This window comes from Haliotis asinina, chromosome 5 (assembly GCF_037392515.1).
Source record: "Haliotis asinina isolate JCU_RB_2024 chromosome 5, JCU_Hal_asi_v2, whole genome shotgun sequence".
In the NCBI taxonomy this organism is placed as follows: Eukaryota; Metazoa; Mollusca; class Gastropoda; order Lepetellida; family Haliotidae; genus Haliotis; species Haliotis asinina.
This window is the reverse complement of record NC_090284.1, coordinates 66,955,320-67,057,488: the sequence shown is the minus strand read 5'-3', so window position 1 is coordinate 67,057,488 and position 102,169 is coordinate 66,955,320. Positions and strand designations below refer to the sequence as shown.

General features: G+C 39.2%; 1 protein-coding gene across 3 annotated transcripts; it reads right to left on the bottom strand.

Annotated features, from left to right (window-relative positions):
* Positions 1-6,461: 6,461 nt before the first annotated feature.
* On the bottom strand, positions 6,462-88,427 carry LOC137285101 (vitamin K-dependent gamma-carboxylase-like). Of its 3 annotated transcripts, none has more exons than XM_067817308.1 (16): positions 88,298-88,427; positions 57,804-57,984; positions 44,581-44,736; positions 43,849-44,014; positions 43,331-43,409; positions 40,392-40,498; positions 22,539-22,702; positions 20,206-20,378; positions 18,888-19,034; positions 17,230-17,361; positions 16,942-17,093; positions 16,465-16,643; positions 15,624-15,754; positions 12,107-12,257; positions 10,759-10,924; positions 6,462-8,678 (listed from the first exon to the last, which is right to left on the bottom strand). In XM_067817308.1, the coding sequence occupies exons 2-16, from the start codon at positions 57,967-57,969 to the stop codon at positions 8,549-8,551; spliced, it is 2,199 nt and encodes a 732-aa protein (XP_067673409.1). In that variant the 5' UTR covers positions 57,970-57,984; positions 88,298-88,427; the 3' UTR covers positions 6,462-8,548. The 3 variants fall into 3 exon arrangements, with proteins under 3 accessions (XP_067673409.1, XP_067673410.1, XP_067673408.1); XM_067817309.1 differs by having other exon boundaries at positions 88,290-88,404; XM_067817307.1 differs by lacking the exon at positions 88,298-88,427 and adding an exon at positions 58,461-58,489.
* Positions 88,428-102,169: the final 13,742 nt, after the last annotated feature.

Here is a 102,169-nt window from a genome sequence, read left to right as displayed (position 1 = left end):
AATTCCATTGTTCTATGGTCTGAAGAATCTGCTTTCCTTTTTATGAGGTAGATTATGTCAAGTTTCCTAGTCTGTTTAGTGTATCCTTTTTGGGAAAACAGTTTGATACCTGATATACGGTTCTCAGTATGAAATCTTTGATTGTACTGTTTATGGACATGAAGGGCGGCTACATTTTTGTTTGTTTGATGATTTGTTACGATCAATGAAGCAATGGATATTTCCTTTTTGATACTGAGATCCTCTGATCCTTGTTCAGAGAAACAGATTATTTTAAATATCTCCTGCTGGAAGGAGATACAGCATTTTACAAATCCAAATATATTTTGTTTCTCTTTTTGTGGGACATTTTATTTACAATTTCAGTGTCCACCAAGTTTTACAATAGATGTTCCAGTCTTCATGTATGTTTGGTGGAACATGTATATTTTCTCATGCACCGGCAATGCGGAGTTTTAGCACTGATGAATGTTTTGTTCAGATCAGTGTGAGACAAATGTGGCCACAATGAAGCTCTCTTTTCCAGTATATTCATTCTAAGTTAAGATTCTATTATTGTCAATAATTGTGTTGGTGTTTCTTGCCCATTAGGGAATTATGGGACTGGACCAGAAGCAATTGGAGCTAGAGCAAGTTTGAATGAGGTTTCGAAAGGTATCTAGAACTTAATGTTAAACCATCATCCTTGTTGCTGTTATAATTGTAGTTCTCGTGAAAAGTGACATCTATTTGTTTTCTATGCCTCAACGGATTGTCAGCAAACATTCTTCTCGTTTCAAGTGAAGTATGTATTGAGACTGCAAAGGCGAGAGGTAGCTGCCTCCTGATATTGTATGTGCCCTGAGTGACAGTGATGCTAGATTGCTTCTGAAATATTCTATTTCACAGTAAATCAGTTTTAATCAGTAGACAGGGATGTAGACTTCACTAAGAAAGTATACAGCTGTCAGTTTTTGAATTTCTTTGGAATGTCAGGTTTTATCAACAAAGCTGAAATAGTTGTGTCAGTGTTTGTGAGTAATACCAAGCCTGAACACGACGACTTTGTCTCTTCCTGTCCAAGATTGTCTTATGATTTCATCAGCTGGCACATGTCCCAAACATAGGTCTCTTGGACCCGCGAAGATAGTGTTAGAATTGATCTTCAGGAAGCCATGCTTTTAAAAGCCGACTATTGAGATCGAGTGGTCAGGCTTGCTGACTTGGTTGACAGATGTCATTGTCTCCCAATTGCGGAGATTGTTGATCATGATGTTGATCACTGGTCCAGACTTGACTACTTACAGACCACTGCCATATAGCAGGAATATTGTGAGTGCAGTGTAAAATTTAAGTCCCTCCCTCCCTCTCTCAGCAGGTGTGTTGTGAGACTGCTGGAGGAATGGGATCAAACAAATACAGAACATTACATATTAGAGACACTTAAAACAAACTGATAGATCTGGTGAGCTGACACTAGTCACTTGCTGTATATTGCAGGTGACATGTGGAGACCAAACTACAGTTATAATGAACTAAAATTGGTTGTCTCTTTGTGTTCCTTAGAACTGTTGTTTACCAAAAATATGTTGATTAGTATTATTATCTGGAACGGTTTGACAGCAGTGGATGAACCAACTTATAAATATTATTTATAATTTGTAAATTATTTAAGAAACATTATTTTCATTCCTCCTGTTAGCAATTTGCTGACGGAAATTGAGGAGTAAATGATTTACTTTTTATGAATCAATTTTTAAGTCCCTTTAATTGTACAATTGTGAATAGATGATTTATTTAAAGATTTGTTTTCTGTATATCCTTGAAGGATTTGTTTTGTTTGATTTTTTTTGTTTTTACAGTACTCATGTTCAAGGGACATTCCTTAAAAAACATTAAAGGGATGTTCCTTAAAAAACATTTTTGTTTATGATAAATTGGTGATTTTTATTTGAACAATCACTTTGGCAATTCTAATATAAAAAAAATAAATGCTCCTCTTAATATTTCAGTAGTTTGATATTGTTTTAAAACAATCTTGTTTTGTGTGGGATGGGGTTGTCATTCACAGTGTACATGCTCCTCCAGGAAAATCATGATCACCCCTTGAAATTATGAACAGTCCCATCAATTCTGTTAGACGCCATTAGCAGTTCCTCTACTTATGTTAAGTAAGAGGTGATAAACAGGATTGGATGACTTGGTTACATCCTATCCAAATTGCGTTGATTGAAGCTCATGATGTTGATCACAGGATTGTGAGACTCAGTTGTTTACAGACCATTGCCATACAGCTGATTGCAGAGTGCTGAGTTAACCAACCACCAAATCAACAATAGGGATACTTATTTGTTTCATGTCTTGAACATTCAGTTTGCCACACAGTGTTGATGGGAGCACTGAAATGTTATGAATATGTACACATACATGTTAGAATGGTGTATGTAGGTCATGTACGAGGACTTATGTTTATGCTCTGAGCTTCATGTCAAAAGATAACATGAAGACATTGAAATAATTATTTCATTTTATCTATTTCAAAGTAAACCTCTTCAACATTGAATTGTCATGATATGGTTGAAATATTGCTGATGTGACGTTAAATATTAACTCACTCACTTCAACATTGAAAAACATGTGATACTGGAGTATCTCACACCCAATGTGTGAATATCCTCTCCTTCTTGATCTGTGTTCATGACAGCTGCTGTGATGTCATCTTTGTGTGATTGAAACAGGTTCCCATCTGGAAATGCCTACAGACCCAGACATGCAATGTTCCGTTTTTTGTTGGTTGTCAATAACTAGTTCATGGATACAGGCAATTTATGATGAGGGTTATCTTCAAAGCTGTTCCTGCTGTGCTTAAGGTCAAAATTGATCTGCCCAAATCCCCTTTATCCTCAGAGATGAATTTTGACAGTAAGCCCTTTTTCTGTAACTACTGGATCAATGCAGGTCTTATTAAATTTTCCTGAAGTCACAGTTTTTTTGGTCATCCAATGGATAGCATTCTCAGCATTATAAAACAGATATTTTTGCTATCTGTTGGGTTCACATACAAATATTGATGCAAATTAGAGAGGTCATATGCAGATGATGCAATTCTTGCTAAATACAATGTATATTCCTCATACACGATAGTAACAATCCCAAAACACACACTCATGGTAACCTAAATTTATTTAGCAGACCATTTTGCTTTAGCAGACCATTTTCTCGAGTTGATTCAAGGTTTTGTGGATACGACTATTTGATGTGGATACTCCATGACTTCACTGTCGGACAATTCTCACTCTGTGATGCTGAGAACTTCCAATCAGTCCTCATGCCATACATTTCTAGTCAGAGAGAATATCATCACAACGTTTACACCAACTAATGAATATTTTCATTTGTACAAGGTTTTGTCAAATGCTTCATTAAAATGGAATTATTTTTAAAGTGTGACTTATGTATTTGATCATGTTGATCAGTCAGCCATGCTGTCTTGGATTGAATGTGTGCCTCAATGTCCCTCCTATTACTCAAAACTTCCAAGACTGAGAGACTTTGTTTCCAATATTGCTGTGAGTTTGGTTTGGCACCACTCTAAGCAATATTCCAGCAATATCATGGAGGAGGACACCAGAAATTGGCCTCACACATTGTACCAATATGTGGAATCAAACCGGAATCAAAACAAACGGTGACTAATGGGATCAGGTGGTCAGGCTCGCTGACTTGGTTGACACATGTCATCGGTTCCCTATTGTGCAGATTGCTGCTCATGTTGTTGATCAATGGATTGTCTGGTCCAGACTCGATTATTTACAGACCGCCACCATATAGCTGGAATATTGCTGAGTGTGGCGTAAAACTAAACTCACTCACTCACTGTAAGAGAAATAGAATCCATGACCATATGATTCTGACACAACTGTATGATCCATTATATGGTGGCAATATAGCTTCAGGTCACTGTTCTTTATGTAAGTATGACAAAATGACTGTGTCAAGTGATGTGAACATTATGTATGTAACTATATATTGGATAGAAACATGATTCATATCATATTCATACAACACTTATGCAAACAGACACAAAGTCAACAAGAAGACAAAGTCCTCTACATCCCCTGCAACTGCAAAATGCTCTTCATGAATATGTCTGCTGATGATGATAACACTATTACAGTACAGTGTGTATGGCAGAGTGGAAGGGAAGTATTGTAAGGTTTTACAGTTCTGCTCCAGAAATAACACTATCACAAATTCAGTTGATAATGAACTTATTGCCATGGAAACGTCAAACATATTTTATCCAGAAATCCAGACCTACCAAAAGGCACCAGTATATCACCAGACCTGTCCATGTGCCAAGTTTGGTGAGAAAATAGAGAACAATTTCAGTTAAAGTCAGACTTATTGCCATGGAAAACAAAAAATAAAATTCACACACTGATGATAACACCACAATGAACATCTTGGGATCATGGTGTACCAGTCTTGATGAAGCTAAAGTTCGGGAGATCTGTGCCGGACAAGATAACATCCTCAAAGCTATAGCCTAAGTCATATTTCAATGAGTCCCGCAAAATATAAAATTCATATCTAGCGACCATGCTTGACATATTTATCAAGTTTGATGAAGCTAACATTCATAGTTTGAAAGATCTGTGCTGGATAAGATGACATCCTCATCATCTGTCGTAGTCACAGCCATGGAAACAGCACAGAACAAGTGTTTGCCACTAACATGGCAACGTCCCCCACCACTAAAGAAGAATGTAGGTTGTTCACAAAATTGAGGACACTGGTTGCAATATTTTATGGAATATTGCATTGACATAAGATAAAAAAATGAACAAAGTGTCGTGGCCATATTGAAAATAAGACCAAGGTCACCCCTATCGACTGGTGTCTGCCTAATTCCACAATGTAGACTGTCACCAAATGAAGACATTTGGTACAACAGTTCATGATATGTTGCTGACAAAACTGAGGACATTGGTTGCAATCTTTCATGGAATACTGCATTAACGTAAGTTCAAAAAGTGGACAAAAAGTCGTCATATTGAAAATAAGACCAAGGTCACATAAATCGACTGGTGTCTGCTTCATTCCCCAATGTACGCTGTCAACAAATTTGAAGACACTGGATACACCAGTTCATAAGATATCGCATTAACACAAGTTTGAAGAGCGGTCAAAGAGTCATGGCAACCTTGAAAATAAGGTCAAGGTCAACAAAATGAACTGGTGTCTGTGTAATCCACCAGTGTAGACTGTCGCCAAATTTGAAGACATTTGAGTACAACAGTTCATGAGATACCATGTCAACAAGAGTTTGAAGAGTGGTCAAAGAGTTGCAGTGACCTTGATAATAAGGTCATGGTCAACAACAATGACTGGTGTTTACACATTCCCGCAATGTGGACTGTCACCAAATTTGAAGACACTGGGTATAACAGTTCATAAGATATCGCATTAACAAGAGTTTGAACAGTGGTCAAAGAGTTGTGGTGACTTTGAAAACTGGGTATATCAGTTCATGTGATATTGCGTTAACAAGAAACAGGACATACATACAGATGGACAGACAGATGGACAATGTATTCTGCATTGCAGCAGGGGACAACAAAATTCATATCTTGGTCTAGCCCAAACATGCACATATAGGGATCATGCTTGACGTGTACCATGTTTTATGAAGCTAGCATGTATAGCTTAAAAGATCTTCTCCGGACAAACCCACAACCTGAGTCATGTTTCTATGAAAACTGCAAAAAATATCTGGGCACTAATAACCAAAAGGCACATCTAGGGATCATGCTTGACATATGTACTAAGTTTGATGAAGCTAGCATGTATAGTTTGGACAATCTGTGCCAGACAAGATGACATCCTTATCATCTGTCATAGTAAGTCTTATTCACGTTTCCCTTGAAACTGCAAAAAATGAAATTAATATCTGGGTCTAATACCCCCAAGGCACATCTAGGGATCATGCTTGACACGTGTACCAGGTTTGGTTAAGCTATCTCAAACAGTTTAGGGGATATGCTTTGGAAAAAGTATGCGGACAATACAGTATGTATGGATGGAATTCATTTCTATGTGACCCGCAACTTCATTAATGCAGGGTATAATGAATAGTAGTTCCACCAAAACATATCCAGCAAACTTTGTCACACTCAGTTACTGTACATACTACACATCTAAGACAGTAATCTTACGCTGCCAAGCTGATGTCAGTAGGCCAAGGATTGTAAACTTAGCTATGTTGGTGCTATTTCCTACATAGAGTTGCGTCACATAGCAAAACCAGAAACCTGTTACGGTGTTTATCATCAATCCTTTAGGGTTTCACCACGCTGGTAAACATCCTTGGCGGTTTTCCCACATAACACTGACAATGCATATGGAATACTGTTCCACTGGCATTAATCAAACCCATCATCACAGGTATCCTGCCCCACATAAAAATGTCAACACAAATGAACAATTCTCACAACCTTTATTTCATCCTTTCTGCAGCTGTATACAAAATATGGAACATGACAACAATGTCAGCTTAACATGACCGTCAATGTAGTACATGGCCTTTGCTATAGCACCTTGACTTACTACAAGACTCCAAACTGAACATAAGCACACCTTCTGGTTACTCAGTACAACTTCCGCCAGGCGTGCAGTGTTGAAGGAAGCCCCTTATTAACATGCTTCTGTGGTACACTTATGGTACATTAGTATACATCTTTAAGGTCATTCCCCCGATACAGATCCAATCAATTCATGCACATCACAATAGTGTTAAAACGCACAATTTCATAGTTTCTATGTACTGGTATACATTTGAGTAATAAAATGAGCAATTACGGCAATACTGTGTGCTTAATGGAATGAATGATTTAACATTGTATTAACACTTATCAAAAGTGAGTGAGGATTAAATTGAGCAAAACTGAGTAAATAACAAAACAGTCTGTGTATTATAGACTTAGGCCAGTTTGTGTTTTGGTATGTTACTGTCATGTACTCTTATTGAATTAAAAAAGGCCTAGGAAAACTCTTTTCTAGTTTCTAGTTTCTGGATCCAATGAATACAAAATACACACACAGGATTTTGGACTGCTTACAGTAAAGATCACTTGGACAACAAGAGCACTTCACGAAATCTTTATAGGGCTGCTAAAACAAATATTTATCAAACAATATACAGTAATACTTGTACAGCTGGTACATTACACTTGTGCATTTTCCGTTATTTTCTCATTAAGATTTGTAACTCCCTCCCCACTACAAAACCACATGGCCACAAAACGAAGATATACATACAAGATAACGACTTGCACAAGAAAATAACACACTCAAAGGTTGAACATAAATATTGGAAATGGGAACAGAAGTGTAACATTTACAAATTTTCCAATACAAACAAAGTAACATGCCTGAAATAAAAGTATCTGGATTGACAATGTTTTACCTGACCAGATATTACAGGATCAGTAGATGGCAAAATGACTCTCTTGGAATGACTTGTAGAGAAAACAAACTGTAAGGGATGGAACCTTGTTTACTTATTTATAAACAACAGTAGAAAATATATTACAATGTCCTCTGACAAGAACCTTAAGTCTTGAAAGTGGAGAATACATGGATATGCATCCTCTTTGTGGCATTGAAAAGAACAAGCTGCAATATCTTTGGGGAGAATGAACATTCCATCACTTTGCTTAACTGAGAGATTAATGAAGGTTTCCTTATTAAACCAATCAATTCAAACTTGTTGGGACTACATATCAACAGTCAATTTGTAAATTTGATTGAATGCCCTACTGACAGCTAAATGTGATTATATATTTGCATGGATGAATATACAGCGGAAGATTCTTGTATGGCCATTTATAGGCTGATTTTAAACAGCGGATGATTCTCTGATGGCTGTTGATTGGCTGATGAAAAATTGCAAGATTTTTCACAAGCAAGTTAGTGATGTCAGTGCTGGAGCATTTTACTCTTGAGCAGCCATTTTGGAATAAAGATTCTTGCACACCTTGAAGAGACATTTGAAGGAGAGACATATCATCCGGATGCTCCACAACTTATTGAGTCACAGCAGTTAATATTTCATCTTGTATTGAAGACAGATAAAAACCAAACATTATGCTCATGTTTTGACTCAAGCAAGAGATAATGTCACATCATATTATGTTAACAAATGCTTATGTTGACAATGTTTCAACTTATGCCATGGTGCCAAAGAGTCAGCGTCTTCCATATTCCGACTATGCATTTTCCTTTCACAGAACTATCAATGAATTTACAGAACCCTTCAACAGCTCCAAAACCTGTGATAACAGAAGCAAGAGTGCTAGTAACAGTCTCTTGTTCCATCATTTCTTTATTTTTGTTATGAACAGACATCCTTAATATCAGGCACCATAGTCTTATTTCTGCAGCATCCTGTCTCTGAAGACTGTGCCCCAATGAAACCAGCTGTTATGAGTTCACAGACTAAGGCGACATCTGTCCACACATTCTCACAAGTTATCACAATCAGCTCATGGAAACTTGGGTCCTGTTGTCATGGTGACAGATCCAACTCAGAGGCATTGATTAAATTTTCCGTCTCCCAAACGTATGTTTCATTAAGAAATTCATCAAAGGATTTGTTCGTAACAATGCTTTTCACAGCTCCCCAAGTGAATCGAAAACTGGAAAAGAGCATGACAAAGACATTAGTTCATTTGTGTTATAAAGAAATTTGGTTAATCAATCCCCTTTTCTAATGCATGTTGAAAACCGACCAAAACATGTTTCTTGATACCCAGGCCAGGGAACGCGAATTTTCAATGGATTTGTGGATTATTTCTATAGCAACTGTTCAGCATGGTAAGGTCTTGATCACACAGATCCTGCTGTGATAATCAGTGTGTGTCAACACATTAAACAACATTCAGTCAGCTGCCCATGTTTCCAATTAGTATTAGTTTGGCTGCCAAATATGGTATGAAATGAATATGAAGTCATAAATTTAAAATGTTAAGTACAGTTAAGCTCTTAACATCATCCGAACATAGAAAAACATGTTGAGTATACGCATCCTTTATATACATGTACTGCCCATCAAAAGTTGAGACTCACTTAAAGCACTCACTAAATGTAATATATATATATAGTCTGGTTCATAATTATTGAGAATTTTTCTTCTTACTTTGAGCTATCCTAACACCTCAACTGATTCACTGATACTTAAAACTAAGTAATGGTATAAGGGAGGTAACTCATCTTGGCCTACTGAGTATAGTACAAATAGAGTTACCTCCCCTGAATTTGTAGCAGACGTCATTTTCCTCAGCACTGTCAACAATGTCTGCTGAAGATAAAAGAAGGTTGATTTTTGAGTTGTGTAATCAAGGAATTGATGATGTAAATACATTGGCAGAGAGAACAGGAACTCCTCTTTCTACTGTGTATAGGATTAGGAAGAATTTTAAAGAGGGAAAGGATTTTGGGCACCAGAAAGGAGCAGGGAGACCCAGAAAATTGGACTTCTCAGATCGCGTCCGGCTGGGAATTTTAGCGTCTAAAAAGCAAAGGGCAAGCATCTCCAACATCAGGTATGAAATGATAGAAAGGGGATCAACAGTTGGATCAAAATCTACAGTTAGAAGAAATTTGATTGATCTTGGATGGAAGAAAAAGACTGGAATTCCTTCTCCTCTCATGAAACAAGAACATAAAGACAGGTGTGTTGAGTGGTGTTTGGCACATGAAAACTTTGACTGGGAAAATGTGATTTTTACTGATGAAAGCTCAATATGGGTATATCCCAATAATGTGAAAATATGGACAAAGTCTGCGTCAGCACCGTTGTATCGACGACCTAAATACAGCCCAAAGTTTCATGTATGGGGAGGGATATCTTTATTAGGAACGACCCCGCTGTGTGTGTTTGAGGGAAATCTGACAAGTCAACGCTACACTAACATATTAGATAATTTTCTCCTTCCAAGTGCACATGTGTTTTATGGAAATGACTGGATTTTGCAGCAAGATAATGATCCTAAACACACTGCAAAACATGCCAAGCAGTGGTTTCAGGAGAAAAATGTGACTGCATTACCATTTCCTGCATATAGTCCTGACTTAAATCCCATTGAGAACATTTGGGGGATGATGAAGGAATGTGTGAATCAAAAGGGGTTGACAAAAATTGAAGACATGAAGAGAGAAGTGGTCCGATACTGGGACAGCATAACTCACGAGACACTAACCTCTCTGATAGGAAGTATGCCTACCCGTCTTAGACTGTGCCGTGAAGCTCAAGGAGACTTGATAAAATATTAAATTGTTACCTACACAACATGAAAAGGTCAGTTCACTTTCACAATACATTCAATTTTATCTGATTTGTTCTTGTTTAATAATATGAAATGCTTTAGCTATTCTCAATAATTTTGAACCATACTGTATATATATGTGTGTGGTTACATCGAAGATGAATTTCTCCACTAATTTGGGGGAATCAACAGCAAACCCTATGCAGATAAATTGCATGAGGGATCATGCGTAAAATTAATGTACAGCATGTGCAAATATTGTGCATGTGAACACATCAATTCATGTGTAAACAGTACCTTTAAACAGCTGACTGAAGTAAGTGGCTACATTTACACTAGTGAGTCTAAATTTTCGATGGGTAGTATAATACAGCAGAAGTAATTATCAGATGTCATTAATGAAAATTGCTCAAAGATTATCAGTGTAAATTTTATATATTTTTTGTCTTACCTCCTCATAAAAAGATTATATTTTTTAATCAGGAACTGTATTATTTTTTCTATTGAAGTCCTCTTTTTCCTTGATTCCTCTGCTTTCTTGGCTGCAAGAGCCTCCTTGTACTGGTCAAGCATAGGGTCTTGCTGAAACCTGGTCAGTGTTATGTTGGCCTGGCTGTCTGCAAACACAAACAGTTAGGGTACATCGTGAGGTGCAAGTACAGTGTCAGAACATACTGTAGGTTGCAAGTACAGTGTCAGAACATATTGTAAGGTTGCAAGTACAGTGTCAGAACATACTGGAAGGTTGCAAGTACAGTGTCAGAACATACTGTAGGATGCAAGTACAGTGTCAGAACATACTGTAGGTTGCAAGTACAGTGTCAGAACATACTGGAAGGTTGCAAGTACAGTGTCAGAACATACTGGAAGGTTGCGAGTACAGTGTCAGAACATATTGTAAGGTTGCGAGTACAGTGTCAGAACATACTGTAGGTTGCAAGTACAGAGTCAGAACATATTGTAAGGTTGCAAGTACAGTGTCAGAACATACTGGAAGATTGCAAGTACAGTGTCAGGACATGCTGTAGGTTGCAAGTACAGTGTCAGAACATACTGTAGGTTGCAAGTACAGTGTCAGAACATATTGTAAGGTTGCGAGTACAGTGTCAGAACATACTGTAGGTTGCAAGTACAGAGTCAGAACATACTGTAAGGTTGCAAGTACAGTGTCAGAACATACTGGAAGATTGCAAGTACAGTGTCAGGACATGCTGTAGGTTGCAAGTACAGTGTCAGAACATACTGTAGGTTGCAAGTACAGTGTAAGAACATACTGTAAGGTTGCGAGTACAGTGTCAGAACATACTGTAGGTTGCAAGTACAGAGTCAGAACATACTGTAGGTTGCAAGTACAGTGTCAGAACATACTGTAGGTTGCAAGTACAGTGTCAGAACATACTGTAGGTTGCAAGTACAGTGTCAGAACATACTGTAAGGTTGCAAGTACAGTGTCAGAACATACTGTAGGTTGCAAGTACAGAGTCAGAACATATTGTAAGGTTGCAAGTACAGTGTCGGAACATACTGGAAGGTTGCAAGTACAGTGTCAGAACATACTGTAGGTTGCGAGTACAGTGTCAGAACATACTGTAAGGTTGCAAGTACAGTGTCAGAACATACTGGAAGGTTGCAAGTACAGTGTCAGAACATATTGTAGGTTGCAAGTACAGTGTCAGAACATACTGTAGGTTGCAAGTACAGTGTCAGAACATACTGTAGGTTGCGAGTACAGTGTCAGAACATACTGTAGGTTGCAAGTACAGTGCTAAGACACTGACACTCTTAAACTGGCCACCTACCTGAATCATTGTGGTCTGTGCTGGAGATGGCATTCTCATACTTGGTGAGGTTCTCCAGGAACTCCACTTCTGTAGTGTTGACGTAGATGTACATATAGCAGGAGGATGTTGTTGAGACCGTGTACACATTGTGGAACTGCCCTGGAGGAACCTGCAACATCACGTAGTTAAACGAAAGTGAATCTCCTTATTCACCAATCTCTTATTAAGAATGAGGACAATTTTTATGGATATGCAACTTATTTTTTTCTGCATAGGCATGGTGGACAAGCTGTCTAAGGTGCCACACAAGTAAGCGAAAGGTGCTTGGATTGATCCCCACTTGTGACTGGGTGTTAAAGCCTAGGAGTTCACATTACTTGACGGGTCTTTCAGTGTTGTCACAACAGCTGGTGTGCAGTACACAGCCCTGTGCACTTAAAAGAACCCACTCATCCGATAATATGTGACCAGATGGTGGACACACAATCATGGACAGAGACATGGAAGTTGCAGGTATTGTAACTTGCAGTGTCACCGGACAAAATACTGTGACCAAGTGTCCCAGTCCTTGGGAACCTTGTGAGGCTCTGTGAAAACATGCTGTGCTTATCAGGTTGCATGAGTTGAATACTCCCCAGGGAGTTGGTTAAAAGAAGGCCAGAAAAAAAGACATTCCTTGATCAAGGGAACACTTCAGCACCTTGAGCATGTACTTGTGCAGGCTATGTAAATATATTTGTGTGCTATATAAGTATACTATAGGTAATGCTTCCACAAAGATTCTAATGTCGAAACATTGCCTATACAGGCAAAAATGACTTGTATAGTCTGGTTCATAATTATTGAGAATTTTTCTTCTTACTTTGAGCTATCCTAACACCTCAACTGATTCACTGATACTTAAAACTAAGTAATGGTATAAGGGAGGTAACTCATCTTGGCCTACTGAGTATAGTACAATTAGAGTTACCTCCCCTGAATTTGTAGCAGACGTCATTTTCCTCAGCACTGTCAACAATGTCTGCTGAAGATAAAAGAAGGTTGATTTTTGAGTTGTGTAATCAAGGAATTGATGATGTAAATACATTGGCAGAGAGAACAGGAACTCCTCTTTCTACTGTGTATAGGATTAGGAAGAATTTTAAAGAGGGAAAGGATTTTGGGCACCAGAAAGGAGCAGGGAGACCCAGAAAATTGGACTTCTCAGATCGCGTCCGGCTGGGAATTTTAGCGTCTAAAAAGCAAAGGGCAAGCATCTCCAACATCAGGTATGAAATGATAGAAAGGGGATCAACAGTTGTATCAAAATCTACAGTTAGAAGAAATTTGATTGATCTTGGATGGGAGAAAAAGACTGGAATTCCTTCTCCTCTCATGAAACAAGAACATAAAGACAGGCGTGTTGAGTGGTGTTTGGCACATGAAAACTTTGACTGGGAAAATGTGATTTTTACTGATGAAAGCTCAATATGGGTATATCCCAATAATGTGAAAATATGGACAAAGTCTGCGTCAGCACCGTTGTATCGACGACCTAAATACAGCCCAAAGTTTCATGTATGGGGAGGGATATCCTTATTAGGAATGACCCCGCTGTGTGTGTTTGAGGGAAATCTGACAAGTCAACGCTACACTAACATATTAGATAATTTTCTCCTTCCAAGTGCACATGTGTTTTATGGAAATGACTGGATTTTGCAGCAAGATAATGATCCTAAACACACTGCAAAACATGCCAAGCAGTGGATTCAGGAGAAAAATGTGACTGCATTACCATTTCCTGCATATAGTCCTGACTTAAATCCCATTGAGAACATTTGGGGGATGATGAAGGAATGTGTGAATCAAAAGGGGTTGACAAAAATTGAAGACATGAAGAGAGAAGTGGTCCGATACTGGGACAGCATAACCCACGAGACACTAACCTCTCTAATAGGAAGTATGCCTACCCGTCTTAGACTGTGCCGTGAAGCTCAAGGAGACTTGATAAAATATTAAATTGTTACCTACACAACATGAAAAGGTCAGTTCACTTTCACAATACATTCAATTTTATCTGATTTGTTCTCGTTTAATAATATGAAATGCTTTAGCTATTCTGAATAATTTTGAACCATACTGTATATCTGCAAAAATTGTCCTCCTCCTTCATCTCCTAAGCTTCTATAATGCCAATCAAAGAAGTTGATCTCTCATTACACCAATCTAACCAGACAATCAAAGCTGTTGCATGTGTATTTTGATTTGACCGACTGAACTGACAGTAGTCCCCATGTTCATGTGATGTTACTATCACAGGTTTTCTGAAACATGGTACAGTGGGCTAAACAACCAGCAAGAGAACTACAAGTTCCAATTCCAAACTAACTACCCTTGACAGGTAAATTTAAAAAAAAAAAAAATAAAATAAAATACTGTAAATCACAAATTTTTTGCGTCATGATATTTGTGAGAGTGGTGACCAACAGACATTTTTACATCACAATACTTTTGCGACTTGCTTAATTCTCAAAACATAGTTTAGTTCGACAGTTTCAAAGCTTACTTGCATCTGAAAGTTCTATCTGAAGTAAATCCAATCACATATTAGTTTGGCACTAATCTTGAACACCATTCAGTGGAGTACTTCCGTATGTATGCTATCAGTGATGTTTTCCCCAAAACAACACTTGCAGCTAGGCCAGATAAGCTTAAAACAGTTCTTAGGGACTAAATTAAATGGAATGACTCTAATAAATTGGCACTGATGAAGGATCAGTTTAGTCAGTGTCGGCGAAGCTGTTGATCTCCAGATATGTGTCATGAAACCTATTGGATGGTCTCAGCCTTTCAAACTGTCTCTAAGAAATGTCCGTTGCGTGGCTGGCGCCTGTCTGGACTATCAGACGTACTGATTGAGTGACTTTTGTTCAGGTATCCATTGTTTGACATGTGACACGTGAGTATGAGTAATGCTAGTACTTAGTCATTCTTCACGCTGTTGTCATTGCTTAATATATGTATTGTCTAGATCTATTGTTAATTATATGAACTGGTGAATTATAAAGCGAAGATAGGGCAGGTTGTTTGCTGATTATTCATTGCATTCTACGAGCAAATTGCGTCATGATATTTTTGTGAGCTCAAGTCATTCGCAATTTTCACAAAAATATCATGCTCGCAAAAATTTAATGATTTACAGTAATAATAATAATCAAAAAAAAAAAAAAAAATTAAAAACTAATACTAATCATGAAAAAAAATAAAATAAAAATACCACGAGGTGTTTTAATATGCATTATGTTAAGATCCTTAACCTGCAGTGGTAAATTTCCAACAGGTATACTGCAGGCAAATATACCCATGGAACATGCCATATATCAGACACCATCCATATAGTATAAGTTATAATTTGTTGATAATGAAATAAGCACTCTGAATGAAGAATGAAATAGAGAGGGATCTAATTTCCAGCTTTGTTGTTATGCATAACTGTGTTAGTCAAGACACAAAGATAACCCAGGGTAAGCCCTGCTTGGTGGAACCCTCTACTCACCTGCATAGTCTCTCCTTCCATCAGTGTATAGTTGACTCGGTCCTCCACTAACTCCACAACCACTCTTCCCTTCAGCACAGTGATGGACGTGTTCCCCAGATCCTCCTGTACATAGTTCTCCAGGAACAGACCTCCACACATACATACATCAGTTACAATTTGACCCTCAGGCATGTGAGAAGCCAATGATGATGGGTTGTATCTAAGATTAGTCAGCTCTACTCCTTGGAGTTGCAGCACCATACTTATAATCATAGTTACTAGGATTGACTACTGAGGGAGACTACTATTGCGATAATCATAGGCTATCATGACAAACTATTGCAATACTACTGCAATAGACTTTTTCTCCTTGAATTGTCTCATCTGAAGTAATTTCCCAAATGAATGTATAGTTTAAATGAAATTAAAAATGCTGATGCAGTTTCAGGCTCTTTTTGATAACTGATTAAAAACTTGAAACCAAGATCAATAAACAGTTACTGGTAACACGTGTGGATTGTTCAAATTCAAAGTGAATAAATCTGGCACTTCATGTATTTTGCACTGCGCCATTATCAATGGAAGTCAATAGCTAAACTTTCGATAGTCACAAATATTATCAATGCATCAATAGGTTTTTGTTTCTGCCATCAACTAGTTGCTATCAAAGACTCAACAACTGAAATGCATCGACAATTCAATCCTTTGTTACAGCCCTAACAGCCCTCTATCAAAGTGGTGAACATGACATTATTTCAGAATTTCCTTACATGCAGACATTCCATGATAATAACCTATATCTTAATGATTTGAGGTATTGATATGTCTACACATCAACCCTCCAGCTGATGCTGTCTACCTGGGAAGTCTGCTACAAAGACAACATCAGTGTGGTTGGTGGAGTTGTGTAGTGATGATTGTATTTCCGCCAACTTTCCCCGCCAGTCAGACAAATCTATCAACAGAGGCATCGTCCATGCTGTGGCCTGGAAGGGGTTCCAGTTCGCTGACAGTATGTCCTCGCGAGGGTCAAACATTCTGACAACAAATACCAGTACATATCATTTACAACCTACTTACTGCAAATGGTTTTTAAAGCATTGCTCAGGAAAATAGCACCAAGTTGAAGTCAAATTTGTTGTCATGGAAATGCCGGAAAAGAAAAAAAAAGAATTATTCAGAATTACCAAACTGTCAAACTGAATCAGATCACCACCAGTCCTATCTATATACCAAGTTTGAAGAATAAATAGGTCACAGTTTTTACGTTCTGCTCCTGAAAAGACGACTGTGCACAGGCTACTGAATGGCAAGAGGTGAAGGAAATGTTTTGAACCTCTGTTGGAATCGGTCATTGATGGACTTCCAGATGTCAAAGTGCAGGGCAACATTGGTGATGTTGTAGCGCTGTAGGTGACTGGCAATACATTGGGAGTACTGCTTTAACATATCTGCATGGGAACTCCAGCGACGAGAACCAGAAAATGCCTGGACAAAGAACAAGAAATATCACACAGACCATAAACCAAGTACTTCTAAATGGATAAGAAGATGAAATAACGAACAAATTACTGTGATGTATGTGGCAGCTCTACTCCCTCCTCACACACTGCTGTTGACTTACATTAGGGTTGAGATAGCCCTGTTCCCCAGTGTCCCTGTTGACGTAGGTGATGCGGACGTGTTGCACAGACCATGAGTGGATCATCATGTCCCAGGAGTAACCGTACAAGCCATTTGTCCAGTTGTTGTAACCCTGTCATAGACAACCATAGTACTTAACAACTATCACAGTTCATACAACAGTTTTCTGTGAATGAGAAAATAACCTATTTGACAAGGTTATCTTGTGTCAAGACGTCCACTTACACATATCTGAATAAAGGAATAAAAGCTTTACAATCTGTTAATATAAAGACTGTGATAGTTTGAATGCAACAGTCATAATGATAGTGTTTGTGAGACAGCAGCTGATCACCTGACTTGGTGAGACTCTGAGTAGTGGACCACCTACCTTGGTGAGACTGAGATAGCGAAGGACCACCTACCTTGGTAAGACTGAGGGGTAGTGGATCACCTACCTTGTTGAGACTGTGGGAGTAGTGGACCACCTACCTTGATGAGACTGAGGGGTAGTGGACCACCTACCTTGTTGAGACTGAGGGGTAGTGGATCACCTACCTTGATGAGACTGAGGGGTAGTGGACCATCTACCTTGATGAGACTGTGGGAGTGGAGGACCACCTACCTTGATGAGACTGAGGGGTAGTGGATCACCTACCTTGGTGAGACTGAGGGGTAGTGGACCACTTACCTTGGTGAGACTGAGGGGTAGTGGACCACCTACCTTGTTGAGACTGTGGGAGTAGTGGACCACCTACCTTGTTGAGACTGTGGGAGTAGTGGACCACCTACCTTGATGAGACTGTGGGAGTAGTGGACCACCTACCTTGATGAGACTGAGGGGTAGTGGACCAACTACCTTGTTGAGACTGAGGGGTAGTGGATCACCTACCTTGATGAGACTGAGGGGTAGTGGACCACCTACCTTGTTAAGACTGTGGGAGTGGAGGACCACCTACCTTGATGAGACTGAGGGGTAGTGGATCACCTACCTTGGTGAGACTGAGGGGTAGTGGACCACTTACCTTGGTGAGACTATGGGAGTAGTGGACCATCTACCTTGGTGAGACGGAGGGGTAGTGGATCACCTACCTTGGTGAGACTGAGGGGTAGTGGATCACCTACCTTGATGAGACTGTGGGAGTGGAGGACCACCTACCTTGATGAGACTCAGGGGTAGTGGATCACCTACCTTGGTGAGACTGAGGGGTAGTGGACCACTTACCTTGGTGAGACTATGGGAGTAGTGGACCATCTACCTTGGTGAGATGGAGGGGTAGTGGATCACCTACCTTGGTGAGACTGAGGGGTAGTGGATCACCTACCTTGGTGAGACTGAGGGGTAGTGGACCACTTACCTTGTTGAGACTGTGGGAGTAGTGGACCACCTACCTTGATGAGACTGAGGGGTAGTGGACCACCTACCTTGATGAGACTGTGGGAGTGGAGGACCACCTACCTTGTTGAGACTGAGGGGTAGTGGATCACCTACCTTGTTGAGACTGAGGGGTAGTGGACCACTTACCTTGGTGAGACTATGGGAGTAGTGGACCATCTACCTTGGTGAGACTGAGGGGTAGTGGACCACCTACCTTGGTGAGACTGTGGGAGTAGTGGACCACCTACCTTGATGAGACTGAGGGGTAGTGGACCACCTACCTTGGTGAGACTGTGGGAGTAAGGCAGGAAGAGCTGGCTTAAGATGATGCAGAGGGTGAAGATGCTGGATGTCTTGTGGTACAGAGATGGTTTGGTTGGAGAGGCAGCTCCAAGCACAAACACACTTGAGGGCGACTTCCTTGAGTCCTGTACAGCAACACACGAGTAAGAGAGATAAAATTTATTGTCACTTTGGCAATAACAACACAAATGAAGAATCTCAAACAATGACAATGAATAATTGACACTGTTAAACACAAATGAACACATGTGAAGATCTGGGTTAGAGTATTTATCTTCAGTGACCCATGCTTGCTGTAAGAGGTGACTCAAATGATCTGATGGTCAGACTAGCTGACTTGGTTGACACATGTCATTGGTTCTCAACTGCACAGCTGTTGCTGTTGATCACTGGATTGTCTGGTCCAGACTCAATTATTTACAGATCACTGCCATATAGTGGGAATATTGCTAAGCACGGCATAAAACTAATATCACTCACTCACTCACACAAATTTGGATGCAAACGAATAAGTGTTGTTTCAGTTGTTGCTAGTGACAATTAAGGAGCAGGAAACCAGTGGTAAACAGTAACAGCACAGGCTCAAACTGGTGCAAGTACTATTCATATTCAACAGCCACAGAATCTACCCAATCACCAGTCTGTTACCTTGACCTTTGATAGCCACAGTACAATCAGTGGATGTGGTAGAATTTATCCGTATATGTTTGTTGGGGTAAATACATCTCATGTGTGGAAAAAAACTGTGTTTTATTATAATGAGAACACAGACCTTGTCCTTGAATTGATCTGTACCAAAGCTTTTCAAAGCCCTAAAGAGTGAGTGAGTTTATTTTTATTTATATCGCTTTAGCCAATATTCTTGCAATATCATGGAACCAGAAATGGGCTGCACACATTGTACCCATGTGGAGAATCGAGCAGTAGTACTTTTGGTGACGATTAAACACTAATACCACCCCAAAGCAAGAATGTACATTAAATATATACCTCCTGTCAAAGTGTAAAACAATACTCTTTCTTGTAGCCTTTTCAGTCCATGTGCACAGACAAGCCCCAGTGTCTATTTAAGTGGAGTCAATATGAATCATTAATGTCAATAATGTTTGAGTAGCATTCATTCATAAAACAACTGGCGGCAGTAAAAAACTTCCCACTGTCATATTCCACAGGGCAGCTCAATGGTGTTCATGTGATGTTAAATATTCATTCCTCGCACACTACACTGGAGCCATGGAAGACTTTGAGTCACGAAAGCTTCACTCAGTTCCAATTTCATTTGTGGATCATACTGACCTTATCTGGTTTGACATCCTCTTTGTTGTACAGACAATGGCTGCTGGTTTGAATGTCTTCATCATCAGGGGAGAATACTCTCAGTGATGGAGGCACCTTTCTGAACATCCGTCGTGGCCAGTCAGCGTAACAGAAAACTTGTTGTGTGGCAAGCATCATCCACGAGAACATACCTTAATGGGAAATTAACCTCTTTCAAAAGGTAATCTTGTGTCAAGACATAATGTTACACATATCTGAATAAAGGAATAAAAGTAAAGACTGTGATTGTCTGAATGCAGCAGACATGCTAACAGTGTTTGCGAGACTAAGGGGTAGTGGACCACGAACCTTGGTGAGACTGTGGGCCACCTACCTTGGTATGACTCAGGGTAGTGCACCACCAACCTTGAGACTGATGGTAGTTCAACACCCTGAGGGGTAGTGGACCACTAACCTTGGTGAGACTGTGGGCCACCTACCTTGGTGAGACTGTGGGCCACCTACCTTGGTGAGACACATGGTAGTTCAACTCCCTGAGGGGTAGTGGACCACTAACCTTGGTGAGACTGTGGGCCACCTACCTTGGTGAGACACATGGTAGTTCAACACCCTGAGGGGTAGTGGACCACTAACCTTGGTGAGACTGTGGGCCACCTACCTTGGTGAGACACATGGTAGTTCAACTCACTGAGGGGTAGTGGACCACTAACCTTGGTGAGACTGTGGGCCACCTACCTTGGTGAGACACATGGTAGTTCAACACCCTGAGGGGTAGTGGACCACTAACCTTGGTGAGACTGTGGGCCACCTACCTTGGTGAGACACATGGTAGTTCAACTCCCTGAGGGGTAGTGGACCACTAACCTTGGTGAGACTGTGGGCCACCTACCTTGGTGAGACACATGGTAGTTCAACACCCTGAGGGGTAGTGGACCACTAACCTTGGTGAGACTGTGGGCCACCTACCTTGGTGAGACACATGGTAGTTCAACTCCCTGAGGGGTAGTGGACCACTAACCTTGGTGAGACTGTGGGCCACCTACCTTGGTGAGACACATGGTAGTTCAACTCCCTGAGGGGTAGTGGACCACTAACCTTGGTGAGACTGTGGGCCACCTACCTTGGTGAGACACATGGTAGTTCAACACCCTGAGGGGTAGTGGACCACTAACCTTGGTGAGACTGTGGGCCACCTACCTTGGTGAGACACATGGTAGTTCAACTCCCTGAGGGGTAGTGGACAACACAACAGTAAGGCTGTTTGTCTCTAAATGAACCTGATGCACTGTGTGTTTGGAAATCTTATTTGTGACTACTTCACATGAACCAGTAACTGGGTTGGTGATGTGAAACAACATTCAGCAAACTGTAGCCAATCAGGAACTGGGAGAAATGAATATTACAAGCTGTTAGCACTATCATGGTAATATCGCATTGGGATGCTACACAAACTGTCTCGATAGCTTGCATACATGAAGCGAGCTGTGTGATGATGGCTTTAACCTCCATCATATTCCAGCTCCCCTCATAGTAACTGGGGTGGTGAGGTAGTCTACTGGCTAAAGCATTCACTTGTCCTGTCAAAGACCTAGGTTCAATTCCCTACCTGGGTACAATGTGCAAAGCCCATTTCTAGTGTGCCCTTGTGTAATTTTGCTCGAATATTGCTTAAAGTGGTGTAAAACCTAACTTGTTTTACACTGTAACATATGTTGTTATTTGGGATTACACTTTCTTACTTAAGTACAAGTTCTTGTACTTTTTTGAGTTGAGTCCCATCTGGGATTTGGACCCACAGTCTCAGAGTCAGACACCTAATCGCCGACACACAAAGTCAGTTGCCTAACCCATTCAGCCACCACGACTTCCACTAAAAAAATGAAAGTCAGACAACTGGTAGTTTACACTCCAGGCTTTGTGTATCCCTCTGATAAGTGGTTTTACACTGCTTCTAATAATATTCAAACAATATCAACAGATACCAGAAACTGACTTCACACATTCTACCCACATGGGGCATCACTCATAGTAACTGAGACATGACAGAAAGAAACACTGAGATCAAACTGCAAATGCCTGATGACCTTCATGTTGGGGCATTAGGACGGTCATGGATGCAAATCAAATTTCTCAGTTACAGGAATGCATTTTTCATTGTATTTATACATATTTACTCATACTTTCCAATTATAAACAGCTGCTTCATGATGTGTTTATGGAAAAGAAATCTCTTATGAGTTCATCTATAGTCTTACTTTTCACTGAACATTTACATAACTTGAACCTGAAGACATTACTTTCTGTAGTGGTAACATATGAGGAAAAAGAGTATTTTAAGACAACAGTCTTACCAATGTGGAACATCTGGGAGTTCATGAGATGGAAACTGGAACAGAAGAACATCCCCAGGCATCGTGTCTTGTCGAAGAACAGAAGGAAGCCAACAAACAGATCAAGGGTCAATCCGCCCAGATGCACAATATAAATGTCTATCTGGTCCTCTGTGAGCAATAATCTGAAACATCAATAGACCAAATCAACTCAAGGGTCAAACCAAAGAACAGGTCAAATGGGCTGCAAGAAAGCCACAAGAACCTCAGACCTCTTGTCAAAATGGCCCCTTATACAAAAGAATACAATAAAATCGTTTTTTAAAAGTGTATTCTAGCAAGGCTAAACAGAAAGGGTGAAATGTTTGTCAGGCATAACAATTTTTTATTGCCATTTAAAAAAAAAATTTTGACTTTGCCCATCACCCATTTGTCCATTATAAGAATAAGTGTGACTGAATCTGTAACCCACTGACACATGCAAAACTTTCAAAGCTGTATTTCTGAGGAAAAAAAAAATGTCTTCCTCCCTCGTTACTTCTTTTTCTATCAAAAATTAAAAATAAGTCCTACTGTCCTCATAGCTTTTGAAAAAACATGAGCCTAAGAAACATTTATTTTTTTTTTAGCAGCCAAAAGGGCTATATGTCTATACAATGTCTATTTTATGCATACTAGTCCTGTTTTGAACAGATATCCTTTTCAATATTGGAAAGAAATACACAATATCAACGTCAATCTGGTCCTCTGTGAGCAGCATGGACATGGAGTGGACCCAGTCTGGTGACTGTATCACCAGTTCAGCATGGTATTCTCCTCACAACCTTTGTTGTCAGGATGTCATTCAGTGAAAAGTGTGGAGCTTGTGGATACAAAACTCATGTATAACCAGTGGTAATCTACAGGTCAAACGATGAGACCACAAGCGACGTGTTCCACAGAGCCATCTTAGTGATACCACAGAAAGTGTTCCTTCTGTTCCCCCATAATTTGTTTGTAACATTACCGTGCATAAGGCATTTATCATATTGCCCTATATCTTGTCTTCAGATTTCAAGCTTTTAGTTATTTTTGTGAGTTATCTAGTAATTGTTGTTCTAGGCTTGGATAATAATTAATATATATCAATCTATAAATATATATGGGATGGGAGAATGGGAGGAACTCTAGTGTTACCTCAGTTGTAAGTTTAGAATAGGATAATCACCATGGCAGCATGATCACTTTGTTGAACCCTCCTCACAGATGTTTCTTCTGACTAAAGGATGTTGGGAGAACCTAGTGTTTTAAGTGTCTTATCACTGCATAAGAACCAAGATTTCATAACCCACAGAGGTGTGAGTTGGTACCATGGGCTTTGTTTTCAATAAAAGCAAAATAATTTATTGATGTTATAGCTCCTTGTCCATTGTCAGGCAACAGAGACACACTACAGCAAGGAATATATACACCTAATAGGGTTTAACATAACAAAGACAATGATTTTTTTTACAGGAAAACCTACTAGAAGCACTCATTCTACAGATTGGCATACTGGGGTCAAGGGTACTGCTGTACAAAACAACCTTGAGTCTGTATTATGGTATAGGAGTTAGAATCACCCTAACGCTAAGATCCCTTCATACAACAGCACCCTGGATGGTCTGACTTCTTTACATAATACAATTCTCATAAAGTTCAACTTTTTGTTTAGATTACTGTGAGAGATTGCTTCAGCTATTTACACCCTTCTGCAAACAGTTGTGGACTGATAACGTTGTGTGGACATTTACAGGAAGTGAGCAACATGCAGCCAGACATCATCATTACTGCACAGGAATCTGTACAATCCTAGTCTCTTTTCTACGGTATCATAGCCCTGATAATTACAGCTGAGGACAATTGGTTTTTCAATAATATTCCACTTTCGTTATCTCCAAGAGCATGGCCATCAACTTGGACGTCACTTGTGGCGAGACAGTCTGGCCAGCTAACATTCTCCCTCTTTATCAAGCTTCCATTATCAAAACGTTTGGTTCAGAGTGTTTCGGTGCTCTAAGTAGAAGTCCTCTCAGATGCTTGCTGATGACCTAGTCACATTTGTGTTTTTGATTTAATCAAAGTAATTTTGTGTCAAAAGTTCAGGGCGAATGAGCTTGAAACAGGCTGGTACAATCTGTACAACCCAGTTGCAGGAAAAACCGAGAACTACAAAACATATATAAGGTTATCAGTATTTTGAGCAAGTGCAGGTTCATGACATTCCCAAATATCCACCTATGTCATGGTAGACCGCAAATAATATAGTCTTGTCCAGTGAAACCTCTGTGAGTGAGTTCAAATTCATAGTTACATTGGCAATATTTCTGCCATATCGTGACTGAATCTAGTTCTAAATTCATAATAATACATAAAACTGACAAAACCCTGACAACGAAAGACAGTTATATTCCTAGGTTATCACAGATTTATTAAAAGTAGATCAAGAAGAATTAAAATAATCTACTAATAATTGAAGATGGAGAGATAAAAGCTGGCAAGAGATCATTAGAAATGGAAGTCGGGAAGGGACACTCCTTACAGGGTTGATGACATATAATATGTCAAGCCACCAGTTCTAATTCAATTTCTAAACATTGCTACCAAACAGATAAACTGTCTTCAACCAAATATTGAGTGATGGTGTTTCAGTTAACAAAACTTAACAATATAATATGAACAACACAGTTCTTCCATTGTGTTGTAATCCTTTGCCTAGAGGTCCTGGGTCTTGTCTCACACAGCTAAGGTGATTGTAACTCATATACTTGAATAACAAAAAGTAGCAACAGTCATAGCACTAGTATCACTTTGTGAAATGGGCTTCTGGTTACACATGACAATTCTACTGAGTCAAATTGTATGGTGGCCAGTGGTACAAATGTCTTATTTACATATGACAATGCTAGAGTCCTGTGAGTTCCATTGTATGTCAGTCAGTCGTACTTCGGTTCCATTGATGCAGTCAAGAGAAAGATACACAAACAAATGGTACAAGTCACCTCACCTCATCCATCATACATATACCTTGAATCTTTTAGATCTATTTCCAACAGAAAATAATACACACAACATCCAGCAATGGTCTGTTCAGCAATAAGTCCTTGGCAAAGTACAACAGTTATTTCAAACAAACAAAACCGTCAGGCTATCCATCACTTTCATTACCAAGAATAAACAAGACTCCCTCTCTAACCACTCCATAAAACTTCAATAAATACTTCTAGAGATATAAAAATAATGAGGCTATTTTATTTCTACTTTCCTATTCAACACCATGAAATTTTCTCCTGGAAAATCTATTTCACACCTTTTCCATATTGAATCTGTTTCCGAAGGATTCCCAATATAACAATTTCATGGTGATTTCTTGCTACAAAGCCACATCAATGATCATTCAACACTGTTTGATATCACAAATGGAGTTACCATGCAAGAAGTAATGCTTGAGGATTAACGAGCATTGAGGAAGAATAAAATGCTTTCAGGGAATGAAAAAGCTAAGTGATGACAGTGAGTAGGAGTACAAAATGTGATATTGGTATTTAATGTTGCCTGGGAGTGAAAATAATTAGGACATGCTTGAGGAGAAGACCTATTGTAATACAAGGACATCTCATAGAAACTGGTAACAAATATTGATCATCATGGCACGATTCTGTGCTGAAATAAAATTCAATACATTTTTTGTGCAAATTTGGTCATCAGTGAATAATGGCTTCACTGAATGCCAATTTGTGAAGCATGATGTGAAGTTTTAGTAGAGAATCTCCCATAGTATCCTTGATGTTATCATCTGCTGTTCAGAAGCCTCTGAACTTGTGGATTATGTACATCAAGAGCAGCTTTGTTCTCCTGAATAGGGATGCTAGACTCAGTTTCTTCAGATTGGAAACTTTACAAGAAGCAGACTGGATGTGATGACATCACTGAATATAGGAGCATTTGTGGAGATAAAAGACATGCCAGTCAGTGTGTGACTTGCATGTACATCAGTGCAAACTTCAACTTTGAAAGTTGAATCACAATAACACATGGAAGTGTCTCAGGTCTTCATGTATCAGTTTTGCAAGAAAAAGCATAAAGAAGGATGTAAGCCAACCAAAAACTCCATGCGACAAAAAAAATCAAGAATAGCTTGTTTCAGTCTCATTGGATGAGACTGTTTCCTTGACAGGTTCCCTTCTTCTTCCACAACACCATCTTTAAAATGATAGCTACATCATTCAGCAAACTTTTTCTGAAATTTTATTTCAGATATGAGAGCAAGTATCAATCAATATGATATTGAATTTCCATAATAATAGAGAACATCTCTCAAGGTCAGCATGATCTGTTGCGGTGGAACTTGAAATGAAAACTTTTTGAAACATTTTATGAAGATCTTAAACTCCTAAAGTCAATGCAACATGCGAAGGCCATTTCATCTTTGATGATGTTAACTGTAATATCTCCCAGCAATGGATCCCCAGAGTTGCATGTAGTGTGTTCAGACCTCTCACTACAACAACAAGTTTGTGATAATTATTCCTCAAATGGATACCTCTGAGCAGGTTCACGTGATTGAATAAAGCTCTCACACTACAAATAGGCCCAGGGTCAAAATCCATTAACACCCTGACTTCAAATTTCCCCAAATCATATTTTACTTTCTTTAATCAGCAACCCCTGCACCAGGATTGGCAGGAATCAAAGTTGTGAACATCCTGTATCCTTCACATCATCTTGACCTTCCCCAACTCTGTTGAGCAGAACTGGGAAATTGAGTTAGCTAATGTAACACTGCTGACTCTCCGCTAGCCTTATTTCTGCAATCTAATCTTACCATAGCAGTCCCTCAGTTCCAAACACACTGGCTTTGCCCGAGGAACAGCTACATTTCATTGCAACGAACAGATAAAAACTCCTTTCATAAGAAAGACCCCTCAAGTGTATTTGCTGTGTCAATTTGCATGGGTCTCTTCTTGAATTTATTTACACAAATTGAATCTGAACCACCATCCGTAGGAAAAACGAAGATAATTGAGCAAGTCAGAGTAAATTCGTCGCAATGAAGAACTGATATAAAAGATGTGCTCCACAGGTTGTATACTTGGACAAAGGAGTGTGAATAGTCCTGTGTACAAAGGGGAATGGTATTTAGATAATCCTGGCAATACCATCAACACAATGATCCACTACAGGGCTTGTCACCTGTAGTTAAAAACCTTCAACAATGACATCTTCTTTTCCCTTCAGAGGAACATACTGAACACTATCAACTTAGATTTCAATCGACCCCTTAATTTCAGACTTCGAAATTGAATTTAAACAGAAGTTGATTGTAAAGACTGTCTGAAGATGTAAAGTCAGTTGGCATATAATCAGATTGTAATGATCTCTGTTCTGAACTACTTTTTACTTGAGGGGGATCTAACAATTTATACGTCTATTGCAAGTTCACAGAAAGTGATTCCAAGAAACTGTCTCTTTCAATTTGCAGATTTCAATTACTGTTTTTCTAATTCACACATCTGAAGTTTTTCCTTGAACATATATACAGCAATGCTTGTTTTTTCAAAGTTTGTTTTCTTGCTTTTAAGATAGAAACATTCTAGCTGAATGAAAGTTTTGGCCTATAAATAATCATGTCTGAATCAGACTATCTGGTGATGTCTTTTGGGGAGCAACTAGAAAGAGTGGGAAATGCATGAAATAACCAAAGTGGTCCCACACAAAATATTCCCTGAAAGCCCATAAATGTTCCCATCAGAATCATTTAAAATCAGTTACTCTGTCTTCCATTTTATGTCATCAGTACTTGTGTGGAAAAACATATAGCAAATGCACTATCAACATTTCTCTCAAAAAACTACGAGAAACATACTTCCACCTTGATACTATGTGCCCTAGGTTGGGGGAAAACACGTCACACGTCAAATTATTCAACTTGGGTCTTGAATGTAAGAAATCAATGTCATAGAAAAGTTTTCAATTCAATAATATTATATATCAATAAGTATGGTTTTTATGCTGATTTAAGCATAAAATTGTGATACTGACACCAGAAATGGGTTTAACACTTTGTATCCATGTGGGTGTAACAATTTAGCCATATTGATATCTCTCTCACATGTAAATCTCCATGCACACAAACCATTTCCTGCCATGCCCATATCATTATCCAGGTAAGGCACGTATTTGCGTATTTTACACAAATAAAAATAACATTTACTCAGTTAATTACAAATCTGCCAACTATATTTAGGAATATATGAATTACTAAAACATAGGTCTATTGAGAAGTATCTATATTTTCATATTTAGGACTGTTAATTATCCAAAATACACTATGTGTAAAAGTACTCATATCTTTAAACTAGTGGGAGAATACAAAATGCTAGTTAATCCTCAAAAAATGCAATTACTCAAACATAAACAGACATAGGAGTAAAGACCCAATTGCTTGAAAAGTTATCAGGACTACTTCCAGCACTTACATGAGTGTATAATCTTCAAACTGACTTTCACAGTTCACACAGGCATGACATTTTGAGGGTCAGCTGGATAGACAGGAGAAGACTAGAATTGCTCTGAAAGTTTCATATCAGAGCCATGTTTCATTATTTGCTCTTGATTCAAAAGACCAGTGAGGGTCCCGGGGTAGAATAGGCCTTCAGTAACCCATGCTTGCCATAAAAGGCGACTATGCTTGTCGAAAAAGGCGACTAAGGGGATCGGGTGGTCAGGCTTGCTGACTTGGTTGGCACATGTCATCGGTTCCCAATTGCGCAGATCGATGCTCATGTTGTTGATCACTGGATTGTATGGTCCAGACTGGATTGTTTACAGACCGCCACCATATAGCTGGAATATTGCTGAGTGCGGCGTAAAACTAAACTCACCCACTCACACACTTGATTCTTAATGAGGTCATGGCCTTCTTCCTAAACATCAAGGTCATCCAATGATATGTACGAAAGCTTCCACATGGGAATACAAGATGTAGATGAAGTATGAAGAGCGGCATATCATCTGTTTGTTATATGTGCACAGTTATGAAACAGGTGCAATAATGCTGGATCCTCATGGGTGAAAAACCAGGACACTCACAAAAACCATACACTAGTTAAATTTGTTTTCAGTGGTTGAAGAAATTGAACCATCTTCAGTAATAGTTACAATCCAATTACATAACCTCTCTATAATGCTGATTTCTAAAGAAAATCTATGAGAACTGTCTTTTTAATTTTCTTTGCATATCCTGTACTGGAGGCTATTACTGGAGCAGGATGCACAATGTGACTAATAGGTTATTGTATGAATCTACTGCACTGAAGACTTGCAAGAACACTTTCTGAAAAGGAAACCTGATGATAAACCCTTAACTTTATCAGTGCCGTCACAGATTACTTTTTCCATTGTTTCATGTACCTTCTTGTAATTGTCTATTGGTTTGAAAGCTAGACCAGACTTGAAGCCTACAATTAGAGGATTCAGGCCTGCCCAAGGGAAGTAAGTTGTGGTTCCATAGACAACTTAGCTACTGGTGACCTGTCATGGCACAGGAAGGAAAACTTGTGAGATGTCTGTTATTGCTTTTGTTACAAAGGTACTTGTATGAATCTTAAGTGACTCCACAGTATACCTCCTTCACAAACTCTAAACACATTTTAAAATAATGTACTAGGTCCTTCATTCAAATACATACTTGCATCACATGCTGAATCTAGAACTGTAATTACACGAACAATTGTCATTTCAATCACGTAACATGAAATGTATCTGTTGTCAATCGATACAAGCAATCATTATTTGTTCCTTTAACAGAAATAATTTACTTAAATTACATTAAAACAAACAGAAATTTGATTGTAGGATCATTGATCGTTTCAACTGATATTCCTATTTCCCTGGCTAAAGAGACAAGGTAGCTTAATCACGTTTCCTGACAACAAACATCATCAGATAAGAAAACACACACACAGAACACTATTGACAAGACAAGAATCCCTTGGGAGACAACAATGCAACTGAAAGTTAAATTACATTAACCAAAGCGCTATATGAACTGATACAAACTCACACAAGCAAGCATTATATTGATTTTGTAACACTAATTGATTTTCTTGGCTGATGACCAACATCCTGGGATTCAAATATGATTTGGATTACATCTATACTCTGCTGCTTTCGTGGGAGCCTATCACCAGCCAGAATTTGTACAGAAACATACTTTTATGGATTTGTCTAGCACTAATGTAACTCTGGGCATTTTTCATTGTGTATTTGAATATAGACTTGTTAATGCCCGACATGGCCCAATCATTAGTCAGGCAACTCAGGGTCTGGAAGTCTGCGATAACTGCTATTATGAGTCTGAGATGCTGACGTTGAGACTACTTAGAAGTGTGGTGGGTACTTGAGAAGCATGTAATTTGGGATCTGTTTTCTAGAAGATTCAGCCATTTGTCACCTGCTCCATGGCACAAATTGTTTTCTTAAACCAATAAAATGTGAAGACAACAAAATGCATGATATGCTGCAGACTGGTAGAATAACAGTTGAATAGTCAAAGAAATGGACATTGTATTAAGCACAAGAGATATATTTCTTATTGAATTTTCGTTCAGTGTGTTTAAGGCAAGTATGAGTGGAAGACTATTTCCAAATAAGGAGCAAGTACAGTTTTATACAGATTCAAGCAATATTCCACCACTTCCTTGTAACCTGCGTACGTCATCAACGAATTGCCAAGCAAACGCAATAACCACCAGGCAACCCTACTGCCTCAAGAGAGGGAAGGAAGTCAATTAGCCTGTTTTAGTATATATCCTGAATAATTACCTAACAAAAATACATATTTTCAAACTGATTTATACGAAACTCTTCCTAAAATATACTGGAAGTTGTGTATGCTGTGTTTGGACAGAATGTTTCTGTGGCAACTCCTGCTTCCATTCATCCAATGATATTATTCTACCAGTTAGTCGATGCAGTTGTTATCAGACAATGTTCTAATAACAGAGAACCCCTCACTTGCATCTCATGGACATTTCTGGTGTCCCTGGCCATGATATTGCTGCATTAATGCTAAAGCTCCATAAAACCCACCTCTTCATTCATCTCAAGGATCTCAGGCTACTGTGGTAGGTTCAAGTACATTGAAATCTGCCAACACCAGCACCTGTCTAATCTGGTACTCTGTCAAAACCGGTATAAACTTTTGGTTCTTTACAATGATTTTAGAATTATTAAGACACTAATCTAATCTGGCATCTGTCTAATCCGTATTTTGGCACCACTTTCCGGTCCCAGCCAGCAATATTAACTGTAATTAACACAGTCTAAATTAACACGGGTATGTGCAATCAAATGGAAGGACTTATAATGCAATTCACTAACAAGTGTTTGCCAGTAACATGGCAATACTGCCTGATGCTAAAGAAGAATGAAATATTTATCACATATTCACTACTGTTCACTTTTTGCTCACACATAAGATGCCTGTAATGACTGGTGGCTGAATAATCACCCAATGTAGGCTGCCGACAAAACTGAGGACATTGGTTGCAATCTTTCATGGAATACTGCATTAATGTAAGTTCGAAAAGTGGACAAAGTGTCGTGGTCATATTGAAAATAAGACCAAGGTCACACAAATCGACTGGTGTCTGCCTAATTCCCCAATGTACGCTGTCACCAAATTTGAAGACACTGGATATGACAGTTCATGAGATACACAAGTTTGAAGAGTGGTCAAAGATTCGTGGTAACCTTGAAATAAGGCCAAGGTCAACAAACTTGGCTGATGTCTGCGCATTCCCCCAATGTAGGCTGTCACTGAATTTGAAGACACTGGGTGCTCCAGTTCATGAGATATCCTGTTAACAAGAGTTTGAAGAGTGGTCAAAGAGTTGTGATGACCTTGAAAATAAGGTCAAGATCCCAAATTACCTAGTGTCTGCATAATACTCCAATGTAGGCTATCACCAAATTTGAAGACACTGGGTATAACAGTTCATAAGATATTGCATTAACAAGAAACTGGACATGTGTACTGTTAAATACATATTAATCCTCTTGGCATGCTACAGTAAGTGAGTGAGTTTAGTTTTATGCAGCAATCAGCAATATTCCACCTATATGGCAGTGGTCTGACTTACTAGATAATAAGGAAGTAGTCATGCTGGGAAGTGATCATCACTGTCTAATCCGGCACCCTGTGAAAACCAGCACTTTATTTTGGTCCCTTAGAGGTCTGGTTTAGACCGTATTCAGTATTTCCAATACTTACATACTGTTATGATCTGTAAGGAGTGGGGCGGTGGGGTAGCGTAGTGGTTAAAGCGTTCGCTCGTCACGCCAAAGACCCGAGTTCGATTCCCCACGTGGGTACAATGTGTAGGGCCCATTTTCTGGTGTCCCCTGCCGTGATATAGCTGGAATATTGCTAAAAGCGGCGTAAAACCAAACTCCCTCCCTCCCCTGTAAGGAGTATGAGATCTTGTAAAGGAACTGAAGAAAGTGTAACACGGAAAAAATGTAAATTTTAACTTTATGAAATCATTGTTTACTGAGGGTTGTATTCATATTGAAAATGAATAAAAACTGCATCACATAAACACTGAATTATGATTCTACATACTGCGTTGGTTCTACTTGAGAAAGAGCTTCTGTTCTGTAAGTTGATACCATACGCAGTAAAAGTAATAATATTCAAGCAAGACTGGTTTCATAACCTTGGTAGATTGTTATGTTCTTCAATGTTTATTGTCTTGTTCACAAATGGCAATTATGCATCTCCAGCATCTCAACAACCTGTGGAGTATTGAGCAGTAAAGTGAAATCAGTGAGCGAAACTTGGAAAAGAAAAGCTATGAGAAATGTCAGTGGCAATGTGGTATGTGCAGTCTTGACAACAACTAATGGCTATGTTAGTCACCTACTAGTCACCTATTTACTAGTCATCACATGAAAAGTGATTGACGTGCGTCTTGCTTCACAAAATTGATCCATAACAGACACAGATGAGAGTTTATTAAACGTGGAAATAAATGAAGAAAACCAGTGTTCCTTAATAAGTGGTGCAAAACCAAGCATCAGTTCAATGAATAGTCCCATTCTTTAAATATATTTCCCTTTGCTTCTGTGCTGTTTCTAAGGTTTAAGAAAACAGAAAATATAAAATAATCTTTAAATAGTGTTTGACTCTGATTTACAACTCAGAACCCAGGACAGTTCAAACATTGATTGTATAACTATAGATAAACTATAAATCAAGAGAAAAAAGAACATTTATCCACAAACATGCATTCTCTTGTGTTTCACCTTCATGAATACATTCTACCCATGTTATGTCCTGGGAAGATCCAGATGAAGTAGTAATTGCTGTTGACATCCTCCCACAGTAAACTGTAGGGACCAGGAAATGTCAACAATTTACGACCGCCATTTGCCGAGACCACACAGCATGGCCTTTATTGACTAGGATGTATAGAATCCACTCGGTAGTAACAGTCTGATAGCTGATTATTGAGTCTGACAACAACACTAAAAGCATATTTCATGTTTGAGGCATGTCAACATTGGGTCTTCATACAGTCTCTGACTGTGACATCCCATCATTATCAAACAACATGTGTCAAGTTGGAAAAGCAATTTAAAACACATTAGAAATACTTTGTGATACAGAAATATTTTGCAAGCACTCAAATGAATGTCTCTTTTGGGACAAAATATTTGATTAGTGATTGGACCCTGTCTGTCACATCTCATATGTGTTTTAAAGATACAAAGAGGCTCTGTACCTCACATGGGGGGGCTGATGTACATGGATAGCTCACCTGGTGACTGTTGTTCATGGATAGCTCACCTGGTGACTGTTGTTCATGGATAGCTCACCTCATGACTGTTGTTCATGGATAAACTGGTGACTTGTTTATCTATAGCTTGCCTGGTGAGTGTTGTAATGGATAGCTCACCTGGTGACTAAATAGCTATCCTGGAGACTGGATCTGCATGGATAGCTCACCTGGTGACCTGTTCCCTAGTAGGTGTGAGATCCTGCACTAGCTCCCTAGTGGGGGATGGGAGGGTGTGAGATCCTACACCAGCTCCCTAGTAGGTGATATGAAGGTGTGAGATCCTACACCAGCTCCCTAGTGGGGGATGGGAGGGTTTGCAATCCTACACCAGCTACCTAGTAGGTGATATGAGGGTATGAGATCCTACACCAGCTCCCTAGTGGGGGATGGGAGGGTGTGAGATCCCACACCAGCTCCCTAGTACGTGATATGAGGGTGTGAGATCCTACACCAGCTCCCTAGTGGGGGATGTGAGGGTGTGCAATCCTACACCAGCTCCCTAGTACGTGATATGAGGGTGTGAGATCCTCCACCAGCTCCCTAGTGGGGGATGGGAGGGTGTGCAATCCTACACCAGCTACCTAGTAGGTGATATGAGGGTATGAGATCCTACACCAGCTCCCTAGTGGGGGATGGGAGGGTGTGAGATCCCACACCAGCTCCCTAGTACGTGATATGAGGGTGTGAGATCCTACACCAGCTCCCTAGTGGGGGATGTGAGGGTGTGCAATCCTACACCAGCTCCCTAGTACGTGATATGAGGGTGTGAGATCCTCCACCAGCTCCCTAGTGGGGGATGTGAGGGTGTGAGATCCCACACCAGCTCCCTAGTACATGATATGAGGGTGTGAGATCCTACACCAGCTCCCTAGTGGGGGATGGGAGGGTGTGCAATCCTACACCAGCTCCCTAGTACGTGATATGAGGGTGTGAGATCCTCCACCAGCTCCCTAGTGGGGGATGGGAGGGTGTGAGATCCCACACCAGCTCCCTAGTACGTGATATGAGGGTGTGAGATCCTCCACCAGCTCTCAAATTGGGGATGTGAAGGTGTGAGACTATACACAAGCTTCCTTGAGGGAATGAGAGGGTGTGAAATGTAACTGTTGCCGCTGAGATAGTCTCCCCAACTGGCCTGCCCAGTTCAGTTAGTCACTCTCAGGTTGAGACTCATGGCAGTGAAAGAAGAAGGGGAGAAGGGATAGAGAAGTGGGCAGTACTATAAGCAGTCATGGTAGTAGTGGTGGTATGTGCTGTGGTACAAGTTGTGGTAGTGGTGGTCATGGGAGTGTTAGATGTATAGGAGAAAACACGCCCCCGAGGCTTTGGTAGACAATGTAATACTGGAGGGGGCCAAATTTCCAAACCCCGATGATTTTACATTGTCTACCAAAAAAGAGGAGAAGTGTTTTCTGTAACATATATACTGTCAATGATCAGTAATTACAATGTAGATGATCATTTAATGAAGCTACATAACAATGACTGAAGCGCATGTAAAATCAATTTAATGACAGTAACTGTAAGTAGATAATTTAACACCACCATCTTCGTTGGTCTGGTGGCCATGTGGAAGAACGTTTGCCTACAAATAGGACATTTGCGGTTCAAATCCCCCTTCGAGAAAACATTTGTATGAGCTTAATCTTAAGCGATATTTTTCAATTGATTTCAAAAACTTGTGTATCATTTGAATGTTGATGTTCATATACAATTAGGAAAAGTAAAACTTGGGAAGTGGTCTTACTAACAAAAAGCAAAACCTGGGAAGAGGTATTTCTAGTGAAAAGAAAAACCTGTCCCTCCAAAACAAAAACCTAAAATGTGGTTATTCTGGGAAAACAAGAGATGACCTAATACATAGTTAGAAGAACACTTTAGGTTTATATGAAGTGGTACATGCACATGTCGTAGTATAGTTTGTGGAGGTAGTGGTGGAGGTTGGGAGTAGATACAGTTGTCGTAGTGGGAGTTGAAATGGTAGCAGTGAGTGCAGAGGCGACAGTAGACGCAGAAGGGGTGCTATTGGTGGTTGTTGATGTAGATGAAACAGTAGCAGTGGCTGTAGTAGTGACACTAGATGCAGAAGAGGTGGTGGTGATTGTGGTGGTTGTTGATGTAGATGAAACAGTAGCAGTGGCTGTAGTAGTGACACTAGATGCAGAAGAGGTGGTGGTGATTGTGGTGGTTGTTGATGTAGATGAAACAGTAGCAGTGGCTGTAGTAGTGACGCTAGATGCAGAAGAGGTGGTGGTGATTGTGGTGGTTGTTGATGTAGATGAAACAGTAGCAGTGGCTGTAGTAGTGACGCTAGATGCAGAAGAGGTGGTGGTGATTGTGGTGGTTGTTGATGTAGATGAAACAGTAGCAGTGGTTGTAGTAGTGACACTAGATGCAGAAGAGGTGGTGGTGATTGTGGTGGTTGTTGATGTAGATGAAACAGTAGCAGTGGCTGTAGTAGTGACGCTAGATGCAGAAGAGGTGGTGGTGATTGTGGTGGTTGTTGATGTAGATGAAACAGTAGCAGTGGCTGTAGTAGTGACACTAGATGCAGAAGAGGTGGTGGTGATTGTGGTGGTTGTTGATGTAGATGAAACAGTAGCAGTGGCTGTAGTAGTGACACTAGATGCAGAAGAGGTGGTGGTGATTGTGGTGGTTGTTGATGTAGATGAAACAGTAGCAGTGGCTGTAGTAGTGACACTAGATGCAGAAGAGGTGGTGGTGATTGTGGTGGTTGTTGATGTAGATGAAACAGTAGCAGTGGCTGTAGTAGTGACGCTAGATGCAGAAGAGGTGGTGGTGATTGTGGTGGTTGTTGATGTAGATGAAACAGTAGCAGTGGCTGTAGTAGTGACGCTAGATGCAGAAGAGGTGGTGGTGATTGTGGTGGTTGTTGATGTAGATGAAACAGTAGCAGTGGCTGTAGTAGTGACGCTAGATGCAGAAGAGGTGGTGGTGATTGTGGTGGTTGTTGATGTAGATGAAACAGTAGCAGTGGCTGTAGTAGTGACACTAGATGCAGAAGAGGTGGTGGTGATTGTGGTGGTTGTTGATGTAGATGAAACAGTAGCAGTGGCTGTAGTAGTGACGCTAGATGCAGAAGAGGTGGTGGTGATTGTGGTGGTTGTTGATGTAGATGAAACAGTAGCAGTGGCTGTAGTAGTGACGCTAGATGCAGAAGAGGTGGTGGTGATTGTGGTGGTTGTTGATGTAGATGAAACAGTAGCAGTGGCTGTAGTAGTGACGCTAGATGCAGAAGAGGTGGTGGTGATTGTGGTGGTTGTTGATGTAGATGAAACAGTAGCAGTGGCTGTAGTAGTGACGCTAGATGCAGAAGAGGTGGTGGTGATTGTGGTGGTTGTTGATGTAGATGAAACAGTAGCAGTGGCTGTAGTAGTGACGCTAGATGCAGAAGAGGTGGTGGTGATTGTGGTGGTTGTTGATGTAGATGAAACAGTAGCAGTGGCTGTAGTAGTGACGCTAGATGCAGAAGAGGTGGTGGTGATTGTGGTGGTTGTTGATGTAGATGAAACAGTAGCAGTGGCTGTAGTAGTGACGCTAGATGCAGAAGAGGTGGTGGTGATTGTGGTGGTTGTTGATGTAGATGAAACAGTAGCAGTGGCTGTAGTAGTGACGCTAGATGCAGAAGAGGTGGTGGTGATTGTGGTGGTTGTTGATGTAGATGAAACAGTAGCAGTGGCTGTAGTAGTGACGCTAGATGCAGAAGAGGTGGTGGTGATTGTGGTGGTTGTTGATGTAGATGAAACATTAGCAGTGGCTGTAGTAGTGACGCTAGATGCAGAAGAGGTGGTGGTGATTGTGGTGGTTGTTGATGTAGATGAAACAGTAGCAGTGGCTGTAGTAGTGACACTAGATGCAGAAGAGGTGGTGGTGATTGTGGTGGTTGTTGATGTAGATGAAACAGTAGCAGTGGCTGTAGTAGTGACACTAGATGCAGAAGAGGTGGTGGTGATTGTGGTGGTTGTTGATGTAGATGAAACAGTAGCAGTGGCTGTAGTAGTGACACTAGATGCAGAAGAGGTGGTGGTGATTGTGGTGGTTGTTGATGTAGATGAAACAGTAGCAGTGGCTGTAGTAGTGACGCTAGATGCAGAAGAGGTGGTGGTGATTGTGGTGGTTGTTGATGTAGATGAAACAGTAGCAGTGGCTGTAGTAGTGACACTAGATGCAGAAGAGGTGGTGGTGATTGTGGTGGTTGTTGATGTAGATGAAACAGTAGCAGTGGTTGTCCTGGGAGTGGTAGACACAGCAGAAGTAACATGTCCTAGGCATGTAAATACCTCCTGCTTATCTGTGTTGAACGGGAAGAGCAAGTTTCTTTCCAATATGTTTAAATATTACACACAAACAGCCTACGCTTTACACTTTAACAAACTGTTCACTCTCTAACAACTGCTCGCCTATTCAAAAACTACAGGTAATCCATTACTGACAGTAAGATGAACTAGAGAAGTAAAATGTGCTCTGCCAAAATATCTGATTGCCACTTATACTTTTGTTCCAGGAAATTCATTATTGGGCAACTGAAATGCAATATTCCATTCTCCCAGCAATCCTTTAATACAGGGAAGATGGTCTTGATGTTCTATCATCTTGTGACATATTACTTAGTCCACAGCCAACCACAGGAGATCACAGATGAACATGTTATATTGATCATATCTACCAAGCAGTCTATCAACAGGATCATCTCACAGGGGCCGAGACTGGAGCAACAAAGGAAGTACAACACTTTCATACATCAGACAATATCATTAGATCCAACAATCTCTATGGTAATCAATGAAAAATATGATCGCCATACATCAGAATGATGCAGGCCGCACTGCACTGACACAGCTCACACGGTGGCCTGGACAGACAGTAAACAATCCCATCTAGTAATTGGTGTTATGTCTGCCATAAAGTATCATTTACCTCTCCCAGGCTTGATATGAAACAGTTTATGACCCAACGGAGATAACTCTTACAAATGACATTTAAACTTAACAGATACGGCTGATTGAGATGCAAGAGCAGGAGCCCCATGTATGACACTGATACCCTTGCCACTCCTTAAACCCACTTGGATCTACCATGCCCTACAACACGGACATTAAATACATGATGGTGGTGAAAGCCATTAGAAGCACTGCTGTCAGTGCCACTAACAGTTTGCACCTGACTGACTACAAATGTTAACTTGCACTTTTCTTCAACCTAGACACATGATTGTGCATGAGTGTCCACTGTGTGCACATCATGTGCAAGCAGGTGCAGATGTTGCATGTGACACTGGGAACAAGGTCAGACAGGGACAATGTGTGCCACTATTGAATGCTTTGAGACTGAAAGACTGCTGCACTGCAGCAGTAGATGAAGATAGATCCACCTATGTTACTACTGTGAGTTACATGTAACCACATTCTGATTTGTTTCTTCAGTGTTTACTTCTGGTTTGTCAAGCATGTGTATTAGTCAAAAGTTCCTGTTCGCCAACCTGGGCCTTAATTCTCAAAATGTTTGTAGCCCTAAGTATTCTTAATGAGTTGAGAATAAGCTTAAGAAGTTTGTAGGGCTACAAACATTTTGAGAATAACTAGCCTGGGCTTCAATTTTCTAAGCTCACGTATTGCTAAGATAATAATGAGTTAATGTTAATGTATGGAGTTTACAGCTATCTTAGCACTAAGAGAGCTTAAAAAACCTAGGCCCCGGAGTTTTAGTAATATGCTGATTCTAAGTCTGTTAAGTATAAGAGGTAAGGTCATCTTAGAGTTATAATTGTGAATGGCAGTGACAGATTATCTCCTTGTACATCTCTACTAGATATGCAAATTGTATATAGGTACATATGTATAGCAGGTTGGACAATTGGTCCAAATGACACTCAAACTATTATTGTTCATACAAAAAATTACCATGGTTGGCCCTCAGCAAATTTGAGGTGCAGGGGACTTGTGATACCCATGAGTGGACCATACAAAATTCTGAGTGGGTGAGGACTTACTTGAAGGGGTCAAAGACCCAGTGCTTGGACAGTTCCTGCATCGAGTAGCCATGCACCCAGTCTAGATCCAGCTTCTTCAGGCCTGCGATGAAGTACACCAGGAAGACCTGAAACATTGCAGACAAGTCATCAGGTCAACTGAGACATGGCTGACAGGTGTTTGGGTCTACTGAAACATGCCTGCTAGGTCATCAGCTCTATTGAAACATGGTAGTTACGTCATCAGATCCACTGAAACACGACAGGCAGGTCTAGTTAAACATGGCAGACAGGTCATCAGGTCCACTGAAACATGACAGCCAGGTCTAGTGAGACATGGCAGGCAGGTCATCAGCTCAAATGAAACAGGCTGCTGAAACATGACAAGTCATTAGGTCAAATGAAACATGGCTGATGGGTCATCAGGTCTACTGAAACATGGCTGACAGGTCATTAGGTCAAATGAAACTGGGAAAATAAAACATGACAGGTCATCAAGTCTACAGGAACGTGACTGACAAGTCATCAGACCAAATGAAACATGGCATACAGGTCATCAGGTCAAAAGAAACACCACAGGTTATCAGGCCTACTGCAACACGGCTGAGAGGTCATTAGGTCTACTGAAAGAATGGCAGTCAGGGCATCAGGTGTACTGCCACATTGCTATCAACACTTAATGTTTTATTATCTTGGTTAGAGGTTCATGATAAATAGGATTCACATACTCTGTTTGTTCATATTCTACAATTCTACATTCTGAAGCAGTGCCATATTTGCAATCATATCGATTACTTTTTATGTGATGTAGTTTCATATGAAGTCATGTTTCTGTAAAGGCACAGATGCTAAATGATCCATCAAATGATACCTGAGCTGATCAGTCCAATTGGATTCTCCTACTTGGAGCTATAAAATGAGGTAGTATCAACAATTTACATAATAAAACTTTTAAATTTGAGTGCTGACATTATTCAAGAAGACAAATCCATCTTTGAATCTAAATTTGGAAAATTCATTGGATTAAAGGCTAGCCAGGTAAAAGAACTTTTCACATGCTTGAAAATTGTAGCTCTGGGATTTCAATCAATTTGTCAACATTATTCTTTCCTGGTGAGTAAAAGACGAAAATTGGAATGGTGTGCAACAGATTCAGTCATTCAATCAATTCTTCAGGGTCTCATAATCAAAACAATGGCTCACTCAAAGATGAATCACAAAATATGTTTTTGAGAAGAATCAGACACAGAGCTCTTTGAATTTATTCAATCAAACACATGCTGAAGACAAAACACGGTTCGATCACCATTAAAGTCTGATTTTCCTTTGTGAAAGAACTGAATCAGTGATTCCATTGTTATTCTGTATCCAGCTCTTACCCATGCTAAGTATAGAGCCCACTGTGTTACCCTCTGCCCGTCTTAATTCAACTTAAAGCTGATTAAAGCAAAGGATGGAGACACACTTATCATTCCACAGTATATGAGTTTCCAAACAACATATTGTGTATCCTCTAAATACAAAACACAACTTTAGCCAAAAAAGATCTAAAAACACTTTTGAGACACTGTGGCATTTCATTGCCTAAAGAAGCAATTAGTTTTGCTGAACATAAACTGTATTCTCTTCCACTACGCCCTGTAACTGACTACTGTTTCCAACACTGCTGACAGAATGGCTGTACTGGTGGGGCTTTTACTGGATTATTGCAATGAATGATGTCTGAGTTTTTGGTGATGATGATTAGCACTCTGTATACACATAAGTTTTATCTGCTGACTTCAATGTTTTCAAACTTACACTTCTACATCCACTGAACATATTACCATCAGTTCTCATGCAAATGACACTTCAGACATAAGAAAACTACACACAGAAAAGGATACAGTGGTGATATCTTTAACTGACATATGAGTTACACAATAAATATCACTCAAAGTGCACTGAACATTACCAGGCATTGTCTACTTGTCTGACAGACATTCTAAAAATAGTTGAGTAAATCTAGGAAACTACCAATAATATGGATAACAAGTTATGGACAGATTACAATATGTGGATGAAAAACTTCTCGACTACAGCAAGAGCAACATTTTGGTGTAGGTTGTTACTCCACTATCAAGCAAGTGATGAACCTACACTGCTACACTGCTACACTGCTCTCATTATAATCGGTAAGTTGTCATCCATATATTGTCATCCATCCTTACCGTTCCAACTTCTATATGCCTCTCAAAGAATAACAACAGCTTGTTATTGATTAACAGAACTCTTTCATATTTTAAAATAGAATATTGTATGCAATATCTTACGTTAATACTCACAGCATAGGGCCAAACAAAAAATGTGGTTCTGATTACACTTCTTTAAAATATAGGGTAGGTAGGTAGAATTATTATTTTTAAAAAATGTTTTTCAGAAGTACACTATGAACTAATTAGACACATATCAATGTGTAATTGTTTATTCAATCAAGCTGGTGTCCATTATGTTGTCTTTCTTACTCAAAATGACTGATGTCTGTCTGTGCAAAGAAAAACAACAACTGTATCTGAAAGCTCATTTTATTCTTATTTCTCAAAAAAATAATAGGGTCAGCACCAGATTTCAAGGGTAGGTCCAGTAATCAGTACCACAACATTTGTTTAAGACCTACTGATCATTTGATAGGATCACCAACAGATGAGGTGGTGGTCAGATTCTAACAGATCCTTAAACTAAATGTGTGTCAAGTCTAGGTGAAGCAGACTGGTGGTAGAATACAATCCATACATCTGAGGAATGATGAGATGCAGGCACTCTGGACAAACTACAGATTAACCATTTGATGCTCATTGGTCAGCTCTAATGACAATCCTTGCAGACTGGGAACCTATTCTGCCCTAACATTCAGATAAAACACCTTTTACCTGAAACTATGATTCATGACTAGACTATGGTTAATGAGCAGTCATACCTACCAAGGTTCTAAGCAGAGTATAATTCCACAGTGGAACATGGGCATTTCTTATCTTTGGGAAGAACAAGCCATCCAAAGACCTGAAACAAATCAAGTTCATTGATACGATGCAGTCTCAGAAGCAGAACAAAGCAGACGCATCTGTGCCACTGTAGAGAACCCTTAGTATCATCTCTTATGCCTCAGTGATACCCGAGAGGCATTAATCAGATCATATTACCTGTCGTATTTATCTTAACCCCATGCTAAATTTACAAAATATCATTTTAATTTATTTGGAAGATTGCTACAGACAATATGACATGTCAAGAAATGGCTGTTGCTTCTCAACTGGATTTCTAAAATCAGTAAAACATATTCTGTCAAGCTTATAGGAGTTGTAAAAATGTTCAATTGGTTGGCATCGGTGAATATGAGAACCAAGACACATATCAGTACCTGCTGGCATCTGAGAATATCAGAACAAAGACCAGGACTCCGTACAGATAGGAGTGATTGCTCCAAGAAAGAGGGACTTACCAGTATCTGTTGGCATCAGAGAACATCAGAACAAAGACCAGGACTCCATACAGATAGGAGTGATTGTTCCAGGATGTCTTGTCCAGCAGGAACACATACCAGTAGGTGATTAGGAAGGACAGGCAACTCCAGCGGAACATGAAACCCAGCATGATTCCTGCTGCACCTGTATGTGGAAGGTGGAAAGTGGAAAGTGGAAAGTTGTCAGTAGGAGTGTTACAATCACTAGTTACCAAGGCTGTCTCCCCAACACAAAAGGGTAAAATAAAGATATGCCTCTTGATGATGTAACTCATTGCACATTACATGAAAATCACAATGCAACAAAATTCACCTAGATTTCATTAACATTAGTATAGCGTTTTCAGTCATTGTTAAACAAAAGTGATAGTGAGTTGGACTTCATACTCCTTTGAACAACACTTCACTTTTATAGATTTGCCAACAAAAATCTGTGAGGACAATTAGCAGTGATGCACGATCATGATGTTGGTGCTCAAGAGGGTACTGGGTGCTAACTAGACAGGATCATCCATAAAATATTCATGAACTTGAATGGCATGAAATGTTTCTAGTTACCATATGCCACTGAATGAAATATTGATGGCATGACTTAAAGCTTTAATTTAAAATATGGAAGAAATATGGATGAGTACAAAAACACATTCTGGTGTAAGTTTATGGTGGAATGGTGGCATAAAATGAGTAAATGGACTTATTGGGAACACTAACCTAGAAGCATGATGAGGTACACAATGTACATCCACACAAGGGGAAGAGGCTGGAGGAAGTTGAACAGTGGGAAGCGACACTCGTCTGCATTACCCCAGCGCACATCTGCCATCCCTAGACCTCTCTCCTGAGGAATGTCAAACAGCATCAACAGACCTGAAAAAAGAGACACATAAACAGTCAAGGCACCTTTACGGTTTTGAGGGTTCTTTAATTGTTTTTTCACTTACATACCATTCCAAAGAGAGAAGTGAAATGATTCAATACTCAGTTGCAATGTGTTGGCTGTGGAATTTACACATTGTTCTGCACAACACTACTTAAAGATCATAACAGTGGTGTGCTATCAGTCATGACCACCTGTCATACTTAAGTGATGGACCTGAACTATCTTCATCCAAGATGGGCCTGAACTAACCTCACCCAAAATGGGCTTGAACTATCCTCATCCAAGATGGGTCTGAACTATCCTCATCCAAGATGGGCCTGACCTATCTTCATCCAAGATGGGCCTGAACTGTCCTCATCCAAAATAAGCCAGAACTATCCTCAACCAAAGTGGGCCTGAACTATCCTCATCCATGATGGGCCTGAACTATCCTCAACCAAGATGGGCCAGAACTGTCTTCATCCAAGATGGGCCTGAACTATCCTATTCCAAAAGGGGCCTGAACTATCCTCATTCAAGACAGGCTCGAACTATCCTCAACCACGATGGGTCTGAAGTATCCTCATCCAAAATAGGCCTGAACTATCCTCAACCAAAGTGGGCCTTAACTATCCTCATCCATGATGGGCCTGAACTATCCTCAACCAAGATGGGCCTGAACTATCCTCATCCAAGATGGAACTGAACTGTCCTCATCCAAGACGGGCCTGACCTAACCTCACCCAAAATGGGCTTGAACTATCTTCATCCAAGATGGGCCTGAACTATCCTCATCCAAGATGGCACTGTACTATCCTCATCCAAGATGGGCATGACCTAACTTCACCCAAAATGGGCCTGAACTAACCCCATCCAAGACAGGCCTTAACTATCCTCACCCAATTCGGGTCAGGCCCCGATTTCTCGAAACAAACTTCGGTTTTCACTCAAATCTCGAACTGAGTTTCACAATTTGAAACAACTGAATTTCTAACTCAACTGCATTTTGGACACATAAAACCCAAACAAATTAAGTAATCTATTCACGAAACTCAAATTGTTTCCTATAGTTTGAGTTTTGTGCTGATTTCAGTTCATTCTGTGAAAAATACGTTTTCTCAAATTTGATTAAAATCTCAGACTTAAGTTTGATTCCAGAAATCAGGGCCTGAACTATCCCCATCCAAGATGGGCCTGAACTAACCTCACCCAAAATGGGCCTCAGAAGAATAATGCTTCTCTGTCTAGTTTCCAAGTCCAGTCTGGGCTATGACGATGTGAATAGTGACTACTCATTGTGAAGGTAGTGAAACACTATTAGTGAAGTATCACTGTAATCTGTGGAGCCTCGTTGTAGTTAGTAAAGTATCTGAGAATAATGAAGTCTGACTGGAGTTACGGGTATATTTAGATAAGTCTCTGTTTCATTAGTAAAGTCTCTTGTTAGTGAAGTACACGTAACAAATGAAGTTTCAGTGTAATACGTGACATCTTTATGTCAATAGTGCAGTCTCAGTGTAATTTGTGGTGGTCTGAATGACTAGATTGATATACAACATGACAAGTAAGCATGCAGACAACTACTGGTTGTTTGAAAAACCTAAATCAAAATGCACTTCTAAAGGACTTCCTGTCCCTAGCCCTACTTGAATTACAAATATTAAATTGTACAATCTGAAGAATATTTTGGCAAATTAGATAAAATTATTGTGGCTTCTTGCCAGCTGGCTACATGGCTGGTAATACATAAAATCATCTTGTTAACTCTCAAATCTGAAGACACTGGACAAATGAAAGATTTTTGATGCACTGTCATACTGTTTTGCCTAGCGAAACAGGTGTTCTACTACATCTGCAGCAGTGAGGTGGATGACAATACATCAAAGCGACTCTCATGTTATGTCTTCTACGGGTGCACAAATGATGTAAACAAAAATGCAAATTGAAACTGTGTTTCATCTTTTAGGATATCTTCTCAATCGAAGTACATTATATCTTTGAGGTTTAAATGCATGTAAAGTCTCATTAAAACTGACAAAAGGCATTTTGTAATCTTGTAAAGATGAGGCAAGTCATAACAATTGGCAGCTGCCTATAGAAAAGTTACAGGGCTGGTCACTTGGAGCTCTGTGTAGGGAAGTCAGGTGACTTTAACATATCAGCTGATCTGGCTCAGTGACTTGGTTGATGACATATCGACCACTATTTGCACCAGACATAATTATTAACAAGCATTGTCATTAGGGTGACATTATCTGCCATCACAAACTGTCAAATCAAACTTAAAAAGCAATGAAAGTGAAGGTCATAATTTAAGATGAAGTTAAATGTCAACAGGAACATGATCAGTCAACCTCTCTCTTGATATCTTGCTCTGTAGTTGTTCAAACACACAAAGTCTCACTTTGACCTTGATGTGAATGTCTTAGTGTATGAAATATGCAAAAGCAGTAAAAAAGATATTGCTTATTGGAAAATGGAGAAGTCTTGAAAGTCTACCAAAGTGAGCTGTTCTTGAAATATCTTACTGAAATCTTCCAAGTGTCACCACGACCTTGAACATCACGTGAAGGTCACCAAAACTGACTAGACCTTGCACCTTCCCTAGATGAAACTTAGTGTCAGATATGAAGAACCAGTGAATGGTTCTTGAGGTATCCCGCTGACAATTTTCACAAGCAGCTTAACACGGTGAAATCTTCAAAGTGTTGCAGTGACCTTGAAAATCATGTGATGGTCACCAAAATCGACTAGGCCCTGCACCTTCTGTAGATAATGCTTGGTGTTGAATATGAAGAAATCCAGTGACTGATTCGTGAGTAATTTTGTTGACAAGTGTAAAACATTAAAGTCCCCTTGTGACCTGGAAATGAAGGCCAAGGTCATCAAACCTGATTGGGACCTTTCTTTCACAACGATGAACCTAGATACCCAATACGAAAAGAATCTAGTCAACAATTTTTAAGATATTCCAATTTGTATGTACGAACATACTGATAGACAGACTATATAATGTTATATCCCCCAACTTTGCTAGTCACACGAACGCACGCACGAACGCACGCACGCACGCTAGCACGCTAGCACTCACGCACGCTAGCACTCATGCACGCTAGCACTCACGCACGCTAGCACTCACGCACGCACGCACAACAAAAATAATATGTTCCAAGCACTGAACCTTTGAAAAATGTCAAGACGACTTGATATCTGCTGAATTTGGCTCATGGAAGCATTTGAGCAACTACTCCAAACTGAATTGAACCATCAAAACAAGCTGAACCTATTTACTCAAGTCCTTCCAGCCCACAAAACTCCTTCTCCAGAGAAATTACTTCAACTTTACAAAATTATGTAAACATGACTAATAGACAAATATCGAATTTAGCAGAGGAAATAATTCATCCTTATAAGAAAATCAATTTAACTAACAACCTTAAGATTTTTCTTTGCATCATAAACAGGTTCATAAGACCAAATCCTCAAACATCAAAAACGTGTAATTGTTTTAAAAGGGAACAGTTCCTCAAATGAGCACATTAGGTGAGCACTGAAGGATGGGTGAAGCATCATACCGGAGCTGTTCCTTTGATGGTGATACAATCAAACCTTCATTTAACAACAGGACTGTACATCATACAATTACATTCCCTAATTAAACCTTTTTGTCCCTTAACCTTGCAAGATGCCTTCGTTTAAAACGCAAAACATTTCAGGCAACAGCGGAAGAATGCTTTTCGTAAAGCCATACTGATTGGGCCGTAGGACCATTTCCATCAAGTGAACAAATGCCGTAATAAGCATGGACATGAAGGTTACAGCGGTGAGGAACGCGTTGTGTAATCAGTATTCCAAGCACAACTAATTTGGTTGCTTGTAGCACAGTATCTCCAAATTAATCTCGGGTCAGTAGATAATGCTCGAGAAAGTTATGTCTGTCTGAAAACATTAGACAATTATCTAATAAAGTGATCCGTCCCACTAACTGCCTGAAGGTTCCGACGGTTTGATGTGAGCACTAAACACAGTTTGATGCTATCTTCCTACATTACAAAGCAGACACATTACAATGGAAACAACTGCCATATTGTTGTACACATATTACCATTTGTCAATTTCTCCTTGAGTATCGTGCTTCAATCTTGATCACAGTATTTATCTGACAAAGATTTAAGCTCCTTTGAAGACAGATTGCTTAAGAATGGTAAATTACAAATTAACCAATTTATACTAAATTGTGGATCTGCTCAAATTAGACATGCTGTGGCTGAGTGAGTTTGAGAAGTTAGGTATGACAGATTCCAGCAACTTATAGTTCCAGAACTATTTCAACACACACAACCATTTTCAAATATTCATCAGCAAACTGTTCTGGTTATAAGACAAACAGTCAGCATTGTCGGGGATGGGATAAATGCTTCAGCGCATGTAGATATCTCTCACATTATCAATCACTAGATCATCTGCTTTAGACTAAAATATTTACAAACTTTTGACATGCAGCTGCAGTATTGCAGAGCATTGTTAAACAACAAACATTACTTTTTTACCTCTTCATATTACTATGAACTTCATCATCAACATGATGCAATGATGCTATAAATTCAAAGTTTAATACTTCTTTCACTGTGGCATTTTAACGTAAAGAAGGCACAATCATATAATCACGTCCTTACAACACATAACGATAACTTGTTTTTTCAGGTATAATGTTTATAAATGATCAAATACATTTCAATTATACTCTAAAGACATGTAATGATGGAATGTAACACTATGGTTAATCATTCAAAAATTTTTATGAAGTTTCAGTGAATATTGTTCAGAATATCATCTGGTTTCTAAAACTGACAAGACTCTTCAGCTAAGGGATGTTGGCCTTTATGTAACAAAATTGTCCATCCCCATAACATTCACTTAGATGTTCAAAAGTTTTCAAATCATATTCCATAAATGGAAAGTCAAAACAGAAACTATTGTATCCTTAAAACATTCAAGTGTAAAAGCCCATGTCACTTCTGTACACATCTTAAAGTTCAACCAGTCCTTGGAGACGATTACCCTGCATCATGACAGAATTAGTGTCCTGCATATTTTGGCATCATGTTGTTAAACACATTAGTGTTTTTACAAGAAGTACATGGAGTTTGAACTGAACCAAATTTTCTTCATTTCTGACATTTCACACAGGGATTCCCCGGTGATTTTGCTTCTTCAATAATTTACACCATAATCAGTCCTTTTGCTGCAGTTGAGAATGCCATTAAAGCAGATTTAATGTTGGAGAAACTGGAAGCTGATGACAACTGAAATGCAGTTAATTTTTTAAACACTGCTGTCGCTTATGTTTCAGGGACAATTCAAGTTTGAGACAAACAGCTTTTGGCATATTTGCAAGATGGCTGCCTACCTGTCAGTGTAGAGTGGCAGATTTGACAGATCCTTAGAATCTGACATGCTACAATAGGAGCTCTGCACAATGTCCAGTGATTATTCTGACATGTAAATTCTAAAACATGCTTTTCATTTAATCAATAATTGATCTTGTGCAGTTGTTTATATGCAAGGAACAAAAGCTTAATGGTTTAGTTTGGTTTCGTATTTCACACTGCTCTCAACAATATTCTAAATATATGGCAGGGGTCTGTAAATAATCAAGTCTGAACCAGATGATCCAGTGATCAACAGCATGAACATCAATCTACTCAAATGGGATACAATGACATCTGCCTACCATATGGGTTACTGCAGATGCTAACGCTATCTTCACATGTTCAAAATCTAACGACTACTGTGCCCACTGACTGGGAAGGGATCAATGCACACAGTACGCTCTTTAACTCATATCAAATCAGAATAGGATTTTCAATACAGCTGACAGGTTAAATAGCATCACAGCACAGACTTAAATTGATGAATGTTTTTTCCATGGTACGTGTTATAAATAATTATTTTGAAATGAAAGGCTTTTTAAAATCACAGAAATATCTGACTGCTACATGCATGCATCTCACCATGATTTATTCATTAAGGTAAGACTTCCCACAGAGCAGAGGTTAAAATATCCCATTGCCCAACGCCTGGGAGAAGTCATTTTTCATTTTGGGCACTCGGATAATGGCATCTTACTAGTCCGTGGACTACTAGATAATTTCCACTTATGGTTTCAAACCGCAAATAAACTTCAATTCATATCTGCTCGTAGCGTAGCTGTTAAATTTTGCATTACTAATAAAGTAGAGTTACCGTTCTTTGAAATTTATCACTCTTTGATAAATAGTCCAGTAAACAAAAACATCAAAGATCGTGCCATAAAGTCAGGGCAAGTTACTCTCTTGATGTCACTTGCCCTGTGGCAAGCAGCTTTTGAAACAAAAAAATTAATCCCATGCGGAGAGAGCCATGTTCCTAAATGTGTCTGGCATCCTTGTTTCAAAATGTATTCGCTTCATCAATCCAAACTATCAACTATAGCCACATAATCCTCTTCCATACTGACAAGTTATCATGTTATCTGAGTCACATATTCAATAAGCCAATAACAAGTTTGCTGTCACATGAGACATGAATTGACAAGCACCAGCATGTTATCTGTCACACATTCAATAAGCCAATGACATTGATTTTGCTGTAACATGAATTGCCAAGTACCTGCATGTTATCTCTGTGAAATATTCACTAAGACAATGACTATTAGTTTACTGTCACGTGAATTGACAAGCACCTGCATGTTATCTCTGTCACATATTCAGTTAGCCAGTGACATTAAGTTTGCTGTCACATGAATTGACAAGCACCTGTGTTTTACTGTGCCTAAGAAAGCTACATGAGTGCATGTAGAGTTACTAGAGTATGCAGCATGACTCACTCAACATGGCTCATTCAAATTCATTCCTGAGAATTTTGGTCCAGGTTAGCTGAACACACATAGTGACATTTACATGGTAATTACAACACAAACAGACTCTCGTGGTTCTGCTTTACAAAAGAAACCTTACAGAACATATAATGACATGATTTACAAATTCTTGATGACAAATTAATGACTTCAGGAACTCATTGTTGCCACGAGGCAAAGACATCATTATTTACAAACCATTTACTGCACACAAAATGATAAATCAAACAGTGGTAATGTGTAATGGATAATCTGAAAAATTTAGCATCAAGGACATGTGAGTGCTGTGTCCCATGAGGTTGACTCTTTAGGGAGGCAATCAAGTTTTTTCCTTCATCACATATTTGCAGAAAAAAGACCACAATATAATCAAATTTGCAAAATTGGCAAAAATATACTGCAGGATTCTGAAAGTCTCTGCAGATGTATCCTGTTACGAGTTGGCCAATGAAAAAAACAGTGCATGTGATAAATGACAGATCTGTGGAAACAATATGTGAAAGCTCATATCACAATCATAACTTGACATCAATACACTTAACACTTCAACTTACAGGTTTTTTTATCCTGCTTCTACTTGTGTACTTACATTTGCCTTCAATCATGTATAGAGTTAATATACTACTTAAAGAAGTATATGAACACTTGATTCTTTGTAACTACTTGCGTACTAATACATTTGCCTAAATTCAATAATAGATAATGTTAGTATACTACTCAAAACTGTCTAGGAAAGCTTGATTGTTTCTAACTACTTGTGTACTTAGATTTGGTTAAATTCAATCATGCATAGGGCCAAAATACTACTCAAAGAAGTTTAGAAACACTTGATTCTTTGTAACTACTATAGCTTATCTGTGAGGGAATGTTAGGTTACCAGTGTTACTATGAACAAATGAGTAGGATAATATTAAGATGGATAAAAGAAGCTGTTAAATCAAGAGCATAAGAAGTTAATTTCTTAATGAGATGTGTAAGTACAGCTGTTATTATGTTCATCAAGCAGCTGAAGCTACTGACTATTGTAGTTCTTGAAAGTATTTTGAAGTTGGACTAACATATTGTTATAGATAACTTTTTAAAATTCTTTATTCGACATTACAGAGCTAATCCTTGCTTCTACGTCAGGTGATGGATGAGCTAATTTCAGAGTTAATTCCTGCCTCTCCACCTGATGAAGGAGCAAGAATTTGTTCCAAAATGTTGAATAAAGAATAAAAGAAGTTGTTATCCAAAAAATATGTCGGATATTTACTGACTACTGGCGTCTGTCAATGTACAACTGAAAAAAACAAAAGAGTTGAAATCAATTATTCAACGTTGTCTTGTGAGCGTGTCCTAAATGTTATTGAATATCTGCCATATTCCCAGTTTCAAATGAATCACACATGTTCTCTGTCCAATTTTTCAAAATGAAATAGTTATAACAGTATGCTGTATAAAGTGACACAATAGTTCTGAAAGGTGGCATGTCATTTCCTTGAATTTGAATCAGGGTCTTATACTGTCATAAAAAATATAAAACGCAGTACAGTCACCATAATGTACAATGCAATAGTGTTTTATACACTTTTCTCTTTCCACACATATTCCTTTAACAGAACTTTATTGAAACACACGCTTTGGGTATTCAACCCAGATCCCATCACAGGTGTGACAAAAAAAGGACTAGGATCTAGGATCCTTTATTTTTTCCCCCAAGGTGTCTTCACAAGCTGTCCACTGAATACCTTTTGAAGAAACCTGGAAACAAATACGGGAACACTTTCATGTGATCAGGTTATTTTTTTCCCCTCAGTATATATAAAATTTACAGGGCATTACCATATAGAACTCTACTCTGTCTTACAGAAACCAGGTCAACAAAGGAGAAAAAAAAATTCAATTATCAAAACAAAAGTGTTCAAAATGTCATGCTGAGTGCATGATTTGTAGCTTGAGAATGTGCTGATACAGCATTATTAATTGGTGATGACATAAAGTATTCATATAGAGTGACTGTATCCTGCCCTATCAGAGGCAGCTGTCACAAACACATTCAAAAGCATGTCAGTTGCTGAAACAGTTGGGAATCACATTGGACATTATTCTTAGCAATAATGTGTCAATTTTGGAAATGCCATCAACACGACTGCCACAAAACATTAAAAAAAATTTACCTGTATCATTCTCATTCTACAGATTCTTCCTCAACCAAGAACATACATATTAAGCATTTCTATTACACAAAAGGAAGTTGGCTGTTAAAGAGGATAATCCAGCATGGTACAGATTGTATAATTTATACACCTAACACTCCACAAGCAACAACGACAGCTATTGTGCCTGTTGAGTTCCTAAACAAGCAGACAGACAATGCCAATGTTGTGTGGCATCTATTTAATGACATTGCATTTATTTATCACCTATATTGAAGGAACGAAAATATGTGAAGATTGTGAATCAAAATTGCTGTAACTGAAATTAACATTAGAAGATATGTTTGTGGTAATGTTTATCCCCCAAACTGTCCATTTGTATTTACATTCATGAAGATTTCTATGCATACACACCTACAAACAGATGATAACTGTACCTAATACAAGGCCTAGATTTTCAAGCCTCCCTTTGTGCTAAGAGAGTGATAAGTTAATGTTAATGTATGGCACTTACGACTATCTTTGTGTTCAGAGAGTTTAACAAATCTAGCGCCTAAACAGTAAAGGTCTGTTGCCTTAGAGTACTCAGTCTGTTGTACAAGCCACCAGTGGAACCAATTTAGTGCTTGTGGAGGTGCTAGTTCTGATGATAAATGTCAGTATAATAACATGAGACAACTGTTCAGCAATAAGCGAGTGTCCTGTTGTGACTCAATCTTTCTACAGTCGTAACACATACACTAGATGTGGGGTGATGGGACAGCCTGCTTTGGCTCATCATACCGAGCTGTGGAATCTTTACACGAGTACAGCACATGCTGCAGTTTGGAAGGGTAGAATGCCCTTGCACTGACTTGTCAAATGTTTGATTTATCAACCACGTACAAGATGTTTTTGTGTCTCCTGATGTATGTGGGGCAGTGGAACAGCCTGCCTTTGTATTGTTACATCAAAGAATTGATTTGTAAAATGCATGTGAAGCTCATCTCTTGTGTCAATTGCCACCAGAGCATATAAGAAATACTCCTACCAGCAGTGTAAATATCAACTCGCAAACTCATATGCCGTGACATTCCTTGATTCCTTTGGATGGAATTTACTGAACATAGCTCCATATTATATGAAGATCATTTTCTTCAAAAACGATCATGAGCAAAGAATATTGGGATAAGATGCACTAAATAAATCTGTAATTTTTTATTAACATATCTTTTTAGCAAGCCAGTATACCTGATGCTTTGTTGTCTATGTTGTGTCTCAGTAAGGAATAGTCCAGACATTCTAAGGCAGCAGTTTAATAACAAACTTTGAGCTGGACACATCAGTAGTTGATAGAGATTGCCATGTTGTTGAGATGTTTTGTATCAGTCAACCAAATCACCAAGCCCTATCACCCAATCCAACTTTCAATGTGGTGCTCTTTTAAACTGCATCCCAATGAATTCTTCATCCACATGAACAGTTAAAAAAATTATCACAACTACTGTCATTCTCTTCCCACTGTGGTTACTTGTCACATCTTCCTACGTAACCTCTGTTCTAATACGACCCTTTCTTGGTGCGAGTATTCAAGACTCGTGATTGGAGGCAATCAGATTTAGTAGTGCAATCAGCGATCTTGTTTCAAAAGGGATCGTTCGCAAGATCTCGGTAATTTCCGGATGCATCGTGAAAACTAGAACCTCTTCCCGAGCGTGATACTCAAATGTTTCTTCTAGACAGAACTCAGTCATGTCATTTTCGTTTCTCCACATTGCTTCCATTTGTCAAGTTGAATCTAAGTTGATGCAACACCTGTTCTGATTGGACAGAAAAAAGGGAGCTAAATCTACTGCCATTTTTTGCCGCTAGGGCATTTTATGAGAACCGCGAAATATGGCCATATTAGAACAGAGGTTCGTAGGAAGATATGACAAGTAACCTCTGTGGGAAGAGAATGAACTACTGTATTTCCTCTATTAACCATAGGGACTGCAACACTATGTACTCAAATTGATGCCAGACCAAATGCTTTATCCATGCAGAAGCTGGCCTTTTATTCCATGTCTGGTTTCTAATACCAGGATACTAGTATATTGACATTTAATAAAGATGTCTCTAGTAAATGTTCTCTTTGTTCATGTTTTATGACAGACGAATCTGCATCTGGTAAGATGTGTTACCACCATGTCAGTATTACAAAGAATATATGCTAGACTGATGGCTTGCACTAAATTCGTAAATGCCAAGCATGTAATAAATGAAATATGGAATGTAATATTACATGGATTAAAAAAAATTGGCAATGCAGAGCTTCGCTAAGACAAAGATTCGAAGTAATAGAAATATGAGAACTACTGCTGTCCCCTCACTAGAAGCCCCATGACATTTCCTAAAGTCAACAATGTCATATTAATATAAACACAACATAAATTCAAATTGTTCTAATGAGCCTTATTACAGTGAATATGTAGTCTGAAGATGAATTGTGCTGAATGGTTTGGCAAACAGTCATCAGGGTAACTTTGAAAGAAGTTTAATATTTCATGACATGATGTATCGAGGAGAGAATCATGCCGATGTTATCTGCCCTGCTGGTATTCATCTGCATCTTGTATTGGTAGTATGTAATCAGGGGAATATTTGCTTGAATATCATGGTGATCATGTTGATCGCAACACGAAATGAATACCACCCTTGCCATGCATTGCATCAGCTCGGATGGGCAACTGGAATGAGGCTGCATGGACAAAAACCATCGGCTTTATCCATCACAAAATCTGAATATGTTAGATATGAGATTAAATCGGCGAAGCTTGTGATGAAAGATGTTGCTTGACTGCCCATACATGGCTATTGTTGAGAGGCACACGTCTATTTCAAGACTTCAGAACATCACATGAAAAAGAGGTTGGAAGAAACAGGATGCAAATAAATCAGCTGAACAACTGATCAAATTCAGATCCAAATTGAAAAGTTTTTTCAACATCTAGAAAATAAAAGTTGATATTGATTTTTATACTGTTTGTGTCGGAGCATGTGACAGTTTTTGAGTCTTGCATGCAGCTTGGTTGGATAATGGTTTATGTATTTTCATAGGGAAACTTCAGATAAGCTTATACTTGAATTTCTTGAATATATCTCACTCAACTTTTCCAGATTTGGAAAAGAATAACTTTTCCATCTAATGTTGTTAATAATTTTATGAGTATAAAGGCAGAAATAATGAAATCTCTTAAGTGAGTGAGTGAGTGAGTTTAGTTTTATGCACCATTAAGCAATATTCCAGCAGTATCACAGTGGGGTACACCAGAAATGGGACTCACACACTGTACCCATGTAGAATCAAATTCTGAAATTGGTTCAATCACTAGGCTACCCCAGTGCCCCTCATCTCAAATAATGAGGATTGTCCTAAAGGCTCATATCCAAATCTAGACAATAAGTTTTTGAAAACTGAGGTAAAGAACAAGTTCTTGTCTGTATTTCAGAGCCACCATCTGATGCTGAATACATAAGACAACTGAATAGCAAGATGTTCCATGGCCAACTCAAATTCAGCAGTAGATATGACTGTTCCCATGCCTCCATGCATTCCTGAAGGCTTTCGTACAGGTCAACAGCAGTATGCCTTCAGTAAATGGAAAGGACTTCTCAGGCTGATGATTTGAAGTGGGAGTCTGTTGACACACTCCACACGGTGTCCTTGAGGGAAATCAAACCCTGACATGGACATCAACTCTGATCACTGATCCCATTGGCCTGAGTGACGGGTATTTCAACATACAACTATAGTTGTCTTGAACACCTTATCATTTCACAGAAATGAGAAGTTGGCTTATCTACTTCCTGTAAATCTATTTGCAGTGTGCCCACAAAACCCACCTACTAGTGTTACAACCTTGTTTCTATGGATCAGTCATATGTCAAGTCTTTGTAGAGTTAACTATTCACATTCCATCCGATGTGACATTTCCCAACGGACCTACTGTGTTTGGTCTTTGCTGACATTATCTTCATCCAACTAATGACAACCTTCAGCATCCTCATCAATACTTACCAAACAGGAAACGAGTAACCCCGAGACACGCTGGGTCAGATGGCCGACACAGCAGACGGACTGCAGCAGACGGCGAAGACAGGTCTGCCACCGAGAAGCCAAACACCTCCCGGAAACAATCTCTTGTATTGGCCACAGGTTGTGGCTGTGGCTTCTTCTTGGCCATAGTTGCTTGGAGACTCTGCAGGAGAGAACAGATGTGATAATTACAGTCATGCACATAATGCAAATATTTCTAGCAGACACTTTTTTTGAGTTCATCAAGGTTCATGCAATTCTTGCTACAAGGTAGTCTTTACCTATATGATGAACTTGTTTTGAAAGGGCAGAATCATTAATGTAGAGTCGTAAGGCCAACATTACTGCATTTGGTATATATGAATACAGTAATGTCTTGCAATGAATTGTAGCAATAATGATCAGCATCAGGTGTTCAGATTCACAGACTTGGACGATACTTAAATCCTTGTATCATGATTACATTGATCCATGCTCATGATATCAGTCACTGGATTGTCTGGTCCAGATTCGATTTTTTGACAGATATTAAACAGCTGGATTATAGCATTCAACAACAAATCAACAAAACTCCATGGAACACCCCAGATCATGAATATGCAAACAGGAGGGCACTTCTGCAAAACCAACACTTATTACATCTCCCACTTCCTCAGTGAACATAACACTTCTTCTCAGAAGTACAACAGCAACAATAAAAACTGGTTCTAAATTCAGAATTCTTCTGTGAACCGTAATGTTCAAACATCTGTTAAGGAACTATTACAATGAAATAGCTCTTGTGCAATTTCTGCTTTACCTCCCTAGTTCCTATTTACACACAACGTGAAGTACTAAACATGTTGACTGAATAACCTTAGAAACATTCAAAAGCCACTCAAAAGTGATAAAAAATGTTCTATGAGAGGACCATAAATCTAAAGGCAGATAGCTTTCACACAATTCCCACTAGGATGCTGGCCATAGACAAGCAGGACTCACTGGAAAACATGTATTTCAATTTGAGTAATCGCTCTGCTGGATACACCAGAGCCCAACACTTCTTGGCCACTACAGTGTTATCAATTGCTAACACATACCTTAAATGTATTCGCTAAAGCATTGTATATGTCATGTTTATTTGACCATAAAAGCCACATCATGAAAAAATCAATCAAAACAATGTACTTAGTGTCTATCTACTTGATTCCTGCATTGTTATTTTGGATTATCTACTACATCAGTTGCTGCACTTGAACAAAGAGCAACATTGATCAGATTTAGGACAGCGTGGAACCAGGATATTTAGTTGGCTCTAGGACGGCATGGGACCAGGATATTTACTTGTCTCTAGGACCGCATGGAACCAGGATATTTAGTTGGCTCTAGGACAGCGTGGAACCAGGGTATTTAGTTGGTTCTAGGACATGGAACCAGGATATTTCGTTGACTCTAGGACAGCATGGGACCAGGATATTTACTTGGCTCTAGGACCGCATGGAACCAGGATATTTACTTGGCTCTAGGACAGCATGGAACCAGGATATTTACTTGGCTCTAGGACAGCATGGAACCAGGATATTTAGTTGGTTCCAGGACAGTACAGGACTATGATATGTAGTTGGTTCCAAGACAATACAGGACCATGATACTTAGTTGGTTCCTGGACAGCAAGGAAACAGGATATTTAGTGTATGTTGTGATTCCAACCTATCATGAGTATGGACTGATATGACTAATAAATAATACCAGGTGCTCACAAATTGGTGACCATATCCTGTCCCACTGGTGGCGTATACCACAAACCATGGCAAGTAAAAGTTGAATTTTCATAATTGATGCATTATCATCATCATCATCATCATCATCACGATCATCATGATGATTAAATTTCTAATGCTCCATCTTATCTGCTACTTATTTCCAAAAAAGTTGACACTACTGAAGATGTGACATCGCTGTAACATTGTTTTTGTTCAAATTATTTGCACATTTCTTCAAAGTAACACTGCCGTAACAGTTGAATAGTTGAGTGTTTGGGTTTGGGTGAGTGAGTGAGTGAGTGAGTGAGTGAGTGAGTGAGTGAATAGGTGAGTGGTTGGGTGGTTGGGTGGGTGAGTGAGTGAGTGAGTGTGTGCGTGTGTGTGAAATGAGTGAAATAAATATTAAATTCAGTGCAAAATAATTGGATTACACTGCCACCATGTTTCATTTGGAGAACACAATTTCACTCAAATTCCACCAGCCAAAATACATTCACATATTCAATAAAGCATGTTCAGTGACAAGATTAACACTTCCTTCAATCACTGTCAGGTTTTCATACACAATCTAAATATAGCCAATTCCACAATTTCTTGCTCAAACAAGTCTAATCTATTTTTCTGAACTGCAGACACACTACAACTATAACCTTTGCACATTTCCATTCACAAACTGTCATTTAATGAAATTCGTCAGTTTCCGATCGATGTGTGCTGCAGACACTGCTACTTAATCCAGCTGAGTATTTTCAAGTTCTGACTCTCAGCCTGGTTCACCATTGTGTTCTTCTACACCACCAGATGAGAGTAGTATTTGTGGATTGCTTCAATATTTTCTCATTTGTCAACAAGTTTGAACCTGGCAGATATTGATGAATCCATCAATGAATTTATGTACACCTTTTTGTCTCTTCTATATCTTGTGATTCAGAACGTCTTTGTCTGGGTTGTAGATTGTCTGTTGAGGATATGTTCTACAGTGAGTGGTGTTCAGATTCAACATACAACTGGCCTTGCATATAACCTTGTCTAGTGCTTCATGAGTTTTGATTAGAAATACACTAGTCAGTTCATAGTATGTAATAATTTCATCACTTACTAAACAAGGAGGGAGAAAGCCTCTCACTTCAAAGAATACCTTCAGATCTGTCTACACATCATAAATAATATGTAAAAGATTAAATTTTCACATTCTGAAAGTTCACTGATTTTAAATTGAAAGGTCATTTTCATGCAAGCAAACAAGTCAGAATGAAAACTGTGAGTCACAGGTAAGATTTGGTAGCTACTGCTCAAGCCAACACTCCCTCGCATATTGTTGGATTAAAGATCATACCATGTAGAATACATTTCATTCATAATGGAGTGTCTCAACAGCTTTCATTATATAAGGTGCTCCCTTGTCAAATCCTTTGAGAGCAAATATCTGATCGCAATCCAAGACAGAAACCTGATTATTTTCAACATTAACCATGAATTTTCTGGGACACTTTAATCAGTCTTGTTGTGGTTGTATCAGTGTTGTCTTGTGATGCTGATTTGATTAACTAGACTGAAGTGTTTCACCTACAACCTGTCATGCACACAAGAGATGGCTGGCATTATGTCTTTGATAGCTGGAAGGCAATACACCCTTCAACTTTTCCTAAAGATCATTGGCTATGTCATTGTATTTGAACATTCACCTGACTTGTTATGACTGTTGTGTATCATTGAACGTATCAAAATTGAAGTAATATATTTACTAACCTTGATCAGGCGCATGATTGTACGATGATGCCATGAACTGTCCACCTAACTTGAACCACTTTAGTGGTGGCGAGTGGTCCTGTATGTAGTGCTTAGGTCACAAATCAGTTGAAGTTAAGCACAGTCAAGCTTTGACAGTCCTTGGATGGGTGGCTTTGTTTGGCAGTTTGACTCCTGAGAGTTTCTAGGACGTCGGTCCTGCCCCATAACGAAGCACATATGAAACATGTGGTCTCACCTTAGGCAAGTGAGTTTGTTCACAACTGCCTCTGTTCACCCATCAGAAAATGGGTACCCGGTGAGACAAAAGTCATGTGACTACAACCTTTTTGCATTGAGCTCAGACCTCCAGATTTTCTTTAAATGAGATTTACACTCAGCCCGAAGTATATCTTGAATCTGGGCATTCTGAAGCTTGTCTCAACTTGCATTCCAAGATAGGTGTATACCTGATCTTTCACAAAATGCTCAATAACTCCTCCCCCTTGCAACCAGACCGATCCATCATTAGTTACCTTGCCACGTTTCAAATGAAAGATATTACATTTGTTGATACAGGGCAAAGTGAATTTGAAACATTGGTCATTTTTTTCTCATGTATTGGAAGTGGCTCCAACTCCATAGCAAAAGGCTGTCTCATCCTGTATGCAGTGCTAGACAATTGATTACAAAGTCATTCCAATCCCATTGTCTGCGTTATTATTTCAATCAAGCACTTCATGAATACTTTAATCACACAAAACATCTCAAATTGATACCAACTCCTACTTACAGTGTCTAGACAAACCATCTGTTCCTCTTCACAGCATGAAAGATTCATGACACAAGATGCCATGATTGACATGAAGGGGAGACATTTTGTACCCACAATCCAGCTGACCTATGACAGTGCTACTCTCACTTCAACACGTGTACAAGCAGAGGTGAACACAGTGTAGTATTTATATTAATATTATGTATCTTGATAATTTCCACCATGCATGTCCTGCCATACACAAAACTCTGTGTTCATATACTCAAATGTATCTATTTGTTAGTCCTGTGATCAGTGACTGTGAACAATCATTGGCAACTGAAAAATGATTGACTTGATATATATATGCAAAATGTGTCAACAATTCAGTTAAGAGATGCTTACGTTGTTGTTCTGTGTGTTTTGTGAAAACATACTGTCAATTAAGAGCAGATAGTACATCTAGAGCAAAGTACAGACTGCTTGCAGAATCCCATTTCCAGTGATGACCTGGTGAGTGTAACAGTCTCAGTTGCAATAAATGTTACTAAGAAGTACGTAACATTGGTGTATAACGTTACCACTCAGGTGATCACTCCATGGACTTTGGCTTTGTGGGTGAGTGAAGGGGTTGATGGGTGGGTGGTGTCAGTGGAGCATTTTGAAGGGGTGGATGTTCGGTTGATGGATGAGTGAGTGAGTGAGTGAGTGAGTGAATGAGTCAGCAAGTAAGTGGGTTTTAGGTGGAGAGCATCTGTGTTGGCAGAGAAAAGAGAATGTGTAGACTTTGAGAGGTGGTTGCAATGCTTATTCTTGATGTCCTGGAATACTGCATGATCTTCACGCACTGATACATTAAGCCTCAGACCAACTTCAAGAACCCCTTGTTTGTCATGAATGAACACTTCAACCTCTAGCCTCTTAGAGAACTAAACTTTCATTGCCATTTATCTCACCCAAACCAACATTTCTATTGTGCAAACAGTGAGGCTACTGCTAGTTCAGTCATATGAAGTGCCTCCTTCATCTGTGAACATGCTGAAGAATTACCTCCCTTAGTCACACCATGATCCTGAAGTGTATTCATAATTTTGCCCTGATCATGATTATGGGTACATTTACCATCAAAGTGTTCAGCATAGTGGTAAGTGTCAAACACCTGCATGACATAGGCTTCAGTCTAAAAAAATAACATGCCCCATCAATACCTCAAGAAATGTTCAAATCAGTACAAACACAATTCACTCGCTATGTCATTCTTGACAATTCTCTGTGTACACCAGAACTACAGCATAAACTCAGTCATAACACTTGCAACATACAACTAACTGTCATAACTGCAGTTCCTTATACCCATTTCATACAAATATACAGCAAGTAGACAGGAGCAAAATACATCTGCTTGTTTCAGCTGTAAATTTACATTAATAATGCTTGTTATTCATCTACCATTCACGAATCCTCATTATAAGATTTTCCATTTACCATAGAAAAACATTCATCAACCTAATTTAAACAATGTACCTCTGAAGAAATACATTAAATATGATCCTTCAACATTCAATAAAGACAACAGCGATAATTACCTGTACAGCTTTGCTCAGGTTGGAATAACACTAACAGCATGTATTCTGTAGAGCAGTAATTCCAGACAGACATTTTCTCAATTACATGATTAATAATAATCAGAAAATAACTGATAAATGTCAAACTGTTTCCAAACTTGGCTCAGCTGTCTCAAGAGTCTGTTCACCTTGGCTAGATGAATGAGGAAGATGTCTACAGAGAGATGTACTCAAGAGGACGATTCTGGTATAGATAGACTGGTACAGGTCATTCATCATAACATGGTAAACAATACTTAATGTTAAGGATGGCACACTTAATTATGCTTCAGATGAGGAAGCTAACACCTACAAATAATTAGAGTGAGTGAATTTAGTTTTACAGCACTCTCAGCAATATTAGGCTATCTGGCAGTGGTCTGTAAATAACCGGATCTGGACCAGACAATCCAAGGATCAACAGCATGAACATCAATCTACACCAAGATATGATGACATTTGTCAACCCAGTCAGCGAGCTTGACCACCCCATCCAGTTACCCCTCTTACACGGGTTACTGAAGATCAATTCCAATATGAATGTTCATGGGTTCATTGGTGATTTTTTGGGTGAGAACATATGTATTCCTTTGATGTTTTCCTTGGATTCATGACAACATGTTTTGAGACCTCCCAAGTTAAGAAGAAACAACCAGTTGGCATCATAAGGATGAATCTCATTATTTCCCAAGTGAATACACCAAATATTTGACAAGAGTCCACTGATGGAGATCAGCATTTGAAGGCAATCTGAATGACTGCCACCATCCAGAAATTGGACACAATGAGCCACATATTCACTTCAAGGTAAATCATGTAAGATGTCAAGTTTTGTCACATTGATGAACCATCAACAGAAGCCTATTCTTAGGACCTGATGCCTCATCAACCAATCTTCGGCCATCATGCTTCATCGCTCAATTAATTTTGAGACGGACCCAAACTAACCACCTGACTAATCACACACTATCGAACGAGAGCATACTGAGAGAAAAACAAATATGTATGGTAGAAAAAATATCAGAAAATGATTATGTAGCACTGTCTATAGAAATACTCACTTTGTGGTCAAATTGCCGTCAACAAGCAAGTACTTAACACTATCCTCTCGCAGCAGCAGCCTAATCGTCTACATGACATAGGTGATGATGTTCACTGATACAGGAAGCGTCGATCGCAACGCAGCATGAGTGCCAATCATTCGTCAACCCTGGAGGATCTCGACCATTACCATTGATTAGCTGTAACCCATTCTGCTTCTCATCAACTGACATGATTGAACCTAGTATATCTTTGAGCCTGTGGATCATGAAGAGGTTGGACCATTAATATATTGCTAGAGAGGATTGCTGAGAAACGGTATTAACTTAGATACTATCAATACGGTAGCTTGAAGGTTTTATTTTCAAAGTTAACAAAACTCAACAAGGATCCACTTAGCTAATTAAACATGTGCAGGACAGAAATGGGAGAGTTTAAGTTTAACCCTAAGATAACAAGATAATATTTATTCATTCCTCACACTGACATTAAAACTGATTTTTTTCTTAAATACATAGGTACTGACAGAACAAACCATATGTTTTCTTTATTTTATCAATTTGGCCTTAATTCAATATTTATATAAGTATAAAGTGAATAAATGTATCTCAGAGTTATGAAAAAATCGTTAGTTGAGAAGCTGGCGTGGCCCCAAGTAGGCATAGATCCAGTATATTGACAGTATCTACTCCACCTCATGCACTGGGAAGATGACTGCTGATATATATTGATCAGATGATTTTTTTATGCCTGGGTTATTGTATTACACTCAAGGGCTGACTGGTGAGGTGAATGTCATCAACGTTGCCATTAATAGCCATTCACAGCTACCTGCTCACTCAGACAGAAAACTGCTACTTCTGTATTCCTGATCACGACTGAAGGAAAACATTGTGCTTCACGTGACATGGATGATAAAATACTGTCGATATCAGCTAGTTGGTTGGCAAATATTATACAAGTATATTGTCTCAAATGTGTGATAATTGTAGGGAGTATAGACATATACACAGAAGTATTGAATAATGCTGTTAACAGAACAAAGTTTTTTGTGGGGCTTTGAAACAAACATTCCTTATAACTTCTTACCACTTTCAAAACTGTGATTGTAATAGAGTCAACACATGAGGAACACTGCTATTAGAAACATTGTTCTCTAGGTACATTTAAAACACAAAACACACCACACATCTTGTGCTTATCAAGTTGTGCAGCCATATAACACACTAAGTTGATTTGATCCGCATGCTTTAAAGTCCACTAATAGTGTTGTCAAACATGTTCAACACAAGCTAATTTTCCTGGTGGCACAGTTCCTGTTGCTGATCAGGCAACTCTAATGCCATAAACAATTGTCTGTGAGCATCCCTAAGAACCAATCAGTTGCAATCCCTCGTGGTATCTTCCGACAGGTCACCGCGGACACAAATTGACGAGGTGACCAGCACATCACCTAATATGTCTCTCAGTATCCAGAAATGGCCCCTAATATTGCCAGACTCAAAATAACAGCCATTAAGCAGACGGTCACGTCCAGTGCCATGCATCAGATGTATAATTTGACAGCAAATGACGTACACGCCATTGTTGGCATACAAGGGACACCCCGAACTGTGGATTCAATTTCACACAGCATGAACAGGACTTGCTCAAATTTCCTTGGATCAACAGATCTGATGAATCGGCAATCACTGATCAATCTACTCTTCTGAAGCAACAACAGGTATTGATCAGTGGGGGTAGCTTAGATGAAGGAGAGAGACCCAATGTGACATCACTTAGCTCACCCTGTGCACCTGCAGCCCTCAAGCCAGAGCCCTTGGCAACTTAATTAACCAGAAAGAAATTCATTACTCTTTGCTGAAGAAGTGTCTGCCCCATGTACTGGGACTGTGGCCAGTGTTTGGAATGGACTAATCATATTTCATTCTGAAAGGATAAGCAAATTTTTACTTTTTTATTTTGATCAAGACATCTTTAAATAATCAGCACATTTACACAACTCGATCAAGACATCTTCAAACAATCAGCATATTTACACAAGTCAATTACTGTTCAATTGCATGTGTACAAACACACATGAAAGCAATCTCTTCAGCATTTGTCTTTAATCTCTTCTTACTGTTTGTTGTCTAATGCCAATTCCAGCCATAAATGAACTGAATCTGGAGCAGACAATCAAGTGAAAAACTTTACAAGCATCAGTTCACACGATAGGGATACAATTACATATAATTACCAACTTTTAGTGAGTCTGACCACTCAATCCTGTGTACAAAAAGAAAAGCTTGGGTGTTGGAGACCAATTCTAAGCAAAGAGTCTATACAGCTCTGTCTTACTGACTGAATGTAGCAATTACAAGCACATGAAATCTGCTGTAGTGGATAATGCACAGATGTCCAACATCTTGTTTATAGCAACATGGACATATACCAAAGTTGAAAAGATCATGTGCGTAATTGGGACCACACCTTCACCATTGATTACAACAATGCCATTTAGGAAGAGGTCACATGTAATATATGTTACATTTGGGATTAAACTTTCTTAGTAAAGTACAAATTCTAGTACCTTTTTTTCGGTCAAGTCCCATCAGACCTGCACCCTCTGAGTCAGGCTCCTAATTGCAGTACACAAAGTCAGCTAGCTGCCCAACTGCTCAGCCAAACAAAGGACTAGAATTTGTACTTTACTATAAAGAAATATCAATCCCACTGATCAAAAGTCACCTGAACTTGTAAAAACAGATCAGAAGTATATAATAATATTTTTCATACAGTCTACAAATCGTTTTGCTAAAACAATCAACTGGGCTCAAGGCAGCAGTAATTTACTGTAGACCCAGAGAAAATACCAGAGATCAGATCAGTGTAGCTTTCGCTGTTAAAAACAAACAGGGTCCCATTTTTCTCTATCTGCAGTGAAGTCATAATTAACTATCAGGAATCTGAACAAATTATTGCCATAATTGTTATGATCATCAAACTGCTTAGTCCTAGACTGATGCTGAAAATCACTAAGAGGACCATTAGTGAGTTTCGCACAGCAGAGATATGTACAATTCAGCTAGGAAACTTTCCCAGATCAGTCTCCATACATGTGCTTGTAGACCTCTGTCACTTGTGGTCTCTCTCTGAAAGTGAAGCTATTAGAACTGACCAATGTAACAACATATGATAATCTGATTGATATTTATGAGTTTGGTTTTATGCCACTTTTAGCATAATTCCAACAATATCACGGCAGAAGGACACACACACACACACACACACACACACACACACACACAATCTTTAGCCACTAATGACAGGATGTCATGGTGAACATTACCAGCACAGCACACTGCCAGACACTGGAGCAGTCACTATAAATGGATATTCACATTTCTGTTGCCACTTCCAAACATAGTTGTAGCTATGACAACCAGATACTGGAATGGGTATTTCATGGTGCAATGTTCATAAAAAGGCAGAAACTGCTTCCTGATATAAAGTTTAAACAGTACTAATGAACCCATTTTCTTTCTCTATGATGCAATAAAACCAAAGCATAAGACCGAGGCAAAAAATGTACGTGAAATGGGTGAAAAATATCCATATGTCAACTCATGTGAAACATAAAAATATTATAAATTCAGCTGTTTTTAACACTGACATGTAAGGAAAACCCATTAAGAAAGTAAGGTCAGAAAGCTATTTCCCAAAAATATAAAAATGGGACCAAGAGACTTGAAGGTGTTCTAGCTGTTTGACTAATGCTTCTCCATCACACACTATTCCTCAAAACCCCTTGCCAAAACCTACTTCACCACATCTAATGCTCTCCAAACAATGTCTGACAAGGAGACCATCTTGTAATCCCCGGGAAAAAATCTTTAAGCCTTTCATCTTGGGACTTCCCCATCCTCTCAATCATAACAACGAGAAGCTTGATAATATCCTGTCTAAAACATGACCAGTATATTAAGGATTCTCTAAACCTAGTCTAATCACAATTTGCACAGTTTTGAAGGATGCACAAGCTTTTCCAAATTTATGAGTCTTGTCGATGAGTATTCCATTGCATTTTGTTACACAATGTAATAGCTGTGTTATATTGCTTAGCCTTGCATTCAATGAATGGCGACGACTATGGAGTCCTAATTGAAAATTATTAACCTGTGTGTTCAGGTCATCATAATCCTGTCATGACGATCAAAGGATCTATCTAATGTTAGGACAGGTTTAGTCATCCCATTCATAAAAGACTTATAGCAATATTTACTGTGTGAATGGTTCCAATACGAAAATATTTAGGAGAGGCCTTCATCAAGGGACAGCAAACATTCAGTGATCTGTATGATGGACAAGGAACCTTGGGAAAACTAGTTCTATAATCTCAACATTTACACATCCAAATGGTAACATGACTGGGTTGATCAAGGATTTTGTATTTTACAGGCTTGATTAATGACAACTACATTTTACGAGTGAGGCTCTTCTGGGACATTTGCTACAATCACCATTTCCTCACATAAACAAACACATTCTGATATGCCATAGAATCATGATAGTGATACACAGTACCGAGACATGCAATTATTTTCAAAACCAATCTTGAAGTTTTCTCAAATTCATTAGCCTTGTTTTGATTGGCTATTTGTCTTGTCAACAGAAACTCTTCCGACATGTGCCATTTCATGCTCTCAGGCTGTCAGGCAGTACTTAATGAGTTTTATTGTCTCAAAAGAACATAAATTATTCATAGTAATGCTTGCCTCACTCTTAATAAGTGCTCCCAACAGAGAAGCCATCATATATAAAGATTCATTCCTACATGGTGCTAAAACACTCTGTATGCTACATCTAGTAAATAAAGTGCAAGCAATTTCGCCGTATTTTGATTGGCTAATCAAGACATTATTCCAATGTTTCCAATGTAGGTGTTCAGGAATATCACTCAGGTTCAGAATTCACTTAAGATTATCGTGTTTTATTGCTGTATTCAGAATTTATCTGCGTAGGTGTTCAGGAATATCACTCACATTCAGAATTCACTTAAGATTATCATGTTTTATTGCTGTGTTCAGAATTTAATGTATTGGTCAGAATTAATAGTAGATGTTTACAACTAATTTTAAGGATTAAGAATAGATAGTGATTGAGCTTAAAGGTCACATGCAACGTAAAATACAACTTTGCAGATTCTGGTACCTTTCGGTGTGCACTTACAGAAACAAATCATAAAAAATGCCAATTCAACCTATAAAATTGAAAAAAAAAACGCGATGAAAAAAAAGCCCGCGAAATCGGAGTTCAAACGTTTCACTAAATTCCCCCCAGCGCTGGGGGGAAAACTGGTTTCAACAACTGTGCTGCGCTGCATCCATAACGCATGCGCGGTGAATAGGTTCGCGGAGCTTGAAACAGTATTCATGCCCAGCGTCTGAGGCCGTGAGCAGTAGTCTAGTCTTGGTTGTGTACACAAACAAGTAAATAATCTACTCGTTACGTAAAACAACTTCTTAATTGTGGTAAGCAGTCTCTGTCACAGAGAAAGCTCAGTGTCTGGTTTATTCACACCTATGTGTCTGTCTGCCTGTCTGCTAAAGACAACATGCAATACACAGCTTCAATCATTGACCACGTGCAATTTGAACTTAACACCTATCTGACTATACGACAAAAAGAAAATAAGTTGATGTATGACTCGTGCACCCGAGTCCCGTGTCTGCCACATTATGTAATTAGGCACGTGTGATACACATGACATGTTTTTATGTCTGTGGGTTGCAAACAAACTACATTCATTTTTTTCGGATGACTGGATCTGACGGAAGCTTGTGCAAACTCTTGTCAGCTTCAAGTCCTGCTTTGTACTTGGACCAATGACAGATTCCAGCCACGCAGTAGTTTACCATCTCTACTGACATGATTTTTTATTGGATCGAGCGCAAATTCAGAGAACGTGTATTTTCTAAACCCAACATCTCTATATACATTCTTCATGGATAACGACTTCTTTTCGTGTATATGATTTTGCTTGACAACAGTATATGAATCCATACTGAAACGACTGAAACGACGTGTCAAGTACACAAAAAGAAGTTGTTATCCATAAAGAATCTTACTTTCTTGTGACTGGCTATACTTCTAAAATGCCCATCAAACAGATCATCTTTCTGTACACACAATGAACCCTCAGCATGTCAGCAAATGGAACAGCCAATCGGAAGCCGTCGTTACACTTGAGTGCATATCCACCCGCTATGACTGGGTTCGGTCTCCCGAGGACTTCGTTTCGAGGGACGTAAGGCCAAGTACAAAATATTGCACTTTTGAATGGCGACTGTACGCTTATAATTTTGTTTATTTGTTTTTTTAAAAGCAGCAATGTATATTATATGTCATGATTAAGTGATAAGTGATAAATGTGTTTTAATTATGTTTGATTTTTTGGTTGCATGTGACCTTTAAGTTTAATGGTGGGTAGGTGTTTAAATCAAGATGTTTTTTTCAGCTACTGGGTGACGTGAAAGTGGTAAAGGGTTATATTGTGGTATATGGGTTACAATTAATGAAAGTTCAGAACATTTGAGAAAAGAGAATGAAAGGTCTCTTGCCTCTGTATCCTCTCAGTAAAGTACATGTTATCTCCCAACACTCTTTCAGTCCTGTTTGCCAAAGACACACAGAAAATACAGCAGACGTGTGATCTAGCAGACGTAAATCCCCCATAACCATACACTCACTGCTGCCTATTACCAGTTCAGGGCTATTTTCCAAACAACACGAGAAAACCAGCAATTCACATTCTTAACAAGCAATTCAGTCAATATCGCATACAAATTACATTAGCTTTTACAACAAAGACGCTCTAATTACAAGGCTAAATCTACATTACCACAAATAATTCCCATCAAACTTGGCGACAAAATAGCTTCTAATACAAGTCCTCTGATCTTGTGTGATGTAACCGCTGGTCAATAACAGTTCATCACCTGGCTCAATATCCTTTTTCTTGGGTCAGATGACACAGGGTATTGACTGACAAACGCATCGACACTGAATCATGTGCTAATGATGTTTGGCCAGTTTGTCAGTTCTGACATTCATCTGGTGATCAAAGACAATGTGATAGGGCATTGACAGTCTTGATGGGCCACCGCTGTGAGAGTATGTTAACACCAGTTACATGATGGCATCAGCCATCACAATCATGTCACATACCGTGTTCATTACGTCTTGTGCAGTGTCAGCATGGATTGTGTTATATAATTTTCAGTGGCACTTTCCATGATGGTGTAACCAAAGACGCTCTAATGAGTCAATTGATCTTTATGAATGATTGAGTTTAGGTTAAGACCATTTTGAGCTATATTCACAATTTATCAAGGCATGTGAGCGTTATGAGGGAAAGAAGCCCAAAGGAATGCAGGTCTCATACAACTTTGATGAAACCCGAAAGTTCCCGATCCGACTGAACTAGGTTTCAAATGATCCCTGGTTTGTGTCATGCCCATGGATGCAACTCTGCCTAAGCAGACTTCCTAACTAACTTCCTGCCGCACCAGGATCAGAAACTCAGTCTTTGGTCTGATGAGTCAGTGCCTCTGCTGTTAGACAAACTTGCCACCTTTGTTATCAAACAAACCAGGATGCGACATCATTCCAGTGGTTGTTGTCTTGCACTTTTTATGAGGGAGTTCAATTTGACTCTGCTTTAAGCAGCATTCAAACTATGGTGGGACACACCTTGAGATTCCATGCTTGTGGGATATCATCCAGTTGATACAAACTGACACAAGTGACACCCTAACACAAAGTGTGTGCAGAGTACTTAGTGTAGTTTACAGCTGAGGACCGTCTCATGGTGACCTCACCTCCAGATCTTGACCAACAGCAACGCTACATTGTCATCTCAGCACAACCTCTCCTCTTGAGTTGAGCTGACATTTACGTCGCTTCAGCATCATTTCAGCCATATAGCTATTGAGGCCAAATCTGTATACATGAACATTTTGAGTACAAATGTTAAATAATTTTAGCCTTTATAAAAAGCATATTTATTCATTGCATTATACCAAATATAAAAAAAACATGAAAAAGGTCATTTGCTTCGGAATCCAAAATGATTTCCAGCGATAAACAGGTTTTATGAATCTGAAAGTTGTACATGTTTTACATAATCCTTTACAGCCAGTACAGCTATGTCTAACACAGCACCAGAGTTTAGCAAGACACACTGCAAGCCAGAAGCTGCCATATATACATTCCCAACTTAGATCTAACCAGAATCTGCAATTGTTGACAAAATCATAGCTAGCGTGTCCAAAATACAATTATGGTAGTGCCAAAACTGTATCAAACGGCCATTGTATACCCTTCTTTTGCATGCTTTATTCCAACTCAGTCAGACACTCTCAAGCATGTACACTTTCTGTCCCACATTTTACAATTTGTTGACAAAAAGAGGAATAATCCATTCAGTTGCTTCACAAGTGGTATCAACTCCGGCCATTACAATGAAAGGGATATCAGCACCAAGGTGATCTCAGCACTAAGGTGATCTTCACACTTAGGTGATCTCAGTAGTGAAGTGATAGAAGAACTATGGAGATGACTTCGCGCATACCTTAAAGGCGATGTTAACTAAATGTGGGACAGCATCATCATATCATCACATGACCTGATGTCATCAGAGCAGATCTGGACAGAATCACTGTTTATTCATCACGTTAGGTAGATTACATGAATTTGCCACAGGATCATCATGAATTCGAATGACACAGAAAGACATTCAATGGATAAAACGTTGATTTTTGCCCACTGACCTTATACATATTTGTCCAATGAATCGGAGGTCAGGGTCATTGAAGACAGCAACGAGAAAAGCAAGCTATATCTATCAAATGAAAAACACAAAAAGACAGAGAATACAATCAGGACCTACATGTTATCCTGACATCTATCAAAACTAAAAAATTGTACTAGTTGTTTTACTGCTGTCCTTGTACTATAAGCACAGAGATAAAACTACTGTTAACAAAAAGTAACTGTGCACTTTAATCTGATTGGTTGAAAAACATGATCAAATGGTATTCGATTCCCCGTAATAGCAAGACTTTTCACTGCATATTAATACATGTATGTACAAAAGTACAAATTCTCAGTATTTTTTTTTGCTTCCACCACTTTCACGATGTCAACAGCTGATGTCGTTGGTTCCAAATGTATTCCTTTGCTTTAAATACTTAAATAGTTAATACCACCCAAAAAATGGCCAACACATGATGATATCCTAATTACTAAATGAATGTTCAGCATTAATTGCATAGTCTAATGTCAAATACAGCACATGTTGGGCTGATATAGTTGTTTAAACAGTTTTAATGATCAGACTGACAATAGTGGCTGGCATTTAGCATACTGCATGCTCTCTAACATAGATCATCAACAAAGTTATGGCACTGATATTCATCAGTGAAATGACTCAAGGTTGTGCTGTCAGGCTTTCAATAATCTGCAGCTAACCACCATGATGTGAATGCAATCCCTGTCATGACATTAAAGAACAATGAAGATTTTCCTTTCAATCTGTCATTATGAATCTCCCTGCACTACATTCGCACTTGTCTAAAACCAACCTTTCTTCACACAGTTACCATGGTAACTCATCCTAGACTTATACACACAACAGGACTGAAATCAACATCAGCCATGGATCAAGAGGCTGGATTCAGAGGGTTGAATCCTGTCTGTCTCATAGTCCTGAACGACAATTCCTATTCCTAAACATGCTAAATGAGGCAAGTCCAGATTTCTTCAGGTTTAGGATCTCAGCTAACTGGGGCTCCTTTTCAACTTAAATAGTTAGATAGTTTTAATAAATGGAGTGTATATTCAGGGACTAAGCTTATTTTACATTGTCAAACACAAAAGGTGAAAACACTTCATTTGAAAGAGCCCGAATTTGCTTTCAAATATTATAATAACTTTAGATCACAAAATACTGACCCACAGTAACTTTCCTCATGCTGACATGATTTCCATTCTTGGCACATCAAAACGCACAAGGAGTGAGAGAGTTTAGTTTTATGCCACTTTTAGCAATATTCCAGTAATATCGTGGTGGGGAAAACCTACCACTGTGGGGAACCAAACCCAGGACCTTCACCATAACAAGTGGATGCTTTAGCCACTAGGCTACCCAACTGCCCTGACGCAGAAGGAACACAAGGTTGCAAGGCCAGTTGGGTTCCATTTCTTTTCTCCATGCTGCCATCACCATATCCAAACTTTTCACCACACCAAATTGACCTTTTCACTATGCAATTTGAAGAAATCACACTTGTTGTTCAATAAACTATTACATGTCCACACAACAAAATACCCCATTTATATCTTCAGTATACCCAGACTTTCAGAACATAGCCTCAGTGTGATACACCATAAGCAAAGCACCATAAACAGAGGGACATGGCATAAGTCTCTCTACAGCTCTGAGAGCTGGATTCACAGAAAGTAATTGCATATGAATGTTTGATGGCAGTGGGATCAGGGCATTCTGACTGTCCTTAAAAAAAACCCCAATGAAATAATATTTCACCTTTTGGGGTTTATAACATATTCTTTGAATGAAAAAATAACATGTTTAATGAAAATCTTTCACAAAAGATCAAGAGGTCACACAATCTGTGACAAAGGTATCCTTCACACCATCTTATCATAGGTTTGTGTTAACATGGACCGTCTGGACAAGAACTACAACCCTTGTATTGCTGACATTGCTTTAAGGAAAAGGTCTTATTGATGTTATTTCAACAACCCGAAAAAGCAGATTCCATGCAAGGTCATTCTGAAATAAATCTGAATAGATTTACCAGTCAATTTCCCCTGTATCTCACGGAACTCTTTGAAGCTGTGAATCAGAGTCATTCCCCACTCAGCTTCAGGCAACATGGGCAGATATTATCAATCAAAAAACCTCTCTGCTGTGAGATCTCTACATGCATGCCCACCTTCATTTCATCTCCAAGTTCTCTGAATCCAAATTCTGCTCTGAACATTGTGCTGGTGATGTCATGATGATGCCTCTGTCACAATCCAGTCTGTAATATGTCAAAGGGTTGGAAGCATGTTGACGTAGACAATCATGTATACTGATAACATCTCTATGTCATTAACACTGTCTGGACAGCCCACTAAATATAGGAGTTATACTGAAGAATTAATAACATCAATATAACTAATCTTCTTAATGTTCCCACAGCCATTGCCACAGGAATGTGATTAAGAATTAATGACCTGCTGGAGAATTCTTTGATGTATCAGTTCGAAAATATTATCGTGGATGTTCAAAACCATGAGTAATTTCTATCATTCCAACCAATGCTGCATAAACATGCTTAATGTCGCCAATAATCATACCTTTGATTGCCAGTCAACGATAAATGTATTTGCTGACCAGAAACCATTGTTGAGGAAGTGATTTCATACATTACATGGCTGGAATAAATTCCCGTAACATTTGGTTCAGGAACACCAATTAAGTTGAAACTCTTATTACTGAAAATGATTAAAATAAATGTAAATCTTCTCAATGGCCCAAAGGTAGTCATTGATAATCATTAAGAAAAGACTGTGTGTATTTGTGCAAAGTATCCTTTTATCAGAATAAATGAATATTTCAGTAAACATTAAAAAATAGATTAATGGAGCCCTTATTGACCAAATCTAGAATGTTCTTGGAATTGTTGCAGCAAAAGGTATGCAATATAACTTCAGGTCAAATCAATTCGGTACAGGCAATGGAAGATCGAAGTGAAATGAATGCTGGTCTTCAGCCTGAGTGAATCCTTTCACAATCGCGTCTCAAGGAAATCTGGCGGTTCAATACCTACACCTTTAAGTGTTTTCACTTGAATTTTCAGGCTTCCATGTTACTTTTAATATCCTTTTTCTTGAGTGGTTTTAGTGCATGTATTTTCCAGATAGTGAGTTCGGTTTGAGCGAAGACTTTAAACACAACCGTTTGTACTTTTTACAAGCTATTTCTTCACCATGGCCAAAGATGCTACAGCATTGAACATTTTATCACCAAGCTTTCAGTGCATTTGATGGAATGTATAAATTTTCTTTGAATGGAAATCTATCTTGCTTAAATGATTGGATAAATTATACTTGCACTTCACACTGCAAACAAATTTACATGCTCAGGTTGTGATGATCAGCTGGGGTAGTCTCCATGTCCAATTAAGTTTTCAGCTAACAATCAAGCTTTAGGGCACAAATGTTGCCATTCTGTCTTGCTTGAATTAGGGTCTTCCACTATACACGCTACAAGCAGAACGATAATTACATTCACAAATATTACACAAAACATTTGTGTTCTTGTAGACACCTTTAGCGCATGTAACTGCAAAAAAAACATTTTTAATTTGCATATATACCCTATTGTTAATGTTATACTTAGATACTTATACCAGTCTAAATCATTTACACATGGGTAGCTTCTTGTTCGTTGACAATGGTAACTGACCCACTGGATCGTGCTCTTGAAACTGACAGTGTCGACACAGAAACAGTTTGTGAATCTAAATAAACCATGAACCCTGAAATAATCTTAATGTTTTTCCCCGCTAAGTGCTGGTGGTTTAAAAATAATCAAGTCTTAAAGAGACAATCCAGTGATTGATACCATGAACATACATCTATGGAATCTGGATATGCACCAACCAATCAGCTGGCCATACTGAAAAAAAAAATTCTAAATAAGGAAAACTGATACCACCACAGTTAAATATACAAAATCAAATTAACATTTCAACCACAACATGCATCATATTACAGACTTTTATCACCATACTAGGGTCCATGGGTACTTTCGTTACTTTTGCTACCTGCATAGACCCTATCTGGATTTACACCATCCCTTCATTGGCAGTTATGTTGAGATTCAGCCATACAATAAAATGGCAGGAATTCTACGATTAAAAACCTGGAAAGTTTAAATTTACTTTAAATGTTTCCGGACTTACATACCCTCAATAGAATTGTGTGTATCATGTATACAACTAAGTATAGCATGCATAAGAAACAACCTCTTGTTCACGGTAAAAGGACTTTACCCTCCAACATGTCTCCACATATCGCATTCAGTGACACTGATGAACTTAATACTCCCACAACCATTGTACTGATGTTATTCACATCCCAATGTGAGAAAAACAAGTGACAATTTTATTTAGTTATGCCATTCTGGGAGCTGCGATGTAACATTTTTTTCTAGACAAATGAAATGTAAAACAGGTACGTTTTGGCATGTGTAGAAAAACAGACTGCTTGGAATATAGCAGGCTTGTGTTAAGAAAATGCCAGGATAGCCGCTTAATGTTTAATGTAGTTATGGCCTTTGCTTGCCACATCTGGCTTACATGTTGGAAATGTTTTTATCTCATATTCTGTAACAACTTGTTTTTTACCTGACATGTCAAACACTAATACCAGATTAGATTCCTTTACAAAGGCCAAAAATTTCATTCATTTTGGGTTAGACGGAGGATGGTTGTGGGGACACATTTAAAGTTCAATAAAGTACTTGTTTAGGGAATGAAGTCATCAGACACAAACTTGAAATATGTGTCAAGCATGCACGAATGTACGGAAAAACTAAATAAACATTGCATTATATTCCATGCACCAATTTCTTCAGAAGAAATATAATAGTCTTTAGATGTTATATAATGATGAAATCTTTCAGTACAGTTCAACATTTCATTACTTCACATGATCTGCATATGTACTGTAAGTTATATATATCACTGAAGGTCTCTAAGTATCCAAGTGGTTTAAGACAAGGGAAAACATCAATGAGAAGACTCATTTTCCAAAGCTGTGTTCCACTGGAGATAGTGACTGAGTGAGATCAAAAAGATATCGGTTTGACAGTAGATTTTGTACATTGCCCTGACAATGCTATGACATCGCAAACTGCAAGTCTAATGACAGTACCATGTTTAGAAATGTACATTTGTCATTGAAAACTGACAAAGAGTGATATTTCATAATATATAGAATCCCCTCCTTGTGTCTTTTGATGTCAAATATATCAACACTTGTTGATAAATGTAAAAGTATACTTATAACTTTATGAATTTGTGTTGATATAAATCATATCAGTAGACACTTGGGTGAGATTCTCTCTATAATTGCATCACAACTTTCAGCAACTAGCAGCCTATCAGAAAACATTATACATATTCTCTGCACCAGCCATAAAGTGTGCACATCCAGCGATGAAATTCAACCCACTGACCTTCTGATCTCAGAATTTACGCATGTACACCAAAGATGTTAACTCTGTCAGCTGTGAACCTGTCGAGGTAAGGATGTAATTTGTAGGATGACTCCACATCCTGCTACACTCAAAAGATGTCAAGTCTGGCTCCTACAAAATCTCCATTAGAATTCAATTGTTAAGTGATGTTTAGAGAAGGAGAAAAACACAAAATACCAATTACGCCCATTCTACTTCTTCTACTGAAAAGGAAACTATTTGCCTTGAAACAAATAATCCATGACGAGGCCAATTCAAAGATGACCTTTTTTCTGACCAAATCCTTAATAGATAAAGCATCAGAAACGAGTCACTCCTGGATTTAAAAAATGAGTTAAAATCAATGATCTGACATCATCTGGCCCAGCTATCACATAAACATCACACAAGCGTGATAGGTATCATGGGGTCGGCACTCCACATTACTCCAAACAGATATTGTCTGGGAAATAGCTCAAATAATTGATTTCTTTCTATTTCAAAGGAACATGCTCTGCAATCAACAGAAACATAATGGCAATAGTTAATTTACTTAGTCGATTGTAAGGCGAAGCGCAATGTATGTTTCGAAGGTCTGTTGCTGACAGGAGTTTTTGTTGATTCATTTGAACATGTTGAAGAGGAAGAAGAAAAGGAAAACATTCCCATACAGTCAGGTCATGATGGCCAAACCCGATTTATAGAGATACACTGAGAATTGGTGTGAAAATGATGTTGAAACTTCTCAGTGCTGACCAAGGTCCTTGAAGAAGTTTATTTCAGCATTGCAGCTACGTAGGTACTGAACGTAAATTTGGGCATCAGTAGTAAAGCTATTTTGAGACAGAAAGTGAGTGAAAGTGCTGTCAAACAGACTTCAGTTACACGAGTTTGATGTGTGATGCACAGCCTGAAGTGTTGACTACCTGAAATCCAGCAGGTCTTGGACATTGATCACTTGATGGCATTCATGTAAAAGGGTACTACAGAACTAGAATCATAATCATGGTAACTTAACCTTGAACCATGATTTTAGATTTCTGGGATCCCTGGTGAAATCGTGCAAAGGAAACTGTGGACATGGCCAGTAGTGTCCCCTCAGGACCAACTGAGTGCTTCAGTAGTGCTTTTTTCCAGCAATATTGCAACTGAATAATGGCAATAGTAACATTCAAATCTTGTTCAGACCAACCTGTGATTCTGGGTCTATACATTAATGTATGGTGACACAACAGACAGGTCATCCTTCTAACCCACTCAGCTATTGTGACCAACCGATTCCCATGCTGCTACGTATTTGTGAGAATTGACTTTGAGGGTGAGGCTAAAAACAATGGTGAAACATCTTTCAACTAGTGACAGCGATGAGACTATTCTGACTGAGGCATCTGAAACAAAAACTTGTTCTTCATATTCTTCTTTTGTCAAATATTTTCTTCACGGCTTATCAGTTATGAAACATTGCTATCCACTCCCTTCTCTTCCTCCAACTACATAAAATAACAACTTTACTTGGTCCTTACTTGATCTGAAGTCAAACTAAACTCACAGCATGTAAGTGAGTGACGTTTCACATCATATTTTGTAATATTTCAGCAATACCAGAGGAGGGGACTCCATAAATAGGCTTCACACATCATGCCAGTGTGGGGCATTGAACCTGGGCCTTTCAGTGTGATGAGTAAATGCAGTGAGTAAACCACTGGGCTACCCCAACACCCTTCATACACATTGTAAGAATGTAGCCTGAGATGACTGAATGGTTTTCCTGATCCTAAAGTTTCTATTCTGAACACACTAACTCTCCCAGTACTGCCAGAGAAAACAGCACACACAGGTCCACATCTTAGATCCTATTAACACATGCAAGTTCCTGTATATAATGGGCCATGTTTTTACCATTCACTCTGTGTACACATGTCTTTTCTAGGTTAACGTGACCCTGTTTGTGTAACTGAAGAATCAACACACGAGGGACCAGTTCTCTTCAAGTTAAGGAAGGACAAGCATGTATCCCCATGTCTGTTCAATTTTTGCTCTCTCTACCTGACACTCAACATTGTAGACCCCCTTGAGGGGAGGCTGAATTAAACATGCTGCACAACCTTCCAGAAAGGCAATAAATCACCCACGTCCCATAGGGATAGATGTAATAAAGTTATATGCCCAATGCATCATCTGCTGCAACTAATGGCATGTCTCCCTCAAGCATTTCTTGAAGAGGACTTCCATGTTCTCGGAACTCTGGGTGTAGGGGTTGTCATTGCTTGTTATCAAGGAGAGATCAGTGTATTGAGGCAGTAGAGGCTATGACTTACTTCAGGGACAAACACGGATGCTGAAGAGGTTTCTGTGTACTGCTAGAAGTCTTCAGGTAGAACATGCTGTTAATTGGCACAGAGAAGCTGGACTAGTCTGAGCTGTCAACGTTCCTGACATCACAAATAACACTACACAGAGTCTTATGTACAGCACACAGATCACAAATCACTGACGTTAAACAAGTTCAGAGTGTTTTGGGATTTGTTCTGTCCTGAAGCACATAGCTTACATACAGTCTCCATGGGCAAGGGACTTGTTTGAAATATGTCTTTGTTCTGTCTGCTGTTAATCAATAGGATGAAATGGTAATGTGAATGTTAACCTTTGTGCACACCACAGGCAGACTAGGTTGTATCCTCCCCAAGGAGTTGAGAATGAAAATCTAGTGCACACTGATCCAGTGACCAGAATATTATCAATGTAAAGGGCCAGTGAATACAGCAAAAATACATAACAGATGATTATTGTTATTAATCGTATAAGGTTTCAAGTGAGAACAACTCTTAATGCAATTGTGTCATTACATTTGCCTGACTAAGGATAGTCTTCGACACTTTCATAGCTACTGCTCTGTAACCACTTTACCACCAGCCAGTCCAAACCACGCTCAAAATAACTCTATGTGAACACTATGCTGTGTAGAAATATAAGGGTAACACTATTTTTCAGGGCACTATCATTTGCAGAAGTCTGAGGTCTGTTATGAACTGTCCGACAAAAGGAGGGTGGTTGAAAAAGACTGAGGGTTACCGTTATTTTGGCTAAAATTAATAGAATGTTTAATAAAATAAGAACAAAAACAACGGCACTGGCTTAGAAGCATTTACTGCTTACAACAAATGACGGAGGTCACTAACATACTATTCACAAATATAGAAACGTCATAGAACAACACAGATGACGTCAGTATTGATAGTGACATTTGACCTTGACCTCTGCCCATACTACCAACTGCCATTGTTTTCAGTGCTCAACAAGGTTAGACTTCCTGTCGATATTTTCCTTGCTGTACGTTGTAATTTATGGTACAATTGTTATGGCTGGCACAGGTAAGATAGTACATAATGGCACAGGTACATGTGACAAATGTGAGCCAGATATATCGTGAGTAATGAACCCCAGTGATTGAATTTGAACAGCCCACCTAACAATGGGCTTGATAATGGCCCATCGTCAAGCATTTTGCGGGCATCATCAAGTTACAGTGACAGATAACGTGCCAGTGTTTTGATGATAATTCTTTCCATAATGTCAGGTAACATCATACAGTGCTGCAGCCATAAAGGGTCAAATGAGTGAGTGAGCGAGCGAGCGAGCGCCTAGAGAGACTAAATAACAGTCCGTAATATTTCAAACATGTCATGTTCAGTGGCCCACCAACGAAGCAAATCTTCAATATGGTAACAAGTTATTTCCAAAGGTGTGAGGGGACCAACTCCTAAAAAGAAGCATAGGTTGATAAAAAATCATTAACAACAATAATGATAATAATAATGTGTCTATTCATATTGCACCAAACTTCACAAACTCACTTGCCTGAAGGAAGACCACATGTATCACATGCGCTTTGTTGTGGGGCAGCCCTGAAATTCTGGAAACTCTCAGGAGTCAAGCTGCCAAACACTGCCACCCATCCAAGGATGCTCTCAATTTTGCTTAACTTCTGCTGATCTGTGATTTGTTGGCTAGTATACTGGCTCACTGCATGAGCATCAGATACCTGGACTCTGGGTTCAGTTTTACTGAACATGGCTAATGTTTTACCAGAAATGCTGATTTATATCAGAGTTTGCTTAGGGTAAAAGATATTGGTTACAATTTGATCAGTTATTGGGAAAAATAATTCAGCTTCTAGGTAACAAACATGATCCTAATCATCTATTTGTCGTCTTTCAATTATTGTGAAGCTGAGCCATTGGCAATTATTACATGATGAATGCTATAAATATTTGGTGATGATCTTATCATTTGATACCAAAGTCTTTAGTCTTGTGTGTTTGTTGTCATGCCAAACTGAGGTGATTGGAGCTATAGTGAGGCAGGCTGTAAATAATAAAATTTACATGAAACAAACCAGGGGGCCATTGGGGTAGCCTAGAGGTCAAAAGCTCATCAGAAGGTCTGGGTTCAATGCCCCACATGGGTACAATGTGTGAAGGCCATTTCTGGTGCTGCCCACCATGATATTGTTAGAATATTGCTAAAAGCCACGTAAAATCCAATTTACTCACTCACACAAACCAGTGATTGATAGTCTGAGCATCAATCCATTGACAGGGCCATGCTGACACAATAGCAACCACTTCACGTGCCTGAACAATTCTGAAGTGCTCTGGACCAATCAGCATTCTTTTGTGAAAGACTCGTTTAGATGAGTAGCAATATGTCACTCATGGTCAGAGATTTAAGAAAGCCTTGTGTTTAAACAGACCTGAGGCCCATCATGTTAGCATTTTTTGTCAGTTGTTTTTAATTACAGTTCGTAGCAATACAAATAACTGAAGTCTTACATCAATGTTGAAAATATCCTCCAACTCCCACAGACTTATATGTAAGTTACAGACAGCATTCACCCTTGACAAATAATCAGTAATTCTGCGTAGATCTTCATATGATGTCCAGAAATAGAACTCCACATCCTGACCATGACAAGACCATATAGCTGACTTATGATATCTGATGCGAGATGATACAGATATATTACACAAATAATGACATATTGTCATGTTGCCTAGCAACAGCAAAGGTTGTCCCTTAATACAGGCTCCAGTAATCTGTGAGTATTACGACTTTCATGATCGCTGCTGGCTATGTACTTGTTGGGAGTACCTGGACTTCCTGGTTAACCTAACACTACAACCCCCCGGACCCACCATGAGAAGAAATCAATGTAGTATATCTAAATATGACAAAAATTGCCATGGATCAATATTATACGACCTGTTACTGGTGAAAGCTAAAACCCAAGACAACAATCAGTGATCAATTCTACAGTAATGTCATTACTGATGATTACAAAATAACAGTATTCCGTGTGTTCCAAATGGAATCTCGACTCGCTCTTAAGTTCAATGTAATTATTTCTATTCCTGGTCACCAGGCTGATAGTTACAGTGTTAATAGATTTGAAATTGACGACTGGAGCGGAGCACAGTTTACTGGGGTTATTTTGACGACTCGGCTATACATGTTGGATGATCCAAGTGAATCATGATCTGACATTTACTTGCCATAATTTGAGGATTTGAAGCAGGCATATGGACTGGTTTACAATTACACTTTCCTGTTGCATATGAGGAGGATATGATTATTTCAGTGTATGCGTTATTCTTGAGAATAACAGTCGTGTGAACATGTGTTAGTTGTAATGTCATACTGAATAATATTTCAGTAATATTGGTGGATGTCAGTTTAGTTTAGAAACCAAAACACCCATTGTGACAGGTCCACAACCTTTACTGACTTGGTCATGAAGTAAATGATGACGACAATCCAGTGAACATGAGCAGGGCAGAGAAAAGCAGAAACGATTTTTTATACACTCGGGCCAGGATACTTTGCATTTGTTGTGAATACGTGGGATGATGGAATGTTTACTAGGAAGACTGCATTTTTTTCATGATAGTACTACACATTTTTAAAAAACATTGATTCATTTCCAGTTAAACAGTTTGTTAAATCTTAACACACTGAGTTCTGAAACATAATGCTTTGTGATCTAAGATTTCTGATGATGTCTGAAGAAAGGGCAGGGAAATATGTAATGAAATTCATCGCCAAAATCACCCGTTTCACAGAGGTTACACAGTCTTCCCTTGTGGGAAATTTTGTGCCACCCAACCTACTTTTATAGTTAAACAATGGTAGGAAGTTCCAATCAGAGAAATTTAGATTTTTAGAGCAGAGGAAAAGGGGACCAGTTTTGAGTATGCGATGCAAGGTACCCTAAGAAGAATTCCAAATCTCTGTCATCAAGCTGGATCAAACCAACAAACATCAAATCCTAGCATGATAAAGGGAAGCAACTCTGTACCATAAACATGTGACATTTCTCCAACTTTTCTAGAGATCCGTTTAATAAAGAATATTTATTGTGATGAAAGTGTTTTGAAGTTTTAAAGAAATTACAAGTAACAGTACTAACACTAATGCTACACAACCTGTAGAACTAAACATACAGAAATGCTGATTAAAGAAACAACCAGAAGATAGAAGATGCACCAGCCAACAGAATAATCTGCCACCACTGATGCTTACACACTTATCAGATTAGGTGAGGTGGGGTTTAATATTTCACTCATAGGACGATGTGCATGAATGTGTAAGTGTGGCTGCTTGTACTAGCCCAGACTTAAGCTAGTTCTGTAGTGCTAGCCCACTGAAATACCATGCCGCAGTTAAGCAAGAATAGTATTATATCCCATTATACTGACTCCAAACCAACCAGTCATGTTGTAGTTACCCATTAACATTGTACCTGGACCTGCAACCTTCGATCTCTGGACAGGTGCTCTAACCACTACCCCACTGAGGGTGTCCATAATAACCAGAAATAAGACCGAAACAGGATCATATCTGGCAGGGATTTAATTACAACTGATCTGAACACAAACTGAGCTTAAGCTGTTTGCTGCAGACGGCATATCATGATGAATTCGTATCACAATGAGATTCAGCTCAAGAGGTCCCAAAACAATCTTCTGTATGCTGATCAGATACCTCCTTTCTTCAACAATGGATTTCACCTTCATCTGACATTGTGCCATTGTAAATTAATTACTTTAGTTTTTCTTCACTGCAGTTCTTTGAAAAAGCAGGCATTATCTTGAGCTTGTTAGCTTTGATAAAATTAAATCTTTGAATTTATTTGGTATTTTTTTCTTCTTTTTAGATTCTCAGCTGTCAAAGCTGTTCCAGGATGGATTTAATGAACTTCGGCTTGTTCATTTTCATCTTCACCATCAATAAACCTACATGAGGTCATGTCAAAAACTTGAAGAGAGAATGTAGAAAATTCCAAAACAAAATAACCTAAATGTAATTTCAAACCTTGTTAAACCAAACATATACATGGTTATGCACCATGTACAGCCAAGCCCTGTTTAAAGCAGACAGATACATGGTTTTGTACCGTCTTCAGTCATGTACACGGTTTTGTACCGTCTTCAGTAAGACCTTGTTAAAGCAGACATGTACACGGTTTTGTACCGTCTTCAGTCAGACCTTGTTTAAAGCAGACATGTACACGGTTTTGTACTGTCTTCTGTAAGACCTTGTTAAAGCAGACATGTACACGGTTTTGTACCATCCACAGTATGACCTTGTTAAAGCAGACAGATACACAGTTTTGTACAATCTACAGTGAGACCTTGTTAAAGTAGACAGGTACATAGTTTTGCACCATCTACAGTCAGACCTTGTTAAAGCATACAGGTACACAGTTTTGTACCATCTACAGTGAGACCTTGTTAAAGCAGACATGTACAGTTTTGTACCATCTATAGTGAGACCTTGTTAAAGCAGACAGGTACACAGTTTTGTACCATCTACAGTCAAACCTTGTCATACCAAACATTACGAAGACAATGCATAAGCTACAGTCAAATGTTGCTGCACCAGACATATTACTGTCAAAATACTGTTAATTTGCCGAAAAATCATAATTAGCAACACTGCCTGTCCTTCAAGACTCTTTATCCAAGAGGTGACTACTTGACAGCAAGTCTAATATATTTGTGATGTCAGTGGTTAATTATCTGTTTACAGTGGACTGACGAAGGAACTGGTCACCTTTTTAATTTAAAAAGATGGATCAGTAAGCAAGTTTCTTCACTAAATGATCAATTTACACTTAATCATGTTTGTAACTGTTCAGCTAGCATGGTAAACTGACAACTGGGGTGGTCCTAGGTTCTAGTCCTGTGTGAACTACCTGCATCTCAGGTTATGCAATATTCCAAGCGGATTAGATAAAACAAAGCTCATATATTGCTTTCCTTATGAAATACTTCTGTACTTACGCTTACTACTACTAATGAAATTGTATAGCACCTAGTTTCCTCCATATGGTGGTCAATGGCGCTGTGAGAAAAGTCTTGAATAAGAGAAAACGCTCACAGTTGGAAATAAAGGCAGTGCACTCAATAACGTTTGAGTGGCTTTGAGAAGGCAACTTGGTATAGGTGAGTTTTTAATGTTGTTTTGAATTCTAATATAAAATCCACCGCCAGTCTCAAGAATTCCAAATGTTAGAAGATGAACAGCATAAGGCATATTTGGATACATCACAGCAGCTTTGATGGAGTTACATAATTGGCACACTTCCATGAAATTTGCAAGTTGATGAACCCAATGAATACTGATCATCAAAACATCTTAAAAGTGATACTTAGGCATCTCTTGAAATAGGCCAGATAATGCTGATTGTAATACCTAATTCTCGGGTAAAGTGTTAGCTATGCTACACAATTTCAAAAGAATACATAACAATATTAATATCAATAACAGTATTTCAGCTGCACCGGACTATATATGCATAACTACTACTTGCATGTGTCATAATTGTACTTACCTTACAATTCTTCATAAATATAATTTTGATAATTGTAAAAGAGCTGTAGTTTCAACTATTTGTCATTAACCACGAGCCAGAAAGTAAACCCTCAGAGGAAAACTTCAACGCTTACCACGAAGAAAGTTTGTATCAGTTGTAATCAATCCGGTACGGTCCGACTGCAGATAATCAATGACATCAATTCATCAGCCTAACATCCGCCCCAAACCCTAACTGACATTGTCGGGGGATAAATCCCATAGCAGCCGGCCCCGCCATATCGAATACGGTGTCGACACTAAAGTTGTAAACAAAGTGCAACTCAGTGACAGACGAGACTGGTCCACGCGGCCGAGTTGGCAAACAACACAGTTCATGGCCAGGATGGTTTCTGGCAAATCCGTTCAACATCCATATTGGAAACATACCTACTCACCTTACACCTTTACAGTTTGTGTGACACGCTGAAAGAAGTTGAGTATCCCTCGCGTTCAGATGTCTCTTCTCCACAACTTGCTTCCCGTAACTGACCACGCGATCTGTGTTATTGGTTTTGTTGAATAGTGCGCATGCGCGGTAGTTTCAGGCTTGTGGTTCCAAGGAGTGGTAACGCGTGGAGGTGCTTTCACGCTCACTGCAGTAGAGGATAATTGTTGTTTTACATGCTATGTTTAAATATTTACATAGAACGTGAGTATCGATTGTTTCTACGTGACCCTCAGGACATATTCTGATGTAATTCGGATACAGTATTTGGTTTTAATGTTGGTGCCATTAGCTGGAATGGAAAATGATATGATTGATAGCGTGTGAGAGTTTCGTATCACCTAGTGGCTTAGTAATTAACACAAAGACAGATTGTGTTGCGTGAGGGCACATGGAACGAAGAAATGGCACCCCCAAGCTTTGGATTATGTCCTGTCGTGGCATTTAGGCTCATTGTGGAATTATTGAATTTTGGCGTCATGTTGTGTTCTCAGGTTTCGTGCCTCAAGGTATATTTAGATGGAACCGCGAACATAAAATCTCGGAGGCTGTCGTGGATGAAGTCCCGGATGATTCCGATGCTGGGTTTATCATTGAGGTTGGTACGTTGTAGTGCTAGATCTACCGTTTTTTCCCAATCACTCACCGTGGACGCTTTCTTTAGGCAACATTTTTCGAGCCAATTACACTGACTTTTTCTGGATTCAGCGAACTACCATTATAATGGTAAATAAAAAATGAACGAGGTAGGATAGATATTCTGCTAACAAGCTCAAAATAGTTTTTCTCCTCAACTAGGACGGGATTTCCCTACTCGACTGTCAACGATCTGAAGGAATGATACATGGTAATTTAAAGTGATAACAAGAAAAATATGAAGTGCCATATATTAGGAGACAAAATTTTTTTGTTAATGCTCGACAAATCTTCCCGACTAACGCGTCTAAGACTAGTTTTTGTAGTAACTTTTTTTAAATATGAAAGAAGGACCAGTAAAGTGGGCGATTCAGAACCTGAGGAAATGATACTGATTTAGCATTACAGAATTAGCGGTGTGGACCTGAACATTTTATGGTTCAAGTAAGATAGACAACTATTTGACCATCATCTCAATTTGGGTGAGTGAGGTTACATTTTACGTCGCTTTGGTATCATTTCAGCCATACAGCCACCATTTCATATGGTGTTTAGAAAGCATGTGTGTAAAGAACTCACGACCAGAAATATATAGTTAGTCATATACTGGCAGTGACAATACTTGTGAGATAGATGTTTGTATTTAAGTAGTGCTCCCTGTATCGGTGCTATGTGTCCTTGGGCGGTGGGGCAGCCAAGTGGTTAAAGCTTTCGCTCGTTCGATTCCCATATTTGTACAATGTTTTATGCCCATTTCTGGTATCCTCGGCCGTGATGTTGCTGGAATATTTCGGCGTAAAACTAAACTCACTGTTGTGTGTGCCTTAACTAGAGCTGTGACGATATACCGTAGTATCGATAATCGTGATACTTTATCGAACGGTAAATATATCGATAAATATACCTCGAAATTGTTAAATGTCACTAGAAACTGACGGTTATATCAATATTTACACTGATACTTGATATCAAAATATACGTTTTTAAAGGAAAAACAGAAGAAAGCATACCATGATGTGTATCGAATCGTAACATATCGTTCCAAGATATCGCGATACGTATCGTATCGTGAATTTTCTGTATCGTCACGCCTCTAGCCATAACCGTCATCCACGTGCCTGTCAGAATCTTCTGATTCGATCTCAGATCTCTGGATATTCTTGCTTTGCTCTCATGAGTGACATGAAACCAGGAAACGTCTACGACCACAATGCCAGACTGCTGCCATGGCATTACCAAAATATTGCACTCGATGGAGATAAACCCAACCCGTAAACTACTGTTAATGCTCACGATGAAAAAGGGGCACACACGCGCACGTACGTACCCATACACACACGCTCGCTTGCCTCAAGATATAGCTTGATTATTGCTAAACGAGGTGTTTAGCCCAGCTCACTCTCCGTGACGACAGTATGCTCCATATCGCAAAGCTAACGCACGTTCCTATGGAGGCTCATCCTTCACACCACCATCTGTTCAGACATCTCCATTGAACCAGGCGAAACAACAGTACCTCGAGGCATTGAGCGAAACATACGTGATACTCCCCATATTCTCATGGGGCTGGTCTATTTCCTTACTGTCCAGAAGTCGAGGTCAGATCAGACGGGCGGTCTTCTTTCGTCTAGACATTATAAAAGAGTTTTCTTTCTTATTTGATTAGAGTGTTGAGTTATTCTCATAAAGGCAGTATAAAACCCAAGTTGAAGAATTCAGCACTAGATATGCGTTGTTCGGATCACCGAAGTCGCCCACAACCTTTTTGGAGCAGTGAATGAGTGAGTGAGTTGTTAGTTTACGACAGCTTTAAAAAATATGACAGTTGTGTAATATAACAGCAAATTGGGACTACTTGCACGACTAATCCAACCGTGCTTACCGGTCTTTGAAGCATAGTTCAGATGACAATAACTTCGCGAAAAAGACAAATACACTCAATAAAGCGCTATAATTCTTAGCCTGCAGACTGGGTCGCGTTGCAAATCTAGGAAGCTTTTTCATTTGATTCATTACATTATCATCGCAATGTATGGGAATTGGCCCGAACGTGTTTTCATTAAGATGAAGGTTCATGCCCCGCAATCTGTCTGTCTGGTGTCATCGACATCTGTCACAAGGCGACCAATACGTACACTTGGTGTGAGGCCGGCCACGGGCGACTTTGTCATCATGGCCGTCATGTGCGTTTCTAGGAAATTGCTACCACTGGATTTACGTATTCATTATTCATGGACACATGCTTTATAATTATTACTGGCCTGACAGCACCGCAGTCTAAGCTAATAGGAAACACATTACTGTCGTTACGTAGTTGCCGAGACATGCTAGATGTGCCGAACAGTTTTGATGCTGAAGACAGATAGTACACGGGGCCGTGGCCATGTTACAGCGCACGGCAAACATGAGGCATACTGTTTCTATAGGACTACCTGGTGCGCATATTGTTTCTGCATGGGGGTGGTTAAAGTGGTTAAAGAGTTCGCTCGTCACGCTGAAGTCCGGCGTTAGATTCCCCAGATGGGTACAGCGGGTGTAACCCATTTCTCTTGTCCTCTGCCCTCTGCGTGATATTGCTGGAATATTGCTAAATACTCAACCACACATCCGCTCACTCGTGTTGTTGATGGGCGTTAGGTCCTAATTTGCTTGTTTAACGCCTCACTCAGCAATATTCATGACAACGGTCTGTAAATTATCCAAGCAATCCAGTGATTGACGTCACACGCATCGATTTACGCACGTGGGATATGACATGACAAGCATCAACCTAATCAGCGAGACTGACCACCTGATCCCGCTTGTGACCTCTTATTATAGCATGTGTCGCTTGAAGACCAATCGATTTCACAAGGCTTTAGTTAATGGTTCAGTCATTCCATGGCGTGGTACAACTGGAATGAGTTGGGAATCGAACCCAGACCCACGATGTGTCAAGATAAAGTTTATGGACGTGGGCTGCCCAGACAGTGCAAAGTAGCGGATTCTGAAGCAGTTGTACCAATGGTTGATAACGTAAGCACAGATACAATCATAACATTATGTCAAACGCATGTGTTGTCCCTAAGTTTGCCCTCTATATCTTTATATGTACAGCCATTTTGACACCCGGATCAACATTTTGAATAGCCCACTTTAACAATCGATGAAGTGTTATTGTGCAATGTACGTATATGTTTGATTACACACAAAATACCACCGAATTATTTCGCACTCTGAATTTTCTCAGTCGTGCTCTCCCGTTAAACCCTAATTGCACCTAACGTCATAGCATTGATTCTTGAGGTGCGCCTCCAAAAACAACCATTTGAAATCACACCCAGTTGCTAAGCAACATATCCACTTACAAACTACATACGTATTTGGTTGCAATAGGTTGCAGAAGACATGATCGCACAGCTAATGGATCAATTAAACTTCCATTACCCTTCCTGGTTGGTCATCCATGTGAATTAAAGCACAAACATGATGAAAGGAACTCTGCGATATACCTTGGGGTACATCCGTGCAAGCCCCAGTTGTACTTGATGCAGACGGAGGTTAGCACTTGTCCTTGACCGTCAGTGTCGCCATAGTGTGTATCTATAGTACTGCACTAACAACATGGGGAATACACTCTGATGTCGACTGTTGCTCATTAAGAGGTTTGTGCAGAACGTAGGTTGCAGGGGACTTGTTCGGAATGTAATTTCCTTAGCTGGAAGTGCATTTCGTGGAGTGCTGGGTATTGACGATATGTATCCTGAAACTGATGCTAAATCTCCTCAAGATAGGAACTGTTCTTAATTGTGTTGAGCGATCAGTTCCAAAATTTGATATTGGATGGATAAAACGAGAAATTGCAGAGGATGTGTTTGTGTGCGTGCGTGCGCACGCGTGTTTGTGTTTGAGAGAGAGAAAAGAATTAAGGGGTTGCCATTCAAAGACCTATAAATAACTGATATGTCAATACAATTCTTTCGATTAGTTCCAAAATTTGATATCTGATGAATAAAACAAGGAGACATTGCAGAGGATGTGTTTGTTCTTGTGCGCGCGCGTGTGTGTGTGTGTGTGTGTGAGAGAGAGAGAGAGAGAGAGAAAGAGAGAGAAGATAAGGTGTTGCCATGCAAAGATCTACACACATAACGTCTGATTGTTACAACTGCAACTGTTACATAATTTATATGTCAAAACACATTCTTTATTATCGCTCTCTAAAGAATAAATGTGACCCGTATTTCAGGGAGGTTTTAGTTAGATTCCAGCATACAACTAGCATTTGCTTCATCCTTGAGGGTTATCTAAGTCCGGTGTTGCGCTAACGCCTTAATCACAACCCCGTCCAGCCCCCGGACAAACGTGCTGGCATAAGGACCAAAATACTGGAATAAAGATGTCGGTGATTGTCTGCGACTTCAGACCCTCACAGTAAGACGCACCACTAATGTGTCCTGATTAGAAGAACTGAACATGACCCCACGAGGAAATAAATAACATTAAAGACTAATACCGGCCTCATATTGTCGGCCTGAATCATTTAAGAGGCCAAGATGGTCAGCAAATTGTTTGCGTAGACATCACAAGCCTGCTACAGTCATAGGTCAGACATCGGTTAGCGTTCCTTCGCTCTCAGAGCAAAATACCATTATAACATCACATTAGGCATTACATACAATCATCTCGGCACATTAGGCAATAAAGACGATCTGCCAAGCAGGGACCAAAGTATTAGTGTGATCTAAGCAATCAGGCTCAGGAAAAACGGAGGTAACTGTGTTATGGGTTGAATGGCGATATGATCCATCCTCTGAACGGATGTTGTACACAAAGTCTTTGGACAACGAAACAATGGTTAATGTTTCACTGTAACAGTTACAGCGTCTTGCATCACTGTCACTGTTACAAGAACACTGACCTGATAACGTCTTGTACTCACGTGAACACGTTGTAGGAGCATTTACATTGGTGCAGCGGAACATGCAGGAACAATGGGACAGTGGCGATCGCGACTGGCACTGTTGAAACAATATTACATAAAACTGTAACAATGGAGTCTTGTTAGTATTAAACTAAAAACTGTTGAGATGGCGTCTTTTTAAATTCACTGTACTAGTGATAAAGGAGCACTGGCATTTCTGTTCGTATTTCTCGTGTTTAAATGTAGACATAGACGGAGGAGGTAGTAAAATTATACTGTCAAAATAACATCTTTCTACAGTCTTACTACTACACAATACTGCTCCATACCTACAGTGACACACCTTCACATTGTTCCAATAACACTATCTGTAAAGCAGCGTTGAACAAAAGATAATGAGAGAGCTGTCACAATGATGTTTTGCTACACTGAAACGTTGTTGGAGGAAAATGTCACTATGAAATTTTGTTTCACTGAAACAATGTTCTTGGAAAAACTGTTCAAATGATCTTTTGCTACTTAGTAACAGTAATATTGCAGGAAAACTGCCACAGTGAAGTGGGTGATGGGCGAAGGGTCTTGCAAAGCCTGCTGAATCATTTCACGAACAACTGAGGGTCATTACGGAACTTCAGAGATTCTTTCCTACAGTTTCCACCACCATTTTACCATTTTACACCAACTTGAATCAGATTCATGTCATCAGTTAGATTTGGTTATTGGTTATTTTCTGGCGTTGACATTTGAAATGTATCGCTCTAGATTACTGCAACAATCGTCTTAATTATCACCTAGACGAATGCTGTGGCTAGTCAATACTAGGGTGGCAATACGATGTGTAGTGAGTTCCAATATTGACCCTGGGCTCATGCATCACAGAGGCGTTTACTTAACATGGGAGATCTTGACCCCAGAACACTCAGCAAGGTAATCAAATACTGGCGTTTAATGTATCTCCCCAAGAAGGCATTTATTTGTCATCTGCCCCTGCAAAATCCCATAATCTTGACAGTCTGTGTTCAATGAAACACTCTCCTAAATAGGGGGTCTCCTATATTTCGAAGCTAAAATGCTAAACTGGTAAACCAAGTCCATCTTTTATTCATATTGCTTTCTTTGCTTTCATCTCCAAGGAACAAAGTCTGGACTGAGCAGTTACCATCGACAGCCGAATATGCCTCTCCATTAAGGTATATGTGGGGAATTATCAAACGTTCCACACTCGCTGTACCAAGCCACAAGAGAGGCATGGCTCTCACTCCGGATAACCGCTGAATTAATCACCACGTATTCTCATGAGGATCAGACATCAGACTGTATTTGCCTTACTGCCTGAGTTGTGTACACAATTCTTGGACGGCCAACAGAGGTGAGAATACAGCCGTGGAAGGGAATCATATAGGTCTGAAATAAAAAAAAATGTTCGCACTTATCATATTGTGATATTTAAGAAGCACATAACCTTACACACCTCTTTTCTTTGAAGATTTATAGTTTACGTTTTATTTCTTGGCCATATAATATTGAGCCCATAGGCTTTCGGCAGCGAAATGTTTTAAGAAAATATTGAAACAAGATCTATCTATCTATCTATCTATCTATCTATCTATCTATCTATCTATCTATCTATCTATCTATCACTTACAGCAGTGATGAACATTGATGACTGTGCTTTTCAAGAAATAACCATTTTGTGAATGACGACCACAATTTTGAGTTTTACGAGCTTACTCACTGTAACCTCATCATTATATTCAACACCGGTGGAATGCATAATTTAAAAATAATGTTTACAAGCATTAGGTAAAGAAAGCCGGTATGGAATTCCACACTATGTGTAGAAGCGCGCCTACAGCTGTCTTCCTCTAATCATCGCCATATTTCGTGACTCTATGAGGACTACAATGAGGATTTTTTAAAGTTTGAAATTGTTTGGTCAAATCCAATTTTCAGATGGGTACTTTCTTTCAGTTTATATGTAAAGCAGTTCCAAATGTGAAGAGGACAGATAGTTTAGGCGTGACAACAACTTCTTTGGGTGACATTTGAAACTTGTGAATTGTAATAATGACCAATCTTACGGATAATGACTTATGCTATTTCGTTACTGACACGTTTCGATACTGATTCTTGTGCGGATTTCAAGCAGGAACGAATTTTGGTCTTGTTACAAGTGTTACAAGTCATGGGCTGTGGGTGGTGGTGGTGGTGGAAAATATTTAGCTACCAGTAATGTTTCAGTCTCTCAAACACAACCCCTGTCATTTATCTCGCTGTTGTCGATCAAGAAAGTCCACTTAGAAATTCTTTTTCAGCAACATTTTTTTCAGGTTGCGTCGCAGGGATAACACATGCAACAGTCGACATCCGGTCGCCATTGTGAACGCAGGACAAAAACTGATCGTCTAGTGGAAGGTGATTAGAAGTAGGGGCTGTATGAAAAAACGGTGGTTATAATGATGTGAACGTTTGGCGCAAATAGCCTTACACTGTAAGAAATGCGTGGGCACCATAACAGAAACTGGATTCCTTAACGGACGCGAGGTGTCCCAGGGAGTAAGACTTCAGTCATGGCCTGCAATCACTGAGTGATAAGTTCTAAGTCTTACATGTAAGTAATTGCGTGAATAGTGGAATACTTGTGGCCACTGTTGTATATCACACAAATGTCAGTCAACTGAGCAAATTGTTTTCTCCTTCCAGTAAGTTACAAGTAAATAAGTCCTGAAGAAACAACGAAGCAATTTGTTCTTAACCAATGACCCATAAAGTCAGTAACAAATGATTTACCTGCACCGTCTTCCTTCTATGCGAGAACTTATGAAACTAAGCACGTCAGTTACGTAACGCCGGAACATTTTTGTTGGCACATGCTGTTCGAAAACAACATCAAATTTCTTAATTGCCCTAGGAAGTAAACCAAAGTGAAGAGGTTCTGGGTTTGATGGATACTTTGATGGTAGGTCACTTTACGGATTCCAACGAGACAGACAAAAGCAATTAAATACAAAACTTGTTTGACACCAGTGTGTCTTAGTCTCAGACGCCGCTCTAGTCAAACTAGATTCATTGATCATTCAAACATATAGCTAGTAAATTTCGAAAATTATGATTACTGACTGAAAGGATAATTGAACAGGGCTTTACAGTGGTCTGGTCAAAACTCCAATAATATCAAGACTCACCCTGGTGGGAAACTGACAATCGACAGGAGAACACTTCATCAACTCTGCCACAATGAGCTCAGTCATGTCTGAAAAGAAGTTACTAATAGAAGCCATAAAATGTCTCTTCACATTACTGAAACAAATGTGTTTGGATTGAAACTTTATTATAACTGATGTTTCTCTCAGATCTCTTTCATCCTTAACTTGTAATTTAAAAGATGCAGCTATAAAGTTTTGAGACAGCAATGAGCTGTATCTTCGGATGCGAGATTTGAGGCTACGAGATACAAAAAACATTGCGAGGCTGGGAGTTTAACGTAATGAAATCAGTGTCTGGAAGAAGATAGTCGCTCTCACTTAACGATACTTCTAATAAATATTGACTGATTTTGATTGAGAGATCAGTCAATATGTATGAGGTCAGAGGTGCCAAAAGACACAGTTAAATTTGCATTAGACTACTTCAATAAAAGTTTTCTATTGTATTAAGATCGAAATTTACTAAACATGTTCGAGGAAACGTCAGGTCAGGCTCAATAAATTGCAAGATCGGCGAGACAATGGCTAGTCACTGCATGAAACTAGATATATTCAACAAATATTTACCGAGAAAAAAAATCAATTTTAGGGTAGTTTCCGTAACTACATGGACACAAAATGATGGTACATACTCACAGTTTGGATCTGCAACAACAGACGTTCGAAGTGTCTCCTGTGGAACGGGTGATCAGCTTCTGTCTCTTGGTTGATTGGATGTCACCTCACTGGATGATGCTGAATTATTTTACAATTAATTTGTTTAGCCCCACATGTAACACAACGAATGTCTCTAACTAGATAAACAAAAAAGCTGAAGTGCAACTTTGAATTAAATAAAGCGGAGACAATACCGAAACCCTTCCATTGAACATCCAGTGACGTTTATCCGACGAAAATGATCTGTGGGAGTCCACTGGGTAAAACAACGGTGGCACTAGTATGGTACCTATATAACACACCCAGAGACTAGACATTCATCCAAATAAGATAATGACCTGAACTGTTCCTGCACAACTCCCCTTTCTGGGAACTACTATGTGATGAAACTCGTGTCTGGAAAAACACATCCACATCGTTAGGTTAATGTGCCAGCCTTCCATGTTTGAGCCAAGCTAGTGCATGACTAAAAGAGGAGAGGGATTTCTTTCACAATGCGTAAAGTCAGTCTTGAAAAGTGGATACAGACTGACCAAGAAGTTCAACAGCTCATCGATATATGCAAACATATATTCTTTAAAGGCTGATAAGAAAGAATGTGTATTGACATATAAATTATGTGACAGTTGTATTTGTAACAATCAGAAGTTTATAGATCTTAGAATGGCAACCCCCTATTTCTCTCTCTCTCTCTCTCCCTCTCTCTCTCGCTCGCTCGCTCGCTCGCACGCACGCACGCACGCACGCACACACACACATTCATTCCTCTTGGCATACAGCGAGGCGGAGAGTATTTTTGTCACATTCAACATTTATGTGCAGACCTAAGTATGGAACATTATCTTCTAAAGGTTATCCCTTCACCATATATTGCGGCTCCTGTCATCCGAAACATTTGGTATTTGATAGGAGGAGCATATTAAGTGTCGTATGATTGAGTTTATTTCTGAAATGGAAAACCGATATCCTCTCGTGTGTTATGAGTGTGTTCGATGTTTTATACATGTTCACCTCAGGTTTTATTCAGGAGTGGAGAGACAAATGCGCATGTTGTAAAACCTCGGCAGTTAGCATTTCTTCCTCCCCAAACAACACCTCTCTCTCTCTTTCTTTCTTTCTCTCTCTCTCTCTCTCTCTCTGTGTGTGTGTGTAGCAAGCAGGTTTAGCTGCAATCAGTCAAACAATTAAAGAGTGAAAAAACCGTTTCAGTAGCACGCGCATAAGATTTTCTATGCCGACAATATTTAAGTTCACTCACATTTCTAGATGGTTAGACGAAGAGAAAGTTGTACGTATTTACCTTGACTAATGCAATGAAGATGCCCCCAACAAGGTCGTAAAGAAACATGTCAGAAAATGCCAACGAAACTTGCAGGAAACTTGCCTCTGTAACCCTGATGAAACCGTCTCCAACGGTGTATGCTGCTGGAATAACCCAGACGGCCAAGACACATGCACACACTACTCAACATGTCCTATCACTGTACGAATATACATGTGTTAATGAGTATATTCTCCAACGATAAACATGGATAGTATGCGTTCACGGTCATTTTGGAATGTAACCATGGCAATACGTCATATGGGCGCCCGTACATTGTCCTGATGGGAATATCAGACGTTTGGTTAGCATTTCAAGCCCCTTCATCTTCAGTTGTCTCATGACATTGTCTACATAGTGCAGCTTAATATGGTCAGTGTATTGCCTTGCCGTTGTTCACTATGATGTCACTTTCCACACTCTAGAAAATGGAAACCCTTACCTATCTAATTGGACAGTCTATGCCTTATTTGGTTTTAGTGATGTCAGTTGTTTCTCTTGATTTCTTGATAGGATTTCAATAGAAATCTTTACTAAAAGCAGAGTCGATGGTACGATTCCAGCTATCGTATGTGTTTATGAATCGCATAACAAGTGATGATACAACTCGTTGAGCGTATCCCGTTTCGCCGGTGTAAGTCGTCATAAACAGAAACAAAATCGAGCAATTGTTTTCACTCGCAAAGCACGTGAATGTATCTTACAAGTGAAAATAGGGAATTTCATCTGACAATGTTTGTCATTGTGGCGGCAAATTTGCAAATGTTCTCCACACATCAACCATACAACAACTGAAAGCTTTAGACTTTGAATGATGTAACCTTGATTGAACAAAATCTGGGCACGAGTCGTACGGCGCTCTTTGAAATAGTGATGAAAGGAATAAGCTCGATGTTTCCTCAAAAGTTGTGAAATATAAACACGAACGGCTGGATCTGTGTTTTTATCGACATTAAAGGAAAGTTGATTTATGGAAAGCCATCCCTTTGTCCATACAGCATTGTTGATTGTTTTGTCACTCCGTATCTAGGCATGTATCTGAACATGAAACAGATGAAATAGTCACACTCGTCTCGAGTTTGGGAATCTATATCTATGAAGGGAAGAAGAGATGTGATTGCTATTGAACAACAACTAATCATGGATCATGCCAATCGGTAGTCGCATAGATACACTTTAGCTGACCAACACTTTACGGTGGCACAGGGAAGGCGTCCTCGCCATACTTCGAGGAATACTTTGGGATTAAGCCTCTTCTCTTGCTCTTCCCTGATCACTGCCCAATCCTCAACTTTGTCCACTTCCCTTTATCTTATACAACTCAAAGTGAAATACCTTGCATAATCGACCTTGATTTCCTGTGTCTGTAACTCAATGACGTCCTGTAATATCCACAGGCTTCATAAGATTTCACATGTGTATGAGAAAAAGAAATATCCTCACTCATTAATGCCATGAACCTGGGTCCTTCAGTTCCAAAACAGATGCCTGACTTTCATCCCAAGCCCGCAGAGACTATCTGTTTCCATTTACTACCTGCTGGAGTCATTAAGAGCAAGGTCTTAGTATGGGCCGGTTCCAGAAGTAGTCAGTGTTAGTCCCCTAGGGTTTGGTAAGTACTGTGGTGGTCACGGAGCTCACTTGTCTCAACCCAGTTAAGTATCTGTGGGACGTCTCAGAATTAGGTTAATGTCAACCTTCACAAGAAGTGAAGCTTCAGCAAGTATCTCCACAGGATAAATAGTTTGCCATTCCGCTAGGTGTCGTCTGTTTGTTGTCTGGTTCCATGGGCAGGAGCTACCCGTTCCGTTCATCAAGCTAATGGTGACTATACATGCTTTACGAAAGCTGCTGACGCCACCGACACATGTAAATGAATAATAATATACGACTCACCTTTATATAGCATCTCTTGTCTTTGTAAGTGCGTGTGTCAGTCAGGATTCTAGCATATCCCAACACAGACACATTGTGTAACAATACAAGAATTTGCACTCCAATGAAATCGATTATTTTACAACAGGCCCTTGACCCAAATACGTGGCATACAAGTTAACACATAGCGTTAAATGCATTGTGTAGATCACCGGTTTCCATTTCCGGTTTTCAGGGCTCTTCTAAAGAACATCAGGAGACGCGATGGCTCGTTTATTTGAACAGTTGGCTCCGGGGGAGAAAACCGATCCACCGATTTTTCTATTCAGTTTTTACTCCGTACCTTTTATCAGAACAATTTGATAACCGTATTTTAATTAATACCATTGACGATCAAATGGGACACCAGGAAAATGTAAACCTTCTCCCACACTTATTGATGTCGACCGTTTTGCATTAACCTGGTTTAGTTGGATAAATTGGTCAAACGCAAGGCGAGCTGTTGTCATGGTCTGTTGCCGAACAACCATCAATCTACTTAAAGTTATTCAAATATTGGTTATAATATTCATTTGTTTACGTAGCATACATATTTGTTTGTGAGGGAATTCCTTACTTTTGTAATTATTGAAATTTCAAAACTGAATTTTGATCCATTTCAGTGATAAAATACAGGTAAGAGAGAAATAATTTTCATTCGAGCATATGAAATCAAATAAATAACAATGAAGAATACTGTAGTTGTACCTTAAAGCGCGAAAAAACCTTCTACAGCCAGAATACATGTGTGCTGAAAGTAGACTCTATCATGAGCCGACCATGGTAAACCACTATCAGCCAGTGATGATACCAGGTGATACGAGGTCTGCCCCGCACATACATGTAGAAGGTTACTTTCTACGTTGGATTGTTAATTTTGTTATTTTCATTACGGAACACAAGTAAGGTGCGGAAGTAAAATTAGAATATACAGCGAACCTCCAGTTACGAGCGTCCGGATTACAGGGGTTCTACCGACAAAAGCGTGAGTCCTGACGAGTTCTCAGGAAATGGAATTGATCGTCCTTCTTCAACATAGCCATTTAATCGAAACCCTCTCTTTCATCCCGCTGCGATCGACCACGACACTCCGCAGATAAATCCTCTTATATGGATGTCTTTTAGGTGTAGCATCGTTGTTGCACTTACTGTTTATAGCACACCTAGGCGGGTGGTCTTTGCGGAGGA

Coding starts and splice junctions, on each gene's coding strand:
- LOC137285101 (XM_067817307.1), bottom strand. CDS start 58,484: ATGTTCACTGAGGAAGTGGGAGAT. Junction 44,015..44,580: donor GTACCTCATCATGCTTCTAG/GTTAGTGTTCCC, acceptor TTCCACATACAG/GTGCAGCAGGAATCATGCTG. Junction 43,410..43,848: donor TCTGATGCCAACAGATACTG/GTAAGTCCCTCT, acceptor GATTTGTTTCAG/GTCTTTGGATGGCTTGTTCT.